This window comes from Dendrobates tinctorius, unplaced genomic scaffold, assembly GCF_039654945.1.
Source record: "Dendrobates tinctorius isolate UK_male_01 unplaced genomic scaffold, ASM3965494v1 ptg000030l, whole genome shotgun sequence".
In the NCBI taxonomy this organism is placed as follows: Eukaryota; Metazoa; Chordata; class Amphibia; order Anura; family Dendrobatidae; genus Dendrobates; species Dendrobates tinctorius.
This window is the reverse complement of record NW_027361698.1, coordinates 37,184,825-37,329,003: the sequence shown is the minus strand read 5'-3', so window position 1 is coordinate 37,329,003 and position 144,179 is coordinate 37,184,825.

Here is a 144,179-nt window from a genome sequence, read left to right as displayed (position 1 = left end):
GGTCTTCCTTCAGCCTTCAAAACTATGTTACTATGTTACTATGTTAAGAATACTGCTGTCCAAACAGGGAGCCATAGTACATGTAGCCCAAAACAAACTAGATATTAATATAGTTTCTAATTCATGAAAAGCACTATATATTATATTGCTTTAATGAAACAGGTCCAGCCTGTGTAAAGATACCTGGAAAACTAAATATAGGAACATGCCTCCTCTATAGTGCCGACTGCCTATATAGGCAATTACAATTACATACAACTAGCTGAGTAAACATGATCCAATAGAAGGAGAAAACTCCAAAGGGCACTTACATGATATGTTTTAATCACCAGTAGTCCCGGTCGCCCTGACGAAAAAGCGAAACGTGTGTTGGGTAGACGGGGACGCCTCGTGATGGAGGTCAGCGATGTGCATATTTCTGGCCTGGCTGCCGGAAGAGCTGGTTAAATGCCGCAGTCAGCATTTGGCAGCGGCGTTTAACTAGCTAATAGGCGTGGGTGGATCTCGATTCCACTCGCGCCTATTGCGTGCTTTGAACAGCTGACATGTCCCGGCATTGATGTGGGCTCACCACCGGAGCCCTCATCAAAGTGGGGGATCTGACCTCAGATGCACTATCCCATCTGAGGTCTCTGATTTAATTGGGCATTTTGTGGTTATCTACTTGGATGACATTTTGTTGTACTCGGCGGACAGTCATTCTCATTTGCACCATTTGCGGATGGTTCTCATGAGACTGAGGGAGAATCATTTGTATACCAAGTTGGAAAAATGCTCATTGTTCATGCAAGAATTATCCTTTCTGGGTTTGATTGTGTCAGGGGAGGGGTTCCGCATGGATCCTAAGAAGGTTCAGGCTGTTACGGATTGGGTGCAGCCTCATGACTTAAAATGGTTGCAGCGATTTTTGGGCTTTGCTAATTTGTATAGGAAGTTTATTATGGGCTTCTCACAGGTGGTAAAGCCTCTAACGGACCTCACTCTCAAGGGAGCTGATGTAAAAAATTGGTCTGTAGCTGCAAAAAATTCTTTCATGATGTTAAAAAAATGCTTTTCTTCAGCTCCTGTATTGGAACAACCAGACCCATCAAGACCTTTTGTCATGGAGGTAGATGCTTCGGAGGTAGAGGTGGGGACACTTTTGTCTCAGGGCCCTTCTACCTTTACTAATCTGAAGCCTTGCACCTTCTCAAAAAAATTTTCCTCTGCCGAGAGAAATTGCGATGTCGGCAATAGGGAGTTGTTGGCGATAAAGTTGGCTTTGGCAGAATGGAGGTATTTCTTGGAGGGGGTCATTCATCCCATTACAGTCATCACTGATCATAAAAATTTAGCCTATATCGAGTCTGCCAAGAGACTGACCGCCAGACAGGCACTAATGCTTCTTTGCACTGCACTTTATTTATTAATATTAAAGACTTTTAGGTCTTAATTGCACTGGTGCTTCCCTGCACTTTATTTAATATATAAAAAAAATGTTTTATTTTTTTATTATCTTTATCACTTGTTGACACTTTAAGGCACTTATCTTCCATTTCGCTGGGTTATTATCAAGGGAGGACTGGCGGTCTCCCCCTTTTTCATGTATTGTCACGTATTGAGGTTTATTTGGTATCGGACTTGCCACTGAGTATTTGCGCATGCGCGGGCACCCGGTCCCCTGTCACTTCTGATGACACTCCAGCACTGACACGCAAGATCTGGAGCTTGCGTGCCATGGAGAATCGGAGGGAAGCGCGTCATAGAGGGGGCAGAGTGGCGCACTATGTGCCGTGAATACCATCATTAGAGCACTCCTATAAGAACACGGCAGCCCCTCAAACTGACACGCCCCCGGAAGAAGCAGGAGCGAAACGCGCATTGGGGTGAGGGGACACCACGCTTACCACCACTGCTATTTAGGTAAATGAATCCCTCTTTATATGGTATTTACTTTGGCCATTGATAGTGGATGTTATGATATAGTGCTCCTATTATATTGTATGCCATCTCTTACCTCGGAGAGGCTATATATTTGGTACCTTTTGCTCATGAGTTATTTTTTCTCAGAGGCATGTGTGGGCTATATTGTTATTAGGATGGCTTAACTTACTGATTATATCACCACATAAAGGGGAATCTTTATTGTTGGAGGTTTTTTCTGGTTAACAATTGTATACATTTTTATGCTATCTATTCCTATTGGGAGTTATTATATGGATACATTGCACATTTTTCTTTTAACCTTTGTTCTTCGGTGAATATGTTAAGGAGATATCCTCCTACTGATTGCATTTGGTAATTTTTTGGTGTCCCCCACAGCATTTTCTGCTTTTTTATGAATTTTAATATGATATAAATAAAATTGCTGTTTTATTATTGGGACCGCTTCTTCTTCCTATATCTATTTTTGTAGGATTAGTGGTATCATTGATGTGAAGTGCCCTTTGCATTTTGGACATAGGTTGATTTGATCTATATCGAGTCTGCCAAGAGATTGACCCCCAGACAGGCTCGGTGGGTGCTTTTTTTTTCTCGATTTCAGTATACCATCACATTCCACCCGGGATCTAAAAACATCAAGGCTAATTCCTTATCCCCAAGCCTTGATTCTGTGTCCCCTCCAGAACCTACCTCCTCCATTCTTCAGCCAGGAGTAGTGGTGGCCAAAATCTCTTCTGAGTTACAGAGAGGGATTTTGGAAGCCCAGGCACGGGATCCTGGTGGTAAACCCCAGGGTAAATTGTTTGTACCGGAACATTTCCGTCTCTGACTTATGCGGGAATTTCACAATTCCATGTTGAGTGCTCATCCTGGGACTGCAGCTACCCAGGGGGCAATTGCGAGGGGTTTCTGGTGGCTCTCTATGGTAACAGACATTAAAAAGTTTGTGACTGCATGTGGGGTCTGCGCTCATTCTAAAAGTTCTCAAGTCCGGCCGGCCGGAGAGTTGGTGCCTTTGCCAATTCCGGGCAGACCATGGACACATTTGTCTATGGATTTTACCACAAATCTTCCTCCTTCCAGGGGCATCTCGGTGATATGGGTGGTGGTGGATAGGTTTTCTAAACAAGCCCACTTTGTACCTCTTCCCGTGTTACCATCTGCTGAAACCCTTGCCTGCTTATTTATTCAGCATTAGTTTGGTTGCATGGAGTGCCTGTGAATGTGGTGTCAGACAGAGGGGTACAGTTTGTGGCCAGGTTCTGGAGGGCCTTTTGTAAAAAGCTGGGGATTTTGTTGCCCTTCTCCTCTGCCTATCACCCGGAGTCTAATGGACAGACTGAGCGCACAAACCAATCGGAGCAGATTCTGAGATGCTTGGCCTCTTCGAGACAGGAGGACTGGTGTGAGGTATTGCCCATGGCAGAGTTTGCATTCAACGGTCGTATGAGTCAGTCTACTGGGAAGTGTCCCTTTCAGATCAACTATGGGTTTAACTCACATTTTGGAGAGTTTTCCTGCATGGATTCATGTTGTCCTGGAACTGAGGGTGCGATACAACATCTTAGAATTCTTTGGAGGGAGGTTCACAGGAATATTTCCAATGCCCAGGAAAACTATAAGTGGTTTGCTGACAGGAGGAGGGGGTCAGTTCCAGCATTTGTAGTAGGGGAGAAGGCGTGGCTATCCACCCACAATATCAAGCTTAAGATACCCTTTATGAAGCTTGGCCCCAAATTTATTGGCCCATGCAAAGTTGTGGAGGTCATTAACCCAGTAGCCTACTGACTGCAGCTGCCCGCCTCCTTTAAAGTTTCTGATGTCTTCCACAGGTCCCTGTTAAAGTCTGTGGGGATGGTGAGAGAGGATTCCTCATCCAATGCTCTACCAGTGCTGGTAGAGGGGCAGCTGGAGTATGAAGTAGGGTGCATCATCGACTCCCGATAGGTGTGCTGGAGACTCCAGTATCTGATACACTGGAAGGGGTACTCTCTGGAGGATCGGTCATAGGTTCCAGCCAGTTCAGTGCATGTTGATCATCTGGTGAGGGCTTTCCATGCCAGATATCCGGAGAAGCCTGGGGGTCCAGTGGCCCCCCGTTAAGAGGGGGTACTCTCATGGTTTGGACAGGGTTCTTGCCCTGCACTTGCAGGGTTAAGTGTATGTGGCCTCTTTCTGGATCTTGGAGTGGTATTTATACTCATTTCCTACCATGGCTCTTTGTTAGCTATACTTTTGCCCTTGGCTTAGTTTAAGTGACCCCTGTGGGTTTGTGCCTTGTGCAGTGTACATGCTTCTGTGTTTGATATATTGGCTTCTGACCCAGTCTGTCTCCGTTGTGCGCTTGCCTGCTGGTAGGATCTTTATTTCTGGCTGGCATCCCTCTCTTCTCCTGCTCTCTGGGAGACCTGTGGTCGGCTCCGCTGGGTCACCCTCCCAGGGCTGTGGGGTACTCGGTACCGGGCCGGTCTCTCAGAGGGGAATGTCACAGCAGCGGTGACCCGGTCCGTGGCCCTGGGCGCCCATGTAAAAGGGGGTAGAGTGGTGGAATAAAGTTTATGAGTGATTCGTAACGCCACCTGTGGTATTCGGCAATGAAGATGTTAAGCCGACGCTGCAGACAGATCCTCTGGGACAGATGGTGTGGTGCAGCCATTATGGTGTAGCCCTCCACAGGCAGGGCTGTAGTCCCAGGGCAGTGTAGATCGAAGTTGGGGAAGAGGGTGCAGTGTCTGGCACAGAGATGTAGCAGTGTTGGAGAAGTTGCAGAAAGAAGGCAAGGACACAGCGGAATGTAGTTTCTTTACCTTTACTTTGTAAGTGCAGTCCAGGGTCCAGATTACAGAATCTCTCTATGCAGATAGGTTGTGTAGTCTCCTTCCTAGCGCTGACTTGAGGTACATGCAGTACTGTGTTACACTGAAGTTCCTCCTTCTTGTTCCCTCTCAGATCTACCTCGTATGGCAGACAGCTGTAGCCTTCTATCTCTTCTCTTGGCTCACCCGTTGCTGTTGTGCCTCCGAGTCTTTGGTGGGAATAGAGCATTTACAGCTTCCTATTCCTCTGGTTTCTGTTGCAGGACCATTAGTATCCATACAACCGTGGAGACCAGGCTCCAGATCATGCTCTCCAGCTGGGAACAAGCTCTCAACTGCGCTCAGTCCCCCAGCTTCTCTCTCCACGTCTACACACTTCGGCCTCCTCACACTAACTCCCCTCTTCCCTTCCTGGCCCTCAGAGAGCACTCCTCCCCCAATTCTGGTTCAGAGCTCCCACTGCTGGCCCAGAGTGGGAACTGTGTTGCATGTTATGGTTAATTGCTAGAAAGATCCATCATTGCTTCCAAGCCTGACATCACCCTCCCTGGAGGAAGGCAATGCCACTGTGGCGACCTTACTCCTGGGGGCGCAACATTCCCCCCAAGTGCAATTCAGCATTCCTGGACTGATAAAAAGGTCACCCTCCCAGGGCTGTGGGGTACTCGGTATCGGGCCCGATGAGCTTCAATGGGAGATGTCACGGCAGCTGGGACCCAGTCCATGGCCTTTGGGTGCCCATTGTAACAAAGGGGAATGTTCAGTGTGCTTATGATGATTAAAGTTTATGAATGAATGAGTCGTGACGCCACCTCTGGTGTTCGGCAATGAAGATGTTAAGCCGACGCTGCAGACAGATCCTCTGGGACAGATGGTGGGGTGCAGCAATGATGTTATAGCCCTCCACAGGCAGGGCTGTAGTCCCAGGGCAGTGAGATGAAGTGACACGTAGATGGTGTAGTGTCGGGCGCAGGGCTAGGCACAAGGATGTAGCAGTGCTGGGTGTGTTGACGCAGGAATAAGTGGCGGGCACCAGGGCATGTAGTTCCAAAGCTTTACTCACAGCCTGTTGCAGGTACAGGTGCCCGCCTCGGTGCCGTGTCCTCCGGGTCAGGGGCTCAGGAGGAGGTGCAGTACCTCTGTGGCGAATGAACCCTCAGGGGCGCCACACCGCCCCTTGGCAGTCACGTGCTTCAGGTCCTGTTTGCCTGAAGCAAGCTTCTCCACCACTGCAGCCCCACTTCACAGGTATCTTTGAGCATAGTTTGTTCTACCCTTGCTAAGGGAGCAAGTGCTGTGCGGTGTTCCTGACAAAAAGATGCCTTATTGTGGTGAGCTGTGACAGTGCAGTACAGAGGTGGGGTGGATTCTCTCTGCAGTGTCATAATGTCTGTTTCATTAAGGCAGAGGTTGAGGGCACAGGTGGAGGCTCTAAAGGAGGTGGAGGAGGCAGAGGCACTGGAGGAGGTATTAGATGCATAGATTTGTTCCACAAGCCCAGGGGATTCCAAGACTTGGTGTCTAGTGCTTTAAGACTCCATCCCCTGGTGTGTAGTAGTTTAGTTCTCCAACTCAAGCTGTTTAGTAGTTTAGTTCTCCAACCCCTGTTATCTAGTAATTTAGTAATCCATCGTATGTTGTGTAGTGGTTTAGTTCTACAACCCTAGCTGTTTAGTAGTTTAGTTCTATAACCGCTGTTTTCTAATAGTTTAGTTCTCCATGTTCTGGTGTGTATTTGTTTAGTTCTGCAATCATAGCTGTTTAATAGTTTAGTTCTCCAATCCCTGTTGTCTATTAGTTTAGTTATCCATCGTATGTTGTGTAGTGGTTTACTTCTACAACCCTAGCTGTTTAGTAGTTTTGTTCTACAACCCTTGTTGTCTAGTAGTTTAGTTCTCCGTGTTCTGATGTGTATTTGTTTAGTTCTGCAATCATAGCTGTTTAGTAGTTAAGTTCTCCAACCCCCGTTGTCTATTAGTTTAGTTATCTATCGTATGTTGTGTAGTGGTTTAGTTCTACAACCCTAGCTGTTTAGTAGTTTAGTTCTCCAACCCCTGTTGTCTACTAAAGTTATCCATCTTGTTGTGTGTAGTGGTTTATTTTTCCATCGCCAAGCAGCCCCTTCCCTGACTGCCCCTACAGCCAACAGAGTCACCCATTGCCCAGTTATCTAGCTGTAATTCCACTGTCCATGCTTGCTAGTCCAGGTGTCATTGTTGAAATGCACCCTGACAGACATAGAATTTTTCAGGGAATGGGTGATGTTGTCTGCGACTTGTTGCTGTACCGCATGCACATCTTTCTTGGAGAAGTAATGGTGACTGGGCAACTGGTATTGAGGGGAATGCGATGGCCATCAGCTTTCAGAAATTGTCTCTATCCATAAGGCGTAAAGGCTGCATTTCCGTGGCCAACAGATTGGAGTGGCCTTGCAATAATCACAGAGATCACAGGCCATGAGTCATACAGAAAAAAGCGCTGTGATCTTATTAGCGAATAGCTCTCAGCTGGCCCCTATCATCCAGACAATGACACGATTGGGCCACAAATCATCCAAGGAGGCCGCAGGCTGTTCACAATAATTAGTTCTCAGAAAAGTAATAGTGAGCATACGGCTTATCCACATCCAGATTATAACACATGGAATATGCGTATATCCCGCTGTACGATCACTGCTAACTCCACGATAACCATACACTTCTTGCTGCCAGCAACAATCCTGCTTTTAACGCAATAAATAAATGCAAGCCAATTGGATGCCATTCTTCTTTTGAGGTTCACACCATCAGGGTGTTCCATCCCCTCTCCCTCAGAGTAGCAGTCATATATCGGCCCCCAGGATCACCCACCCACTTCCTTGACCCACTTTTATGCATTGCGACCACACTTCATGTCCTCAGAATTGACAACCTTAATTCTGGGAGACTTCAACAGCTCCACCTCCCCAACTGCATCCTAGCTTCTATTTCTAGCCAATTTTCATGGCTTTTCACAACTTTCAAACTCTGAGACACACAAAGATGGTAACACCCCTGATCTAGACTTTGTCCAGTTCAGTTCAATCTCCTACCAAGATGACTCACTTCTTACCCTTTTTCCCCCATGAAACTAGGAGTATAACCACAACTTGGACATTTTTAGTTGCTCCGTAAAAACACGTGTTTAGGGTGGCCTATCACGTTCCCTAATCAAAGTCCTTTTTATATATATATAGCTTATTCTCTACTTCTCTGAACATAATTCATCATAACTCAACTGCACACAAAAGGCTCACGCAGCCTTTATCTACCCCAAATTTCCTCAAGATGTTTGCACCATCATTGTAAATAAGCACCTGTAATTGGTGGCACCCCCACCTCATTGTAGATTGTAAGCTATGAAGAGCAGGGTCGTCATTATTTTTGCTTGAATTGTTTGATTATCTTAAACTTGGTAACTTTTGAATGTTTTATATGAATTGCTGACTCATAAAGTTATGTGTAATGTGTTTGTGATATATAAAGTTTATTAATATTAAGATAGTGAATTTCAAACTGTTAACTGTGCTACTTGAACAGATTTAATATAACAGGGGTTAAACTCCTTGCAGGGAGATTAGCAGTTAAAGGTAGGTTGAACAGAATAGTGTCAGGTAATAAGCAACAAAAGTGAGCAGTAAACATAATAATGGCAGTTCCTGAAATCACTTATCGTATCAAAGGCCTCTCAGTCTTTAGCTGTAGCTCTGGAGATGATGGTGCCAGCAGCTTATGGCCTGGTGTGGTTCCAGTGGGATCTTTCCTGCAATGGTCCTTCTTGTGGCAGCGGTCGGTCTGGTTCCTTCCACTGAGCTCCTAGTCCATTGGTGCAGCCAAGGCAAACAGGGCCGCAGCACTTCAAGAATGTGGGGTAGGGTGGCCCACGAGGATTGGTCAGGCCACAAAAGTCTATCTGGTGCCCAGCTCTCTCTCAGCTGCCCGGGCACTGTGCTCACAGCTGAGGAGCACACGGAAGCTCCCAGTCAGGTGAAGGCTGGACACCCAACTGCTCGGTCCCTCCTGGACACTCAAGTGATGGCAGGGACCGGCGAACACAAAGTGACGCATCGTGGGTGCTCTGAGGATGGAGCATACTTCTCAGTCTGCTGCTCACTATCTGCCTGCGCCAAAACTGCCTGCTTCCACGCATGCATTTCTTTGGGGATGCCCCCTGCTGTCAGGTCAGGGGTTCTGTCCAGGCTTTTAAGCCTTCCCTCGGACAACAAGGGGCGCAGCCTCAGCAGTTCTGGACCAGGCGCAGCGCAGGTACCCGCGGTCCCATATTTCTCCTTACATGAGATCAACTGCAAAAACGAGGGTTTGCTGCTGTGCCAACACAGGGTGGAGTAGGGTGAACACAACAAGCTGCTGTGAGAGAGGTGCAGGCAGGGATTTTACAATGGATTGAGAAAGATGGAGTGTGTTTGGTATGTAAGATCAGTCAAAAACAGCAGGCATGTCCAATTCTGTATCAGCTGACAGTATATCAATAGTGATGAGCGAGCATACTCGGTAATGTTCAGTACTCGCCTGAGCATCACTGTACTCACGGTGCTCGGCGACCACCGAGCATTTCTGGGATTGTTCATCATGAGTTTGGGTCACCACCCTGCATGATTGATGCTCCTTAGAGCACCAATCAACATGCAGGGATTGTCTGCCACGCACTGTAATGCCACAGCCATGTTGGTTGTGGCATTACAGTGATTGGCTGGCCGCACAGCTTCATCAGATCTATATCAGACCTGGCGCCACCCTGCTCATCCCAGTCAGCTCCGGAATCACCAGTGTAGGGAGAGTTGCTGCAGTGATATTATTATTATTATTATTATTATTATTATTATTTTAAATAGCACCATTGATTCCATGGTGCTGTACATGAGAAGGGTTAACATACAAAGTACAGATATCACTTATAGTAAACAAACTAACAATCACAGACTGATATAGAGGGGAGAGAGGACCCTGCCCTTTCGTGCTTACATTCTACAGGATGGTGAGGAAGGAGGCAGTACATTGGGGGGTTGGAGCAGCTCCAGTGATGGTGAGGCGGTAGCTCCAGTAGTGGTGAGGAGGCAGCGGGGTCATTGCAGGCTGTAAGCTTTCCTGAAGAGATGGGTTTTCAGGTTCCGTCTGAAGGATCCGATTGTGGTTGATAGTCGGGCGTGTTGGGGCAAAGAATTCCAAAGGAAGGGGGCTATTCGGGAGAATTCTTGGAGGCAGTTGGGTGAGGAGCAAATAAGTGTGGAGGAGAGAAGGAGGTGTTGAGAGGACCGGAGATTACGTGAGGGAAGGTATCGGGTGATTAGTTCAGAGACATATGGGGGAGACAGGTTATAGATGGCCTTGTAGGTCAGTATTAGTAATTTGAATTGAATATGCTGAGGAAATGGGAGCCTGTTCTGTCCAGCCATACTGTATAATTGCTGTCTAGAAAGTCATTTTTGTGTGTATTGATCCTTCATATATTTCATACTGTAAGGTAACAGCGCCACCTGCTGGCCGTTTAATGCATAGATTCTAGTTTAATTTGCAATGTATTATGGGATTGTTCCTGTTACATCATAGTCTTGCTTATGACACTGTGAGGGGAACAGCAGCCATTATCCCTCCATAGGTCTTAGGAGAAACTACATCATTCGTGTTCTTCATGCTTCTTAAACAGCCTGCTCTAAGCATAGTTGGTAAGCACTATCTAGGTGTTATAATCCTGTGTTTATAATGTTGTTGTATTAAATAGGTAATCATCAGCTATGTATTACCTCAAGGTACCTATGTATTACCTCATGGTACCTATGTATTACCTCATGGTACCTATGTATTACCTCACGGTACCTATGTATTACCTCACGGTACTTATGTATTACCTCATGGTACCTATGTATTACCTCATGGTATCTATGTATTACCTCATGGTACTGTGTATTGCAGACTATCTGTATTTTTATGCTCTGTGCAGTTATATATTCTGAAATGCTCCTGTTATTGCATCCTATAGTTTCACCCTTTCCTGTCACATCTGCAATCAATAAAAGAATGTTACAATTTTACAGCCTTTTTTTCTTAAAGAAGACAGGGGGTTTAGCTACATGTCTCATTGCACACCCTGCTAACGTGTATGAGGACAGTATAGAGCCAGTGAAGAGATCTGCAGAGGGGAGAAGCGGAGGAATAGCGAGGAGAGAGATTAATTAGTCGGGCAGCAGAGTTTAGGATGGACTGGAGTGGTGCGAGGGTGTTAGCAGAGAGGCCACAGAAAAGATGTTGCAATAGTCGAGGTGGGAGATGTTGAGGGCATGTACAAGCATTTTAGTAGAATGAGGATTGAGGAAGGGACGGATTCTGGAAATACTGTATTTTTGAGCTGGAGGCGACTGGAGGTGGAGAGAGCTTGGATGTGCGGTTTGATGGACAGGGCAGAGTCAAGGGTTACTCCGAGGCAGCGGAAGTCTGGAACGGGAGAAAGCGTGATGTCGTCAATTGTTATAGATAAGTTGGGTAAGGAAGATCTGTACGATGGGGAAAGATGATCAGTTCAGATTTGTCTACATTGAGTTTGAGGAAGCGAGAGGGAGGTTATGGGGTTTGGGCATTGGTCTGGTATACAAAGGGGTTGTGGTGGTTGAATAAAAAAGACTTGCCGTGTTTGCTCTATCTTGTTTTTGAAGTGCGCGGCGAAGTCCTCAGCAGAGATTAGGGAAGTTGGTGGGGGCAGTGGTGGGTGGAGGAGGGAGTGAAAAGTATTGAACAGCTGCTTGGGGTTGTGGGATAAGGAAGATACAAGGGATGTAAAGTAGGCCTGTTTAGCAGCGGTAAGGGCAGATTTGAATGCAAGTGTTGCTTGTTTGAGTGTAGTGAAGTCGTCTTGGGAATGCGTTTTCTTCCAGCGCCATTCAGCAATTCTGGGTGCTTGCCAAAGCTTTTTAGTGGTGTTATTGTGCCAGGGTTGTCTTTTGATTCGTCACACTCTGCTATGCATGACAGTGGCGACCAAGTCGATGGCTGACGCAAGAGTGGCATTGTAGAAACTAGTGGCAGTGTCTGTGTCGTGGAGTGAAGATATGGAGGACAGTGGTAGGATAGAGTCAGAAAGTATGTGAGTGTCTAGATGTGCAAGGTTTCTGCGGGGGTGCGCATGTTGCTGGACATGGGTGACAGGTCAGGAGGACAGTGATGAGAAAGAGAGTAGATGGTGGTCTGATAGAGGGAGAGGGGAGGTTGTGAAGTTAGATAGGGAGCAGAGACGGGTGAAGACCAGGTCTAATGTGTGTCCGTCTGGGTGGCTGAGGAGGACCACTGAGTAAGTCCAAAGGATGAAGTAAGGGACAGGAGTTTTGAGGCTGCTGACAGGTGGGTGTCAATGGGGATGATGAAGTCACCCATGATGACGGTGGGAATGTCAGCGGAGAGAAAGTGAAGGAGCTAGGTAGAGAATTGGTCAATGAAGGCAGTGGTTGGGCCTGGAGGTCGGTATATGACAGCCACTTGGAGGTTGTAGGGAGAGTAGATGCGGACAGAGTGGACTTCAAAAGAGGGGAGGACAAGGGAGGGAAGAGGTGGAATTGGGTTTAAGGTGCAATTGGAAGAAAGGAGAAGGCCCACTCCTCCACCATGTCTGTTGCCAGGGCGAGGAGTGTGGGTGAATTGGAGGCCGCCATAGCATAGCACAGCAGGGGATGCGGTGTCGTAGGGTGTCAGCCATATTTCAGTGAGGCCAAGGAAGGAAAAATTGCGGGAGGTTGTGAATCACATGGAGTTTATTGCAGATGGAGTGGGCATTCCAGTGTGATCCCGAGAGAGGGAGCAGGGTGGTGGGCGTCAAGGGCACGGATTTGAGGTTGGAAAGATTTCGGGTGTTTATATTGGATTGGGAGCGATAGAAGGGGGTAATAATGGGAGGTATGAGCTGTGAGGGTCCAGGGTTGGGAGATATGTCGCCAGCAGTGAGGAGAAGCAGAAAGAGGCAGAGCAGATGGGAGGAGGAGAGTAGGCAATTTGTTTTGTGGGTTATTAGGAGAGATCTGAGATTGAGGAGCAGGTCAGCGGAGGTCAGGTGGGGGGGCAAGAGGAAAGGAGAGATTATTACTTGGTTAGAAGGTGCTGGGGTCTGTGGATAGCGAAGGAGAGTCAGGAGTAATGGAGGCAAAACCATTATAAGTGTGGAGCTAACAGAAAGAAATTTTATATTTTAACATAGGTTAGGCGTACCTTCTGGTCACTTCTGGCTCATTTCTGGCATATTTCTATTCTTATCTTTAAAAAAGACATCCTTGCAAAAGACAGCCCAAGGTCTAGGCAGGTCTGAATCTATGGCAACTTAACAGCACATGAAAAGGCCCAGGTGTGATCAGAAGGGAGGAGCAGCAGGAAGGCTGGACCCAGACACAGGAGATGATTAATTAGAAGTCAGAAGAGAAAATGCAAAAGGTGATTGATTCACATGGACAGATAAGGCCAAATCATGTGTTAGAATCAAGGAAATAAGATGAGAAAGGAGCCAGTGGGCATACCAGTAATAGAGAGATACAGGGTGATTGGGATCAGGAAAGATGTGTTATGGTATTGAAGTAGTCAGTGGACATACCTGAGGAGGAAGCAGATCGATTGTCAGATTGATAGCAACAATGAAGCATAGTGATCAAAATAGTGAAGCATATATAGCAGAGAGTTATGTCTGGCATATTTCTATTGTTATCCTTAAAAAAGACATCCTTGTAAAACACAGCCCAAGCAATAGGGACAAAATAGGTGGGTATCCATAATTGAATGCACAAATCCAGATAAATCAACAGTCCTTCAAAGGTCTAATTACGGGGTCTATAGATTGCAGTGCTAGGTAGGCAGGGAGTGTAGGTGGATATATACATATCAGTGCAAGGCATGCAGGCACTGTATGCGGGTGTATAGATATCAATGCTACTCAGGCAGGCATTGTATGTGGCAGACTACATTGCATACATCAAGAGGGTCCATTCTGATTATTTTATTCGAAAGCAATCTAGAGCACACTTTTCTTCTCAGTTTACTGCATAATACAGCCAGATCCTTTTCCTAGTACAGCGTGAAAATCCAGCTATCTTAAATGGATTTGCCCCTCCCAGCGATCACATCTGAGTGTGCAGGAAATTCTGCCATTTTTGTGGTACTGTAAAATTTTTTTGGAGTGTCTTATACAATTTCTTGACACCATTTTGCTGCCAAAAAAATATTTAGCTACAGGGCAGATATTTTCCACGGGGTTTTGTCCGCCACACGGATCGCATATCATTGCGGTCAAAATTGTGCCATTTCAGGCCTCTATAGAATTATTTTTGTTGTGTCTTAGCCTACTTATTGACACAATTTTACTGCCCCACCAAAAAAAATACAAGCCAGATATTTGAAAGTGTGGTATCTTTGTCACACGCCTCATCTCTCTGTGGGCTACAAATTGTGGCATTTGAGGCCTCAATTCAACTGTTTTTGCTGTGTGTTACCCTAGTTCTTGACACTATTTTGCTGCAAAAAATTAAAATGCAGGCCACATATTTTACAGTGTAATATCTCAGTCACGCGCCTCATCTATCTGTGGGCTAAAAATTGTGATATTTCAGACCTACATTGAACTGTTTTTGCTGTCTGCTACCCTAGTTAGTGACACTCTTTTGCTGTAAAAAAAAAAAAAATACAGGCCACATATTTTACAGTCTGGTATCTCCGTCACATGCCTCATCTATCTGTGGGCTACAAATTGTGGCATTTGAGGCCTCCATTCAACTGTTTTTGCTGTGTGTTACCCTTCTTCTTGACACTATTTTGCTTTAAAAAAAAACTAAAAACAGAGGACATATATTTTAAAGTGTGGTATCTCTGTCACATGCCTCATCTATCTATGGGCTACAAATTGTGGCATTTGAGGACTCCATTGAACTGTTCTTGCTGTGTGTTACCCTAGTTCTTGACACCAGTTTTCTGAAAAAAAATTTGTTACCTACAGGCCAGATATTTTAAACTGTGGTTTCCCCACACAAGGATCACATATAAGTTTTCTCCAAATTCAGCCATTTGTAGTGAATGTGGAAAATATTGTGTTCCATTTAAAATGGGCAAGGTGCATGGCAAGAGACGAGAAAGTGGACGTGATGGTGATGGTGCATGCAGAGACTGGGGCCGAGGCTGTGGGCAAGCTGAATTTGGGCCACAAGAAACACCCACATTTTCTCGCTCCACCTTCCTGTCTCAAAAACTAGGGGACCGCAGCAGCACATCACTATTTGACCCAGAGCAGTGTCAAAAGGTTGATGGTTCGTTAGCGGATAATGCTTCCAGTCACTTTGCCACCACCACCACCCTGTATTCCACCCGGTCAAGTCTGAGTAGCCGTGAGTCTGGACTGCATATTCCTCACCCTGATCCTTCTTCCTCCCATCATGCCGAGTGCTCGTACACAACTGTTCCTACAGTTGGACACTCCGAAGAGCTGTTTTTCATTTATATATTCGGGCCTCTCATCCTGTCCACTTGAAGAGGTGCAATATGAGATTGTATGTAGCCATGCCTAAATATTTGAGCAGCCACGGTCACACGAAGGTGGCGGAGGGAACATATCACAAGAGTGGACGATAATGATGCACAATTGCCAGAAAGTCAGGAGGAGGACCAGAGTGCAGAAGTGGAAGACGAGGTGGTGGATGATATAGTAACTGACCCAACCTGGCAGGAAAAAATGAAGAGCGAGGACAAAAGCACACAGGGGGAGGGAGGCGTAGCACCCCAACAGGCATGAAGAAGCAGTGTGTTGGCCGCAGGCAGAAGATGGGCAACCGTTCCTCGTAACACCAACACGACGGAAGTTGACAGTACAACTGTTAGGTCTACCCGAGTCTGGCTGCTTTTTAAAGACTCTGCCGATAACCCTAAACAGGCTATTTTCCCCACCTGCCATGCCTGTATCAGCAGGGGTAGCAAAACTACCAGCCTGACCACCACCAACAAGTTCAGGCACATGGCAGCAAAGCACCCGAATTTCTGGGTCAAACCCCAGGCTCCTGGAACAGTGTCCATGGGTGACAGCACTGCTTCTTCCACATTTGTCCATGCAAGCCAATCCCCTGTCCACTGTGCATGCGAAGATACCTCCTGCTGTTATGATTGAGTCACCGTAGGAGGCAAAAACAGAAATGCTAGCTAAGTCCAGAAAACCAGAGAAGTTGGCAACTATCAGATTGCAGACCCCTGAACCTATCAACACAACTAGCAGTAGCCGTGGGGGGTTCCTACGATGACCTAGACCCCTCGATCACAGCCGGAGAGATACATAGGCCTAAAGAAGGAAAGGGGAAATCTAACTGCCCCAGAGCAGACCCCAAAGCAATAGGCAGCCCCCCACATATAATGACGGTGAAGCAAGATGAAAACACTTACACAGACAGAAAGACAGGCTGAGCAAAGACGGGGCCCAAAAACTACCTAGATAGGAACGGATAGGAAGGCTGCTGTCTGCAATCTGCCAAAACCCTATCAGAGACAAAAGCCAACAAGCTGATATAAAAATGGCCCTGAAGCAACTAAGCGTCAAAAACTAAATCAGCATTCAGGTACTTTCAGAAGATAGAGCTAACGGAACACTGCACACTCCAGCAGGGAGTGGCAGAATCCCAAAAAGCAAGAAAAACAAAAGGCAAAACAGAAAACTTAGCTTTAGGAGAGCAGGAATCAGACTGGTGTCCAAGAGTCCACAGAGAAATCACCCGCAGGGCAGAAAGGGAGTAGGCTGCCTTAAATCCAGTCAGTGACTCCACTCAGCCAATCGTCTTCATTAGTCCCAGGTGCCTGATAATCAGGCTCACTACCTTCCTTCACTAGAATAGGGAGTTCACCAGGCCTCAGTGATGGAGGGGAAAATGAATTCACAACAGTACCCCCCCCTTGAGGAGGGGTCACCGAACCATCAACAACGCTACCAAGGCGATCAGGGTGAGCCCGATGAAAGGCGCGCACCAATCTTTTGGCATGAATATCAGAGGCAGAGACCCAGGAATTATCCTCCTGACCATAACCCTTCCACTTAACCAAATACTGGAGTCTCCATCTAGCCAGACGGGAATCCAGAATTTTCTCTACCTCATATTCCAAGTTACCTTCAACCAATACAGGGTCCGGTGGTGCCACCTCAGGCACAACTGGCTCAACAAACCTCTTCAACAAGGACTTATGGAACACATTATGGATCTTAAATGTGACAGGAAGAGCCAAACGAAAAGAGACCGGATTAATAATCTCCAAAATCTTGTAAGATCCAATAAATCTAGGCTTAAACTTAGGAGAAGCCACCTTCATAGCAATAGTTTTTGATGATAACCACACCATATCACCAATCTTAAACTGGGGACCAATGGTCCTATGTCGATTGGAAAACCGCTGGGCCTTTTCCTGGGAGAGAGATAACTTATCCACCACTTGGTCCCAGATCTGGTGCATTCTCTCCACCACAGTGTCAACACCTGGGCAGGCAGAGGGCTCCACCTGCCCTGAAGAAAATCGAGGATGAAACCCAAAGTTACAAAAAAAAGGTGACATCAAAGTGGCAGAACTAGCTCTATTATTTAAAGAAAATTCAGCCAAGGGCAAAAATGAAACCCAATCATCCTGATCAGGAATCCCGTGCAAGCGAACCACCTGTTGCAAAAACAGGTGCACCAACTCAGAGGAAGATGGCAACTTAGGGAGTGGTACAAGATGAACCATCTTAGAGAACCTATCACAAATCACCCAAATAACACTCATTCTTTGAGAGACCGGCATATCAGAGATGAAATCCATTGAAATATGGGTCCATGGCCTCCTGGGGACCAGCAAAGGCATCAACAACCCACTAGAGCGAGAACAAGATTTAGACCGGGAGCAAGTCCCACAGGACTGCACAAAATTCCTGACATCATGAGACAAGGTGGGCCACCAAAAAGAGCGACTCCCCAGATCTCTAGTACCAAAAATACCCGGATGACCAGCCAATGCAGAGCAATGAACTTCAGACATCACTCTCTTCATCCACTGGTCAGGAACATACAACTTTCCACTGGGGCAACGCTCAGGTTTGTCCTCCTGGAACTCTTGCAGAGCAAGTCTCAAATCGGGCGAGATGGCAGAAAGAACTACCCCTTCGCCTAAGATGGTAGCAGGCTTGGTCACCACAGGAGAATCAGCAAAGAAACTCCTAGAGAGGGCGTCTGCCTTGACATTCTTAGTTCCAGGAAGGAAAGAGACCACAAAATCAAAACGTGTAAAAAACAAGGCCCACCTAGCCTGTCTAGGGTTCAAGCGTTTAGCAGACTCTAGGTAAATCAAATTTTTGTGGTCAGTGAGGACCACAACTTGATGTTTGGCTCCCTCCAACCAATGTCTCCACTCCTCAAATGCCCATTTCATGGCCAACAGTTCCCGATTCCCCACATCATAGTTACGTTCAGATGAAGAGAACTTTCGGGAAAAGAAAGCACAGGGATTCATTTTAGATGTTACCGGATCCTTTTGGGACAACACTGCTCCTGCACCAATCTCAGAAGCATCCACCTCTACCTGAAACGGGAGCGAGACATCAGGTTGCCGCAGAACCGGGGCGGAGGTAAATCCACGCTTCAGCTCCTGAAAGGAAGCAACCGCCTCCGGAGACCAATTCAACACATCCGCACCCTTCCTGGTCAGGTCAGTCAATGGTTTGGCAATACTAGAAAATTTTGCTATAAATTTCCGATAAAAATTAGCAAAACCCAAAAACTTCTGGAGGGCCTTCAAAGAAGTGGGCTGAACCCAATCATAAATGGCCTGTACCTTGGCCGGGTCCATTTCAATAGTTGACAGAGACAAAATAAATCCCTAAGAAGAAATCCTCTGTACTCCAAAAAGGCATTTTGATCCTTTGACATACAGAGAATTCTCTCTCAAGATCCGGAACACAGTCCGAATATGTTCCACATGAGCATCCCAATCCTTGGAGAAGATCAAAATATCGTCCAGATAGATAATCAAAAATTTATCGACAAAGTCTCAGAAAATATCGTTCATGAAGCACTGGAAGACAGAAGGGGCATTAGTGAGCCCAAAAGGCATCACCAGGTACTCAAAATGTCCCTCCGGAGTATTAAACGCCGTCTTCCATTCATCCCCCTGCTTAATGCGGATAAGATTATACGCCCCCCTGAGGTCAAGCTTGGTAAACCAGCAAGCACCTCTGACTCTAGAGAATAGATCCAAAATCAGGGGTAACGGATACTGATATTTAATAGTAATTTTATTGAGGGCACGATAATCAATACAAGGCCTTAAAGAACCATCCTTCTTGGCCACAAAAAAAAACCCGGCACCTAAGGGTGAAGAGGATGGTCTAATATGACCCTTCTCCAACGCCTCCTTAATATAGGACCGCATAGCCTCGTGCTTGGGTACAGATAAATTGAAGAGCCGACCCTTAGGAAATTTACACCCCGGGCTTAGTTCAATTGCACAGTCATAACTCCTATGAGGAGGCAAGGACGCAGACTCATTCTCACTAAATACATCATAGAAGTCCGCCAAATAGTCAGGAACCTCATGCGACTGAGGAGAGGTGGAAAAAACCGGAGCCTCACTAAAGGTACACCGGCAACCCCAACTCACCACAGACACAGACTTCCAATCCAAAACTGGATTATGAATCTGCAACCAAGGAAACCCCAGAACAACGGCATCATGCAGACCATGCAACACCAAAAATCTGCAATTTTCTTGATGGTCTGGGGTGACCCGCATGACCAACTGGGTCCAAAACTGAGGTTTATTTTTAGCCAGAGGGGTAGCATCAATCCCCCTCAAAGGGATAGGCGTCTGCAGAGGTGTCAACGGAAATCCACAACGTTTAGCAAAATCCAAGTCCATTAGGTTTAGCGCTGCTCCCGAATCCACAAAAGCATTGGCGGAAAATGTGGACAGGGAACAGATCAGAGTAATCGCCAAAAGAAACTTAGGCTGAACCCCACCAACAGAAAACGTGTATGCAAAGCGTTTCTCACGTTTAGGACAAACAGAAATAATATGTGAGGCATCTCCACAGAAAAAACACAGCTTATTGCGCCTTCTGAATTCCTGATGTTGTGCCTTAGACAAAACTCTATCACATTGCATAGGTTCAGACGTCTGTTCAACCGGTGGCAACACCTCTCGTGTAATCCTGCGTTCACGTAAACGCCGATCAACCTGAATGGCTAAAGACCTAGAATCGTCCAGACCAGAGGGAACAGGAAATCCCACCATAGTATCTTTTACGGCTTCTGACAAACCCTTCCGAAAGAGAGCAGCCAAGGCACTATCATTCCAGGTAGTAAGGACCGCCCACTTTCGGAACTTTTGACAGTACAACTCTGCAGATTCTTGACCCTGGTTCAATGCTAACAGGGTCTTTTCAGCCTGATCAATAGCATTAGGTTCGTCGTAGAGCAACCCCAAGGCTTGAAAAAATGCGTTCACATTACTCAGAATAGGGTCATCTGGTTTCAAAGAAAACGCCCAATCCTGGGGATCCCTGACGAGTTAGGCTTCAAAGCAAAAAATAATTTACAATTATTTTTGAAACTCAAAAATTTAGATCGATCCCCAAAAAATACATCAGGTGTGGGGACCTTTGGTTCAACAGCCTGTGAACGAGCAAGATAGGCGGAAATTCCTCGCACTTCAGCAGCGAGCTGCTCCACACGATCAGACACTTGCTTTATCTCCATTGAGAGAAAAAAAAAATTCCCCCTACGGCCTCAGAGATATAGAGGAAAGAATATACAAACTCCTCTTTTTTTTTTTTTAAACACAATTCTTTCCTGCTATTGAGTACCCCAGGATCTGCGGTTCGGCGGGTGATTCTGTTATGATTGAGTCACCGTAGGAGGCAAAAACAGAAATGCTAGCTAAGTCCAGAAAACCAGAGAAGTTGGCAACTATCAGATTGCAGACCCCTGAACCTATCAACACAACTAGCAGTAGCCGTGGGGGGTTCCTACGATGACCTAGACCCCTCGATCACAGCCGGAGAGAAACATAGGCCTAAAGAAGGAAAGGGGAAATCTAACTGCCCCAGAGCAGACCCCAAAGCAATAGGCAGCCCCCCACATATAATGACGGTGAAGCAAGATGAAAACACTTACACAGACAGAAAGACAGGCTGAGCAAAGACGGGGCCCAAAAACTACCTAGATAGGAACGGATAGGAAGGCTGCTGTCTGCAATCTGCCAAAACCCTATCAGAGACAAAAGCCAACAAGCTGATATAAAAATGGCCCTGAAGCAACTAAGCTTCAAAAACTAAATCAGCACTCAGGTACTTTCAGAAGACAGAGCTAACGGAACACTGCACACTCCAGCAGGGAGTGGCAGAATCCCAAAAAGCAAGAAAAACAAAAACAAATCTTAAATGCAAATAGGCAAAACAGAAAACTTAGCTTTAGGAGAGCAGGAATCAGACTGGTGTCCAAGAGTCCACAGAGAAATCACCCGCAGGGCAGAAAGGGCGTAGGCTGCCTTAAATCCAGTCAGTGACTCCACTCAGCCAATCGTCTTCATTAGTCCCAGGTGCCTGATAATCAGGCTCACTACCTTCCTTCACTAGAATAGGGAGTTCACCAGGCCTGAGTGACGGAGGGGAAAATTAACTCACAACATCCTGCTCTGCACCTGTCATTGCCCATACTCAGCTACCACCATCATCAAGCACGTCCACGCTCTTGTCCCAGCACAGCCTTCAGTTGTCCATTCCCCAGTCACTGGAACACAAGTGGAAATGCACAGCCAATGCACCACAGGCCACAGTACTAAATTCGCACATTTCTCTTCTGCTTGCACTCGAAATGTTGCCTTTTAGGCTCATGGAGACGGAAACTTTCCGCAACCTGATGGTGGTGGCCGTCCTAGGTACTCGACCCCAAGCCACCACTATTTCTCCTGGTGTGCCATCCCGGCATTACACAAGCATGTGCCCTCAACAATGTTGTTACTGGGAAAGTCTATCTAACCGTGGACAAGTGCTTGTGGGCAGGGACGCTACATCTCACTGACAGCACACTGGAATAACATAGTAGAAGCAGCGACTCAGTCGGAACTTGGGATGGAACACGTCCTCCTGATGCCGAGGATTGCAGGCCCTACGTCAATCAGTGTTTCCCCCACATTGTACAGCTCCTGCACCACCTCCTTCTCCTCCTCCTCTTCAGCCTCCATCTCCGAAATGACCACTTTAGTCACAAGCTGATCTTCCAAGGGGTATTGGGGTGCATCCAAATTTGGAGCATGCCTTGCATTCACATCATGGGCAAACATTATGGGAGAAGCAAATTAAGAAAAATGGGAACTTTGGTTTCATGTTGCCATCCAGGACATCTGTTCCAAGTGTTATTGGTGTGCATGTAAGTTTGTAGCAAGGCAGGCTTTGCATTCACTTCATGAGCAAACTGTATGGAAGTAAAAAAAAAAAGCATAATAGGAACTTTGGTTTCATGTGGCCATCCACTATGTCGGTTCAAAGGGTTATTGGGGTGCATGTAACTTTGTGGCAAGGCGGGCCTTGCATTCAATGCATAGGCAAATACTATGGGAGACCCACTTTCTCCTAATGGGAGCATTTTTTCATGACACTCTCCTGCACATCTCTTCAATGGGGTATTAGGGTGCGTCTAAATTTGGTGCAGGGCAGGGCTTGCATTCAATGCATAGGCTAACAGTATGGCAGTACCAAATAAAAAAGGGAACTTTAGCTTCATGTGGCCATCCAGTACATTGGTTCAAAGGGTTATTGGGGTGCGTGTAACACTGTGGAAAGCCAGGCCTTACATTCAATGCATAGTGTAGGTAAACAGTGTGGCAGTACAAAATTTCTAATAATGGGAATTTTGGTTTCATGTGGCCATCCAGGACGTCTGTTCCAAGTGTTATTGGGGTGCATGTAAGTTTGTGGCAGGGCACAAACCCTCCTGTACCTCTCTTCAAAGGGGTATTGGGGTACATCTAAATTTGGTGCAGGACAGGGCTTGCATTCAATGCATAGATTAACAGAATGGCAATACCAAATGAAAAAAATGGGAACTTTGGTTTCATGTTGCCATCTAGTACGTCAGTTCAAAGGGTTATTGGGGTGTGTGTAACTTTGGGGCAAGGCAGGACTTGTATTCAATGCATAGGCAAACACTACGGGAGACACTTTCTTATAATGGGAACACTTTTTCATGAGGCCCTCCTATACATCTCATCAAAGGGGTATTCGAGTGCGTCCTAACTTTTGGCAGCCCAGCCACTCACTGCATAGGCAATAATTGTATAGGAGACCCACTGTTTAATAATGGGAACAACAAAGCATAGCCGGCTGATGGCTCTTTAAAAATATTAATGCCGCCTGATGCCACTATAAAAATCGGCTTTGTGACTTTCAGAGTGCCTCCTTCATAAATGAAACAGAATGTGTCTGATGAAGTGTCACACACCACAATGGCCAGCTAAGGTTGTTAAATGTTAAAATGACATTTCCCTGTGAATGCATTGTATTGGTTGAAAGCATTGCTAAAGTTGAAAAACTCATCAAAAACACTATGTGTGAACTTAGCCCAAGTGGTGGAGGTACACATTTTGGGGGGTCATTTATTTTGCCTTACATACAAATCATTACCTTGGAAAGGATGTTCCTTAACATATTTCCCAGAAAAATCTATTTTGGTTTTGTTTTTGTATCTTTTAGTGTGCACCTGTAAAAGTGTCAGAAGATGCGGTTGATGGGGTGAATGGTGGTTGGCGAGACCCGCTAGTCTGCATTTTAGCACAATGACATTCCCAGATCAATGCATGTTGATCACGTATGTGGCAGATTATGCATGTAATACTGAAATGATTTCATTTTTTTACTCTACTAGGTTGTTTTTAAAAAAGTTGACAGATAACATGATTTTTTAGATTTCTACCAATCTGAAAAAGACCCAAGCTGGGCAACTGCAGAATTGCGAGTGCTGATGTTCACTGTCAGAGTTGGGCCTCAGGATTCATTTGTTATCGTGGTTGCATAACACTCTATCTACGAAACCTCCTCCTCCTCCTCTGCTGAGCTACTCAGCTGCATGCCTCTGGGTTTACACCAAGTGTGATCTATTATCTCATGGTCATCCACTCTGTTCTCCCACTCCTCGCCCTAAAAGTCACCCTCCTCCTCTTTCTGCCATGACAACACAGTATAGTCCATGGGTGCCTTAAATATCTGAGTCTCATCACAAATGGATCACCTTCACCCAACGGGTTTACGTCTGTTGAAGAGGTTTTGGTTTATGCTTTGTCTGGCCAAAGATCTAAGTCAGAAAAAATTTGGCCATTGGTGCAGATGATTTCCTCCTCTTGACTCTGTGAATCTTTAGAGAAGACTTCTGATACCCATCGAAAAGAATATGTGAACAGCTCCGCAGAATGGTCTATCTCTTGTTCCCCACAGTCAGTTGGGCACTTGGAGAGTTGTGATGTGGGGTAAAAAAGGTTAACTGGGGTGCCACCACTGAGGACTGTACTGTGTGTGATGTTAAGGTGGAGGAAGAGGAGCAGTGGACACTTGATCAGCGCTTGCCATCTACTGGAGCACATGTTGTTTCTGGCCCTTGTCTACAAAGCGTACTGTTGTATGGCTGACAAAGAATGGGAGCAGAGTTGCCAGTCCAGTAACAGAAGTTGTAAAAATGCTGCACAAATTCTGACTGCAGCAAAACAAACCAACTTCTCATCCCTCATATCACACCTGTCTCACAACCCTAAACAGCTATTCAGTACCCTTCAATTATTTCCTGCTTTCACCAGTTCCCTCTACCTCTCCTCTCATCTCGGCTGAATACTTTGCCTCACCACCTGTGAACTTGACACAATAATTTCCCACCTCATGGGGTACTCGGTATCGGGCCCGATGAGCTTCAATGGGAGATGTCACGGCAGCTGGGACCCAGTCCATGGCCTTTGGGTGCCCATTGTAACAAAGGGGAATGTTCAGTGTGCTTATGATGATTAAAGTTTATGAATGAATGAGTCGTGACGCCACCTCTGGTGTTCGGCAATGAAGATGTTAAGCCGACGCTGCAGACAGATCCTCTGGGACAGATGGTGGGGTGCAGCAATGATGTTATAGCCCTCCACAGGCAGGGCTGTAGTCCCAGGGCAGTGAGATGAAGTGACACGTAGATGGTGTAGTGTCGGGCGCAGGGCTAGGCACAAGGATGTAGCAGTGCTGGGTGTGTTGATGCAGGAATAAGTGGAGGGCACCAGGGCATGTAGTTCCAAAGCTTTACTCACAGTCTGTTGCAGGTACAGGTGCCCGCCTCGGTGCCGTGTCCTCCGGGTCAGGGGCTCAGGAGGAGGTACAGTACCTCTGTGGCGAATGAACCCTCAGGGGCGCCACACCGCCCCTTGGCAGTCACGTGCTTCAGGTCCTGTTTGCCTGAAGCAAGCTTCTCCACCACTGCAGCCCCACTTCACAGGTATCTTTGAGCATAGTTTGTTCTACCCTTGCTAAGGGAGCAAGTGCTGTGCGGTGTTCCTGACAAAAAGATGCCTTATTGTGGTGAGCTGTGACAGTGCAGTACAGATGTGGGGTGGATTCTCTCTGCAGTGTCATAATGTCTGTTTCATTAAGGCAGAGGTTGAGGGCACAGGTGGAGGCTCTAAAGGAGGTGGAGGAGGCAGAGGCACTGGAGGAGGTATTAGATGCATAGATTTGTTCCACAAGCCCAGGGGATTCCAAGACTTGGTGTCTAGTGCTTTAAGACTCCATCCCCTGGTGTGTAGTAGTTTAGTTCTCCAACTCAAGCTGTTTAGTAGTTTAGTTCTCCAACCCCTGTTATCTAGTAATTTAGTAATCCATCGTATGTTGTGTAGTGGTTTAGTTCTACAACCCTAGCTGTTTAGTAGTTTAGTTCTATAACCGCTGTTTTCTAATAGTTTAGTTCTCCATGATCTGGTGTGTATTTGTTTAGTTCTGCAATCATAGCTGTTTAATAGTTTAGTTCTCCAACCCCTGTTGTCTATTAGTTTAGTTATCCATCGTATGTTGTGTAGTGGTTTACTTCTACAACCCTAGCTGTTTAGTAGTTTTGTTCTACAACCCTTGTTGTCTAGTAGTTTAGTTCTCAGTGTTCTGATGTGTATTTGTTTAGTTCTGCAATCATAGCTGTTTAGTAGTTAAGTTCTCCAACCCCCGTTGTCTATTAGTTTAGTTATCCATCGTATGTTGTGTAGTGGTTTAGTTCTACAACCTTAGCTGTTCAGTAGTTTAGTTCTCCAACCCCTGTTGTCTAGAAGTTTAGTTATCTATCGTATGTTGTGTAGTGGTTTAGTTCTACAACCCTAGCTGTTTAGTAGTTTAGTTCTCCAACCCCTGTTGTCTACTAAAGTTATCCATCTTGTGGTGTGTAGTGGTTTATTTTTCCATCGCCAAGCAGCCCCTTCCCTGACTGCCCCTACAGCCAACAGAGTCACCCATTGCCCAGTTATCTAGCTGTAATTCCACTGTCCATGCTTGCTAGTCCAGGTGTCATTGTTGAAATGCACCCTGACAGACATAGAATTTTTCAGGGAATGGGTGATGTTGTCTGCGACTTGTTGCTGTACCGCATGCACATCTTTCTTGGAGAAGTAATGGTGACTGGGCAACTGGTATTGAGGGGAATGCGACGGCCATCAGCTTTCAGAAATTGTCTCTATCCATAAGGCGTAAAGGCTGCATTTCCGTGGCCAACAGATTGGAGTGGCCTTGCAATAATCACAGAGATCACAGGCCATGAGTCATACAGAAACAAGCGCTGTGATCTTATTACCGAATAGCTCTCAGCTGGCCCCTATCATCCAGACAATGACACGATTGGGCCACGAATCATCCAAGGAGGCCGCAGGCTGTTCACAATAATTAGTTCTCAGAAAAGTAATAGTGAGCATACGGCTTATCCACATCCAGATTATAACACATGGAATATGCGTATATCCCGCTGTACGATCACTGCTAACTCCACGATAACCATACACTTCTTGCTGCCAGCAACAATCCTGCTTTTAACGCAATAAATAAATGCAAGCCAATTGGATGCCATTCTTCTTTTGAGGTTCACACCATCAGGGTGTTCCATCCCCTCTCCCTCAGAGTAGCAGTCATATATCAGCCCCCAGGATCACCCACCCACTTCCTTGACCCACTTTTATGCATTGCGACCACACTTCATGTCCTCAGAATTGACAACCTTAATTATGGGAGACTTCAACAGCTCCACCTCCCCAACTGCATCCTAGCTTCTATTTCTAGCCAATTTTCATGGCTTTTCACAACTTTCAAACTCTGAGACACACAAAGATGGTAACACCCCTGATCTGGACTTTGTCCAGTTCAGTTCAATCTCCTACCAAGATGACTCACTTCTTACCCTTTTTCCCCCATGAAACTAGGAGTATAACCACAACTTAGACATTTTTAGTTGCTCCGTAAAAACACGTGTTTAGGGTGGCCTATCACGTTCCCTAATCAAAGTCCTTTTTTTATATATATATAGCTTATTCTCTACTTCTCTGAACATAATTCATCATAACTCAACTGCACCCAAAAGGCTCACGCAGCCTTTATCTACCCCAAATTTCCTCAAGATGTTTGCACCATCATTGTAAATAAGCACCTGTAATTGGTGTCACCCCCACCTCATTGTAGATTGTAAGCTATGAAGAGCAGGGTCGTCATTATTTTTGCTTGAATTGTTTGATTATCTTAAAATTGGTAACTTTTGAATGTTTTATATGAATTGCTGACTCATAAAGTTATGTGTAATGTGTTTGTGATATAGAAAGTTTATTAATATTAAGATAGTGAATTTCAAACTGTTAACTGTGCTATGTGTAGGAGTGAAGAATCTTTTATGTGAGTGTAAGCAGGTTGTGGGATGCAGTGACGCAAGAGAGACAGAGCAAGGGTTAGCAACTTGAACAGATTTAATATAACAGGGGTTAAACTCATTGCAGGGAGATTAGAAGTTAAAGGTAGGATGAACAGAATAGTGTCAGGTAATAAGCAACAAAAGTGAGCAGTAAACATAATAATGGCAGTTCCTGAAATCACTTATGGTATCAAAGGCCTCTCAGTCTTTAGCTGTAGCTCTGGAGATGATGGTGCCAGCAGCTTATGGCCTGGTGTGGTTCCAGTGGGATCTTTCCTGCAATGGTCCTTCTTCTTGTGGCAGCGGTCGGTCTGGTTCCTTCCACTGAGCTCCTAGTCCATTGGTGCAGCCAAGGCAAACAGGGCCGCAGCACTTCAAGAATGTGGGGTAGGGTGGCCCACGAGGATTGGTCAGGCCACAAAAGTCTATCTGGTGCCCAGCTCTCTCTCAGCGGCCCGGGCACTGTGCTCACAGCTGAGGAGCACACGGAAGCTCCCAGTCAGGTGAAGGCTGGACACCCAACTGCTCGGTCCCTCCTGGACACTCAAGTGATGGCAGGGACCGGCGAACACAAAGTGACGCATCGTGGGTGCTCTGAGAATGGAGCACACTTCTCAGCCTGCTGCTCACTATCTGCCTGCGCCAAAACTGCCTGCTTCCGTGCATGCATTTCTTTGGGGATGCCCCCTGCTGTCAGGTCAGGGGTTCTGTCCAGGCTTTTAAGCCTTCCCTCGGACAACAAGGGGCGCAGCCTCAGCAGTTCTGGACCCGGCGCAGTGCAGGTACCCGCGGTCCCATATTTCTCCTTACATGAGATCAACTGCAAAAACGAGGGTTTGCTGCTGTGCCAACACAGGGTGGAGTAGGGTGAACACAACAAGCTGCTGTGAGAGAGGTGCAGGCAGGGATTTTACAATGGATTGAGAAAGATGGAGTGTGTTTGGTATGTAAGATCAGTCAAAAACAGCAGGCATGTCCAATTCTGTATCAGCTGACAGTATATCAATAGTGATGAGCGAGCATACTCGGTAATGTTCAGTACTCGCCTGAGCATCACTGTACTCACGGTGCTCGGCGACCACCGAGCATTTCTGGGATTGTTCATCATGAGTTTGGGTCACCACCCTGCATGATTGATGCTCCTTAGAGCGCCAATCAACATGCAGGGATTGTCTGCCACGCACTGTAATGCCACAGCCATGTTGGTTGTGGCATTACAGTGATTGGCTGGCCGCACAGCTTCATCAGATCTATATCAGACCTGGCGCCACCCTTCTCATCCCAGTCAGCTCCGGAATCACCAGTGTAGGGAGAGTTGCTGCAGTATTATTATTATTATTATTATTATTATTTTAAATAGCACCATTGATTCCATGGTGCTGTACATGAGAAGGGTTAACATACAAAGTACAGATATCACTTATAGTAAACAAACTAACAATCACAGACTGATATAGAGGGGAGAGAGGACCCTGCCCTTTCGTGCTTACATTCTACAGGATGGTGAGGAAGGAGGCAGTACATTGGGGGGTTGGAGCAGTTCCAGTGATGGTGAGGCGGTAGCTCCAGTAGTGGTGAGGAGGCAGCGGGGTCATTGCAGGCTGTACGCTTTCTTGAAGAGATGGGTTTTCAGGTTCCGTCTGAAGGATCCGATTGTGGTTGATAGTCGGGCGTGTTGGGGCAAAGAATTCCAAAGGATGGGGGCTATTCGGGAGAATTCTTGGAGGCAGTTGGGTGAGGAGCAAATAAGTGTGGAGGAGAGAAGGAGGTGTTGAGAGGACCGGAGATTACGTGAGGGAAGGTATCGGGTGATTAGTTCAGAGACATATGGGGGAGACAGGTTATAGATGGCCTTGTAGGTCAGTATTAGTAATTTGAATTGGATATGCTGAGGAAATGGGAGCCTGATCTGTCCAGCCATACTGTATAATTGCTGTCTAGAAAGTCATTTTGTGTGTATTGATCCTTCATATATTTCATACTGTAAGGTAACAGCACCACCTGCTGGCCGTTTAATGCATAGATTCTAGTTTAATTTGCAATGTATTATGGGATTGTTCCTGTTACATCATGGTCTTGCTTATGACACTGTGAGGGGAACAGCAGCCATTATCCCTCCATAGGTCTTAGGAGAAACTACATCATTCGTGTTCTTCATGCTTCTTAAACAGCCTGCTCTAAGAATAGTTGGTAAGCACTATCTAGGTGTTATAATCCTGTGTTTATAATGTTGTTGTATTAAATAGGTAATCATCAGCTATGTATTACCTCAAGGTACCTAAGTATTACCTCATGGTACCTATGTATTACCTCATGGTACCTATGTATTAACTCACGGTACCTATGTATTACCTCACGGTACTTATGTATTACCTCATGGTACCTATGTATTACCTCATGTTACTGTGTATTGCAGACTATCTGTATTTTTATGCTCTGTGCAGTTATATATTCTGAAATGCTCCTGTTATTGCATCCTATAGTTTCACCCTTTCCTGTCACATCTGCAATCAATAAAAGAATGTTACAATTTTACAGCCTTTTTTTCTTAAAGAAGACAGGGGGTTTAGCTACATGTCTCATTGCACACCCTGCTAACGTGTATGAGGACAGTATAGAGCCAGTGAAGAGATCTGCAGAGGGGAGAAGCGGAGGAATAGCGAGGAGAGAGATTAATTAGTCGGGCAGCAGAGTTTAGGATGGACTGGAGTGGTGTGAGGGTGTTAGCAGAGAGGCCACAGAAAAGATGTTGCAATAGTCGAGGTGGGAGATGTTGAGGGCATGTACAAGCATTTTAGTAGAATGAGGATTGAGGAAGGGACGGATTCTGGAAATACTGTATTTTTGAGCTGGAGGCGACTGGAGGTGGAGAGAGCTTGGATGTGCGGTTTGATGGACAGGGCAGAGTCAAGGGTTACTCCGAGGCAGCGGAAGTCTGGAACGGGAGAAAGCGTGATGTCGTCAATTGTTATAGATAAGTTGGGTAAGGAAGATCTGTACGATGGGGAAAGATGATCAGTTCAGTTTTGTCTACATTGAGTTTGAGGAAGCGAGAGGGAGTTTATGGGGTTTGGGCATTGGTCTGGTATACAAAGGGGTTGTGGTGGTTGAATAAAAAAGACTTGCCGTGTTTGCTCTATCTTGTTTTTGAAGTGCGCGGCGAAGTCCTCAGCAGAGATTAGGGAAGTTGGTGGGGGCAGTGGTGGGTGGAGGAGGGAGTGAAAAGTATTGAACAGCTGCTTGGGGTTGTGGGATAAGGAAGATACAAGGGATGTAAAGTAGGCCTGTTTAGCAGAGGTAAGGGCAGATTTGAATGCAAGTGTTGCTTGTTTGAGTGTAGTGAAGTCGTCTTGGGAATGCGTTTTCTTCCAGCACCATTCAGCAATTCTGGGTGCTTGCAAAAGCTTTTTAGTGGTGTTATTGTGCCAGGGTTGTCTTTTGATTCGTCACACTCTGCTATGCATGACAGTGGCGACCAAGTCGATGGCTGACGCAAGAGTGGCATTGTAGAAACTAGTGGCAGTGTCTGTGTCGTGGAGTGAAGATATGGAGGACAGTGGTAGGATAGAGTCAGAAAGTATGTGAGTGTCTAGATGTGCAAGGTTTCTGCGGGGGTGCGCATGTTGCTGGACATGGGTGACAGGTCAGGAGGACAGTGATGAGAAAGAGAGTAGATGGTGGTCTGATAGAGGGAGAGGGGAGGTTGTGAAGTTAGATAGGGAGCAGAGACGGGTGAAGACCAGGTCTAATGTGTGTCCGTCTGGGTGGCTGAGGAGGACCACTGAGTAAGTCCAAAGGATGAAGTAAGGGACAGGAGTTTTGAGGCTGCTGACAGGTGGGTGTCAATGGGGATGATGAAGTCACCCATGATGACGGTGGGAATGTCAGCGGAGAGAAAGTGAAGGAGCTAGGTAGAGAATTGGTCAATGAAGGCAGTGGTTGGGCCTGGAGGTCGGTATATGACAGCCACTTGGAGGTTGTAGGGAGAGTAGATGCGGACAGAGTGGACTTCAAAAGAGGGGAGGACAAGGGAGGGAAGAGGTGGAATTGGGTTTAAGGTGCAATTGGAAGAAAGGAGAAGGCCCACTCCTCCACCATGTCTGTTGCCAGGGCGAGGAGTGTGGGTGAATTGGAGGCCGCCATAGCATAGCACAGCAGGGGATGCGGTGTCGTAGGGTGTCAGCCATATTTCAGTGAGGCCAAGGAAGGAAAAATTGCGGGAGGTTGTGAATCACATGGAGTTTATTGCAGATGGAGTGGGCATTCCAGTGTGATCCCGAGAGAGGGAGCAGGGTGGTGGGCGTCAAGGGCACGGATTTGAGGTTGGAAAGATTTTGGGTGTTTATACTGGATTGGGAGCGATAGAAGGGGGTAATAATGGGAGGTATGAGCTGTGAGGGTCCAGGGTTGGGAGATATGTCGCCAGCAGTGAGGAGAAGCAGAGAGAGGCAGAGCAGGTGGGAGGAGGAGAGTAGGCAATTTGTTTTGTGGGTTATTAGGAGAGATCTGAGGTTGAGGAGCAGGTCAGCGGAGGTCAGGTGGGGGGGCAAGAGGAAAGGAGAGATTATTACTTGGTTAGAAGGTGCTGGGGTCTGTGGATAGCGAAGGAGAGTCAGGAGTAATGGAGGCAAAACCATTATAATTGTGGAGCTAACAGAAAAAATTTTTATATTTTAACATAGGTTAGGCGTACCTTCTGGTCACTTCTGGCTCATTTCTGGCATATTTCTATTCTTATCTTTAAAAATGACATCCTTGCAAAAGACAGCCCAAGGTCTAGGCAGGTCTGAATCTATGGCAACTTAACAGCACATGAAAAGGCCCAGGTGTGATCAGAAGGGAGGAGCAGCAGGAAGGCTGGACCCAGACACAGGAGATGATTAATTAGAAGTCAGAAGAGAAAATGCAAAAGGAGATTGATTCACATGGACAGATAAGGCCAAATCGTGTGTTAGAATCAAGGAAATAAGATGAGAAAGGAGCCAGTGGGCATACCAGTAATAGAGAGATACAGGGTGATTGGGATCAGGAAAGATGTGTTATGGTATTGCAGTAGTCAGTGGACATACCTGAGGAGGAAGCAGATCGATTGTCAGATTGATAGCAACAATGAAGCATAGTGATCAAAATAGTGAAGCATATATAGCAGAGAGTTATGTCTGGCATATTTCTATTGTTATCCTTAAAAAAGACATCCTTGTAAAACACAGCCCAAGCAATAGGGACAAAATAGGTGGGTATCCATAATTGAATATACAAATCCAGATAAATCAACAGTCTTTCAAAGGTCTAAATACGGGGTCTATAGATTGCAGTGCTAGGTAGGCAGGGAGTGTAGGTGGATATATACATATCAGTGCAAGGCATGCAGGCACTGTATGCGGGTATATAGATATCAATGCTAGTCAGGCAGGCATTGTATGTGGCAGACTACATTGCATACATCAAGAGGGTCCATTCTGATTATTTTATTCGAAAGCAATCTAGAGCACACTTTTCTTCTCAGTTTACTGCATAATACAGCCAGATCCTTTTCCTAGTACAGCGTGAAAATCCAGCTATTTTAAATGGATTTGCCCCTCCCAGCGATCACATCTGAGTGTGCAGGAAATTCTGCCATTTTTGTGGTACTGTAAAATTTTTTTGGAGTGTCTTATACAATTTCTTGACACCATTTTGCTGCCAAAAAAATATTTAGCTACAGGGCACATATTTTCCACGGGGTTTTGTCCGCCACACGGATCGCATATCATTGCGGTCAAAATTGTGCCATTTCAGGCCTCTATAGAATTATTTTTGTTGTGTCTTAGGCTAGTTTCACACTTGCTTTTTTTTGCAGCGCGTTTTTCCCGCAAAAAAACGCATTGAAAAAACGCATACAAAAGCATACAACTGCTGCGTTTTTTTCAAGCATTTTTATGAGCATGCATGAAAAAAACGCAGCGTTTTTATGCGTTTGTATGCGTTTTTAGTGCGTTTTTACCGCGTTTGCGTTTTTTTCCAACATTTTTAGGTGGCCCCTCACACTACCCAAACCATGACTTTACTAACCCTAACCCTGACCCTAACCCTAACCCTGACCCTAACCCTAACCCTAACCCTGACCCTAACCCTTAACCAAATCATACTTAACCCTAACCCAAACCCTAAACCCTAACTAACCCTAACCATAACCCTAACCCTGACCCTAACCCTAACCCTAACCCTGACCCTAACCCTAACCCTAACCCTAACCCTGACCCTAACCCTAACCCTAACCCTGACCCTAACCCTTAACAAAACCATACTTAACCCTAACCCTGACCCTAACCCTAACCCTAACCCTAACCCTGACCCTAACCTTAACCCTAACCCTGACCCTAACCCTTAACAAAACCATACTTAACCCTAACCCTGACCCTAACCCTAACCCTAACCCTTAACAAAACCATACTTAACCCTAACCCTGACCCTAACCCTAACCCTAACCCTGACCCTAACCCTTAACAAAACCATACTTAACCCTAATCCTGACCCTAACCCTGACCCTAACCCTTAACAAAACCATACTTAACCCTAACCCTGACCCTAACCCTAACCCTGACCCTAACCCTAACCCTGACCCTAACCCTAACCCTGACCCTAACCCTTAACCAAACCATACTTAACCCTAATCCTGACCCTAACCCTGACCCTAATCCTTAACAAAACCATACTTAACCCTAACCCTGACCCTAACCCTAACCCTGACCCTAACCCTAACCCTAACCCTGACCCTAACCCTAACCCTGACCCTAACCCTTAACAAAACCATACTTAACCCTAATCCTGACCCTAACCCTGACCCTAACCCTTAACCAAACCATACTTAACCCTAACCCTGACCCAAACCCCAACCCTAACCCTGACCCTGACCCTAACCATAACCCTAAACCCCCTTAACTAACCCTAACTCTAACCCAAACCCCTAAATTCCATGGTTAAAAAAAAAAACGCATATGCAAAAAAACGCATACATGAGCATGCCAGTGCGCACATATGCGCATCCATAGGCTATAATGGCCATTTTTAGCGCAAAACGTGCGCATATGTGCGCATGCGCTTTTTTGCAGGGCCAAAAAATGCAACATGCTGCGTCTGGAAAATACAAACGCACACCCCAAAAAAACGCAGCGCATGAAAATCGCATACATGCGCTTACAAGCGCGCAGGTATGCGCACCCATGTTAAATATAGGGGAAAAAACGCATGCGCACATATGCGTTTTTTTCCAGCGCTAAAAAACGCAAATGTGAAACCAGCCTTAGCCTACTTATTGACACAATTTTACTGCCCCACCAAAAAAAATACAAGCCAGATATTTGAAAGTGTGGTATCTTTGTCACACGTCTCATTTCTCTGTGGGCTACAAATTGTGGCATTTGAGGCCTCAATTCAACTGTTTTTGCTGTGTGTTACCCTAGTTCTTGACACTATTTTGCTGCAAAAAATTAAAATGCAGGCCACATATTTTACAGTGTAGTATCTCAGTCACGCGCCTCATCTATCTGTGGGCTAAAAATTGTGATATTTCAGGCCTACATTGAACTGTTTTTGCTGTCTGCTACCCTAGTTAGTGACACTCTTTTGCTGTAAAAAAAAAAAAAATACAGGCCACATATTTTACAGTCTGGTATCTCCGTCACATTCCTCATCTATCTGTGGGCTACAAATTGTGGCATTTGAGGCCTCCATTCAACTGTTTTTGCTGTGTGTTACCCTTCTTCTTGACACTATTTTGCTTTAAAAAAAAAATAAAAACAGAGGACATACTGTATATTTTACAGTGTGGTATCTCTGTCACATGCCTCATCTATCTATGGGCTACAAATTGTGGCATTTGAGTACTCCATTGAACTGTTCTTGCTGTGTGTTACCCTAGTTCTTGACACCAGTTTTCTGAAAAAAAATTTGTTACCTACAGGCCAGATATTTTAAACTGTGGTTTCCCCGCACAAGGATCACATATAAGTTTTCTCGAAATTCAGCCATTTGTAGTGAATGTGGAAAATATTGTGTTCCATTTAAAATGGGCAAGGTGCATGGCAAGAGACGAGAAAGTGGACGTGATGGTGATGGTGCATGCAGAGACTGGGGTCGAGGCTGTGGGCAAGCTGAATTTGGGCCACAAGAAACACCCACATTTTCTCGCTCCACCTTCCTGTCTTAAAAACTAGGGGACCGCAGCAGCACATCACTATTTGACCCAGAACAGTGTCAAAAGGTTGATGGTTCGTTAGCGGATAATGCTTCCAGTCACTTTGCCACCACCACCACCCTGTATTCCACCCGGTCAAGTCTGAGTAGCTGTGAGTCTGGACTGCATATTCCTCATCCTGATCCTTCTTCCTCCCATCATGCCGAGTGCTCGTACACAACTGTTCCTACAGTTGGACACTCCGAAGAGCTGTTTTTCATTTATAGATTCGGGCCTCTCATCCTGTCCACTTGAAGAGGTGCAATATGAGATTGTATGTAGCCATGCCTAAATATTTGAGCAGCCACGGTCACACGAAGGTGGCGGAGGGAACATATCACAAGAGTGGACGATAATGATGCACAATTGCCAGAAAGTCAGGAGGAGGACCAGGGTGCAGAAGTGGAAGACGAGGTGGTGGATGATATAGTAACTGACCCAACCTGGCAGGAAAACATGAAGAGCGAGGACAGAAGCACACAGGGGGAGGGAGGCGTAGCACCCCAACAGGCATGAAGAAGCAGTGTGTTGGCCGCAGACAGAAGATGGGCAACCGTTCCTCGTAACACCAACACGACGGAAGTTGACAGTACAACTGTTAGGTCTACCCAAGTCTGGCTGCTTTTTAAAGACTCTGCCGAGAACCCTAAACAGGCTATTTTCCCCACCTGCCATGCCTGTATCAGCAGGGGTAGAAAAACTACCAGCCTGACCACCACCAGCAAGTTCAGGCACATGGCAGCAAAGCACCCGAATTTCTGGGTCAAACCCCAGGCTCCTGGAACAGTGTCCATGGGTGACAGCACTGCTTCTTCCACATTTGTCCATGCAAGCCAATCCCCTGTCCACTGTGCATGCGAAGATACCTCCTGCTGTTATGATTGCATCACCGTAGGAGGCAAAAACAGAAATGCTAGCTAAGTCCAGAAAACCAGAGAAGTTGGCAACTATCAGATTGCAGACCCCTGAACCTATCAACACAACTAGCAGTAGCCGTGGGGGGTTCCTACGATGACCTAGACCCCTCGATCACAGCCGGAGAGATACATAGGCCTAAAGAAGGAAAGGGGAAATCTAACTGCCCCAGAGCAGACCCCAAAGCAATAGGCAGCCCCCCACATATAATGATGGTGAAGCAAGATGAAAACACTTACACAGACAGAAAGACAGGCTGAGCAAAGACGGGGCCCAAAAACTACCTAGATAGGAACGGATAGGAAGGCTGCTGTCTGCAATCTGCCAAAACCCTATCAGAGACAAAAGCCAACAAGCTGATATAAAAATGGCCCTGAAGCAACTAAGCATCAAAAACTAAATCAGCACTCAGGTACTTTCAGAAGACAGAGCTAACGGAACACTGCACACTCCAGCAGGGAGTGGCAGAATCCCAAAAAGCAAGAAAAACAAAAGGCAAAACAGAAAACTTAGCTTTAGGAGAGCAGGAATCAGACTGGTGTCCAAGAGTCCACAGAGAAATCACCCGCAGGGCAGAAAGGGCGTAGGCTGCCTTAAATCCAGTCAGTGACTCCACTCAGCCAATCGTCTTCATTAGTCCCAGGTGCCTGATAATCAGGCTCACTACCTTCCTTCACTAGAATAGGGAGTTCACCAGGCCTCAGTGACGGAGGGGAAAATGAATTCACAACAGTACCCCCCCCTTGAGGAGGGGTCACCGAACCATCAACAACGCTACCAGGGCGATCAGGGTGAGCCCGATGAAAGGCGCGCACCAATCTTTTGGCATGAATATCAGAGGCAGAGACCAAGGAATTATCCTCCTGACCATAACCCTTCCACTTAACCAAATACTGGAGTCTCCATCTAGCCAGACGGGAATCCAGAATTTTCTCTACCTCATATTCCAAGTTACCTTCAACCAATACAGGGTCCGGTGGTGCCACCTCAGGCACAACTGGCTCAACAAACCTCTTCAACAAGGACTTATGGAACACATTATGGATCTTAAATGTGACAGGAAGAGCCAAACGAAAAGAGACCGGATTAATAATCTCCAAAATCTTGTAAGGTCCAATAAATCTAGGCTTAAACTTAGGAGAAGCCACCTTCCCCTTCATAGCAATATTTTTTGATGATAACTACACCATATCACCAATCTTAAACTGGGGACCAATGGTCCTATGTCGATTGGAAAACCGCTGGGCCTTTTCCTGGGAGAGAGATAACTTATCCACCACTTGGTCCCAGATCTGGTGAATTCTCTCCACCACAGTGTCAACACCTGGGCAGGCAGAGGGCTCCACCTGCCCTGAAGAAAATCGAGGATGAAACCCAAAGTTACAAAAAAAAGGTGACATCAAAGTGGCAGAACTAGCTCTATTATTTAAAGCAAATTCGGCCAAGGGCAAAAATGAAACCCAATCATCCTGATCAGCGGAAATAAAACATCTCAAATACGACTCCAAGGTCTGGTTTGTTCTCTCTGTCTGCCCATTGGTCTGAGGGTGAAAAGTAGATGAGAAGGACATCTGAATTCCCAACTTGGAACAGAACGTCCTCCAAAATTTAGACACAAATTGAACTCCTCTGTCAGATACAATGTTCTCAGGAATCCCATGCAAGCGAACCACCTGTTGCAAAAACAGGGGCACCAACTCAGAGGAAGATGGCAACTTAGGGAGTGGTACAAGATGAACCATCTTAGAGAACCTATCACAAATCACCCAAATGACAGTCATTCTTTGAGAGACTGGCATATCAGAGATGAAATCCATTGAAATATGGGTCCATGGCCTCCTGGGGACCGGCAAAGGCATCAACAACCCACTAGAGCGAGAACAAGATTTAGACCGGGAGCAAGTCCCACAGGACTGCACAAAATTCCTGACATCATGAGACAAGGTGGGCCACCAAAAAGAGCGACTCACCAGATCTCTAGTACCAAAAATACCCGGATGACCAGCCAATGCAGAGCAATGAACTTCAGACATCACTCTCTTCTTCCACTGGTCAGGAACATACAACTTTCCACTGGGGCAACGCTCAGGTTTGTCCTCCTGGAACTCTTGCAGAGCAAGTCTCAAATCGGGCGAGATGGCAGAAAGAACTATCCCTTCGCCTAAGATGGTAGCAGGCTTGGTCACCACAGGAGAATCAGCAAAGAAACTCCTAGAGAGGGCGTCTGCCTTGACATTCTTAGTTCCAGGAAGGAAAGAGACCACAAAATCAAAACGTGTAAAAAACAAGGCCCACCTAGCCTGTCTAGGGTTCAAGCGTTTAGCCGACTCTAGGTAAATCAAATTTTTGTGGTCAGTGAGGACCACAACTTGATGTTTGGCTCCCTCCAACCAATGTCTCCACTCCTCAAATGCCCATTTCATGGCCAACAATTCCCGATTCCCCACATCATAGTTACGTTCAGATGAAGAGAACTTTCGGGAAAAGAAAGCACAGGGATTCATTTTAGATGTTACCGCATCCTTTTGGGACAACACTGCTCCTGCACCAATCTCAGAAGCATCCACCTCTACCTGAAACGGGAGTGAGACATCAGGTTGCCGCAGAACCGGGGCGGAGGTAAATCTACGCTTCAGCTCCTGAAAGGAAGCAACCGCCTCCGGAGACCAATTCAACACATCCGCACCCTTCCTAGTCAGGTCAGTCAATGGTTTGGCAATACTAGAAAATTTTGCTATAAATTTCCGATAAAAATTAGCAAAACCCAAAAACTTCTGGAGGGCCTTCAAAGAAGTGGGCTGAACCCAATCATAAATGGCCTGTACCTTGGCCGGGTCCATTTCAATAGTTGACAGAGACAAAATAAATCCCGAAAAAGAAATCCTCTGTACTCCAAAAAGGCATTTTGATCCTTTGACATACAGAGAATTCTCTCTCAAGATCCGGAACACAGTCCGAATATGTTCCACATGAGCATCCCAATCCTTGGAGAAGATCAAAATATCGTCCAGATAGATAATCAAAAATTTATCGACAAAGTCTCAGAAAATATCGTTCATGAAGCACTGGAAGACAGAAGGGGCATTAGTGAGCCCAAAAGGCATCACCAGGTACTCAAAATGTCCCTCCGGAGTATTAAACGCCGTCTTCCATTCATCCCCCTGCTTAATGCGGATAAGATTATACGCCCCCCTGAGGTCAAGCTTGGTAAACCAGCAAGCACCTCTGACTCTAGAGAATAGATCTGAAATCAGGGGTAACGGATACTGATATTTAATAGTAATTTTATTGAGGGCACGATAATCAATACAAGGCCTTAAAGAACCATCCTTCTTGGCCACAAAAAAAAACCTGGCACCTAAGGGTGAAGAGGATGGTCTAATATGACCCTCCTCCAACGCCTCCTTAATATAGGACCGCATAGCCTCGTGCTCGGGTACAGATAAATTGAAGAGCCGACCCTTAGGAAATTTACACCCCGGGCTTAGTTCAATTGCACAGTCATAACTCCTATGAGGAGGCAAGGACGCAGACTCATTCTCACTAAATACATCATAGAAGTCCGCCAAATAGTCAGGAACCTCATGCGACTGAGGAGAGGTGGAAAAAACCGGAGCCTCACTAAAGGTACACCAGCAACCCCAACTCACCACAGACACAGACTTCCAATCCAAAACTGGATTATGAATCTGCAACCAAGGAAACCCCAGAACAATGGCATCATGCATACCATGCAACACCAAAAATCTGCAATTTTCTTGATGGTCTGGGGTGACCCGCATGACCAACTGGGTCCAAAACTGAGGTTTATTTTTAGCCAGAGGGGTAGCATCAATCCCCCTCAAAGGGATAGGCGTCTGCAGAGGTGTCAACGGAAATCCACAACGTTTAGCAAAATCCAAGTCCATTAGGTTTAGCGCTGCTCCCGAATCCACAAAAGCCTTGGCGGAAAATGTGGACAGGGAACAGATCAGAGTAATCGCCAAAAGAAACTTAGGCTGAACCCCACCAACAGAAAATGTGTATGCAAAGCGTTTCTCACGTTTAGGACAAACAGAAATAATATGTGAGGCATCTCCACAGAAAAAACACAGCTTATTGCGCCTTCTGAATTCCTGACGTTGCGCCTTAGACAAAACTCTATCACATTGCATAGGTTCAGGCGTCTGTTCAACCGGTGGCAACACCTCTCGTGTAATCCTGCGTTCACGTAAACGCCGATCAACCTGAATGGCTAAAGACCTAGAACCGTCCAGACCAGAGGGAACAGGAAATCCCACCATAGTGTCTTTTACGGCTTCTGACAAACCCTTCCGAAAGAGAGCAGCCAAGGCACTATCATTCCAGGTAGTAAGGACCGCCCACTTTCGGAACTTTTGACAGTACAACTCTGCAGATTCTCGACCCTGGTTCAATGCTAACAGGGTCTTTTCAGCCTGATCAATAGCATTAGGTTCGTCGTACAGCAACCCCAAGGCTTGAAAAAATGCGTTCACATTACTCAGAATAGGGTCATCTGGTTTCAAAGAAAACGCCCAATCCTGGGGTTCGCCGCGCAGCAGAGATGACAATTTTAACCTGCTGCGCGGGGCTCCCTGACGAGTTAGGCTTCAAAGCAAAAAATAATTTACAATTATTTTTGAAACTCAAAAATTTAGATCGATCCCCAAAAAATACATCAGGTGTGGGGACATTTGGTTCAACAGCCTGTGAACGAGCAAGATAGGCGGAAATGCCTCGCACTTCAGCAGCGAGCTGCTCCACACGATCAGACACTTGCTTTATCTCCATTGAGAAAAAAAAAAATTCCCCCTATGGCCTCAGAGATATAGAGGAAAGAATATACAAACTCCTCTTTTTTTTTTTTTTAAACACAATTCTTTCCTGCTATTGAGTACCCCAGGATCTGCGGTTCGGTGGGTGATTCTGTTATGATTGAGTCACCGTAGGAGGCAAAAACAGAAATGCTAGCTAAGTCCAGAAAACCAGAGAAGTTGGCAACTATCAGATTGCAGACCCCTGAACCTATCAACACAACTAGCAGTAGCCGTGGGGGGTTCCTACGATTACCTAGACCCCTCGATCACAGCCGGAGAGATACATAGGCCTAAAGAAGGAAAGGGGAAATCTAACTGCCCCAGAGCAGACCCCAAAGCAATAGGCAGCCCCCCACATATAATGACGGTGAAGCAAGATGAAAACACTTACACAGACAGAAAGACAGGCTGAGCAAAGACGGGGCCCAAAAACTACCTAGATAGGAACGGATAGGAAGGCTGCTGTATGCAATCTGCCAAAACCCTATCAGAGACAAAAGCCAACAAGCTGATATAAAAATGGCCCTGAAGCAACTAAGCTTCAAAAACTAAATCAGCACTCAGGTACTTTCAGAAGACAGAGCTAACGGAACACTGCACACTCCAGCAGGGAGTGGCAGAATCCCAAAAAGCAAGAAAAACAAAAACAAATCTTAAATGCAAAAAGACAAAACAGAAAACTTAGCTTTAGGAGAGCAGGAATCAGACTGGTGTCCAAGAGTCCACAGAGAAATCACCCGCAGGGCAGAAAGGGCGTAGGATGCCTTAAATCCAGTCAGTGACTCCACTCAGCCAATCGTCTTCATTAGTCCCAGGTGCCTGATAATCAGGCTCACTACCTTCCTTCACTAGAATAGGGAGTTCACCAGGCCTCAGTGACGGAGGGGAAAATGAACTCACAACATTCTGCTCTGCACCTGTCATTGCCCATACTCAGCTACCACCATCATCAAGCACGTCCACGCTCTTGTCCCAGCACAGCCTTCAGTTGTCCATTCCCCAGTCACTGGAACACAAGTGGAAATGCACAGCCAATGCACCACAGGCCACAGTACTAAATTCGCACATTTCTCTTCTGCTTGCACTCGAAATGTTGCCTTTTAGGCTCATGGAGACGGAAACTTTCCGCAACCTGATGGTGGTGGCCGTCCTAGGTACTCGACCCCAAGCCACCACTATTTCTCCTGGTGTGCCATCCCGGCATTACACAAGCATGTGCCCTCAACAATGTTGTTACTGGGAAAGTCTATCTAACCGTGGACAAGTGCTTGTGGGCAGGGACGCTACATCTCACTGACAGCACACTGGAATAACATAGTAGAAGCAGCGACTCAGTCGGAACTTGGGATGGAACACGTCCTTCTGATGCCGAGGATTGCAGGCCCTACGTCAATCAGTGTTTCCCCCACATTGTACAGCTCCTGCACCACCTCCTTCTCCTCCTCCTCTTCAGCCTCCATCTCCGAAATGACCACTTTAGTCACAAGCTGATCTTCCAAGGGGTATTGGGGTGCATCCAAATTTGGAGCATGCCTTGCATTCACATCATCGGCAAACATTATGGGAGAAGCAAATTAAGAAAAATGGGAACTTTGGTTTCATGTTGCCATCCAGGACATCTGTTCCAAGTGTTATTGGTGTGCATGTAAGTTTGTAGCAAGGCAGGCTTTGCATTCACTTCATGAGCAAACTGTATGGAAGTAAAAAAAAAAAGCATAATAGGAACTTTGGTTTCATGTGGCCATCCACTATGTCGGTTCAAAGGGTTATTGGGGTGCATGTAACTTTGTGGCAAGGCGGGCCTTGCATTCAATGCATAGGCAAATACTATGGGAGACCCACTTTCTCCTAATGGGAGCATTTTTTCATGACACTCTCCTGCACATCTCTTCAATGGGGTATTAGGGTGCGTCTAAATTTGGTGCAGGGCAGGGCTTGCATTCAATGCATAGGCTAACAGTATGGCAGTACCAAATAAAAAAGGGAACTTTAGCTTCATGTGGCCATCCAGTACATTGGTTCAAAGGGTTATTGGGGTGCGTGTAACATTGTGGAAAGCCAGGCCTTACATTCAATGCATAGTGTAGGTAAACAGTGTGGCAGTACAAAATTTCTAATAATGGGAATTTTGGTTTCATGTGGCCATCCAGGACGTCTGTTCCAAGTGTTATTGGGGTGCATGTAAGTTTGTGGCAGGGCACAAACCCTCCTGTACCTCTCTTCAAAGGGGTATTGGGGTACATCTAAATTTGGTGCAGGACAGGGCTTGCATTCAATGCATAGATTAACAGAATGGCAATACCAAATGAAAAAAATGGGAACTTTGGTTTCATGTTGCCATCTAGTACGTCAGTTCAAAGGGTTATTGGGGTGCGTGTAACTTTGGGGCAAGGCAGGACTTGTATTCAATGCATAGGCAAACACTACGGGAGACACTTTCTTATAATGGGAACACTTTTTCATGAGGCCCTCCTATACATCTCATCAAAGGGGTATTCGAGTGCGTCCTAACTTTTGGCAGCCCAGCCACTCACTGCATAGGCAATAATTGTATAGGAGACCCACTGTTTAATAATGGGAACAACAAAGCATAGCCGGCTGATGGCTCTTTAAAAATATTAATGCCGCCTGATGCCACTATAAAAATCGGCTTTGTGACTTTCAGAGTGCCTCCTTCATAAATGAAACAGAATGTGTCTGATGAAGTGTCACACACCACAATGGCCAGCTAAGGTTGTTAAATGTTAAAATGACATTTCCCTGTGAATGCATTGTATTGGTTGAAAGCATTGCTAAAGTTGAAAAACTCATCAAAAACACTATGTGTGAACTTAGCCCAAGTGGTGGAGGTACACATTTTGGGGGGTCATTTATTTTGCCTTACATACAAATCATTACCTTGGAAAGGATGTTCCTTAACATATTTCCCAGGAAAATCTATTTTGGTTTTGTTCTTGTATCTTTTAGTGTGCGCCTGTAAAAGTGTCAGAAGATGCGGTTGATGGGGTGAATGGTGGTTGGCGAGACCCGCTAGTCTGCATTTTAGCACAATGACATTCCCAGATCAATGCATGTTGATCACGTATGTGGCAGATTATGCATGTAATACTGAAATGATTTCATTTTTTTACTCTACTAGGTTGTTTTTAAAAAAGTTGACAGATAACATGATTTTTTAGATTTCTACCAATCTGAAAAAGACCCAAGCTAGGCAACTGCAGAATTGCGAGCGCTGATGTTCACTGTCAGAGTTGGGCCTCAGGATTCATTTGTTATCGTGGTTGCATAACACTCTATCTACGAAACCTCCTCCTCCTCCTCTGCTGAGCTACTCAGCTGCATGCCTCTGGGTTTACACCAAGTGTGATCTATTATCTCATGGTCATCCACTCTGTTCTCCCACTCCTCGCCCTAAAAGTCACCCTCCTCCTCTTTCTGCCATGACAACACAGTATAGTCCATGGGTGCCTTAAATATCTGAGTCTCGTCACAAATGGATCACCTTCACCCAACGGGTTTACGTCTGTTGAAGAGGTTTTGGTTTATGCTTTGTCTGGACAAAGATCTAAGTCAGAAAAAATTTGGCCATTGGTGCAGATGATTTCCTCCTCTTGACTCTGTGAATCTTTAGAGAAGACTTCTGATACCCATCGAAAAGAATATGTGAACAGCTCCGCAGAATGGTCTATCTCTTGTTCCCCACAGTCAGTTGGGCACTTGGAGAGTTGTGATGTGGGGTAAAAAAGGTTAACTGGGGTGCCACCACTGAGGACTGTACTGTGTGTGATGTTAAGGTGGAGGAAGAGGAGCAGTGGACACTTGATCAGCGCTTGCCATCTACTGGAGCACATGTTGTTTCTGGCCCTTGTCTACAAAGCGTACTGTTGTATGGCTGACAAAGAATGGGAGCAGAGTTGCCAGTCCAGTAACAGAAGTTGTAAAAATGCTGCACAAATTCTGACTGCAGCAAAACAAACCAACTTCTCATCCCTCATATCACACCTGTCTCACAACCCTAAACAGCTATTCAGTACCCTTCAATTATTTCCTGCTTTCACCAGTTCCCTCTACCTCTCCTCTCATCTCGGCTGAATACTTTGCCTCACCACCTGTGAACTTGACACAATAATTTCCCACCTCATTCCAAACATTAGCACAGTCTTCATCACAAGCATAACACACCTCTTCAACCTGTCACTAACAACTGGTGTCTTCCATCCTAATTGAAACATACCTTGATCACATCTATCATCAAAAATTCAACCCTTGATCTATCTTCTGTGTCTATCTATCACCCCATATCATTTCTCCCCTATGCCACCAAACTACTGGAACAACATGTCCATTTTGAACTGTCCTCCCACTTCTCTTGCTCACTCTTTGACTGCTTACAATCTGACTTCAGACCACAACATTCCACTGAAACTGCCCTAACTAAAGTCACCAATGACCTACTAACTGCCAACTGAAAGCGACACTAGTTTGTCCTCCTCCTTCTCCTGGATCTGGCATCTGTCTTTGACACAGTGGACCATTCCCTTTTACTACAGACTTTCTGATCTGTTAACATTACAGACTGGGCTCTTTGTTGGATCTCCTTGTACCTAACGGACAGGACATACAGTGTCTCCCACTCACATACCACCTCCTCATCTACCCTCTATGTGTCGGAGTCCACCAAGGTTAAGTATTAGGGCCAGGAACTATGCTTAGAGGGCACAATCGCATGCTCCCTCCCTCTTAAAGTGACCACCCACATCAACCTAAGGTAATCCCAACCTATAGCTGGGTAATACCTTCTATTTAAGGCTGTCCTCCAATATGGAGGTGCCCGAGCTACGTTGTTATTTTGCCATGCATGCTTGCTAGTTGTTAGGTTCCCCATGTTTCCCTGTCTGCAAGTCTACCCTGCACCCATCTGCTCATACCTGTCTGTTCCTGTCTGCTCATACTTGTATTTGCTCTTCTGTCCATCAGCTGGTCCCTATTGCACCTGTCAGTGCCCATCTGTTTAACACCAGGTCCAGCCAGCATCTGCCAGTGCTGTTCTGTTCCTCAGCCGGTCCCATCTGTACCAGTGGTTCCAGTGTCCCTACAGTGCCTGCCTGCATTCTTCATCCCTCCTTCGGACCGTAGCTGCCTACCTGTTGTAGGGGGTCAGCTGTTACTTTCTGTAGGTCAGCCCTGGAGTAGCATCTGGGGCCATCACTTTGTCCCTCCTTGAGTTGCAGTTTTCACCTGCTGCCACTTATCCGAGTTGAGATTTGGTAGGTCACCTAGTTATACCCCTCCAGGCTTTCCGAAGGATATAGCACAGTGTTTCCACCACCTTGCCCGTTACAGTCTACATCTGCTGGGTTGGCTGTAGTGGAAGAGGTGTTGGTCCCCACTATACTAGTTCTACTCTATTTCAATTGATCCCAGTTTGTTGGTGTCTGCCACTAATTTTTGAAAAGGTGTAGACTCCTGGTTGGGTCTCCTTCATGTGTGTTGCCTGTAGCAGTAGGCCTCTGAGGCAGTTAGGCCTCCACTTCATTGGAGTCAACTACCTGTGTTACTACTATCCTTGGATTTTTATGACAATGATAGTCTACAATACTGATATTTGTGCCACCTGAGTGTGGCTCAGCATGAAAGCAGGTTGAGCTGTTGTATGTGGTATCAGTGCTTCCAGCAAAACAGGTCTACAGGTCTACACCGATTTCTCACCCACCTCATTTTACTTTGACATACAGTTGAAGGCTGTAAATGCAGGCCCAGACCACAATACCTCATGCATGGCTGATTGCTGCAGTGCCATGTTACAATTTTTACTGTGGGTGAATTGAGGCCACATTTCTGGTGTCTGTCCCTCATTTGATGTGCTTTGGCAGCTTTTGGGGCCGTTAAAAGGTGTTGTGCAAGCGTTTGTTTGTGCCTCCCATTGACTTGAATGGAGATTGGCTATGTTCATCAAATATTCAACAAATAAATCAGTGAATATTGCACATTCTGCGATCGTAATCCGAACCGAACATTGAAATATTCACTCATCTCTAATCATGACTCCACAGATGTATAGCACTATATTGAAAGAGAAGATGTTACGATCACCATGTGCCCTTGGTAGATGTGCACTTTTCCAACATGACAGTGATCCAAAACACACATCTAAGGCTACTGTTGTATTTCTGAAGAACAGGGTGAAAGTGATTCAGTGGTCAAGTATATCTCCTGCTCTGAACCCAATCAACACCTGAAGAAACAAGTTCAGGTTCACTCTTCATTCAGCATCCAGGTTCTAACAGAGGTTGTTCTTGAAAAAATGGAAAAAGATACATTTTGCAATATGTCAGAAACTTGTTCATTTCATGCCTAGAAGAATTTAAGTTGTCCTTAAAAATCATGGCGATCATAAAAAATACTATATATACTAGTTTTTGATGTGGAGTGTATTCATTTTTGCATTTGTTAATTCCATTAAAAATGAAGATTTAGCTATGAAAGTTATATCATTAACCTTTCATGTCATGGGTTAAAAATATTCTATGAATATCAGTATTGTCAACACTTTGGAAATAGTTCTTGTGTTTAATGAGATACTGATTAAAATCTATTTAAAAGGAGCGCACTTATTTTTGCTGAGTAGTGTATGCAACTTCTGAATAACGTTCACATGGAAAAATTTGAGCATAGCCAAGGCCTTAGAGAATAGAATAAACACTCTTTGAAATCTCACCCTACACACAGTCATGATCAGTTTGAAGAGCAATCATTGACTGATTCAGGTCTCAGCCACTGTCCTTCATACGATTATGATTAGTGGGCAATGCTCTCATTGCTAACAGAAAAATAACACGTAAAGTAAACACTAGACCTAGACTTTATAGAATATAAGCAAAGGTCCTGTATACACATAGTAAAATTAATTTTGAATCAGCAGCCAAATTCATTTTGGATAAACAGAACTTAAAAAATTTCTGAAAATGTAAAGACATTGAGCATCTGAAATATTATTTAATCCTGAAATCTTTTAATTGTATAATAAATACAGGCTTCATCTTATATTTTACTAGCTGAAGAGCCCGGCGTTGCTTGGGCATAGTAACCAACTGTGTTTAGTTATAACTAGTGTTGAGCATTCCGATACCGCAAGTATCGGGTATCGGCCGATACTTGCTGTATCGGAATTCCGATACCGACTTCCGATATTTTTTCAATATCGGAATTCGGCATCGGAATCGGAAGTTCAGTTGATTGACGGCCTGACGTCATCATGATGCGCGGTGTGTGCGCATCATGATGCGCCGTCATTTCGGGCCTTCCGGGGGTCTCTGCCGGCCTGCCGGGGGGCTGTGCCGGCCTGCCGGGGGGCTGTGTGGACTGCCCGGGGTCTCTGCCGGCCTGCCGGGGGGCTGTGCCGGCCTGCCGGGGGGCTGTGCACCATGTGGGGGTCTGTACCGGCCTGCCGGGGGGCTGTGCCGGCCTGCCGGGGGGCTGTGCTGATGTCCGGGGGTCTGTGCAAGCATCGTCCGATGGGACTACAAGTCCCATCGGGCGATGCCTGCTACCATGACAGTGATTGACACATTAGCCAATGATGGGACAGTAGTAGTCCCATCATCCGGCTAATGTGTTAAATGTTAAAAAAAAAAAAAAAAAAAAAAAAAAATACTACATACATACTACATGCTACATACATACTACATATATACTACATACATACTACATACATGCTACATACATACTACATGCATGCTACATACATACTACATATATACTACATACATACTACATACATACTGCATGCTACATACATACTACATACATACTACATACATACTACATGCATGCTACATATATACTACATGCTACATACATACCACATACATACTACATGCATGCTACATATATACTACATGCATGCTACATACATACTACATATATACTACATGCATGCTACATACATACTACATGCTACATGCATGCTACATACATACTACATACATGCTACATATATACTACATACATACTACATATATACTACATGCATGCTACATATATACTACATGCATACTACATATATACTACATGCATGCTACATATATACTACATACATACTACATATATACTACATACATGCTACATACATACTACATACATACTACATATATACTACATGCATGCTACATATATACTACATGCTACATACATACCACATACATACTACATACATGCTACATATATACTACATGCATGCTACATACATACTACATATATACTACATGCATGCTACATACATACTACATGCTACATGCATGCTACATACATACTACATACATACTACATGCTACATACATACCACATATATACTACATACATACAATACATTCATACAATACATACATAGACATACAGTACATATAACATAGAGTAACATACTTACCAATACTTGTCACATTGTTCCCCGAAGCCATTGTCTTTCCGGAATAAATATTAACATAACAAACCACAAAAATACTCACCCACGATCCGAAGCAGTCCACGAGTGTGTCCCACGACGATCTTGGGTAGAGAACTGCAGCATCAGATGATGCTGCCGTTCTCTACGGGCTGCAGGAATCCAATGACGGAAGGTAGGTATCCTTCCGCACTGTATTCCTCCGCCACTTAAAAAAAAAAAAGTCCCTAGTCTCACTTTATGCCATTGCTGTGTGGGAAATTCCCACACAGCAATGGCATAAAGTGAGACTAGGGACTTTTTTTTTTTTTAAGTGGCGGAGGAATACAGTGCGGAAGGATACCTACCTTCCGTCATTGGATTCCTGCAGCCCGTAGAGAACGGCAGCATCAGCTGATGCTGCAGTTCTCTACCCAAGATCGTCGTGGGACACACTCGTGGACTGCTTCGGATCGTGGGTGAGTATTTTTGTGGTTTGTTATGTTAATATTTATTCCGTAGACGACAATGGCTTCGGGGAACAATGTGACAAGTATTGGTAAGTATGTTACTCTATGTTATATGTACTGTATGTCTATGTATGTATTGTATGAATGTATTGTATGTATGTAGTATATATGTGGTATGTATGTAGCATGTAGTATGTATGTAGTATGTATGTAGCATGCATGTAGCATGTAGTATGTATGTAGCATGCATGTAGTATATATGTAGTATGTATGTAGCATGCATGTAGTATATATGTAGCATGTATGTAGTATGTATGTGGTATGTATGTAGCATGTAGTATATATGTAGCATGCATGTAGTATATATGTAGTATGTATGTAGCATGTATGTAGTATATATGTAGTATGTATGTAGTATATATGTAGCATGCATGTAGTATATATGTAGTATGTATGTAGTATATATGTAGCATGCATGTAGTATATATGTAGTATGTATGTAGTATATATGTAGCATGTATGTAGTATGTATGTAGCATGCATGTAGCATGTAGTATGTATGTAGCATGCATGTAGTATATATGTAGTATGTATGTAGCATGCATGTAGTATATATGTAGCATGCATGTAGTATGTATGTGGTATGTATGTAGTATATATGTAGTATGTATGTAGTATATATGTAGCATGTATGTAGTATGTATGTAGCATGCATGTAGCATGTAGTATGTATGTAGCATGCATGTAGTATATATGTAGTATGTATGTAGCATGCATGTAGTATATATGTAGCATGCATGTAGTATATATGTAGTATGTATGTAGTATATATGTAGCATGTATGTAGTATGTATGTAGCATGCATGTAGCATGTAGTATGTATGTAGCATGCATGTAGTATATATGTAGTATGTATGTAGCATGCATGTAGTATATATGTAGCATGCATGTAGTATATATGTAGTATGTATGTAGTATATATGTAGCATGTATGTAGTATGTAGCATGCATGTAGCATGTAGTATGTATGTAGCATGCATGTAGTATATATGTAGTATGTATGTAGCATGCATGTAGTATATATGTAGTATGTATGTAGTATATATGTAGTATGTATGTAGTATATATGTAGCATGTATGTAGTATGTAGCATGCATGTAGCATGTAGTATGTATGTAGCATGCATGTAGTATATATGTAGTATGTATGTAGCATGCATGTAGTATATATGTAGCATGCATGTAGTATATATGTAGTATGTATGTAGTATATATGTAGCATGTATGTAGTATGTAGCATGCATGTAGCATGTAGTATGTATGTAGCATGCATGTAGTATATATGTAGTATGTATGTAGCATGCATGTATTATATATGTAGTATGTATGTAGCATGCATGTAGTATATATGTAGCATGCATGTAGTATATATGTAGTATGTATGTTGCATGTAGTATGAATGTAGCATGTATGTAGTATGTAGTATGAATGTAGCATGTATGTAGTATGTAGTATGAATGTAGCATGTATGTAGTATGTAGTATGAATGTAGCATGTATGTAGTATGTAGTATGAATGTAGCATGTAATTTTTTTTTTTTTTTTTTTTTTTTTTACATTTAACACATTAGCCGGATGATGGGACTACTACTGTCCCATCATTGGCTAATGTGTCAATCACTGTCATGGTAGCAGGCATCGCCCGATGGGACTTGTAGTCCCATCGGACGATGCCTGCACAGACACCCGGAGCCTGCACAGACCACCGGCAGGCCGGCACAGCCCCCCGGCAGGCCGGCACAGCCCCCCGGCAGGCCGGCACAGCCCCCCGGAGCCTGCACAGACCACCGGCAGGCCGGCACAGACCACCGGAGCCTGCACAGACCCCCTGGCAGGCCGGCACAGCCCCCCGGCAGGCCGGCACAGCCCCCCGGCAGGCCGGCACAGCCCCCCGGAGCCTGCACAGACCACCGGCAGGCCGGCACAGACCACCGGAGCCTGCACAGACCCCCTGGCAGGCCGGCACAGCCCCCCGAAAGGCCCGTACAGACCCCAGAGAGGCTGTACAAGGGCAGGAAAGGGTTTTTCTTATTCCGATACCGGAAGTCCCATAGACTTGAATGGGACTTCCGGTATCGGAATCGGCGATACCGATACTTTTTTTAAAGATCGGCCGATACCATCCGATACGATACTTTGAAGTATCGGATGGTATCGCTCAACTCTAGTTATAACAAATTGTAATGATTATATTGCACATAAAAACATTTCACATCATATATTCAACACTACAGATTTGCAACACAAATTAACTAAACGATTACCCAAGTATTGATAGTATTTTATTTTCAACTCATTCAAGAGCCTTTTGATAAACAACATGTGTATCTGTGTATCTAACCCTATCCTGTGTGATAATGTCTGCTGAGCTGAGTACCTAATCCTCTCCTGTGTGATACTTTGTGCTCAGCCGTGTATCTAATCCTATCCTGTATGATACTGACTGCTGGGCAGTGTATCTAATCATATCCTGTGTGATACCGTCTGCCGTGCCGTGTATCTAATCCTATCCTGTGTGATACTGACTGCTGAGCCGTGCATCTAATCCTATCCTTCGTGATACTGTGTGCTGAGCTATGTATCTAATCCTATCCTGTGTGATACCGTCTGCTGAGCCATGTATCTAACCCTATCCTGTGTGATACTGACTGCTGAGCCGTGTACCAATCCTATCATGTGTGTTATTGACTGCTCAGCCGTGTATCTAATCCAATCCTGTGTGATACTGACTGCTGAGCGATGTATCTAATCCTATTCTGTGTGATACTGACTTCAGAGCCGTGTATCTAATCCTATTCTGTGTGATACTGTCTGCTGAGCCGTGTATCTAATACTATTCTGTGTGATACTGTGTGCTGAGCTGTGTATCTAATCCTATCCTGTGTGATACTGTCTGCTGAGCCATGTATCTAATCCTATCCTGTGTGAAACTGACTACTGAGCTGTGTATCTAATCCTATCCTGTGTGATACTGACTGGTGAGCCATGTGTATCTAATCCTATCCTGTGTGATACTGACTGCTGAGCTGTGTATCTAATCCTATCCTGTGTGATACTGACTGCTGAGCCATGTGTCTAATCCTCTCCTGTGTGATACTAACTGCTGAGCTGTGTCTCTAATCCTATCCTGTGTGATACTGACTGCTGAGCCGTGTATCTAATCCTATCCAGTGTGATACTGACTGCTGAGTAGTGTATCTAATCCTATCCTGTGTGATACCATCTGCTGAGCCATGTATCTAACCCTATCCTGTGTGATACTGACTGCTGAGCCGTGTACCTAATCCTATCATGTGTGTTACTGACTGCTCAGCTGTGTATCTAATCCTATCCTGTGCGATACAGACTGCTGAGCGATGTATCTAATCCTATTCTGTGTGATACTGTCTGCTGAGCCGTGTATCTAATACTATTCTGTGTGATACTGTCTGCGGAGCTGTGTATCTAATCCTATCCTGTGTGATACTGACTGCTGAGCTGTGTATCTAATCCTATCCTGTGTGATACTGAGCTCCCCCTGCAGTCTGTGTCAGAGGGTGGTCTGTGTTGGCACAGTAATAAATTGTGTTATTTCTAGCTTTACAGAAGGACGATAACATCATAGAAACGATAAGAATAATAGGCAAAATTGTTTGGTGAATTGGAATGCACGGGGTTAAAATTTTGCCTCACAACATAGCCTATGACGCTCTCGGGGTTCAGACGTGTGACTGTGCAAAATTTTGTGGCTGTAGCTGCGACAGTGCAGATGCCAATCCTGGACATACACACATACATACACACACATATTCAGCTTTATATATTAATCATAGAATCATAGAATCGTAGAGTTGGAAGGGACCTCCTGGGCCATCTGGTCCAACCCCCTGCTCAAAGCAGGATTCGCTAAATCATCCCAGTCAGATGTCTGTCCAGCCTCTGTTTGAAGACTTCCATTGAAGGAGAACTCACCACTTCTCGTGGCAGCCTGTTCCACTCATTGATCACTCTAACTGTCAAAAAGTTTTTTCTAATATCTAATCTGTGTCTCCTCCCATTCAGTTTCATCCCATTGCTTCTAGTCTTTCCTTGTGCAAATGAGAATAAAGTTGATCCTTCTACAATGTGACAGCCCTTTAGATATTTGTAGACAGCAATTAAGTCTCCTCTCAGTCTTCTCTTTTGCAAACTAAACATTCCCAAATCCTGCAACCTTTCCTCATAAGACAGGGTTTGCAGACCGGTCACCATTCTGGTCGCTCTTTTCTGAACTTGCTCCAGTTTGTTGATGTCTTTTTATTGTGGTGCCCAAAACTGGACACAATATTCCAGATGAGGTCTGACCAAAGAGGAGTAGAGGGAAATAATGACTTCACGTGATCTAGACTGTATGCTTCTGTTAATACATCCTAGAATTGCATTTGCCTTTTTTGCTGCTGCATCACACTGTTGACTCATATTCAGTCTGTGATCTATTAGTATACCCAAGTCTTTTTCACATGTGCTGTTGCTTAGCCCTATTCCTCCCATTCTGTATATGCTTTTTTCATTTTTATTGCCCAGATGTAGTACTTTGCATTTTTTCCTGTTAAAAACCATTCTGTTAGTTGCTGCCCACTTCTCCAGTTTATTTATATCTTTTTGAATACTCTCTCTCTCTTCTCTAGTATTAGCTATCCCTCCTAGCTTTGTGTCATCAGCAAATTTAATCAGTTTACCCTCAATTCCTTCATCTAAATCGTTGATAAAGATGTTGAACAATATAGGGCCCAGGACAGAGCCCTGTGGGACCCCACTTGAGACATTCTTCCAACTGGATGTGCAGCCATTTACGACCACTCTTTGGGTCCGATCACTAAGCCAGTTATGAATTCACCTAACAGTTGCCTTGTCCATTCCATACTTAGTCATTTTTTCAATAAGGATTGTGTGAGATACTTTGTCAAATGCTTTGCCGAAGTCAAGATATACTATATCTACAGCATTTCCTTGATCCACCCAATCAGTGATTCCTTCATAGAAGGAAATTAAGTTAGTCTGACATGACTTATTAGTTACAAATCCATGCTGACTCTGTTTAATCACTTCATTCTTATCCAGGTACTGACATACATGTTGTTTAATTATTTGTTCAAAGATCTTTCCTGGTATAGAAGTCAGACTCACCGGCCTATAGTTGCCTGGGTCCACCTTCTTCCCCTTTTTGAAGATAGGAACAACATTTGCTTTTCTCCAGTCTTCTGGGACTTCTCCTGTTCTCCAAGAATTTTCAAAGATTATGGAGAGGGGTTCAAAAATTTCTTCTGCTATCTCCTTCAGTACTCTGGGGTGTAATTCATCTGGACCTGGAGACTTGAATTCATTTAGGTTAGCTAAGTGTTTCCTCACTATCTTTCTGTTTATAGATATCCTGGATTCTTCTATTCCCTGAATAGGACAGTGAAGAACAGTTGATGTTACATTTCCTTTCTGAGAGAAAACAGATGCAAAATAGGAATTTAAAAGTTCGGCCTTCTCAACATCCTGTCTTACCATTTCATCATTTTCATCCTGTAAAAATCCTATGGCATCTTTGACTTTTCTTTTACTTTTGACATATCCCCAAAATCTTTTATTATTGCTTTTGACATCTCTTGCAAGCCTCAATTCATTGTCAGCTTTAATAATCTGATTTGTGCCCTGCAGGTTCTGCAGACAGCACTATATTCTTCTTTAGATATGCCTCCCTCTTTCCATTTTATAAACATTTTTTTCTTCCTTTTTAGCATATGCTTAAGTTCTGTGTTCATCCATCCTGGCTTCCTTAAATGCTTCCTATTCTTCCCTCTTTTCGGAATTGTTAACAATTGTGCTTTGAGAATTTCATTTTTCAAGATTTACCATCCTTCCTGGACATTTTTGTCTTTAAGGATATCCAGCCATTGGATCCCTCCTATTCTCTTTCTGAATCCCTTAAAATCTGCCTTTCTGAAATCTAACCTTGACATCTGAGTGTTCACAGGTCTTCCTCCTCTAGATATCCAAAATTCTAAAATAGCATGGTCGCTACCTCCTAGGGTCTCAGCCACTTTTACCTCCTCAACCATTTTCTCCCTGTTTATAAGGATTAGATCCAAGGTAGCAGTTTGATGTAGCTTGAGCTGTATACTCGTAGAGCATCTTTGCAATTTGGATTTGACTGAAACAGAGCAAATTAATAAAGTTGTGTAGAACTGAAGAACAAATATATATTCATGCTTTCCAATCTTTGCACAGTAATTTGAATTTTAAGTTTTTAGTAAACGATCCAATTATAATAAAGCATAGCATGTTTTCGCTTATATGTTACATAGTTACATAGGTTAAAAAAGACCTAGGTCCATCAATTGTTTATTTTGTCACTCATTTAACTATAACCCACAATGTTATGTGTATCGAGGAAATCATCCAGCCTTCTTTTAAAAGCTGTTATAGTGTCTGGTATTACTACCTCTTCTGGTGGTGCATCCCACAGTCTGACTGCTCTAACTGTAAAGAACCCTTTCCTATTTAGCTGCCAGAATCACCTTTTTTCAACCCATAAGGCGTGCCCTCTAGTCCTTAGAATGGTCTTTGTAGTAATAAGTCACGTGTAAGTGCTTTGTACTGACCATACATATATTTATACATATAAATGAGATCTCCTCTGAGGAGTCTTTTTTTCTAAGCTAAACAAGCCCAACTTTTCCAACCTTTCATTATATGAGAGACCTTCCATACCTTATAATAATCTAGTTAACCACCTTTGAACTGACTCTAACTTCCGAATATCCTTTTTGAAATGTGGAGACGAAAACTGGATCCCGTATTCTAGATGTGGCCTCACCAGTGATTTATAAAAAGGTAAATATACTTTGGGATTGTGGAATTTTATCTCTTATTATATCCTAAAATCTGGTTTGCTTTTTTAGCTGCTTAACATTGAGTACGGCTGCGCTGTAGTCCCGAGTATTCTCCCATTTAATGTATATGCAGAAATAAGATTACTCCATCCTAGGTGCATTACTTTGCATTTATCTACATTAAATCTCATTTTCCAAGTGTTTGCCCATTCAGACATCTTATCCCAATTGTTTTGCAATACTGTAACGTCAAGGTCAGATTTTAACAACCTACATAGTTTGGTGTTGTCAGCAAAGACAATCCACTAGGTCATTAATAGAAAAAAAATGCACACCAATATATATCCCAGTTCATACCTTTGTTTTTTTAAGGTACCGTATATACTTGTGTATAAGCCGAGATTTTCAGCCCATTTTTTGGGGCTGAAAGTCCCCCTCTCGGCTTATACACGAGTCATATACTGGGGGGGTTGGGGGGAGGGGGATCGGGGGTGTCAGAGATCATACTCACCCCCTCCAGGCTCTTCTCTGCAGCCCCCCTGCTTGCTTCATGTTCTCAGCTCCCCTGCTCTTCCTGCTTCAGCAGTCACGTAGTACCGCTCATTAAACTCATGAATATGTGCATATGTATGACTTTAATGAGCGGTACCACATGACCGCTGAAGCAGGAAGAGCATAGCAGCACCGAGAACATGGAACACGCAGGGGGCTGCAGAGACGAGCGCCAGGAGGGGGTCAGTATGAACGGGGGAGCCATATTCACCTGTCCCCATTCCAGAGCTGGCAACGCTGATGAGCAGCGGGCAGCAGGAGGTGAGTATACAGTTTTCTTTTTTGTTGTTTTTTGGAACGGAAGCAGCGGCCGCAGCAGCAACATGATGGGGCCACTCACTGTCCTCATTATCTGGGGCCACACACTGTGCAGCAAAACTGGGGCCACTCACTGTGCAGCATTATCTGGGGCCACTCACTGTGCAGCATTATCTGGGGTCACTCACTGTGCAGCATTATCTGGGGCCACTCACTGTGCAGCATTATCTGGGGCCACACACTGTGCGGGCCACACACTGCGCAGCATTATCTGGGGCCACTCACTGTGCAGCATTATCTGGGGCCAAACACTGTGCAGCATTATCTGGGGCCAAACACTGTGCAGCATTATCTGGGGCCAAACACTGTGCAGCATTATCTGGGACCACTCACTGTGCAGCATTATCTGGGGCCACTCACTGTGCAGCATTATCTGGGGACACACACTGTGCAGCATTATCTGGGGCCAATCACTGTGCAGCATTATCTGAGGCCACTCACTGTGCAGCATTATCTGGGGCCACACACTGTGCAGCATTATCTGGGGCCACAACACATTGTGCAGCATTATCTGGGGCCACAATACACTGTGTAGCATTATCTGTGGCCACTCACGGTCCTCATTATCTGGGGCCACTCACTGTGCAGCATTATCTGGGGCTACTCACTGTGCAGCAAAATTGGGGCAACTCACTGTGCACCCTAGGTTTATACGCGAGTCAATAAGTTTTCCCAATTTTGTGTGACAAAATTAGGGGGTCGGCTTATACACGGGTCTGCTTATACACAAGTATATACGGTAATTAATAAAGAGGTTAAACAGAATCGGTACTAGCACAGATCCATGCATTACCCCACTGCTGACTATATCCCATTTAGAGAATGTACCATTTCTGACGACACTTTGCTTCCTGGAAAGATGTATATCTTTGTACCGTGTTAGCCAGTAGATAGAAAAATATTCAAAATTGAGAGTCAATTCTGAATATTTTTCTACTTTGCTTCCTGTAATTTAGCCAATTCCTTACCCGTTTGTATAAAGTTTCCTCCAGTCCTTGCTTCTGTAGCATCAGTGTAAGGCTGTTATGTGGTACAGTATTAAATGCCTTTGCAATGTCGAGATAACATCAGCCGAATTACCAACATCCAGCTTTGCACTTACCTCCTCATAGAAACCCAACAAGTTGGTAAGACACGACCTATCTTTCATGCTGGTTGTCATTTATTATATTATTAACTGCAATATATCACTACAAGTCATCTCTTATGATGCCCTCAAAAATTTTGCAAACTGCAAACTACTGATGTCAAACTTACTGGACAGTAGTTGCCTTGATCCATCTTTTTACCTTTCTTAGATATCAGTACCACATTAGCCATCCTCCAATCCTTTGGCTCCACCCCTGTTACAAGAGAGTCTAAGAATATGAGATACAGTGGTCTGTCATTTATTGAGCTCAATTTCTTCAGAATCTGTGGATGAATGCCTTCTGCGCCCGGGAATTTGCCAATGTTTAATTTGCTCAGATGCAGGCATACTTCTTTTTGTGTTAAACTAGTTATATCAGATGTGAACTTTTATTTTTGCCTTATTGAAAGATCACTAGAACAGACTGGTCATTGGTGAACATGGATGAAAAGTGCATGTTTAACTCCTTTCCGACATCCGGTGTAATAGTACGCCGATGTCGGACTCGCTCCCTTTGATGTGGGCTTCGGCGGTTCGCGCACATCTTTCTTTCCGGGGACATGTCAGCTGTTTCGAACAGCTGGCATGTGCCCGCAATAGCCGCGGGTGGAACCGCAATTCACATGCGGCTATTAACCCCTTAAATGCTGCTGTCAAATGCTGACAGCGCTTCCGGAAATCACGCTGGAAATCCACCCACCTGTGACCCACGTCATGTGATCGTGGGTCACTGGTGTGTTGGCATGACAACCAGAGGTCTCCTGGAGACCTCTATGGTTGTCAGTGCCAGCTTGCTGTGAGCGCCACCCAGTGGTCGGCACTCATAGCAAGTGAGTAATTCTAATACATAGAGGCGAACTGATCATCACCTCTTGAAGCAGAGCCGATCAGGTTATGGACACTATTGAATCATGTGAAAAGTAAAAAAAAAATGCTTTCTTAAATATAAAAAATTTAAAAAAATAAAAGTTCGAATCACCCCCCTTCGCCCCATTCAAAATAGAACAATAAAAAAATCAATCAAACATACACATATTTGGTATCACCACATTCAGAATCGCTCAATCTATCACTAAAAAAAGGATTGACCTGATCGTAGAGAGAAAAAAAGTCAAAACACCAGAATTACGCTTTTTGGTCGCTGCGACATTGCATTAAAATGCAATAACAGGTGAACAAAAGATCGTAGCTGCATCAAATAGGTATTATAAAACATCAGCTGGGCATACAAAAAATAAGCCCTCACCCAACCTGAGATCACAAAAAATGGAGACGCTACTGGTATCGGAAAATGGCACAATTTTTTTAGCAAAGTTTGGAATTTTTTTTTTCACCACTTAGATAAAAAAGAAAAGGACCTAGACATGTTTGGAGTCTATGAACTCGTAATGACCTGGAGAATCATAATGGCAGGTCAGTTTTAGCATTTAGTGAACCTAGAAAAAAATCCAAACAAAAAACAAGTGTGGGATTGCACTTTTTTTACAATTTCACCACACTTGTAATTTTTTTTCCTGCTTTCTAGTACACAACATGGTAAAACCAATGGTGTTGTTCAAAACTAAAACTCTTCCTGCAAAAAACAAGCCCTCATACGGCCATATTGTTGAAAAATTTAAAAAGTTATGGTTCTGGGGAGAGAAAAACGAAAAAGCAAAAATGAAAATACCTCTGGGGGTTAAGGGTTTAATATCTCAGCCTTTTATTTTGTCCTCTATAATTATATTGTTATTATTGTCTTTTAAGGATCTGATACCATCTGTCTTTCTTCTTCGCATTGATGCATTTGTAACATTTTTGAAAATTTATTTTAATGTTGCTGGCGATTTGTTTCTCTGTAGATAACTTTGCTCGATTTCTTTTTTACATTTCTTATTTACATTTTATACTCCTGAAATGCTATTTCTGTATTTACGGCCTTCAGGATTTTGATTGCCCTTTGCTTTTGTCTTATTAAACTTTGTACTGTGTTATTTATCCTTCTGGCTTCTTTTTATTACTTGAAATTTTATTACCACAAGGTATAAGTTTTATACAAGATTCTTATAGTATTTTCCCCATTTATGTTCGGCACCCCCATTTACCATGACATGGTGCCAGTCTACTCGATTAAGCTCTTCCCTTAATTTGTTGAAATCAGCTTTCCAGGTTTTTACATTTTACCTTTTTGAATGTTTGATTGAAAATTACACTGAAACTTACCATATTATGGTCACTGCTTCTTAAATTCTCCCAGACCTGTAGATCTGTAATTGTATCTGAGAAAAAAGTCCACTGATACATACCAATATTTGTCAATTAGCAAAAAGATGCCTATCACGAAGGACAAAAATGCAATAATCACTTAATCACTTGGACACTCCAACCACACATAGATCCTACAAAAAACAACGGAGTACTTATGTCCACAATTTAATAAAAAATTGATTTATTGATCCAAATAAATAACATATAGTAGACAGACTCAATAGAGCAAAGCATATTACAAAAGCTCATGTGCTAGGACCAAAACAACACTGTTGTAACAGCATGGGAGCAACAGGCAAACCTCAATAAATTCTTATTATCACAAATAATGTGCACAAAGTGCCAAGTGCATATAAAGTGCATGTAAGGTGCAAAAGGAAAAGAGGCTAATTGAAATCCTCCATTACTCTTTAATAAGTTAGTGTCACCAACCCGATCCCAATAGAAACCAGAATTAGCGGTATACATGTCTTACCCATAGTAAAACTGACAGTGTGTGTCCTATAGCAGCCCCGTCGCGTGTTTCGCATGGGCTCCCTCGGGGGGCTGTAATTGTATCTGGTCTATTTGACAAAACCAGATCCAGCAGATTACCTTTTCTGGTTGGTTCATCTACTAGCTGAGAGAGGTAATTATCCTGAATTATGGATAACAACTTGCAGCTTTTAGCACAACCAGAATATTCTATGTCCCATTGAATGACTGGGTAGTTAAAATCGCCCATAAAAAGGACCCTATTATTATATGCTGCCTTTTTAATTTGTTGCAGCATTTCATCCTGTACCTACTCAGCAATATTATGAGGCTTGTTGCAAACACAAATTATCAACTTTCTATTATTGCCATCCCCATTTACATTTGCCAATACTGACTGCATTCTTGCAACTTCCCCCAATGTTATCATTGAGCACAGGTCTTAAGTTGGATTTAATGAAAATCACACCCCTCCACCTTTTTTGTCATTCCAGTCCTTTCTAAATGTAGTGTAACCCTCTACGTTTCTTACCCAGTCATGGCTTTCATCCATCCAGGTTATCTTAATGCCACACACATCTTAGTCTGTGACTGACATAAGAGTCTCCAGTTCATTCATTTTGTTTGCGAGACTTCTTGCATTTGCCAGCAGACATTCAATACTATTAGCACATTTGATACTCCTACTCGGCTCCCTACGTTCCTTGCATTACCTAGCTTCCCTAAATCCTCAGTCTCACTCTTTATCTACTCTATCTATTCCCTTATTAGCACAACTATCCTCCCCCAGATCCTAGCTTATAAGCTCCTCCATCAGTCTGACCATTTTTTCTCCAAGTATAGCTGCACCCTCCCCATTCAGGTGCAGCATGTTCCTACCATAGAGCCCGTAGATGACAGAGAAATTGTCCTAATTCTCCATAAACCCAAACCCTCCCTTCCTGCACCAATTTCTAAGGCACTTATTTATCTCCCTAAGCTCCCGCTGTCTTTCTAATGCCATTTGTGGCAATACCATTATTTCTGAAAACAACACCTTGGAGATCCTGGCCTTCAGCTTCTTTCCTAGTTCTCTGTAATCATTTTTAACCCCTTCGCACCCGAGCCTGTTTTTGCCTTCATGACCGGGCCAATTTTTTCAATTCTGACCAGTGTCACTTTATGAGGTCATAACTCTAGAACGCTTCAACGGATCCTACTGATTCTGACATTGTTTTCTCATGACATATTGTACTTCATGAAGGTGGTAAAATTTTTTAGATATGATCTGCACTTATTTGTTAAAAAAATCAAAATTTGACGAAAATTTAGAAAATTTTGCAATTTTCAAACTTTTAATTTTTATGCCCTTAAATCAGAGAGTGATATCGCACAAAATAGTTAATAAATAACATTTCCCACATGTCTACTTTACATCTGCACAATTTTGGAAACATAATTTTTTTTTTTAGGAAGTTATAAGGGTTAAAAGTTGACCAGCGATTTCTCATTTTTACAACAAAATTTGCAACACCATTTTTTTAGGGACCACCTCACATTTGAAGTGAGTTTGGGGGGTCAATATGACAGAAAATACCCAAAATTGACACCATTCTAAAAACTGCACCTCTCAATGTACTCCAAACCACATTCAAGAAGTTTATTAACCCTTCAGGTGCTTCACATGAATGAATGGAATATGGAAGGAAAAAATAAACATTTAAGTTTTTTTCACAAACATTTTACTTCAAAACCATTTTTTTTATTTTCACAAGTGTAAAAAGAGAAAATGAACCACAAAATTTTTTGTGCAATTTCTCCCGAATACGCCAATATGTGGGGCTAAACCACTGTTTGAGCACACGGCAGAGCTCAGAACGGAAGGAGTTCCGTTTGACTTTTTCATTGCAGAATTGGCTGGAATTGAGATCGGATGCCATGTCGCATTTGGAGAGCCCCTGATGTACCTAAACAGTGGAAACCCCCCACAAGTGACCCCATTTTGGAAATTAGACCCCCCATGGGACTTATCTAGATGTGTGGTGAGCACTTTGAACCCCCAAGTGTTTCACTAAAGTTTATAATGTAGAGCCGTGAAAATAAAAAATCATTTTTTTTCCACAAAAATGATCTTTTAGCCCCCAATTTTTATTTTCACAAGGGTAACAGGAGAAATTGGACTCTAAGAGTTGTTTTCCAATTTGTCCGGAGTATGCTGGTACCCCATATGTGGGAGAAAACTACTGTTTGGGCACACGGTGGGGCTCGGAAGGGAAGTAGTGACTTTCTGAAATGCAGACTTTGATGGAATGGTCTGCGGGTGTCATGTCGCGTTTGCAGAGCCCCTGATGTACCTAAACAGTGGAAACCCCCCACAAGTGACCCCATTTTGGAAACTAGACCCCCCAAGGAACTTATCTAGATGTGTGGTGAGCACTTTGAACCCCCAAGTTTTTCACTAAAGTTTATAATGTAGAGCCGTGAAAATAAAAAAATCATTTTTTTTCCACAAAAATGATCTTTTAGCCCCCAATTTTTATTTTCACAAGGGTAACAGGAGAAACTGGACCCTAAGAGTTGTTGTCCAATTTGTCCTGAGTACGCTGGTACCCCATATGTGGGAGAAAACTACTTTTTGGGCACACGGTGGGGCTCGGAAGGGAAGTAGTGACGTTCTGAAATGCAGACTTTGATGGCATGGTCTGCGAGTGTCATGTCGCGTTTGCAGAGCCCCTGATGTACCTAAACAGTGGAAACCCCCCACAAGTGACCCCATTTTGGAAACTAGACCCCCCAAGGAACTTATCTAGATGTGTGGAGAGCACTTTGAACCCCCACGTGTTTCACTAAAGTTTATAATGTAGAGCCGTGAAAATAAAAAAATCATTTTTTTTCCACAAAAATGATCTTTTAGCCCCCAATTTTTATTTTCACAAGGGTAACAGGAGAAATTGGACCCTAACAGTTGTTGTCCAATTTGTCCTGAGTACGCTGGTATGCCATATGTTGGAGAAAACTACTGTTTGGGCACACGGTGGGGCTCGGAAGGGAAGTAGTGACGTTCTGAAATGCAGACTTTGATGGAATGGTCTGCGGGCGTCATATTGCATTTACAGAGCCCCTGATGTACCTAAACAGTGGAAACCCCCAATTCTAATTCCAACCCTAACCCCAACACACCCCTAACCCTAATCTCAGCCCTAACCATAACCCTAACCACAAACCTAACACCAACACACCCATAACCTTAATCCCAGCCCTAGCCCTAACCCTAGCCCTAACCCTAGCCCTAGCCCTAACCCTAGCCCTAGCCCTAACCCTAACCCTAGCCTTAACCCTAACCCTAGCCCTAACCCTAGCCCGTGTACCTGCTTTTTTTTTTTACTTTTTTTATTTTTGTGACAAGATCGCTGCCCTGCGATCTGACTCATAGTAACGCCACTTCTCCTCTGATCTCACACTGACAGATGATCAGAGGTGAAGCAGCGTTACTATGTGACAAGATCGCTGCCTGGCACATAATAACGCGACTTCTCCTCTGATCTCACAATGACAGATGATCAGAGGTGAAGCAGCGTTACTGTGTGACAAGATCGCTGCCTGGCACAGCTGTGCCAGGCAGCGATCAGCTGTGCCAGGCAGCGATCTAGTCACACAGTATCGCTGCTTCACCTCTGATCATCTATCAGTGTTAGATCAGAGGAGAAGCCGCGTTACAATGAGTGAGATCGCCGGGAAACAAGCAGCTTTCCCAGCGATCGCTCCCATTGGCTGCTGTGATGCTGACGTCATCGGGACCTGAACCAATCAGGTCTCGATGACGTCGGGGGTCCCAGCATGCATTGTACACCGGGATCCCCGCGTTGTAAGGTATGTGGGGGTCCCGGGGGGGCACAAAACCGTCGACAGTAGATAAACGTCGGCGCTGCACAAAGCCCAGCAAGCGCCAACGTTTATCTACTGTGGGCGGTCGTGAAGAGGTTAAGGACCTTCTTCCTCCTTCTAACTTTATCATTGGTACCGATGTGTACCATGACTGCTGAGTTTTTGCCAGCCCCACCCAGAAATGTCTATACAATCTACAATATGTCGACCCCAAGCACTCAGCTGACAACACACTGTTCAGCATGCTCGGTCTTGGAGGCAGATGATCCATATAATTAGAGTCCCCTAGTGCCAACATCTGTCTGGCCTTTGCTGCACTCCTATTTCCCTCCTTCCTACAGCAATCATTTTCCTGGTTGTTAGGAGCCGTGTCCTGCTGTAGCGATCCTAGTTCTGGGCTTGTATTACTAATATCAGTCAAACTGGCATATTTACAAGGTTGTGCCAGATCAAAACTGGGCTCCCTATCACTTTTCCCCCTACCTCTCCTTGTAACATTTACTCAGCTACTTACTTCTCTGTCCTGATCTTCCCCACCTCCACCATTCTCCATATCACTGGCCCCAGTCAACGCATGCTCAGTGAGCGCTAAACTCCTCTCCAGGTTTGTAATGCTACTGAGTGATGCAGACTGCACATTTAGATTCAATACCTGGGCTTCCAAAAATTTAACTTGCTAATATCTAGCACAGACAAATTCCCCCTCAAATGAGTTTTCAAGGCATGCATACATCTCACAAGATGCACACCGGGTAGCACTTTCCATGGAGCACATACTAATGGGCATATATCTTATAGATAAAAGCAGAAAAACAATGGAACACTAGTAAGGAAAACACCAAACTGTGCTTTTCAGTTAAACTATGCACTTATCTGTCGCCTCTGCACTCTGAGGGTGTGTGCACACGTTGCGGATTCTGCTGTGGATCCGCAGCAGAATTGGCCCTGCAGCGGTATTGGCCCTGCGGATCCGCATCAGTTTCCATGATGCGGAATTTTCCACGCGGATTTGCTGCGGTTTTAAATCCACAGCATGTCACTTCTTTGTGCGGATTCCGCAGCGGTTTGGCACCTGCTCCATGACAGCTGTCAAACCGCAGGGGAAAACCACAGGCTAATCCGCAGAAAATCCACAGATAAACCGCAGGTCTTTTGACCTGCGGATTTACCTGCGGACTTAGACAAATCTGCGTGGAAAATTCGGCAGCAGATTCTGCAACGCGTGCATACACCCTAAGGCCGCATCCACTTAGCAGCCTCCACTCAGATTCCTTGGAATGCAAAACATGAGACACAACATAAACATAATAAATCTGTACAACACAGCAACTAAAATGAAAGTTGAAAATATAAAAAAGCAAGGTTACAATGACACCTTTGGTGTGTCTATCCTTCAATTTATGGAAGAAAAACAACAGATATTAGATGAAATATATTTGAACTACTATATTGTTTTCTTTGCATGCTTCTAGTTAAGCTCCTACCAAACTATGCTCTTCTGATAAACTATGATATTGTGTTTCACAATGCACTTATCTGCCGCCTTCGCACTTTAATGCCGCCTCTGTTCAACAACCTCAGACTTACTGGAATTTGTAGTTCTCCAGACAGTACAGCACAGGTGATGCTCGTTGCTAGGAGCAATGTGTTCTACTGTTGTTGCTGGTGATGTTGAGTATGCTTTGACCAGCCCTTCTAAATAAGCAGTCTGGATTTTATAAACTTATTTCTTTCTGTCACATCATGAGTAAAAACAGTGGCATATAGTCCCGTATAGCACTCCAAGAATACAAAACACGAGAGACAACATAAACATAATAAATCTGCACAACAAAGCAGCTAAAATGAAAGTTGAAAATTTAAAAAAGCAAGGTTACAATGCCACCTTTGGTCTGGTTATACTTCAATTTATGGAAGTAAAACAACAGAGATTAGATGGAATATATTTGAATTACTATATTGTTTTCTTTGCATGCTCCTAGTTATAGTTTTGACTGTCTTCCAGGAAGTTGATGAAGCACCAATTTTGTTTTTAATCCAATATTACATATCATGTCAGAAACAGAAGAGTTGCCAAAACTATCACCCTTGCAGGTATCAATATTCATCTGGCTATACATAAAGATGTTTTACAGAAAGAGAGTTGTAAGTGACCCATGGGAACCCAGTACTAGTCTTCACTCCAATAACTGTAAAATTGCTAAATATTTCCAGAAAATACACATTTTATTCCACAGAAACAACGTCTAGAGCTCATATGTTTGGTAAATTATTTTAAAATTATGCCTTACAAAATTATAGAAATCAGGACCCGTTGAAGCGCAGAAGCACGAAATGGCTGTAGTCCGTACTCAGCACATTGCTCCGGTGCCGATGATTTTTATCCTGCAATAAAGTTGTCTATATTGGAATGGGGAGTGCCATCCTTCACTTTTCATCTTCACGTAAAATTATAGAAAGTTTTCAATATCTACACTAAAGTAGGTCTATCTTTATCATTTAGGCCAATTGTAAAATTAACAATATTAACAATAGTACTTAGCCTGAAAGGAATCTGTCACCAGGCTTTTGCTATCTCATCTGCAGCAGCATAATATAGGAAAAGAGACACTGTTTCTAACAATGTATCAGTTTACTGGGTGCAGCAGTTGTGACACAATCAAAGTTTTTAAGTTTTTAGATGTAGCAGAGCTGAGAAAGCTAATCCCGCCCACACCAAGCTATCTATGTATATTATCTATTGACAATGAGCTGCTTGTCAGAGGAGGGAATGCGATTGGACCTGGGCTCTCTTGCTTAGTTGTCCAGGATGTGTTATTCTACTGCTGAAAAAATATTCATTGATTGGAAACAACAGCACAGAGCCTAAAAAGTGAAACATCCCTGAAATCAGTGTCTTAGTCCCCATCTCATGCTGTCCTCAGATTACATAGCAAAAACCTGCTGACAGATTCTTTGTAAAGGACATTGCCTCAGTAACATGCAAATCTACTAAGCTAGTCTCCATACTATCGTGAAAGGGTTATTCCTCCAGTATCAATAATAATTCAGTAGCTTAAAATTCTAAAAAGTCACATTCAATCAATTTCCAAAAATGTGTGCTGCTCCGAAACTTTTACCCACTTGATTGGCATAGCTACGTCATACAGGTCTTTCATGACAGGTTGCACATGTTCAGTAGATGCCTGCAATTATTCTATAGTGGGCCTCCTCTTGTTAAATTGCAGTGAAATGGTGCACGCATGATTGTGCCAACTTCACCGTACAACAGGCTATACATTTTGAGCTATGCATTTTTATCCCTACCTTGCCAGAACAACTATATATGCTTTTTTAACCCCTGGTTCCTACTGTTTTCAAGAACCCAAACAAAATTGTAAGGAAACATAATTAGTTAAAAAATCGAGATATACTTAAGAATACGCATCATTTTTACCCAAGGATGGTTCAAGACTGCTTTCTTGAGAGCACTAGGTGTCCCCCACTCCCTTGACTTTTGAAAAGTCCTTTGTGCTTAGTGTGCACTTTTCTTTGGTTTATTTTAATATTTTTAACAACAAAAGTTATATATTTTATGTCATTCCTAGTTTTCACTTTATATTCATAGCAGGAAGTAAGCTAATACAGTATATGGGTTCAAATTTCCCCAAACTTAAACTTATTATTTTATTATTAAACTTATTATTATTCTAATGTTAATTCACACTAAATTTGAATCACAGGAAAAAAAAAGCTTTTAGTTTGTAAGCTGCACTGGAGTTACAGCACATGCCTAATTTCCAGACATTTACATTCCATACGTTTATGAGATTATTAGACATATGACTCAGGGACAGTATACTTACCAGGAACCATAAGCATTATGTCTTCAATAATAATAATAATAATAATAATAATTTTTATTTATATAGCGCCAACATATTCCGCAGCACTTTACAATTAAGCGGGGACATGTACAGACAATAAATTCAATACAAGTTAAGACAATTCAAACAATGACATTAGGAGTGAGGTCCCTGCTCGCAAGCTTACAATCTACAAGGAAATGGGGGGACACAGTAGGTGAGAAATGCTTGTTAATTCAGGTCTGGCAATTATAATAGGGATTTTCATATAAAGCTGCATGATCCGGTCATCAGCCCGTGTGTTTAAGTGCAATAGACAAGTATCAAGTGCAGTTATGTGCATGAAGGGTGTGGAGACAGATGAATAGTAGGGTGCAGATTCAGAATAATATTTGGAAGTAGGGAACAGGGCAAAGTTAGCTTGCTGAGTAGTTGATGTGATAGACTTCTTTGAAGAGATGGGTTTTCAAAGCGCGCTTGAATAGGTCAGGGCTAGGTATCAGTCTGATCGTCTGGGGAAGTGCATTCCAGAGAGCTGGAGCAGCACGAGAGAAGTCTTGGAGACGGAGGTGCGAGGTTCGGATTACGGGGGATGTTAGTCTTAGGTCATTTGTAGAACGGAGGGCACGTGTAGGGCGATAGACAGAGATGAGAGAGGAGATATAAGGCGGTGCAGAAGAGTGGAGAGCTTTATGGGTGAGAGAGATGAGTTTATACTGGACCCTGTAGCGAATAGGTAGCCAGTGTAATGACTGGCATAAGATGGAGGCATCGGTGAAGCGGCTGGACAGAAATATGACCCTGGCTGCCGCATTCAAGATGGATTGGAGAGGAGAAAGTTTGGTAAGAGGGAGACCGATCAGAAGAGAGTTGCAGTAGTCCAGACGAGAATGAATAAGAGCGACAGTAAGAGTCTTAGCAGTTTCAAAGGTGAGAAAAGGTCGGATTCTGGAGAGGTTTTTAAGATGCAGGTGACAAGAGCGACTGAGTGATCGGATGTACGGAGTAAAGGAAAGTTCAGTGTCGAATATGACCCCAAGACAGCGGGCATGCTGCTTGGGAGTTATGGTTGAACCCTCCAGGGTTATTTCGATGTTAGGTAGAGTGAGGTTAGTAGAGGGGAGAAACACAAGAAGTTCAGTTTTAGAGAGATTTAGTTTCAGATAGAGGGAGGACATGATGCTAGAGACAGCAGACAGACAATCCTTGGTATTTTGAATTAGGGTAGGGGTGATGTCAGGGGAAGAAGTGTATAATTGGGTGTCATCAGCATAGAGATGATACTGGAACCCAAATCTGCTGATTGTTTGTCCAATAGGGGCAGTGTATAAAGAGAAGAGGAGGGGGCCTAGGACTGAGCCCTGCGGGACCCCGATAGTAAGGGGACGAGAAGAGGAAGAGGAGCCGGAAAAAGATACAGTGAAGGAGCGGTCAGAGAGGTAGGAGGAGAACCAGGAGAGGGCTGTGTCCTTGAGGCCTATAGAGCGGAGCATAGTGAGGAGGAGCTGGTGATCCACAGTGTCAAATGCGGCAGAGAGATCCAGGAGAATCAGCAGGGAGCAATGACCTTTCGATTTAGCTGTTATTAAATCATTAGAGACTTTAGTGAGGGCAGTTTCAGTAGAGTGTAACGAGCGGAAACCAGATTGTAAGGGGTCAAGAAGAGAGTTATCTGAGAGATAGCGGATTAGACGGGAGTGGACCAGGCGTTCCAGGAGTTTAGAGATGAAGGGAAGGTTAGAGACAGGTCTGTAGTTAGCAGTGCAGTTCTGGTCCAGGGATGGCTTTTTAAGTAAAGGGGCTATGATGGCATGTTTAAATGAGGAGGGAAATATACCTGAAGAAAGAGAGAGGTTAAATATTTTAGTCAGGTGAGTGGTGACCACTGGTGAGAGAGACTGCAGGAGCTGTGAAGGAATAGGGTCACTGTTGCAGGTTGTAGGCCGAGCAGAAGCGAGGAGCTTGGAAACTTCTTCTTCTGAAACAGGCTCAAAGATGTCTAGTGAGCTTGAGGTGCGGCAGGGAAGGGGATCCAGGCACTGAGGAGATAGGGCTGAGATATCCTGATGGATGTGGTTGATTTTTTCTAGGAAATAAGTGGCCAGATCCTCACCGCTGAGGTTGGTGATGGGGGCCTGTACTTTAGGTTTCAGGAGGGAGTTTAAGGTTTCAAAGAGTCGTCTTGGGTTGTTGGATAGTGAGGTGATGAGGGTGGTGAAGTAGGATTGTTTGGCCAGATGAAGGGCAGAGTTATAGGTTTTGAGCATGAACTTATAGTGGATGAAGTCTTCTGCTAAGAGAGATTTTCTCCACTGCCGCTCTGCACACCTCGAGCATCGCTGAAGAGAGCGTGTTTGCGTTGTGTGCCAGGGCTGCCTTTGTCTGTGTCGGGTTTTTCTGCGTATAGAAGGTGCTGCTTCATCTAGGGCATTCTTCAGTGTATTATTGAAGTGTGACAATGCTATGTCTGGACAGGAGAGGGTGGAGATGGGGGCTAAAGATGTGTGGAGATTGTCCCTAAGCTGTTGGGTATTAATGGTACGTGTATTCCGATAAGTGTGGTAAGTGGGGGTGTCCCGGGTGAGGAGACAATTCTTGACAGAGAAGGAAAGAAGGTTGTGGTCCGAGAGCGGGAGAGGTGAATTAGTAAAGTCGTGCAGCGAGCCGGGACGGGAGAAAACCAGGTCCAGAGTATTCCCGTCCTCATGTGTAGGAGAATTAGTAAACTGTGAGAGGCCGAATGAAGAAGTTAGAGAAAGAAGATGAGAGGCAGACTGGGAGAGCGGATCATTGATGGGGATGTTAAAGTCTCCCATGATGAGGGTGGGGATGTCACAGGACAGAAAGTGAGTAAGCCAGGTGGTGAAGTGGTCTAGAAACTGGCGGGAGGAGCCTGGAGGGCGATAAACGACCGCCACTCGTAAGGAGAAGGGCTTAAAGAGTCTGACGGCGTGGACTTCAAAGGAAGGAAATGTAAGTGATGGAACCGGGGGGATGACCTGGAAAGCACATTGTGATGAAAGCAGCAAACCAACACCTCCACCCTGTCTGTTCTCAGGTCTGGGGGTATGTGAAAATTTCAGCCCACCAAACGAGAGAGAGGCAGCAGCGGTGGTGTCTGAATGCTGGATCCAGGTTTCTGTAATAGCCAGAAGGTTAAGGGAATTAGAGAGAAAAAGATCGTGAATGTAAGTCAGTTTGTTACACACAGACCGTGCATTCCAGAGAGCACTTTGGAAAGTGAGAGGAGAAGGCATGCACTGAATGTTAATAAGATTAGCAGGGTTTCTATATGCAGCTGGAGGAGAGTAATGTATGCTGGTGGAGGGAGGCCCAGGGTTGGGGGAGATGTCACCTGCAACTATTAAAAGGAGAAAAAACAGAAAAAGCAGGTGGTGGGATGATTTGTATGAACGTTTTGAGTGCTGCATGGAGGTTTTGGATGGTTTGGTGTGGGTAAGAAATGTCAATAGAGCCTCAGAGTTAAACATGAGAGAGGGGAAAAGGGAGGGGTGGATATGCAGAGAGTGCACAGAATGTGTAAAAGGGCAGGCGAGTTGTTAAAAAGCAGAAGTGAAGACAAATAAGCAGCAGGTTAATATGATCAATGCATACGTAGTACGACTGACCAAGAAGCAAGCGTGCATGAAAAACTTATGCACCTTACCTGTCTCCTGCCCTGTCCAACTGCATTGTCTAACTGCAAAACACTTTATCCTGTTGCACTTAATCTGTTGCACGCGTAAGCCCGCACGCGTGCTATCCCAGCCAGAGCTAAATATATATGAAATGAAATGTCTGCTAGCTTCAGCCACCAAAAGGCCACAATCAGTAATTAACCAATTAGCACAAGGCCAGAGCAGGCATTACTATGCAGGGTAAATAACTAACGCTGGACAAGGCCATCAAACTGAGAAAGGGAGAAAAAAAAAACACCTTTCTACACTTCAAAGCAGAAACCAAATAGATAAAAAATAAAGACCCACCACAGGAGTGATGGAATGAAATACCATAAAAATATCTGGCACTATATGATGCAGTTCACACTTGTCAGACAGCATACATGGATGATGGAATGAAATACCATAAAAATATCTGGCACTATATGATGCAGTTCACACTTGTCAGACAGCATACATGGATGATGGAATGAAATACCATAAAAATATCTGGTACTATATGATGCAGATCACACTTGTCAGACAGCATACATGGATGATGGAATGAAATACCATAAAAATATCTGGTACTATATGATGCAGATCACACTTGTCAGACAGCATACATGGAAATAAGAAAAATTGATAGTGACAATACCTATCTATTTTTTATTGGTACAACCACTTCTCTAATTTACAATCTAACAATCCTTTGCATTCGGTTTCCTACAAACTTGTTCTCTTAAAAATGAAATCTACTAGATTTCTTGAAATTGTTAATATTTCTTTCTTTTAACAGTTTAACTGGAATATTAATAGATGACAAAATTACATAAAGCCTCAGTGATTTTCATGCTTGATGAGGAGGCAGGCTGGAGTACAAGGATCCTGATTCTTTTACACACCTCTTGATGAATCAGGAGCTTCTGACGAGTAGCATATGCCACAATGTGTGCCTTGCCACAAATATTACTCCAGTCCCTGGTGTAGTGAGTGACACTGCTTATCAAGAATTTAACGAGTGGTAATCACCACACAGCCATGCTGACCCAGCACTGCTCACTTTGTCAGAGCTGGGTGAAAATGGCATGACAATGGCAAAAGACCCAAAATTTTAGTACAGCTTTGAGTTGCACCAAAACTTTCAGACATTTCAAAGCTTTTGTGGGCAGCACGGTGGCTCAGTGGTTAGCGCTGCAGCCTTGCAGCGCTGGAGTCCTGGGTTTGTATCCCACCAAGGACAACATCTGCAAGGAGTTTGTATGTTCTCCCCGTGTTTGCGTGGGTTTCCTCCCACACTCCAAAGACATACTGATAGGGAATTTAGATTGTGAGCCCCATCGGGGACAGTGATGAAAATGTGTGCAGACTGTAAAGCGCTGTGGAATATATTAGCGCTATATAAAGATAAAGATTATTATTGTCCTTTAGAATTCTGGTATAAAAGCTTTGATGAGTCAAGCCAAAGTTTGTACCTGCAGTCATAGCATTTGCATTGTATCTTGACTATAAGAACTTTGCTTGTACATATAGTATAGCATACAGGATGCACATCCTATTGTACATTTCTAGTGTCATACAAAAGATATGTGAGTTATTAACTGCTGTGTCTTCCTGTGTTTAAAATTTCCAAACCTTTTAAACACACAATGTTGTATCTGTCATCATTAACACAAGATTTTCTCATCCATATGGTATTTAAAGTCATCTGTTTTCCTCTTGGAAAAAATATGTCGACATTAACCTTGATAGTTTCTTAGACATTGCTCATACCAAAGTTCTTTTAAAGACCGGAAAATACACATTTTACACATGTAGTAATATTTTATATAGTGCATTGATTAAAGCCAGGTTGTCCTGGCTACAGTGAGCATGAAACCTAGAATTTATTATTGCTAATATGTGATACATTATCTATAAAAAAATAAACATTTAAATGATGTTTGTGACAACAAAACATTTTTTCTTAATTATCCAGATGTCTATTTTGAGTAAGCCATAAGGCATAGACTGTTATCTTTATGTTGACTCTTCTTGTAAGTTGAATTAATATTGGTAAGTTGATAAATGGTTGTTATTTACCTCTTATATCAGCTCCTACAGTTTATCGTACTGTTATCTTTGCAAAACAGGGATGCAGGGTCACTGAGCAATGATGTTTGGTGATATATTGAGTACACATTATACCAGGCCATGCACTTTACTGACTTGCATACATTTAAGGATAAACTAAATAATCAAACAATGTGAGTTAATCTCATCACCCCTTCATCTTGACATGTGAATAATCGCTTGAATAACAGTTGTGAACTATAAAAAGGGGACATGTGTCTGTAACAATATACATGCAAATATCCAAGAGATCCAAAGAACTAGAGGCTCATTACAAAACCACAGCCAGGAACACTCTTCAAGACAGCAGCCAAAACATCATGGCTCCATCATGAGGGACACAGATATGACATTATACTAGATGCCAGCTTACGGGACCACAGGTCCGTCTAAAGAATACAGATCTGCTCCATTGACCATCACAGAACCCATGGATACATTTGGGGTAGTCAGGATTTGAACCCACTGGTCACCTGAGCCCCATGGATACATTTAATAAAGCTAGGATTGAGACCCATCAGTCACCTGGCTCTATAAAGATGTTCAGAGAAGCCAGGTTGTGACCCTCCGGTCACCTGTACTTGTACCTCAATGGGCTGTCAGCTTGTCATTACCTCCTCTCTGTGCATGCCATATTTGGGGGTAGTCGGCCTTGGAAGCGCTGAAGTCACAGCTGCTCTTTACCGGCGAGTCAGCCGAAGGAATCTGTAATTTTGCACCATCTGGGGTATTTTTTCTGGGACTGTTCTATTTGCTTTTTTTTTGCATGTTTTGTGGTTCTGTAAAGTATTGCCACACTGTTTTACCCTCAACCTTTGTTGTCTGAGTAGTATTATTCCCACAGTAAAAAGAGAATGGGCGTTCAGTGGAATAATCTCTGGTCCATATGGTTTTGGCTAGCGGACTAGAGCAGCCCTGATCTGCGTGTCTCCACAATGTTCTGCACTGTTAAAGCAAGAAACTGTTTCATTAAATAATCTGTTTCAACTTTCCATATACCTTGATATTATACTGGATCAGAGTCATGCATTTTTAGCGTAATGATCTACCATTTATCATTAAGACCTAGAACAGTAGTAGGGTGTAGTAATAGGATGTATCTACATGTGCTGTTTCTGGGTGGTTTTAGTCCAGTTTATGGTGTAATTTATGTAACTGCTACAAAATTGTGCCAGTTTTCAATATTTTTCCAAAATTTAGAAAACTCACTGCAAAAATTGCCATTTAAGCCCTCTAAAATGGAATAATGAGTATCTGCTAAAAAAAAAAAATTAGTTGGACTAATATACTGTCATTGATATAATGACTTGCTGAAGTAGTTTGTGGTTAGTTCTATATATGAATGAAGTGAAAATAATATGGTCTTTCATTGCATTCTGTAAATCTTTTTGACCGTGTAAGGATTTCCTTTGTCTGTTGTACTCGTAAATTATAGTGTAGCCTGGACATCATTGCAAATAATATGTCTCATTTAGCCTCAGTGATCAATAAAATAGCTTGTCTAAGTTCTCCATCCACTACGCCACTCATGCACTGGCAGAACGCCCAATGTCTACAACTCTGAATTTTAATGCTTTCTTAAGCCACCTTGAATGATCAGTCAGTTCTCAGGAACCCTGACAGCAGCTGCAGCCAGCTGTGTTGTAAAGGAAGAAAACATCCGATAGACCAAAGTCCAGATTGTACTTGTATCCCAGATGATCCCTGTCTAAAATGGTGGAAACACATCTTTCCATGCTGAGTAACAGTTTCCACAAGGAAGTTCATTATAAGGATGGTTCCATATGTTTTTCTTATACCATATAGTGAGTCATTTCCATTTACTTCAACCAAAATGCTGCATCTTTATGGCTGACGCAATGTAAGGAGCCAGGAAACGGTGCAAGTTGCTATAGTATCTGTATTTGTATTAGTATTTGGAAAAAGAATCATAGATTGCAGGGAACACAGTGTGTGATCTGCCTTAAACAAAAACATAAGAAAATTGGAAAGTCTTAAGACATTTGAAAGGTCCTCCTAAGAAATGACAGTATCACAAGTAGATATACCTATTTTGTAATATTGGGTTTACAGTACACGGGTAATATACTGGCTTAGCAATTGAAGATTATTGGTATAACATTATTGGTGACAAGAGTAAAGCATACTATATGTCAATAGTAAGACTTATAGAAAAAATGCTATTTTCCACAGAGGCCCAAACAAAATACTTTTATACCCTATCAACTCCAGGGACAGGATATTTATTCTTATGAAGTCAAAATTGAAACTGTGATGTATCTTGCAGAAGCAAGGACTACATCTGCAATGTTCTATTATTCTCTGGTTTCCTCCCACACTCCAAAGACATACTGATAGAGAACTTAGATTGTGAGCACCAATGAGGACAATGATGATAATGCTTGTAAATCGCTGCAAAAAGCATAATAAATAAATTTGATTTCATAGTACTATACGTAGCACTTATCATCCAGTATGAAATTCTTTTCTGCAGGGTGAAAAATGTTTCTATTATTTAAATGACCGCAAAATGTATCTGCAAAACCTTATGGCCCCATTTATATTTTGCCTTGTTCCAGCACCCTAAACTCAAGGATCTCTGCCTCCACAGCCTAAGAACACTGCAAACCATCTCTTTTGACCCTCCTTCACCTATGTTCTTACCGACTTCCAATGATTATATCAAGCTGCCACAATTGGCTCCATATGTTTCAGATGGGTGAATAAAGATCCACTTTCTTTTTATTCCACTAAGCTTGGAAGTGCTACCTTCATTTTTATTTTTGGATTTATTGGATTGGGCCCTCAGCCAGCAGCTCTTGGGGTATTTCCACTAATATCTATCTTCAATTTTTCTATACTTTATTTTAGATCTGTTATTTTGACTGCTGTGTTCACAGAGTTTTAGTGAATAATGGTGATTGACCAAGTGAGTCAATTACAAATTTCATTAAAACATGAAATATCGATTATGAAAGTCAATAAGCCGAACAGACTGCAGGTAATCTTGAAAGGAGAAAACCACAGCGCTCACCACTCTTAGGCTTCCAAATTCCTTATCGCACTAGCTGTTTAAATTGTGATCGATCAAGCCATTTGCCATTTTAATTATTATTATTATGCAAATAAAACATAGGCTTGTAGCTGTAAATATAAAAAATTGCTCACAGTTTTTTAGAAACTTTTTATTGCAGGTTTTTAAAAATTAATTATTTATTATTTAAAGCAAAAAACACCATGTCAACAGAACTTAGTAAAATATAAACACAATCATCAAGAAAAGTGTATTCCACATTTGGAGATAGTACATATAGTCAAATGAGACTGTAAAAATTAAAAATCAAGCATTCTTCTATGTGGTCAATCCCCAGTGAAATCCATGGCAACACTGACCTTGGTGTTCACTATTCCGCAAACTTTTTTTACTTGCTATTGCCACTCCTGTGCAAAAGTCAATGAATTGTGTCAGGACTTAAGCACAGAATATTGAAAACTTAACAAAACCTTGAATGTGTAAAAGCTGTGTGGATGACTGTGGATGCATCATCCACACGAAGCAGGGAAGAAGGACGAGAGGAGGCACCAGAGCAAGACCAGCAACGCCCATCAAACCTGACCACACCATAGGTGAATGTAATAAAAACCTCTTTTTTGTTTTATGCAAAGTGCATTGGTGACTTGTATAAGAGTGTACAGGTGCTGGCACTACTTTATATTGGAAAAACCTGGTGACAATTCCCTTTAAAGCATGTCCATTTTTTTGCGGAACAATCCAATTAACAGGACTATGGAGCATATACAGAGTTACATACAAAAGAGTGATATTGGAGCATTTTAAAGTCATCCTAAGCAGTTTAAGGACATGACTTAAAACGTTTTGCAATTGAAGAATTCTATTTTTGAAAGAAGAGTTGAAGCTATATTTTAAAAGGGGACAATTTGTTAAACTTAAAAGTTATATTAACCTTTGTCTAATATGAATAAAAATATATTATGAATCTAATAACAATCTGAATTGATTTTTCTGTGCTGATACACTATTTGTGTATATGTCTGTAACTAACTATTGTCCATAGCCATTATATTTACTACACAAATCTGTATGAAGGGCACATTATAAAGGTTTTTTCTATGTGTAATGTAAGGTTGCAAAAGGAAAAACAGCTGCACTCATGAGTGAATATAAAAAGTGAAAAGTTTTATTTACAATAGTGAACACACAAGAAATGTAGCAAAGATTGTTGATTCGGAAGATAGCAATATGCAAGCAACGTTTCGACCCAATCCTGAGTCTTTTACAAGCTAGCATTGCTATATCAGAACCTCCCACTCCTGTCTCCAAGACTTTACACGTGCTGTGCCAATTCTTTGGAATGCACTTCCCAGGTCAATACGATTAGTCCCCAATCCCCACAATTTTAAGCGTGCCCTGAAAACGCATTTATTCAGACTGGCCTATCGCCTCAACACATTAACCTAATCTATCCCTGTGTGGCACTGCCAAAAGTTTTACCATAACCAGGTTCCCCGCATCATGTTCCCACATGCTTTATGCATCCATTAGCCCTCTGTGTTTGTACTGTTACACACTTAACATTATGGCTGGTCCATACAATCAGGACAACTGTTACCACCCACCTTTCATGTCTACCTCTTTCCTCATAGACTGTAAGCTTGCGAGCAGGGCCCTCATTCCTCTTGGTATTTGTTATAATCTATGTGATTATTGTTATGCTGTAATGTCTATTGTCTGTACAAATCCCCTCTATAATGTAAAGTGCTGGGGAATATGTCGGCGCTATAGAAATAAAATTTATTATTATTATTATGTCGTAGGCAACCAGCGATAAAGTGCTGGGGAAATTCTTTTCAGGGTTATTTGGATCATGAGGCTCATTGCTAAGGGGCTAGGTAGAAGTTCCCCATAGTGTGGTGATACACAATAGTCACCACACAAAAAATGTAACAAAGATTGATGATTCAGAAGATAGCATGAACACACTATTCGGTCTTACATAACAAATTGCCGAATGAAGAGATCCAAAAGTTGGTTAAAAATTACATTGCTTTATTAAATATTTCAAATATGAAACACTATATTAAAATAATATGCAAATTGCCTCTTCAGAAAGAAAGAGGACTTTTACTCTACAGCGCCACCTATTGGTAGTAGTGATCCTACAAGTCACAATCAACCCTTTAACGAGTCTTGTAGTATGACTTAGGATACAAGCCAAATCAGAATCTCAATTTGCAGACACGGTGTTTAGAGCTGTTGGCTCTCGTCAGTGCAAAGTATGAGATCTGATTTGGCTATTATATATTAAAATAGGATACAAGATCGCCCTAACCAAGAAGGACACAAAGTGGTGATCTATATTATGAACAAATAAGGTCCAAGCGTATATCGAAAAACTACATTTAAACTGCAGGTAGTAGGTAACTAAATATATATATTAAATATGTATATTCAGAGTTTATATAGTACAAAAAATAGCTGCCTATATACAAATATCATACATACTGTAGTTTATCCAAATGGAGTAGCATTCCTCCAGGATTTATAATTCTATGCAATAGAGATGAACAAATATTTTGAAATTCGAATTCACCAGCTTTGTCTAATTTTTTCAAAATAAACTCTTTGCAGGGAATGGATTCATCGTGAATAGTAATGCTACAAAGTCTCAAATATCTGGAAAATAAGTGTGTAACATTCTGAGGTCTTCTAGTAGCAGATTCTCTTTTAAACTGACATTCAAAGCAACAGTCTTACTGAATCAAGGCCTCAGTCTTTTGTAATCTGGAAATTTCCTGAGCATGTGCCATTAAAGACTAAGGGTACCGTTACATATACCGATGTCCCAGCGATCCCACCAACGACCTGACGTGGATGGGATCGCTGGGACATTGTTAGCTGATCGCTGGTGAGCTGTCACATAGACAGCCCCTCCAGTGATCAGGACCAGCGAGCACGCTGGTTACCAACGTAAACATCGGGCTTCTAAGGGCCGTGGGGCCCTTAGAAACCCGATGTTTACCCTAGATACCAGCGTGCAGCGATGCGCGCTGGCCAGCGGGAGACCAGCGATGAAAAAACGGGCCAGGACGATCCAGCACGATCAGTGATACCCCACGGGGGGCCGATCGCTGCTGGATGTCACACACAGCGATCTCGCTGGAGAGATCGCTGATGTGTCACAAAACCAGCGATCTCGCCAGTGAGATCGCTGTGTGTAACGGGCCCTTTAACCAGCCATTGTTGACCATGATTTTATAAACTATGTACACAGGGTTCTGGACTTGATAACAACCATCTATTATATCGCTGACAGTGTGTGTCCTATCAACTTTGCATGTTACCTTCTGTGCATACCATTGTGTGTAGACCATATGAAGCATAGAGTCAGGGTTCAATAATTGGTTTAATCACTATCTCTGACCATGTTAAATAGTTATGAACAATAATAGTACAATAGATTTTTATATTCCCTGTCCTGTTGGTGGGTTAATTCTGCACAGGGTTTTACCAGAAAACCTCACACCAATTGAAACGCAAAAAAAAACTTCATTTTTAAATAAAACTTAGCTCTCAGAAGACATACAAACAAACAGGCTCTCCAGGCATGTGTTGTGACTGTCACACAGCCGCGACACATGCAGCTGATTATCGGGAGCCCTCCAGGTATCCAGGTTACCAAGGCAGCTATTCGGTAAGCGCTATACCTATTTGGATAAAGAGTTATACTAAGCTATTTGCTCATCCCTTCACATTATTAAAAACTGACTAGCTGAAAAAGCTCTATGTAGAAAAAGGAAGTCTCTTTTCCATGTACAAGTCATCACTGCAAAAGTCTCTGGCAGGGGGAGGATGGAGCAACTGGGTCAGGAATTGAAGAGAAGACAAAAGAATTCCTGTTTCTATGTAGAACAAAGAGAAGAATTAGCTGGGCAGAAAGGCAAATGAGCAATTGTAAGTACACAATACTATATAATATGATGATTGCAATATAGTAAGAGGAAATAACTTTGATGGGAGTACTTCTTTAAATGTGTAGAATTTTTTTTTCAATTTGGTTATCAAAATTATAGCTCTTTTACCAAAAAGGATGCAATAAAAATGGCAGATAAGTAGACACCCAGAAAGCAAAATGTACCAAAAGTCTTCAGCATTTTTGGTATGTATCTTTGTCAAATTGGACAAGTAAAACAGTTAATTTAAAAAACATGTTTAACTTTTTGCACATCTTTTTACCACTCCATTTTGCCCACCGTACACACCACAAGAATATTGCATGCCTTTCCCACATTAAACATTCCAGTCATGTACCTATTTTTTATATGGTCTTTTTGGCAAGTGGGAAAGAATTGTGCTAAAATAATAGAAAAAAATTGGAATAAAAAATACATATGTACAAAAATAAAAATACCATAGTTTTTGTTACACACACACTTTGCGAGGTACATAGTCGCATTTACACTTTGTGATTGCTGTGAGTTTTGTATGCATTTACCCCTTGCAGGGCTCATACCTCATCTCCCCCCTTAAATTACCAAATTCACCTGTGCCTCTTCCCCTGTATCCATTTGCTACCGAGAAAGTAAAATTAAAAAAACCCACTCATCTCTTGACATTAGTGGGTGATGCCTGCATAAGCACCATTGCCTTGTTTTGGCCTGGATCCAGTGACACAAGTGGCACAATTACTTCATCACACTTTTTGCATCATAGAAAGGGCACCGGACAGGGAGGCATGTGCCACCAACACTTTGTACTTTAATTAGAGCAATGTGGCTATGGGTTCCCCTGCTAGGCCCCTGGAAGTAGCCCAGATTGCCCTTATTATAATCTACTCTTGTTTGCAACTGTTAACAATGATAGTTATACACAGATCATTGAGTCAAGTCCATTTTGATCAAGCTATAGAGTTAATTTCAAAAGCGCCAAAGACATTCTGCCACAACCAAAAGTCAATAGTAAAAAGATTTTCAAATCTCTATTTCGTCATATCATTTCTTTACATTTGAACATCCCCAAAATGTGGCTACTCTATCATTATATTTAATTCCAGTTGAACCATAAATGATCATGACCAAAAGCTGGAAAAGGCAGGAAGGAAACACAAAACTATTGGACCTTTTCATGCACTTCATGATAATATAACAGATTTATAATACAGAACAATGAGTATGAGCATACAATTAATATAAGATTTCATGTGCGCAACTTTTAGAATGTGTGGATTACTGTATAAAAAAAATCATATTTGTAACTTGGAATAATAAAAATCCAGAGAATTTCCGCTCCTCTGGTTCCTTTGAAGAGAATATGCGGTCTTTTAAGCATTGTAATCAAAGAGTAAATATAAACATGCAAGACAAGAAAATATGCAAATATGCTTTGCGTAAATGGAAGGAACAGTTGAAATAAGCACAAATTAATTTTCCAAGTATTAGGAAAAAAAGAAACATAAAATTTTAACTATTGTGCGCAAAAAATTGTATTATACAAAAAGAAATGATGATTTCATTCCGAGAAGATATGAGTTGGGATTTGGACACTTCATTACGCCTTTTTATACTGTAATTACTTCAGCAGCCGAGGAATAATGTAGAAATACAAAACTGGAAAGGTAATTATTGTGGAAAATATTTTTTTTCTAATTTAGTCCATATGAGAACATTTATAAATACACTTAATGTAATGTTTTTTATCTGCAGGATTAAAGTAATAAAAAGGTTTCAATACAATTATCACCAATTCAACTTTGTTTCTACATCGCTGCTCTATTAGATCTCATACCATCATCTTGTTAACAAGCCTATAAGATAATGTGCTATACATAATAAAAACTTGCATGACCACAAAGGTCAGTCATTATCCATCATACTAGTGTTTCATCTGTAGCAAGCAACAGCCTACCATGGCGAGCAGCAATTGGCCAGTTTATTAAAGTGACCGGGATGATTATAGAAGACATCTTATCACATAGAATTGTCAAGAATTCCCAATTACTTTTTGTATCATTCATGTTTAATGTATTTTAATAGATACTAAATTCAGTTGTTAACAGTTTTGGATGGTGGTTGACAAAAAGTCTAGCATATGTAGATTCTAATTAAATTATTGCATTTCCTCAATATGCTACTAGAGGTTAAAGGGGTTGCCCGGTCTAAAACAACGAGTCTGCAGACAATCTATGCTGAAGGCTGTGGGGATTCTCCAGTGAGTGTCAGGAACAGCACTCATGTGACTGCAAGTATGCAATATGCATACTCCTGGACACAATCCAAATAAATGGGCACATGTATTGAGCCAGACCGGAAACAGTCTAGTCGAATTGTGGCCAGGAGTATGCATATCACATATGTTAGGTTGTGGAATGCCCTGTCCCCACCCCTGTAGGCAGCGTTGTATTCCTAGAAGAGTGTTGTGTTATTTTACTGCGTTTTATTGTTCCGTGTAAAATGTGTAGTGCGTCAAGCGGTTTTAGCAATGTAATGTAACTAATATATAGTGTGGTACATACTGATGCTGATGTATGAATGCTGTAAAGGTAATGCCTATTGTTAGTAACATGCACTCAGCTCAAGTGAAGGGAAAGTTTAGGACAGTTTAATGCTTAGGTTAGAGACAGGCAGTGACTGCTGTAGTGCAGCAGTATCCACACTGAGCCTGACACTGACCCTGACACACCCAAACACTTTACTGCAGGTTTTTTAACTAGAATCTGTGGCCATGGGCCACATGCAAAACCCGGGTCGAGAATGAAACAGACTGCACCACTAGCATCCTGTAGTCCGTTTCAAAACACAAAAGCCCAGAGCAGGTTTTCCCTAAATCTACCTTGGACAACCAGCATATCCAAGACCTATACTCACTTTTATTCTGCATTGCAACCACAGCTCTGCCTGTGACTGCAGTGCACTCCCATGAACTCAATATGCTTCTGTGCACATCCTGGGGGGAACACACAGCGACCCTTACATGTGACACCGGTCACTGTCTCACATATCCCCCTCTGTTCACACCTGTGGGGTTGAACACTTGTCACCCCACATGGGTGCGTGACAGGGCATCTACATGACCCTGTGAGATCCCCCCAACACTGTACTGAGAAACCAAACTAGGGACCGGAGCCATCGGTTGATGCAAGCATCCCTCCCCTTTGCATTTCTCCTCCATACTTCATTACATTACCACCCTCCTCCCCGTTCACCATTGCAGAAGACACACCCACATTCCTTACTTACAGTAGATTTGGGCCAGTTTTGGGTGTCTCGACCTTGTTTATTTGGGGTTCAATAACCCCGTTGCTCATACCGTAACCTAAGTACCTGCCTTTGTGCCCTCGGTACTATTTCCTCTGTACCCTTACCCGTGCCTCAGTGACTAAATCCCGCCATAACGTCGTGTTACACCCCGGCAACTCCGGGCATACAACCGTAACCCGTCACACCTGAAACCAAGCCTCCCGAGGCTGAAGCATGGTGTGAACAAAACGTTCTGGTTGTACGATGTCATACAAAACTCCCAGTGGACATTTCTTTAACATCTGGAGATCAAGGCTCGAGATGGGGGGTATAGAGAGCACAAGCAACCCTTCCATACAGTGGAAGATGGCCATGGAACCGAGTGAGGAAAATGTAGCAGATCTCGGGAATACTGTGGTGCCGGATGGGGAATCTCAAGAGCTAACAGGACCTGTTAAAATAAGGATAGCCCAAGCTGAAAGTAAGAAAATTATGGAAATGTACTGTGTTGATGGATCAAGAACTGGAGGGTGTTGTGCCAGATACTGTGTGTTAAAGACTGATGTACTTGAACCGTCATGTAAAGATGCAATTGTTAAAATGAACCGGATGTCCCCAGATATTTGTATGGCTAGTCCTGGAACTAAGGATGTGGAGCCAGCGAATGCCTTCAGCCTACATGTGAGTACAATGCAATGTACACAGCAGAACACTTATGGACTGGGACACGATTTGTTTGTAAAGTGCCAAGGCGTTATGGAGCAGCAGGTCACCCACAGCTACTGTCCTGGGTACCTTACACATACTTGTGGTCACATGACCACTGTTCCCAGCAAAGGCAATCCTCACAGCATGCAGTGCTCACGGTGTGAAGATTCCCAAGTCTGCATTCACAAAGAGTGACTGCACATAGTGTGACTGCAGACTTGCTGTTTTAGTCTGAACAACCCCTTTAATGCTACATTTTCATATAATTAAAAGAACAAATCTTATGAGGAGGAAGAAGAAGCAAATATGGGTGATGGGGCTGCCAATGGTTGGCAAGGCCCACTAGACCGCATTTTAGCACAGTGAGATTCCCACACTAACGCATGTTGATCGCGCATGTGCTGGTTCTTGCATGTAGTAGTTAAATTATAGGAATTTTTGCCTCTAATCAGTTAATTTTTACAAAGTTGGCAGATAACGTGAGTTCTGTCATCCTTTGCCACCCCTGCAAACTGCAGACCCATGACCATTGCTGGACACAGGCAGAGTTGTGGCTGAGGATGCAGTGCTTGTCACGTCTCCTGTGTCTGTGCGGGAAGCTGCAACATAACCTCCTCATCTTTCTCCTCAACCTCATATGCTGAGCTACTCAGCTGTATGCCTCTGGGTTCACACCAAGTGGGATCTACAACCTCATCGTCATCCTCTCTGTTCTTCCACTCCTCTGAGAGCCACCCTCCTCCTCTTCTTACCCTGACAGCACAGTACATTCAGCGTGTGCCTCATGTATCTGAATCTCATCAGGATCACCTCCACCCTGGGGGTTAACATTTGATGATGAGGGTCTGGTTTATGCTCAGAACCTACTTTGTCTGGCCCCAGATCCAACTGAAAAAAATATTGGGCATCGGTGCAGATGCTTACCTCCTCTTGAGTCTGTGAATCATTGGAGCAGACCCCTGATGCCCATGGAATAGAATGTGTGAACAGCAGACTCGCCCATCTGTGGCTTCATACAGTAAGTTAGGCGGTTGGAGAGTTGTCATGTGGGGGGAAACAAGGGTAATTGAGGTGCCAGCTCTGAGGAATCTACTGTGTGTGATGTTAAGGTGGAGGAAAAGGAGTGGGCACTTGATGCAGTGTTTGCCATCCACTGGAGCACATGCTCTTTCTGGCCCTCATCTACCAGGCATACCGTTGTATGGCTGCCAAAGAAAGGAAGTTGAGTAGCCTGTCCAGTAACCGAAGTTGTCAGTTTTCTTTGACTAGGATAAGCCAATGTTTGTTCAGTAGAGCTTTCGGTAACATTACCACCTACCCGACGAACACCTCTAACATCAAGCTAATTCCCCATTTCACCATGACCTAGCTTTTTACCACTCTTGTTGGATGTACCCTTCCCCTCTTAACTAGTTGATTCTCAATCCTAAGCCTAGAACTGTTAGTGACCTGTCACTAAATTAACATTGAAATAGTGTAGCTGGACCACAGAATTAGTACAAAGGATTTAGATGCAGAAATGTGAACTGGTGTCTGCAACACCCAATTAGCACAAAGGTTTTAGATGCTGAAATGTGGACTGGTGTCTGGACCACACAATTAGCACAAATGATTTAGATGCTGAAATGTGGACTGGTGTGTGAACTAAACAATTAGCAATGATTTAGATGTTGAAATGTGGACTGGTGTTTGGACTACACAATTAGCACAAATGATTTAGATGCTGAAATGTGGACTGGTGACTGGACCATACAATTAGCACAAAGGATTTAGGTGGTGAAATATAGACTGGTGTCTGGATCACACAGTTAACACAAAGGGTTTAGATGCTGAAATGTGGACTGGTGGCAAGACCACGCAATTATAAAATACATTATGTACATAAGGTGCTAAGGCATAGATAGACACAAAAGACACACCTGCAGCAAATGTGGGAAGGCAGACCCCAATGCGCGTTTCACTATTGTGGTTTGCTATTGACGCCCCCCCCAAAAAAAAGCACAATAGCGAAACAAGCGTTGGGGTATGCCTTAGCACTTTATATGTACTTAGTTTATTTTGTGTAGTGTCCATGGTAGGATCTTTTTGTACACTAATATTTATATTATAGGTAAATACCGGGAGACCTTGTCACAGTTGTATGGAGAAGACAGGTTATGGATGGCTTTCTATGTCACAGTTAGGGTTTTGAACTGGAGCCTCTGGGCGATAGGAAGCCAGTGAAGGGCTTGGCAGAGAGGAGAGGCTGGGGAATAATGGGGAGACAGGTTGATTAGTTAGGCAGCAGAGTTTTGGATAGAATGGAGTGGAGCATGAGTGCAAGAGGGGAGGCCATAGAGTAGGAGGTTGCAATAGTTGAGGAGGGAGATAATGAGGGCATGCAAAAGCGTTTTTGTAGTTTCTTAGTCAAGGAATGTACGGATCTGGGAGATAATTTTGAGTTGGAGTCTGTAGGAGAAGGCAAGGGCTTGGATATGTGGTTTGAAAGAGAGGGTAGAGTCGAGGATCACCCCGAGGTACCGAGCATCGGGACTGGAGAAAGCGAGCAGGCATTGACATTGATGGATAGGTATGATGGAGGGGTAGAGTGAGATGGGGAAAGATGATGATTTCTGTTTTGTTCATGTTCAGTTTTAGAAAGCGAGCAGAAAAGAGAGATGAAATAGCGGACAGACAATGTTCGATTTTGGTTAGTAAGGAGGTGATGTTGGGTCCAGATAGGTAGATCTGCATGTCATCGGCATAGAGATGATACTACAAACCATGTGATTCTATGAGCTGTCACAGGCCAAAGGTGTAGATGGAGAAGAGTAGGGATCTTAGAACTGAGCCTTGGAGAACACCGACAGACAGGGGGAGAGGTGTGGCGTTGGTATGGGAGAGGGAGACACTGAATGTTAGATATGACGAGATCCAGGATAGAGCCAAATCTGTGATGCCAAGAGATCAGAGAATTTGTAACGAGAGGGAATGGTCTACAGTGTCAAAGGCAAAATTTATATCCAGGAGGAGGAGGAAAGAGTAGTGTTCACACAGGAAAAGGATTTGCCAGGGAAAATGCAGAGTGATAATGTAAACTCCCCATTAAGTATTACCTGCCTAACCCAGGAAGAAGTGCAGAACCGCCTTAGTAAGATTAAAATTGACAAATCACCAGGCCCTGATGGCATTCACCCTCTGGTTTTAAGGGAGTTAAGTAATGTGATAGAGAGGCCTCTATTCCTTATATTTAAAGACTCTATAGAAACAGGGTCTGCTCCTTTTGATTGGCGGCCAGCAAATGTGGTACCAATATTCAAAAAGGGGTGTAAAAGGGAACCTGGAAACTATAGGCCGGTAAGCTTAACATCTGTTGTGGGTAAAATTTTTGAAGGGTTTCTAAGGGATACCATTATGGAATATCTCAATGTTAATAAATGTTTAACTCCATATCAACATGGATTTATGAAGGATCGCTCCTGTCAAACTAACCTGATCAGCTTCTATGAGGATGTAAGCTCTCAAATGGACCAAGGAGAATCATTGGACGTCATTTATCTCGACGTCTCTAAAGCATTTGACACTGTCCCACATTAAAGAATGGTAAGTAAGATGAGAAAGCTTGGGCTAGGGGAAAATGTGTGTAGATGGGTAGGTAGCTGGCTTAGTGATAGAAAACAAAGAGTGGTTATTAATTGTGCATACTCAGATTGGGCCAGGGTTACTAGTGGGGTACCACTGGGTTCTGTATTGGACCCCCTACTATTTAATATATTTATTAATGATCTAGTGGATGGCTTACACAGTAAAATATCAGTATTTGCAGATGATACAAAACTATGTAAGGTAGTTAACACAAAGGAGGACAGTTTGCAACTACAGACAGATTTGAGTAAATTGGAGAATTGGGCTGAAAAATGGCAAATGAGGTTTAACACAGATAAGTGTAAGGTTATGCACATGGGAAGGAGAAACAGATGCTATAATTACTTACAAAATGGAAACTGCTGGGGAAATCAGACATGGAAAAAGACTTCTTAGTCAATAAGAAGCTAAATTGGAGTGCCCAGTGTCAATCAGCTGCCATCAAAGCAAATAGGATCATGGGATGCATTAGAAGAGGTCTGGGGACACAAGATGAAAACATAATTCTCCCTCTGTACAAATCACTCGTCAGACCACACTTGGAGTATTGTGTGCAATTTTGGATGCCGGTGCTCAAGAAAGACATTACTGAACTTGAAAGGGTTCAAAGGCGGGCTACTAAAATGATAAATGGAGTTGGTTCACTTGAATACCCAGAAAGGTTATCAAAATTAGGTCTATTTACTCTAGAAAAGAGAAGACTTAGGGGAGACCTAATATATATGTACAGGTATATTAGAGGGCAATACAGAGAGCTCTCCAAAGAACTGTTTGGACCAAGGACTGTGACAAGAACAAGGGGGCATTCTCTTTGTTTGGAGGAAAGACAATTTCTGCCCCAGCATAGAAGAGGGTTCTTCACGGTAAGAGCAGTGAGACTCTGGAATTCTCTTCCTGAGGAAGTGGTGATGGCAAACTCACTGAATGAATTTAAGAAAGGAATGGATGCTTTTCTTGTGAGTAACAGTCTAGAAGGTTACGAATAACATTATATTATAGGTAGATTGTTGACACAGCTTTGGGGAAGGAACTTTTTTCCCTATGGAGAAAATTGGCTGCTACTCTGTGGGTTTTTTGTCTTCCCCAGGATCAACAATGCAGAACAGGTGCACTAAAAATAGGCTGAACTAGATGGACATAAGGTCTTCCTTCAGCCTTCAAAACTATGTAACTATGTAACTTGTTCTTGGCAGTTAGTAGGTCATTGGTGACTTTAGATAGGGCGGTTTTAGTAAAGTGATGCAGTCGGAAGCCAGATTGTAACCAGTCAAAACGGGAGCAGGAGGAGAGGTGAAAGGACAGTTCAAGATGGATGTGTTGTTCCAGTAGTTTTGAGGCATAAGGGTGAAGTGATATCGGGCAATAGCTGGACACAATGGATGGGTCAAGGGAGGGCTCTTTGAGGATTAGTGTGATTGAGGCATGTTTGAAGGATGAGGGGAAGACACCATTTGCAAGTGAAAGGTTGAAGAGGTGTGTTAGGTTTGGGAGGAAGACTGTGGCAAGGTTGGGAATGAGGTGGGACAGGAGCGGGTCAAGCGTGCAAGTGGTGAGATGTAATCTTGACAGAAGGGTGGAGAGTAGATCTTCTGTCATGGTGGAGAAGCTGGTTTTGGAAGAACAGGGCTGAGCAGTTAAGAGGAGGGGCATTGAGGGCTGCGGGCCAAAGCTTTCTCTGATGTTATATATCTTCTGTTTAAAGAAAGAGGCAAAGTCCTCAGCAGAAATGAAAGGAGAGGGAGGACGTGCTGGGGGGAGGAGTAGAGAAATTAAAGTCATTATCCTGGAAAGAATGTTTGCTAACATTTTTTTCCAGTCAAATCCATTTTAACCGCAATTTTGTATGTTTTATTATCAGTCCGTAAAAGTGGCGTAATACACTGACAGCATTGTTCCCAGCAGTTACTTCCAGGGCTCTTCCCCATATTGTTTCCATGACATTACATCATTATTTCCATCATTTCCTGCAATCTTTAGACCTCCAGTGGGGGCCACCGGAAATGCTTTAGTTTCCGATTCATTTCCATTATAGTCGTGACTCGGGTTGAGCACACAGCATTACAATTTGCTCGACACAAGTAACGAGTACCCAAGCATTTTAGTGCTCACTCATTTCTAATAATCTTATGAATGTTTCCCTGCTGTGTATTGTGTAATGGCTGTGTCTGACTATACAGGACCATACTCTAAACATACCACATCTCCTGTGCAGGATCCCAGCTAATTTTTTGGGAGGTAAAATATTTCCCTGCCTGTTTAAAAACTTGTTTTACCTCACAGAAAGAATCGCTGTGATCCCATGCTGTACTGTCTGTATACTCTCTTTTGCATCCTCCCCTGCCCAGGAGCTGTGGTAGAATCAGACCATGTTCCTGTACGGTCAGATACCGCCATTACACAGTACACAACAGGGGCACATTCATACTTACAGGTATGGATAAAGACAGCAAATCATGAGAAGTACAAGACCAACACATTTGCCAACACATTTCCACTGCTAGGACGGATAAAGGGAAACTCTTGCACATTCAAAGTATATTCCTAGACCAGATTTAATTATGTGCAACTTTTATTACTCCAATACCAACATGATCAGCTGACAGTCTAATGTGTATGGGTGTCCCGGATTGGCAATTCTTTTGTTCTCTAAGAGACAAGCCAACGTCAAATGTGTCTGGCAGCAGTTCTCTTGTACAGAAATCCGGTGTACTCAGCCAAGCAAGCACTCTTATAAAAAGGAGAATAGGGCGAAATAGCGGCTTAACAAACAATTTGCCAAACTACTCAGCCTATAGGTATTTAAAGTGTATGGGGGATTTATACCCTGCTGTTACATCAATTTCTCTCCACTTTGGTTGTCATGAACATGTGTCCATGTTTCTACTGTATGTGTCCATGGGAAATCCATTTAAAGTTTACAAAACGTCTTTCACACACACTCATCAATGAAGCATTAAAAAATTATTAACTTTAAAAAGGAGACCCTGAAAAACAACCCCTATCTATTTACCCCTTTCCTGTCAGACTCAGCTAAATTAATAACTGACTACACAACTGCTGCATAAGCTTAGAGCTAACTGATAAGTCTGGAGCTTCCGTAAGGATTCTTTAAGAAATCAATAAACTCATGATAGTGGTGTAAAAAACATATTAAAAGATAACCTCTGAGTTAGTTCAAACATTTTTTTACCAGTACATCTTGTGATTTAGATTTTCATTTTCTGCTTTTTCCTTCTAGCTTCTTCCTCAGGTGAGGTGTTATTTAAGTGTAAAGCAGTTAAATTCCATCCTCACTATGCCCAAGGTCATTTTAATGAAAATTCTTTAGTCAGTGCCAAAGGGATAGAATTGCTTTTAATCCTTCACAAGCCCGTTATTTGATCTCAAACTCCACTAAAGGTTAGTGTTGTACATTTGTTAAACTTTGTAGGCTTATTAGAATTGTAAGTGGTATAAGGATCAACAAGCAAACACATCACTTTATATATTATTCAAGTTAAAAATGATAGTAGATGTACTGTACTATAAACGTATATTATTAATAATGACTATATACATTTCAAATTTATTATCATCAGGACATTCTGAGCTATTTTAATTTTTCGATTAAGTGCATACAAAAACATACACTGTATATTCCAAGTTTGAGTGTAATATATTAAATGTATTTAACCATCTATCTAAAAAGAAAAGTAAAAGCAGCACTAGCTTTGTAAAAAAATGTCTGGGTATCAAGCCTCCAAGGTCATTACCAAACCTTCTAAATATAGAAAACAAATGGAGGCAGCACTTCAAAGGATAAAATGCAAAATTAGTGGCTTTATTGTCCCATTGGACAATAAAGCTCATCAATTTTTCATTATATACTTTGGAGTGCTGACTCCATTTGTTTATATATCTATCTACAAAAAAAACTGACCAACACCTCTGAACAGAATAAAGCAAGTGTGGACAGCTGCAAGCTGCTATGACTGCATAACATACAAACAAAAGAATACAGCAGCACTCTATAAGCACTAAGATATTTGCAAACATTTAATTTATGAAATTTGAACAATATTACTGCTACATAGAATGTATTCATAAAAATTAAGGTACTTAGCGCATAAATTGACCAATTCATGAGGGCTCACCAGCCACGACCAGGAGTGCCTTTCTTTGATGGGTCCTGACTTCCTAAACTAATACTTATTAAACATGCCTCTCCTGGGCTAGGAGTCTACAAATTTAATGGGATTTAAATTATATAAGCTTTTAGCCTGGGAGAAGCATGTTGGATAAGTGTCCGGTCTGCAAACCATGGCCTATAAGGAATGGTTAAAGGATTTGGAAATGTTTTGCTTGCAAAAAAGAAGACTGAGAGGAGACTTTATAGCTGTCTACAGATATCTCAAGGGCTGTCACATTGTAGAAGGATCATCTTTATTCTTATTTGCGCAAGGAAAGACTAGAAGCAATGGGATGAAACTGGATGGGAGGAGACACAGATTAGATATTAGAAAAAACTTTTTAACCCCTTCACCCCCAAGGGTGGTTTGCACGTTCATGACCGGGCCAATTTTTACAATTCTGACCACTGTACCTTTATGAGGTCATAACTCTGGAACGCTTCCATTGATCCCGGTGATTCTGACATTGTTTTCTCGTGACATATTGTACTTCATGTTAGTGGTAAAATTTCATTCAAATAACTTGCGTTTATTTGTGAAAAAAATGGAAATTTGGCAAAAATTTTGAAAATTTCGCAATTTTCCAACTTTGAATTTTTATGCCCTTAAATCACAGAGATACGGCACACAAAAAACTTGATAAGTAACATTTCCCACATGTTTACTTTACATCAGCACAATTTTGGAACCAAAATTTTTTTTTGTTAGGAAGTTATAAGGGTTAAAAGTTGACCAGCGATTTCTCATTTTTACAACACCATTTTATTTTTAGGACCACATCACATTTGAAGCCACTTTGAGGGGTCTATATGATAGAAAATACCCAAAAGTGACACCATTCTAAAAACTGAACCCCTTAAGGTGCTCAAAACCACATTCAAGAAGTTTATTAACCCATTAGGTGCGTCACAGGAATTTTTTTGAATATTTAAAAAGAAATGAACATCTAACTTTCTTTCACAAAAAAAATACTTCAGGTTCAATTTTTTTTATTTTACCAAGGGTAACAGGAGAAATTGGACTGCAAAAGTTATTGTGCAATTTGTCCTGAGTACGCTGATACCTGATTTGTGGGGGGAACGACTGTTTCGGCGCATGGCAGAGCTCAGAATGGAAGGAGCGCAGTTTGACTTTTTCAATGCAAAATTGTCTGGAATTCAGATCGGACGCCATGTCACGTTTGGAGAGTCCCTGATGTACCTAAACAGTGGAAACCCCCTACAAGTGACCCCAATTTGGAAACTAGACCCCCCAAGGAACTTATCTAGATATGTGGTGAGAACTTTGAACCCACAAGGGCTTTACAGAAGTTTATAACGTACAGCGGTACAATTAAAAAATCATATTTTTTCCACAAAAATGATCTTTTCACCCCAATTTTTATTTTCCCAAGGGTAACGGGACCATAAAAGTTATTGTGCAATTTGTCCTGAGTACGCTGATACCCCACATGTGGGGGTAAACCACTATTTGGGCGCATGGCAGAGCTCGGAAGGGAAGCAATGCCATTTGACGTTTTTGGCTGGAATTGAGATCGGAAACCATGTCGCGTTTGGAAAACCCCTGATGTACCAAAACAGTGGAAACCCCCCACAAATGACACCATTTTGGAAACTAGACCCCCTAAGGAACTTATCTAGATGTGTGGTGAGAACTTTGAACCCCCATGGGCTTCACAGAAGTTTATAACATACAGCCATACAATTAAAAAAATCATATTTTTTCCACAAAAATGATCTTTTCACCCTCAATTCTTATTTTTCCAAGGGTAACAGGACCATAAAATTTATTGTGCAATTTGTTCTGAGTACGCTGATACCCCACATGTGGGGGTAAACCACTATTTGGGCGCATGGCAGAGCTCGGAAGGGAAGCAGCTCCATTTGACGTTTTTGGCTGGAATTGAGATCGGACACCATGTCGCGTTTGGAAAACTCCTGATGTACCAAAACAGTGGAAACCCCCCACAAATGACACCATTTTGGAAACTAGACCCGCTAAGGAACTTATCTAGATGTGTGGTGAGCACTTTGACCCCCCCAGTGCTTCACAGAAGTTTATAATGCCCGGGCGTGAAAATAAATAATTCGTATTTTTTCCACAAACATGATCTTTTAGTCACCATTTTTTTTATTTTCCCAAGGGTACCAGGAGAAATTGGACCCCAAAAGTTGTTGACCAAATTGTCCTGAGTATGCTGATACCCCATATGTGGGAGAAAACTACTGTATGGGCACACGTCGGGGCTCGGAAGGGAAGTAGTGACGTTTTGGAATGCAGACTTTGATGGAATGGTCTGCGGGTGTCATGTTGCCTTTGGAGAGCCCCTAATGTACCTAAACAGTGGAAACCCCCCACAAATGACACCATTTTGTAAACTAGACCCCCCAAGGAACTTATCTAGATGTGTGGTGAGCACTTTGAACCCCCCAGTGCTTCACAGAAGTTTATAACGCCCGGACGTGAAAATAAAAAATTCGTATTTTTTCCACAAACATGATCTTTTATTCACCATTTTTTTATTTTCCCAAGGGTACCAGGAGAAATTGGACCCCAAAAGTTGTTGTCCAATTTGTCCTGAGTATGCTGATACCCCATATGTGGGTGAAAACTACTGTATGGGCACACGTCAGGGCTCGGAAGGGAAGTAGTGACGTTTTGGTATGCAGACTTTGATGGAATGGTCTGCGAGTGTCATGTTGCCTTTGGAGAGCCCCTAATGTACCTAAAAAGTGGAAACCCCCCACAAATGACCCCATTTTGAAAACTAGACCCACTAAGGAACTTATCTAGATGTGAGGTGAGCACTTTGAACCCCCAAGGGCTTCACAGAAGTTTATAATGCCAGGGCATGAAAACAAAAAAATCGTATTTTTTCCAGAAACATGATCAATTAGTCCCCAATTTTTTCATTTTCCCAAGGGTAACAGGAGAAATTGGACCCCAAAAGTTGTTGTCCAATTTGGCCTGAGTACGCTGACACCCCATATGTGGGAGAAAACTACTGTATGGACACACGTCGGGGCTCGGAAGGGAAGCAGTGACGTTTTGGAATGCAGACTTTGATGGAATGGTCTGCGGGTGTCATGTGCGTTTGGAGAGCCCCTGATGTACCTAAACTATTGAAACTCCCCACAAGTGACCCCATTTTGGACACTAGACCCCCCACGGAACTTATCTAAATGTGTGGTGAGCACTTTGAACCCCCAAGTGCTTCACAGAAGTTTATAACACTCGGACGTGAAAATAAAAAAAATCATTTTTTTCCACAAAAATGATATTTTTGCCCCCAATTTTTTATTTTCCTAAGGGTAACAGGAGAAATTGGATCCCAAAAATTGTTTTGCAATTTGTCCTGAGTAGGCTGATACCCTACATGTGGGGGTAAAACACTGTTTGGGTGCATGGCAGAGCTTGGAAGGGAAGGAGCACCATTTGACTTTTTCAACTCAGAATTGGCTGGAATTGAGATCAGACGCCATGTTGCATTTGGAGAGCCCCTGATGTGCCCAAACAGTGGAAACCCCCAATTATAACTCCAACCCTAACCCCAACACATCCCTAACCCTAATCTGAGCCCTAACCCTAGCCCTAGCCCTAACCCTAGCCCTAACCCTAGCCCTAACCCTAGCCCTAACCCTAACCCTAGCCCTAACCCTAGCCCTAACCCTAAGGCTGTGTACACACGCTGCGGATTTTGCTGCGGTTCCGCAGCGGTTTTGGCTACTGCGGACCCCAGTACCATGATTCCCTATGGGAATCAAAAACCACAGTGCAGACGGTGCGGAATTTTCCGCGCGGATTATCTGCGGTTTTCAATCCGCAGAAAGAATTGACATGTCAATTCTTTCTGCGGATTCTCCTGCGGTTTGCCATCTCCTCTAATGAGGAGATGAAAAACCGCAGGACAAAACCGCAGAGCAATCTGCAGGTAAAACCGCAGGTCTTTTGACCTGCGGTTTCACCTGCGGATTTTACAAAATCCGCACGGATGAATCCGCACCTAATCCGCAGCGTGTGCACACAGCCTTACCCTAACGGGAAAATGGAGATAAATACTTTTTTTTTAGTTTTATTATTTTTCCCTAACTAAGGGGGTGATAACGGGGGGTTTGACTTACTATTTATGGCGATTTTTATGTTTGGCGGCTGTCACACGCTAAAAGACGCTTTTTATTGTAAAATAGTTTTTGCATCACCACATTTTGAGAGCTATAATTTTTCCGTATTTTGACCCACCGAGTCATGTGAGGTCTTATTTTTTGCGGGACGAGTTGACGTTTTTATTGGTACCATTTTCGGGCACGTGACATTTTTTGATCGCTTTTTATTCCTATTTTTGGGATGCAGAATGAACAAAAACCAGCATTTCATGAATTTCTTTTGGGGGGGTGCGTTTACACCGTTCCGCGTGCGGTAAAATTGATAAAGCGGTTTTATTCTTCGGGTCAGTACGGATACAGCGATGCCTCATTTAGGTCGTTTTTTTATGTTTTTGTCGGTTTTATGCAATGAAAACTATTTTATATAAAAAATAATTATTTTTGCATCGCTTTATTCTGTGAGCTATAACTTTTTTATTTTTTCACTGATGATGCTGTGTGGTGGCTCGTTTTTTGCGGGACAAGATGACGTTTTCAGCGGTACCATGGATATTTATATGCGTCTTTTTGATCGCGCGTTATTACACTTTTTGTTTGGCGGTATGATAATAAATCATTATTTTTTGCTTCGTTTTTTATTTTTATTTTTTAAGGGGTTCGCTAAAAGGGTTAACTAATGGGACAGTTTTATAGGGCGGGTCATTACGGACGCGGCGATACCTAATATGTGTACTTTTATTGGTTTTTTTTATTATTATTTTCAAAAAATGAATTTATTGGGGAATATTTTTTTTTTTTTTTACTAATTTATTTGGCGATTTTTTTTAATTTATTTTTACATTTTTTTTTAATTTTTTTTTTACTTTATTACATAGTCCCAGGTGGGACATCACTGTCCTGTGACAGATCGCTGATCTGTCACATCACAGATCACTGTGACAGATCAGCAATCTGTCACAGGCATTGAAGCAGACTTCCTCTTGCCTACGCTTTGCAGGCACTGAGGAAGCCAGCTTCCTCAGGTCCCCGAAGGCCCCCGTCGCCATCTTGGATTCGGGGGCCTGGAGGATAGGAGCCCCCCGCAGCAGCGCTGCACATTGCGCTGCCGTGGGGGGCTCAGGGAAGCACGGAGGGAGCCCCCTCCCTGCCGATGCTTCCCTTTAACTCCCGGTACACCGCGATCATGTTTGATCGCGGTGTGCAAGGGGTTAACGTGTCGGGGGCGGTCCGTGACCGCCCCTGACACATAGTGCCGGGTGTCAGCTGTGATAATCAGCTGACACCCGGCCGCGATCAGCGGCGCTCACCACGTGGGCGCCGCTGATCGCGGTAGTCGTACTATCCCGTCCACGGTCATACGGGCCCGGGTACCGTGGACGGGATAGTACGTCGGATGTCAGGAAGGGGTTAACAGTTAGTGTTATCAATGAGTGGAACAGGCTGCCACGAGAAGTGGTGAGCTCTCCTTCCATGGGAATCTTCAAACAGAGACTGGACAGATATCTGTCTGGGATGATTTAGTGAACCCTGCTTTGAGCAGGGGGTTGGACCAGATGACCCAGGAAGTCCCTTCCAACCCTACCATTCTATGATACTATGAAGTATTAGGTTAAGTTCCCACCAAAGAAAGGTACATCTTGTCATGGCTGTTGGATTGGCTAATTTATGCACTAAGTTCATCAGTAATGCAGTCCAAATGTCATTAATTTGCATTTATTTTAAAGTTTACAGAGTGCTGCTGTATTCTTTTTATCATATCTATCGATCTAATAAAGAAAAAAGAGGCAGCATTCCAAAATATAATTTTGGACTAAAAAGTGGACTCTTTATTAGACCAGGATGCAATGTTTTGGCTAATAGTCGACAAAGTTAATTTTTGGAATGCTGCCTCTTTTTCTGTATTATACTTCAAGATAATTGGAGCATGTCTTTGAAGTTTTGCAACTGAAATTGATTTCTACATATTCTATCGATCTATCTATGTATTTATACATTCAAGTCTCATCTTAAACCATTCATCTGAATTGACACACTGACATGTATAGCCTAAGTGGATTTTAAGTGGATCTCTAGATCACTTTGAATCTCAATGCAGCTCTAGAACCTTGAACTGTGAAGTCCTATACTATTTTTATCTACAGTTCTTTTTTTTCTGGGTTATAATAAATATAAATGGATCAAGCATCTTTGAAATGAGTAAGATAACAACATTAAGATAATAGAGAATACTCAACAGCTATTTATCAAATCCATAATTCTTATAGTGTAACTTATAGTCAATAATCAACTACTAGGCAAATGTTCTATATGTATTTTTATACTATTGAAGTTAAAGAGTTACTATATAAAATTAAGCAGATGGCAAAGCCACTGTGCTATTGGTTTTATTCTGTACTACACTTCAGGAACTTTTACAATGCTGTGCAATGCTGTATAGTAGTAAAAATATCACTAGTGAAAAGCAATCACATTAATTACAGCAGTGTTGGAGTATAATACCATACATTGTTACATAGTTTAGCACTTGTCTCTGCCCACATGCCGTGACAAGCGGCATCCCTGCGCTTGCATCATGACGAGTGGCTCTGGCCACACACAGTGAAACTGGGTGCTACGCACAGCTTTAGTGCGCATGCAAGGGGAGCTGTTCGTCACTGTGCAAGCACGACTCCACGATACACAAATCACAAGTGTGAGATTTTTCAAAGCAGATTTGAGTGACATTTACGCAACCCCAGGAACATCATTCAATTTGCATGGGCGGCGACAATCGTTACCGAATGAAGTGAAGCACACCACTATGACTAAATGAGCAGGTATGATCTAACTATATAAAGTGCTTTTTGCACATGATTAGACCATAGATTTTAATGAAAAAAGTTTCAGTCTCATAGCATAGTAACATAGTTAGCAAGGCCGAAAAAAGACATTAGTCCATCCAGTTCAGCCTATATTCCGTCAGAATAAATCCCCTGATCTACGTCCTTCTAAAGAACCTAATAACTGTAAGATACAATATTGTTACGATCCAGGAAGACATCCAGGCCTCTCTTCAACCGCTCAACTGAGTTCGCCATCACCACTTCCTCAGGCAAGGAACTCCAGGTTGTCACTGCCATAACAGTAAAGAATCCTCTTCTATGTTGGTGGAAAAACCTTCTCTCCTCCAGATGCAGAGAATGCCCCATTGTGACCATCACCTTCCTTGGTATAAACAGATCCTCGGAGAGATATTTGTATTGTCCCCTTATATACTTATACATGGTTATTAGATCGCCCCTCAGTCGCCTTTTTTTCTAAACTAGATAATCCTAATATTGCTAATATCACTGGGTATTGTAGTTTCCCCATCCCCTTTATTAATTGTGTTGCCCTCCTTTGTACTCACTCTAGTTCCATTATATCCTTCCTGAGCGCCAGTGCCCAAAACTGTACACAGTCCTCCTTGTGGTCTAACCAGGGATCTGTACAGAGGCAGTATAATGCTCTCATCATGTGTATCCAGATAGCTTTTAATGCACCCAATGATCCTGTTTTCCTTGGCAGCCACTGCCTGGCACTGGCTGCTCCACACAAGTTTATCATTAACTAGGATGCAAGTCCTTCTCCTTGTCAGATTTACCCAGAGGTTTCCCATTCAGTGTGTAATGGTGATATTGACTCCTACTTCCCATGTGTATAACTTTACATTTATCATTGTTAAAGCGCATCTGCCACCTTTCGGCCCAAGTTTCCAACTTATCCATATCCATCTGTAGCAGAATACTATTTTCTCTTGTACTGACTGCTTTACATAGTTTTGTATCATCTGAAAATATCGATATTTTACTGTGTAAACCTTCTACTAGATTGTTAATAAATATGTTGAAATTAATAAATTCCAACACCGGCCTCTGACACCGGCACTGACACCAGCACTCTGGAGCAGAGCATGTGGTTGCATGCATTGCTATGCGGCCGCACGCTCCGATCCGAGTACTGGCGGCAGTGCCGGGTAATAAAATGCAAGACTCGTCGGAGTTTCTTGCATTTGTGATCCCGGCCTAATAGAAATAAATACATTTTTTATTTTATTATTTTTCCCTGAGAGGTTGATAAAGGGGGGTTTGATTTACTATTTATAGTGGGTTTATATAGCGAGTTTTTCTGTTTGGCGGCTGTCACACACTAAAAAAAACTTTTTATCGCAAAAAATAGTTTTGCATCACCACATTTTGAGAGCTATAATTTTTCCATATTTTGGCCCACAGAGTCATGTGAGGTCTTATTTTTTGCAGGACAAGTTGACATTTTTATTAGTACCATTTTCAGGCACATGACATTTTTTGATTGCTTTTTATTCCAATTTTTGTGGAGGCAGAATGAACAAAAAACAGAAATTCAGGAATTGTATTTTTTTTCTCCGTTCTGCATGTGGTAAAATTGTAAGGCAGTCTTATTCTTTGGGTCACTATGATTACAGCGATGGAGATGGAGCTGTATGGCAGCTTGTTTTTTTGCTGGACAAGATGACGTTTTCAGCGGTACCACTTTTATTTATATCTGTCTTTTTGATTGTGTGTTATTCCACTTTTTGTTCGGCAGTATGATGATAAAGCAATGAAACTGTACAATATTGTGGTCACTATTTCATAGATGCTCAATGACCTGCAGATTTATTATTCTGTCAGGTCTATTAGATACAACCTCTGGCAAAATTATAGAATCACCAGCCTTGGAGGATGTTCATTCAGTTGTTTCATTTTGTAGAAAAAAAGCAGATCACAGACATGGCTCAAAACTAAAGTCAATTCAAATGGCAACTTTAAGAAACACTAAAAGAAATCAAGGACAAAAAATGTGGTAGTCAGTAATGGTTACTTTTTTAAACCAAGAATAGGGGAAAAATTATGGAATCACTCAATTCTCAGGGAAAAAATTATGGAATCACCCTGTAAATTTTCATTCCCAAAACTAACACCTGCATCAAATTAGATCTGCTCGTTAGTCTGCATCTAAAAAGGAGTGAGCACATCATTAACACCTAAACAGCAAAAAAACAAGGTTACAATGGGCTAAGGAAAAGCAATCATGGACTGTGAATGACTGGGTGAAAGTCATATTCAGTGATGAATTGCGAATCTGCATTGGGAAAGATGATGATGCTGGAACTTTTGTTTGGTACTGTTCCAATGAGATTTATAAAGATGACTGCTTGAAGAGAACATGCAAATTTCCACAGTCATTGATGATATGGAGCTGTATGTCAGGTAAAGGCACTGGGGAGATGGCTGTCATTACATCTTCAATAAATGCACAAGTTTATGTTGATATTTTGGATACTTTTCTTATCCCATCAACTGAAAGGATGTTTGCGGATGATTAAATCATTTTTCAAGATGAAAATGCATCCTTCCATAGAGCAAAAACTGAAACTATTCCATGAAAAAGACACATAAGGTCAATGTCATGGCCTGCAAATAGTCCGGGTCTCAATCCAATTGGAAATCTTTGGTGGAAGTTAAAGAAAATGGTCCATGACAAGGTTCCAACCTGCAAAGCTGATCTGGCAACAGCAATCAGAGAAAGTTGGAGCCAGATTGATGATAAGTACTGTATGACACTCATTAAGTCCATGCCACAGAGACTGCAAGCTGTTATAAAAGCCAGAGGCGGTGCAACAAAATACTAGTGATGTGTTGGAGTGTTATTTTGTTGGTTTGTTTTTCATGATTCCATAATTTTTTCCCTCAGAATTGAGTGATTCCATAATGTTTCCCCTATGCTTGGTTTAAAAAAGTAACCATTACTGACTACCACATTTTTTGTTCTTGATTTCTTTTAGTGTTTCTTAAAGCCAGAAAGTTGCCATTTGAATTGACTTTAGTTTTGTGCCATGTCTGTGATCTGCTTTTTTTCTACAAACTTAAACAACTGAATGAACATCCTCCAAGGCCGGGGATTCCATCATTTTTGCCAGGGGTTGTAGTATTAGGTGTAAAAGTGCTGCTACTCTGGTTGGAGTCTGCACCAATTGTGAAAGATAATTATTCTTGGATATTAGCAGAAACCTTTTGCCTTTATGGCTTTTGCTGGTCTCTGTTTCCCAGTTAATATCCGGGTAGTTAAAGTTCCCCATGACAAGGACCTCATTATGGATTGCAGCTTCATCTATCTGCTTTAGTAGTAGACTTTCCATGATTTCTGTTATATTTGGGAATTTGTAGCATACCTCAATGAGAATTTTGTTACTATTTTTCCCTCCATGTATTTCGACCCTTAAGGACTTGACATCCTCATTCCCTTCACTAATATCCTCCCTTAACCCCTTCACTACCAAGGGTGGTTTGCACGTTAACTCCTGGGCCAATTTTTACAATTTTGACCACTGTCCCTTTATGAGGTAATAACTCTGAAACGCTTCCATGGATCTCAGTGATACTGACATTTTTTTCTCATAACATATTGTACTTCATGTTAGTGGTAAAATTTTATTCAAATAACTTGTGTTTATTTGTGAAAAAAACAGAAATTTGGCAAAAATTTTGAAAATTCCGCCATTTTCTAACTTTGAATTTTTATGCTCTTAAATCACAGAGATATGGCACTCAAAAAACTTAATAAGTAACATTTCCCACATATTTACTTTACATCAGCACAATTTTGGAACCAAAATTTTTTTTGTTAGGAAGTTATAAGGGTGAAAAGTTGACCAGTGATTTCTCATTTTTGCAACACCATTTTATTTTTACGGACCACATCACATTTGAAGCCACTTTGAGGGGTCTATTTGATAGAAAATACCCAAAAGTGACACCATTCTAAAAACTGCACCCCTTAAGGTGCTCAACACCACATTCAAGAAGTTTATTAACCCTTCAGGTGCTTCACAGGAATTTTTTGAATATTTAAAAAAATGAACATTTAACTTTTTTTCACAAAAAAAATACTTCAGGTTCAATTTTTTTTATTTTACCAAGTGTAACAGGAGAAATTGGACTGCAAAAGTTATTGTGCAATTTGTCCTGAGTACGCTGATACCTGATATGTGGGGGGGAACCACTGTTTCAGTGCATGGCAGAGCTCAGAAGGGAAGGAGCGCCGTTTGACTTTTTCAATGCAAAATTGGCTGGAATTCAGATCGGACGCCATGTCACGTTTGGAGAGCCCCTGATGTACCTAAATAGTGGAAACCCCCCACAAGTGACCCCATTTTGGAAACTAGAACCCCCAAGGAACTTATCTAGATGTGTGGTGAGAACTTTGATCCCCCAAAACAGTGGAAATACCCCACAAATGACACCATGCCCAGGCGTGAAAATAAAAAAGTCGTATTTTTTCCACAAACATGATCATTTAGTCCCCAATTTTTTTGTTTTCCCAAGGGTACCAGGGAGAAATTGGACCCTAATAGTTGTTGTCCAATTTGTCCTGAGTACGCTGATACCTTATATGTGGGAGAAAACTACTGTATGGGCACACGTCGGGGCTCAGAAGGGAAGTAGTGACGTTTTGGAATGCAGACTTTGATTGAATGCTCTGCGGGTGTCATGTTGCCTTTGGAGAGCCCCTAATGTGCCTAAACAGTGGAAAAAACCCACAAATGACACCATTTTGGAAACTACGCCCCCTAAGGAACTTATCTAGATGAGTGGTGAGCACTTTGAGCCCACACGGGCTTCACAGAAGTTTATAATGCTCGGGCGTGAAAATAAAAAAATCGTATTTTTTCCACAAACATGATCATTTAGTCCCCAATTTTTTTTATTTTCCCAAGGGTACCAGGATAAATTGGACCCCAAAAGTTGTTGACCAATTTGTCCTGAGTATGCTGATACAACATATGTGGGAGAAAACTACTGTATGGGCACACATCGGGGCTCGGAAGGGAAGGAGAGACGTTTTGGAATGCAGACTTTGATGGAATGGTCTGCGGGTGTCATGTGCGATGGAGAGACTCTGATGTGCCTAAACTATTCAAACTCCCCACAAGCGACCCCATTTTGGAAACTAGACCCCCCACGGAACTTATCTAGATGTGTGGTGAGCACTTTGAACCCCCAAGTGCTTCACAGAAGTTTATAACACCCGGTCGTGAAAAAAAAATCATATTTTTTCCACAAAAATGATATTTTTGCCCCCAATTTTTTATTTTCCTAAGGGCAACAGGAGAAACTGGACCCCAAAAGTCGTTTTGCAATTTGTCCTGAGTAGGCTGATACCCCATATGTGGGGGGAAAACACTGTTTGGGCGCATGGCAGAGCTTGGAAGGGAAGGAGCACCATTTGACTTTTTCAACGCAGAATTGACTGAAATTGAGATCAGATGCCATGTTGTGTTTGGAGAGCACCTGATGTGCCCAAACAGTGGAAACCCCAACACATCCCTAACCCTAATCTCAGCCCTAGCCCTAGCCCTAGCCCTAACCCTAGCCCTAACCCTAGCCCTAGCCCTAACCCTAACCCTAACGGGAAAATGGAAATAAATACATTTTTTTAATTTTATTATTTTTCCCTAACTAAGGGGGTGATAACGGGGGGGTTGATTTACTATATATGGCAGTTTTTATGTTTGGCAGCTGTCACACGCTAAAAGACGCTTTTTATTGTAAAAATAGTTTATGCATCACCATATATTGAGAGCTATAATTTTTCCATATTTAGACCCACTGAGTCATGTGAGGTCTTATTTTTTGTGGGATGAGCTGATGTTTTTATTGGTACCATTTTCGGGCACGTAACATCTTTTGATCGCTTTTTATTCCGATTTTTGGGACACAGAATGAACAAAAAACAGCGTTTCATAAATTTCTTTTGTGGGGTGCGCTTACACCGTTCTGCGTGTGGTAAAATTGATAAAGCGATTTTATTCTTCAGGTCAGTACGGTAACAGCGATACCTCATTTATGTCTTTTTTTTATGTTTTAGCGTTTTTATGCAATGAAAACAATTTTATATAAAAAATAATTGTTTTTGCAGCGCTTTATTCTGTGAGCTATAACTTTTTTATTTTTTCGCTGATGACGCTGTGTGGTGGCTCTTTTTTTGCGGGACAAGATGACATGTTCAGCGGTACCATGGATATTTATATGCGTCTTTTTGATTGCACGTTGTTGCACTTTTTGTTCGGCGGCATGATAATAAATCATTATTTTTTGCTTCGTTTTTATATTTATATTTTTTAAGGGGTTTGCTAAAGGGGCTAACTAATGGGACAGTTTTATAGGGTGGGTGGTTACGGACGCGGCGATACCAAATATGTGTACTTTTATTGTTTTTTTTTTATTTCCAAAAAATGAATTTATTAGGGAATATTTTTTTTTTTTAATTTATTTAGCCATTTTTAAAAAATTATTTTTACACTTTTTTTTAAACTTTATTAGGTTGTCCCAGGGGGGACATCACTGTCCTGTGACAGATCGCTGATCTGTCACATCACACATCACTGTGACAGATCAGCGATCTGTCACAGGCATACACGCAGACTTCCTCATGCCTGCGCTTTGCAGGCACTGAGGAAGCCAGCTCCCTGCAGGCCCCGAAGGTCCCCGTCGCACATTGCACATTACCAAAGTTGGACAAGTTGGTAAACACATTCCATGCATGGCCCATGTGCTGAACTTGGCTGTACAGCATTTTTTTAAAACATACCGTAACTTGCCGGACCTACATGCCAAGGTATGGCGTGTCAGCACACATTTCCGAAAGTCATTTCAGGTTTTTGGTGGACTAGTTTTGCTGCAGCAGCGCTTTAATTTGCCTCATCACTGATTTTTGACCTGCCCACATGCTATAATTCGACCTTTAATAATAATAATAATAATAATAATAAATAATAATAATTTCATTTCTATAGTGCCAACATATTCCGCAGCACTTTACATTTTAGAGGGGACTTGTACAGACAATAATAGAAATAACAGAATAACAAGAATCACATAAACATCAGATACCAAGTCGAATGAGGGACCTGCTCTCAAGCTTACAATCCATGAGGAAATAGGGGAGACATGAAAGGTGGATGGTAACAGTTGCTTTTATTGTTCTGACTAGCCATGTAAGAAATTGGGTGTTCATGTAATGCTGCATGAACCAGTTACCAACCAGTATGTGTAAAAGTACAGACACAGAGGGCTATTAAATGCATAAAGCATGTGAGAACAAGATACAAGGATCCTGGTTACGAGGAAAATTTTGAATGGACAACTCAGTGATAGTTAGATAAATGAGTTGCAGCGGTAGGCAGTTCATATGCTGGCAAGGCTTAGTGAGCAGCAGAGAGCAGTGTCTGAATTCCAGCTTCTCAATGCCAGTCAGAGTAACAATTGGCCCCCACACATAACAACTGCATTGTGGATTGACATTTGTGAGGTTCTTCAAAACTTTTAGTACTGCACCAAGATGGTGAGCACTGATGACGCTATTGTCAATGTAACCATCCTGCTGCTCTGTCTGTTAAAATGTTCACTGCAGAATCTCAAAGAGGAAGCTTTTAATGCTGAGCAAGTGGCTATGGAGCAAAATTTTACAGTGGCTGATACCACACAGCCCAGCCTCACACAACATTCTCAAGCCACAATGGGTGATGACAAGCAACAGGAGGAGGAGGTTGAGGGGGAACAGGAGTTTTTAGGTCTGCACTACAGAGGGGACTCCCAATTCCAGCTTCATGCCTGTCCAGCATGGATGGCCTGAAGAGGAAAAGGAGGAGGAGAGGAGGCTATGCATGGTGAGGAGGAGAGGATATTTACTTTTCTTTCTGGTGAGGACACTGAACATTTCACTCTTTGTAGTCTTCCACACATGGCAGAGTTCATGTCCAGATGTCTTTCCCAAGACCCTTGCTTGAAACACATTTTGTCCAACATGAAATACTGGCTCTGCATCTTTCTTGACCTACGGTACAAGGAGAAATTTGCTTCTCTCATGTCGGAGGCAGATTTGCCATTTTCAGTGCATGTATGCCAGAGGGCCATTGTGGAAGACTTGCTAAAAAGATTACCCTCAGACAGCGCTGCTGGCAGAGTTACCGGCTATTTTTACCCACAATGATTACAGTTAAGGGCCATGCACCCCAGGTACAACTCAGGGGGGTGAAATGTCCATCAACTCCCACATTTTCATGAGGCCGTTACATCAGGAAGGGCTATCTATAGGTGTAACTATGACCAAGAGGGAGAAGTTGACCAAGATGGTGAAGGACTACTTAAGTGACAATACCAGCGTCCTTCCTTATTCTTCAGTGCCCTTTAACTATTGGTTGTGCAATCTCCACATTTGGCCCGACCTCTCCTTCTACACCTTGGAGGTGCTGCCGTGCCCTGCTGCAAGTGTGTTGTCTGAGCAAGTTTTTTATTTTGGCTCTTGCAATCATGACGGATAGCTGCACAAACCTGTCAAGGGAAACTGCAGACAAGCTGACTCTTCTAAAATTGAACAAGAGCTGGATTTCCCCAGACTTTGTAAGCCTTACGGAAGACAGCAATGTAATGTAAAAGCAGCCCAAATGTTTTGTTTAGGAAATTGTCTTAACATCCATTCCTTACCATCCAAACCCATTTTGTTCATGAAATCACCTCCTCCTGCTTCTACAACAAGTACTTAGTGGTCATGTAGGAATACCACATGTGGCTATTGTTTTGTACTTTGTAAAAACTTGGCACATTGTGCAATGGTGAAACTTGTACTCCCTATCAATTCCCTTGCTGACACACTCCAACAGCGGAGTAAGGAAGATTATAGCCCCTGCTAAATTGTCACATAAGATTATCTCTACCCAGATTGTGCCAGTTGCATAACTGATAGATAAAAATATGCTATTTTTTTAAACCAATAGAAAATTATGACTGTTTTTTAATTGCCTTGCTGGCACACTCCAAATGCGGAGTAATGAAGATTATTGTCCCTGCTAAATTGTCACTTAATATTTTCTGTACCCGGATTGGATCAGTTGCACAACTGCTAGACAAATATTAGGTATTTTAAGTGTAAAATAGCAGAAATCTAAGCATGTACTTGTAATGATGAGAACACCCAGGTGCCTGCCTTTCACCCTTCCCCTTATTAAATCTCTCCCTACTTAAAAACCCGCTTAACAAACAAGTAATCTCTTCACAATCTTCAGCTCTTAAAAGAGCTTTTTGGAATACATAGCACTCATTATAACTTCCTGTCACTCTCCTTACGCTACTTTCACTCTCCCTACACTGAAACTACGCTCTCCCTATGCTGTTTCCGGCTGCAATGTGCGCAAGATGGTGCCGGCAGCCTTGAAATAGTCCCTATGACGCTGGAAGGACAGCCAACCACTATAATGCCACACCAAAGATGGCGCCGGCATTATTCTGATTGGCAAGCAAACCCAGGATGTTCATTGGCTGCAAATAAAGTGGCAAACATGCTGGGCAGGTCATTCAAATATACCGAGACGAATACTTAATTATTCGCCAAGTAACGAATAGGTCGAATACTGTCCTATTCGTGAGAGTAACGAATAGTGTTGAATGTATTCGCTCATTACTATTAATTTTCTTTTGTATTTTGAACCCAATTATGTTGCACTTCCCTTGAACAAAAAAATGGAAAAACTCAATACAGTCAATGGTGTCATGCACACATTCACCGAAAGTAACTGAGATTATTTTTTTTCTTTAAAGAATATGGTGTTGGCTTGCTGCTTGCTAGTTCAGGAAAAATAAAAAGGCGTAATTGAAATGCATTATCAGCTACCCAGCTAAACTATATCATTGTATCATCAATTATACTGGTACTGCTGTTGCCAGATCTCCTGTCTCTCACACCCTATTGATTTAATTTAATCTCTATATTATTCACAGACTACTACATTCTTCTTATTCACTTTTGCAGTTGTACAACACACACTAGCTATAGTATTTGTCCAATGCTTTATGGCTTTTTCTCCCAGTCTCTGTTGTTAAGGTGTGAGCTCTGATTTCTTGACTCTTTTCAGATTCACCAAAAAATGGCCCCTGACACCCTTTGTCTCACTCTAATTTTCACCAAGACGAAGACTCACTGCTGCCTACTGTCTCCATGTAATACCCACCAAATGGCAGTGCAACCTACTGTATCCCACTGGCCCTCCCACACACATCGAGAAGACCTCCCACCCTGATACCCACTGTCTCCCTCTGACTCCACTCCCCACCCGGGAACAACTGACACCCATTATCTCCATCTGATAACCACCAAATGGCCATCTTGCCATCCACTGTATTACACTGCCCCCCACACACCAAAAAGATCTTACACTAATTTTATCCCTCAAATCCATACCAAGAGCCCCTTTTACCCATTATCTCCCTCTGACCCCCACACCAAAAGGACCTGACACCAACTGCCTATCTCTTATCCCCACGATTAGTCCTATATAAAGGACTAGATAAGGTTATGGTAGCAACTTAGCATAAAATTAAAATTGCCATGGTGCGCTTAGTGAGTCACAATATGTGTCCCACTTTCTTACCTTTCAAAGTTGGGAGGTATGAATCTATACACTTTTTAAATGCTGCATTGGTAAATATATATATATATATATATACACACACAGTGTACATATATATATATGATTAATACAGTGAATTTCTTCCATTTAGGCAATGATTTACTCATCTGTCTACTGTGGCTGACAAAGCTGATGTTTGCTGTCTCACCTCTGTCTTGTTTAATATTGTCTGTAGTGACTTCAGCAGTCTACTGAGTCATGTCGATAATTTGCTTAGTTATGATGAAAGATATCACAGTTTATGCTGCTTGACTGCTTATTAAATGATCCCTGTGTAAGTAACTCTCTCATATGTCCTTATTAAAATGTATTTTACCAGCATCTATTTTGTGGGTAGTTAATGATTGGTCATATTTCCTTGCCTCTTCCACTCACTGCTTACTCTCTGCTCCCAATAACTGATAGTTAACCCTTCTGCAACAATGGCCAACAGATTTTCATTCATGAATGTCAGTCAATTTTTTTTTTGCTTTTTCAGACTGACATATTTTCATTTCGTTATTGAGCGCACTTTTGGCTTAACTTTTCTGTTCAGTCATACGCTCCAGTCATTATCCAGCTTTATAGCACAACTTGCCCAATGTTCCTATTTGATGAGGAGATGATAGAGTGTGAAGAGTAGTGCCACACCCACACCAGAGTTGGATATGCTTGTCTATGAGGGACAGTGATCAGTGATGGTGAAGGATACATGGCATGAGCATGCAACATGCGTAGGCACCCTGCGGCATGTTATTCCTGCCATCAGGTGGTAGCCATGTTTTGACCAACACAGGAAGTGTTGGATGGGTTGTTGAGATAGTGTTACTGAGATTGTTGCAGAGTTATGGATGCGATTCTGAGAAAATTTCCAGCAGGTGGTCACATATTTCAATAGATTGTTTTAACCACATAAGGACCAGGGCTGGCAGGTAAATTTGAGCCTGGGTGGGAAGAATAGGCACATGCGTAGCGGCCCTCCTAACCTTGTTTATAGCTGTTTTCCAAATAAAGGCAACATAAGTTACTGAGCCTTTTAGTGGCCTAGACATGAATTGTTTTAAAATAATAAATGGAGGCCTTCCAGTATCCATACGGATCAGATACAGGATGCTCCAGATGACCATTGGCTCTGGAAGCAATGTAAGCTCTGTTTGGAACTCAACAGGATCCAACAGTCCTGTTGACTTCCAAACAGAGCTTGCATTGCTTCCAGAGCCAGTGGGGCACTATGAGAGAGCAATAAAGGAGATACTGGATGGCATTAGCTCTTGAGGGGTAAGGATCATAGAGGTACACTGGGTGGAGATTGTTATTAATTTTTTATTAATATTAGATTAGGGATTAGAGTGAAATGTATGGCAGTCATTTTGTGGTGGGATTATCAGAAGGAAACATTGGGTGGCAGGGGCTCTTGGTGGGGATTAAAGGGGGACAGTTGTCAAAGGGAGACAATAGGTGGAAGGGACTCTTGGGATCGGGTTTTATTTTTTACATTGTTTACTTATTTTATAGCTTCCTTAGGAAATCGCTTATACTATATACTCGAATACCACAGTATTGCAGTATATAATGAAATCACAGTTCAGCAAGACTCCAGCTGCCATGGTAACTAATGGGTTCCCTGCAATCAAGACCAACATGGATATTACCGCAATATGGTCAGTGGTAAATACCAGTCCTACAAAACATATGTGATTACTGCACAGGTATAGTTGGTGTCTTACCGCTGACGTTCTTTCTGATGAAAAATAGAAAAAACACGGCACTCAGTGTGGAGAGAGGTGCACAAGTCGGGTATCCAGCCAACTAACAATGTAGTACAAAAACTTGGCACTCAAAAGAAAAATTGATTTGACAGTTCCTTTATTGTAAAAGGCATCCAGTTAAATATACTTCTTTTACTTCTTTAAACGTTTTCGGTCATACAATTGACCTTCATCAGAAACAGAATTTTTTTCACAGTTGGTTTTAACTAGAATGAGTTTACAAGAAGACAAGACAGTATGGTTAGTGAACAAATAAGTATCTAACAAATATCTGAGCAACAGGATGCTGATAATGACCGTATGAACATCATGTAAAGTTTAGACGAAAGCTCGATGACTAGATAAATACTGAAATAGCGAATCCTGAGACAAGGTTCAAGTGAGCTTAGTGAAACTCCACAGGTTCCATGGGCGGTGATAGAGAGTCCGTGCTGTGATGGTATGTAAGGAACATATGTAAAAGACGTGCCCTAGGAGGTTGAAAACAAACAACAAGTGTGACACTGGTAAATAAAGGTTACAGTGAGATTCGTGGTCTGCTGGTGCTACTGGATGTGCAATACCACATGAAAAGTAATAGCCGACTGGAATGAGTGCCAAGACAGGTACCTGAGAGGAACTGTAATGGAAAATTCCATATATTATTATTAAAGAACCGCTGTCATAAGTAGGCACTATTCAGTACTGAAAAAAAAGAGAAAGAAAGAACAAGACGGTGAGTGACTATGGCACATAAACATAAACATATTGGGCGATGTTATGTGAATGAGGAAGGAGAAAAAATCCAAAACAGTCAATTGATACCTGGGTATATTCATTAAAAATGTAGAGAAACAGACGTCTGGGAAGCAGCAGCTACTGAGAATGAAAGGACACTGAGGATGATAAAAAAGAGTATAAATGTGTGTACTGAGATAGGCTGAGGATATGCACGTAATGTGAACTGAATTACCCATTCATGTAGGAAATCACCAGACCCACGGGTTTGACACCTTGGGTTATACAGGGACCGGTAGATCCAATAATTGGTGTGGGTGTCCAGAAATTTGTACTGCAATTGAAACATGTAGAAGGTATGAGTAGCCCTGAGGACAAAGAATGTGAGGTGAACACTGTATTAAGAAGTGTAAAATCACCTGTAATATATTCAGGAAACTATCCTGTATTGTTTGTGACAGGCATGAATGTCCACAGCTGGGTGCTAAAATTGAAAGAGAAGAAAGCATAAGCAAAAAGGCACTAGTTGGTACAATAGTGGTGCCCTAATGTTGTCTGGGACAGCTAGAGTCACCTGTGATTTTCCAAATGGTCTGTCCTGCCCAGGGAGGCAAGTGTGTCACAGGGAGAGTGAACGCGCTGTTCAGGAGAAGCACTGAGGGTGCAGAGGAATAGCGCTGCAAAAATGAGAAAATGCTGTCAATGTGATAAAGTAGAGAACCAGCAAGACATGAGCTGGATCTCTTAAAAATATTACCTTAGTCTGTGGCTGGACGCATGTGCTGCTGGTATGAGAGACGCTGTGTTGCAGGGAAGTATATCCGGGTATAAGTGGAGAATGATAGCCTATCACGGCCCCAGGAGGGCGGTCACATGATCAGGATGTTAATTATGGGGCGGCGCCTGTGTGATAGACAGCTATGTCCAAGTAAAGCCCCCTTTACACACTGCGATATCGCTAGCAATATCGCTGTAAAGTCACCGATTTTGTGACGTTGCATCGATATTGCTAGCGATATCGCTGCATGTGATACTTACCTCTGACCGGCTCCCCCGCTGATTATCGCTGATCGCGCGAGAAGCTGCTGGACCATTCCTCGTCGTCCACTTCCTGCGGCGCTTCCTGTAGCGCCGAAGAGCGACGCGTGGAGCCGGGTGGGAGGACGCAGGATCGCCGCGTCTGACAGGTAAGTAGCGACCCCCGACCCCTGCGATGTCGCTGGTGAGATCTGCCTGTGTGGCAGCTCACTAGCAACCACCTAGCAATTCACCAGCGATCCTGACCGCGTCATATCGCTGGTCGGGATCGCTGGTGAGTCGCTAGGTGTAACGGTACCCTAAGAGGAGAAAGAAGGAGGGGGGAGCCCATGATGTAACAGGGGGCGGGTAGAGGGCGGCTCTTATGCCCTAAACATCATCCCTCTGTGGAAGGAGTGAGAGGAATGTCTCCATGGGAATGCTATGTAAACCAGCGGTCATGTGACCGGGGGTTGAGAGGAGGTGAAGCAGACTCTGTGGACATCAGTGTCCAGCGTTGTGAGAGAGCAGGGGAGCATGTCCTGTGACCAGGAGACAGATAGAAGGCAGTGCAATGGAAACTCATGTCACTATGAAAAGGGGAATAAACCTCCTTAGGAATGTTATGTTAATGTGTTGCTGAGCCAGGAGTATATGTAGTCTAGCTATTGTGATGAATGTGGGGGCAGAGGATATCTATTTGTGTAAGGGTATGGGTGTGAATGCTGCGAATAAAAGAATGAAATAGGTTGAAATGGATAATAACCAGGTACAATGGACTGAAGGTATTGGTGGGGAGGCTATGTGAGCTACAACTGGAGGAAAAAAAAAAATAAAAAAATAAAAAAATAAAAAAAAAAAGAGAGGAAAATCACTACGAAGTTAGATAATTAATACGAGTAGTGTGGTAGGTAGGTGATGGGTTACCATCGAATAGCCGGACGTGCCCAGTATATGGTGATAAGGTGGTTCTAACGATTCTAGAGAAACGGAAAATAGAAGAGTTAGTGACAATCCTGAAATTTGTCAAAATATACACAGACAATTCTGATACTACTCAGCCAATAGTCAAAATAGCCGGTTAAACATGCAATATGAAAACCACGATTACACTGTTATTTAATCATAAAAAGGCGGCAACATCATAGTCCCTGTTGAGGCCTCTTGGTTCCAGAGTTTGTAATGTAAAAATCCAATAGGCATCTCTTTTCTTCAGTAATTTTACCCTATTAATGCCTCGCCTACTAGCCTCTACCTGTTCCACTACCTGGAACCTCAATTGTGAGATATTATGGAAATGGAAAGGAAGGGGGAGATGAGTTTTCTTGGTCCTGATATTAGATTTGTGCTGCGAAATCCGATCTCTGACAGGTTGTGTTGTCTCTCCCACATATGCCAGGCCGCAAGGGCATTTGATGACACATATCACGTATGATGATTCACAGGTATAGAAGCCATAGATTGGTATCCCTTTACCTGATTGAGGGTGAAAGAGTTTTGGGCCCTTTTGAACATTGCTGCACTGGAGGCAACTGAGGCAGGGAAAAGTGCCTAATCGGGGTGTGTGGAGAAATGTTTGTATGGGGACTACAATTCTGGACCCTAGATCTGCTCTGACAAGTTTGTCTCTAATGTTTCAGGGTGGCGATAACAAGGAAGATAGGGGACCTGAAATTCAGGGATGTTGGGATAACTGCGAGTTAACAAGTTCCAGTGCCGTCTGATAACAGACTGTGCCAGTTGTGAAAAGGGGTGGAACGTACTAAAAAAAAGTTATGCGTTTTGTGGTATCATTCCTCCTAATTGAACTAGTGTTATTTTTCGCTTTTGTTAGGACTGTCATTGGGTAACCCTTATCTATGAACTTGGTCTCCATCTCAGATTTTCTCAAATTCCTAGTGGTAGTATCTGAGACAATTCTATCAACTCTGTTGAACTGTGATTTTGGAATTGAGTTTTTAATTGCCGGTGTATGGCAACTGTTGAAATGTAGTAAACTATTTCTGTCGGTTGGTTTGGTGAAGAGGTCTATGCTCAAAGAACCCCATGTATCCTTGCAGATCAGGGTGTCCAGGAAATTGATTTGTGCCGAATTATACTGCAGGGTAAACTTTAGCTCCGGCCAGATGCCATTTATGTGTTCATTGAACTGAATCAAAGTTTCAAGGGGACCATTTCTCCTCTTACTTTGACATAGCTGTCTATCACACAGGCACCGCCCCATAATTAATATCCTGATCATGTGACCGCCCTCCTGGGGCCGTGATAGGCTATCATTCTCCACTTATACCCGGATATACTTCCCTGCAATACAGCGTCTCTCATACCAGCAGCACAAGCGTCCAGCCACAGACTAAGGTAATATTTTTAAGAGATCCAGCTCATGTCTTGCTGGTTCTCTACTTTATCACATTGACAGCATTTTCTCATTTTTGCAGCGCTATTCCTCTGCACCCTCAGTGCTTCTCCTGAACAGCGCGTTCACTCTCCCTGTGACACACTTGCCTCCCTGGGCAGGACAGACCATTTGGAAAATCACAGGTGACTCTAGCTATACCCAGACAACATTAGGGCACCACTATTGTACCAACTAGTGCCTTTTTGCTTATGCTTTCTTCTCTTTCAATTTTAGCACCCAGCTGTGGACATTCATGCCTGTCACAAACAATACAGGATAGTTTCCTGAATATATTACAGGTGATTTCACACTTCTTAATACAATGTTCACCTCACATTCTTTGTCCTCAGGGCTACTCATACCTTCTACATGTTTCAATTGCAGTACAAATTTCTGGACACCCACACCAATTATTGGATCTACCGGTCCCTGTATAACCCAAGGTGTCAAACCCGTGGGTCTGGTGATTTCCTACATGAATGGGTAATTCAGTTCACATTACATGCATATCCTCAGCCTATCTCAGTACACACATTTATACTCTTTTTTATCATCCTCAGTGTCCTTTCATTCTCATTAGCTGCTGCTTCCCAGACGTCTGTTTCTCTACATTATTAATGAATATACCCAGGTATCAATTGACTGTTTTGGATTTTTTCTCCTTCCTCATTCACATAACATCGCCCAATATGTTTATGTTTATGTGCCATAGTCACTCACCGTCTTGTTCTTTCTTTCTCCTTTTTTTTCAGTACTGAATAGTGCCTACTTATGACAGCGGTTCTTTAATAATAATATATGGAATTTTCCATTACAGTTCCTCTCAGGTACCTGTCTTGGCACTCCTTCCAGTCGGCTATTACTTTTCATGTGGTATTGCACATCCAGTAGCACCAGCCGACCACGAATCTCACTGTATCCTTTATTTACCAGTGTCACACTTGTTTGTTTTCAACCTTCTAGGGCACGTCTTTTACATATGTTCCTTACATACCATTAGGGATGGGCGAATCTACTCGTTAGGACTCGTTACTCTGCGAGTAGTAGGGGACTCGCAGGAGTCGGTACTCTGCGAGTTTCCAAGCGATTACTCGCACAGTAACGAGTCCAATGCAAATGAATCGCAATCCTAGTTTTTGCAGAGTTTCTTAGCGATTTTGTGTCAGCAGCTGGACACAAAATCGCTAAGAAACTAGGATTGCTTGTATTAAACTGTGAAAAAACTAGCTAGGAGTTCTCTCTCTCTGTTTTGCAGTGATTCCTGTGCTGGGGGATTCCTGTGCTGGGGAGGAGGAGAATGGGGATGCGAGTTTTGCAGCGATTCCTGTGCTGGAGGGGAGAGAGAGAGAGAACTCCTAGCTAGTTTTGTGTGTCCTAGCTGGACACAAAATCGCTAAGAAACTAGGATTGCTTGTATTAAACTGTGAAAAAACTAGCTAGGAGTTCGTTCTCTCTCTCTCTCTCTCTCTCTCTCCTTGCATCCCCATTCTCCTCCTCCCCAGCACAGGAATCGCTGCAAAACAGAGAGAGAGAACTCCTAGCTAGTTTTTTAACAGTTTAATACAAGCAATCCTAGTTTCTTAGCGATTTTGTGTCCAGCTGCTGACACAAAATCGCTAAGAAACTCTGCAAAAAAAAAAATCTGCATCCCCATTCTCCTCCTCCCCAGCACAGGAATCGCTACAAAACTCGCATCCCCATTCATTAACATTGGACTCGCTAGACTCGCAACGAGTAGCGAGTTTCCAAGTCGGACTCGTTACAGCCTAGCGATTCCGAATATTTCAGGATTCGCCCATCCCTACATACCATCACAGCACGGACTCTCTATCACCGCCCATGGAACCTGTGGAGTTTCACTAAGCTCACTTGAACCTTGTCTCAGGATTCGCTATTTCAGTATTTATCTAGTCATCGAGCTTTCGTCTAAACTTTACATGATGTTCATACGGTCATTATCAGCATCCTGTTGCTCAGATATTTGTTAGATACTTATTTGTTCACTAACCATACTGTCTTGTCTTCTTGTAAACTCATTCTAGTTAAAACCAACTGTGAAAAAAATTCTGTTTCTGATGAAGGTCAATTGTATGACCGAAAAGATTTAAAGAAGTAAAAGAAGTATATTTAACTGGATGCCTTTTACAATAAAGGAACTGTCAAATCAATTTTTCTTTTGAGTGCCAAGTTTTTGTTCTTTCTGATGAAATCGGTCACTTTTCACGTCTTTTCCATCTAGCCCAGACCGACATGACAAATTCTCCAGCCAGGACTCTGCTACAGAGAATACAACAACGACACGTTTCACTTCTCATATTCCAGCCCCATCACCATGTATCCCCAACCTGCACAAACCCACCATCCTGCTGATACCCCAATGCTGAACCGCTGCTGCCGTATGTGTCCCTATTACTGCACCTGATACCCCAATACTGAGCCGCTGCTGCCGTATGTGCCTCTATTACTGCACCTGGTACCCCAATACTGAGCCTCTGCTGCCGTATGTGTCCTTATTACTGCACCTGATACCCCAATACTGAGCCGCTGCTGCCGTATGTGTCCCTATTACTGCACCTGATACGGCAGCAGAGGCTCAGTATTGGGGTATCAGGTGCAGTAATAGGGACACATACGGCAGCAGCGGCTCAGTATTGGGGTATAAGGTGCAGTAATAGGGACACATACGGCAGCAGCAGCTCAGTATTGGGGTATCAGGTGCAGTAATAAGGACATACGGCAGCAGATGCTCACTATTGGGGTATCAGGTGCAGTAATAGGGGCACATACGGCAGCAGCGGCTCAGTATTGGGGTATCAGGTGCAGTAATAAGGACACATACGGCCGCAGAGGCTCAGTATTGGGGTATGTGTCCTTATTACTGCACCCGATACCCCAATACGGAGCCGCTGCTGCCGTATGTGCCCCTATTACTGCACCTGATACCCCAATACTGAGCCTCTGCTGCCGTATGTGTCCTTATTACTGCACCTGATACCCCAATACTGAGCCGCTGCTGCCGTATGTGTCCCTATTACTACACCTGATACCCCAATACTGAGCCTCTGCTGCCTTATGTGTCGTTATTACTGCACCTGATACCCCAATACTGAGCCACTGCTGCCGTATGTGTCCCTATTACTGCACCTGATACCCCCTAAACACACACGGCTCTGCTCCACACCCCTATACGCACACGGCTCTGCTCCGTACACGCTGTACACAAGCGCCTCCGCTCCGTACACCTTGTACACACCTAGCTCCGCTCTGTACACCTTGTACACACACAGCTCTGCTCCGCACACCCCGTACACATGCGGCTCCGCACCATACACCTCGTACACATACGGCTCAAATCCGTACACCTTGCACACACGGCTCCACTCTGTACACGCCGCACACACACGGCTCTGCTCTGTACACACCGCACACACACGGCTCTGCTCTGTACACTCCGTACACACACGGCTCCGCTCCATTCACACCATACATACACGGCTCTGCTCCGTACACCCCGTACACACATGGCTCTGCTCTGTACACCCCGTACACACTTGGCTCTGCTCCGTACACAAACAGCTCTGCTCACTCCATGCACACGCGGCTCCACTCCTCTGTACACCTCATACATGCATATCTCTGCTCCGTACACCTTCTACACACACGGCTCTGCTCTATACACCTCATACACACACAGCTCTGCTACATCCACCCTGAAAACCAATCCTGAGCCCACACAGAAACTTACTTTACGTCATCAAGCACCATGACAACCAGCACAGCAGTGCCCTGTGCTAAAGCCCCTGATCATGTGACCCCCTGACTCCGCCCCTCCTGTGACCTCATCACAGGTCCTGTGCGCACAGAAAAGCTCAGGACGAAGTTGCTGGCTGTGAGGTGGGGGGGCCCACTGCTGGCACCGGGGCCCCCCACCACCTTCTCAGGGGCCCATAGCGGCAGGGCGGCAGAGTAGGGAGATCGATTCTCCCTGCTCTGCCGCAGAATGTAACTGTATGGGCGCGCTGTGCACGCTGATACAGTTACAGTAGCGTAGCTCGGTGGGCCCCTCAGAGCTCGGGGCTCGGGGAGACCGCCCTCTCTGCCCCCCCTCCCCCCCGGTAGCTACGCTACTGTCCCGCAGGGATTGTACCATCGGCAATGGCCAGGGAGATGTACACAGATGGGGTCCTTTAAACAATGGTCCGTCTTCTGGCGGCAGGGGTCGGTCTCCGGTACCTTCCTCTGAGCCCCTACTCCGTTCAACTGCGGAGCAAAAGAGTAAAGCTCTCTGCAAGGATCCTTGTGGCACATGTCTCTCTGAGCAGCTGCAGTCACCTGAATGGCTACTCTGCATGGCTCTGCTCTGCATGTGCTCCTCTATGTGCCAGCCAAATGAGGATCGCTGCAGTAGTCTCTGTCTCACACGGGTGCAGCTGTGTGTCTGTCAACAATGGGGTTGCACCTCAGGGTTCTGCACCATGCCCTCACTCCTCCGCACAAGCTCTGTACTCTGTTTAGCTGGACGCTTGGCGCTCTCACTGGCTCAGTGGCCTGTACACAAAAGCTCTGCTGCAGTTCTGCCCCATGCTGTCTCTCATACTACGGAGCACGCCGCACGCCTGCCTCTGCCCTTGCTGCCGGCGGGAAACTCTCTCTGTTTATTTGCGCACTTTCAGCTCTGCTTCCTCACTGCCTGGCCTAGGCATGTCCCCTCTTCCCGGGCCATGGAGCCTGTCCTGTCCCCTATTCTTTCCCCCAGGCAACATGGGACGCAGCCTCAGCAGTTCCGGACCCGCATGATGCAGGCACCTGCAGCTCGGTTTTCCTCCTTACACACCTACAATGGAATTATGTTAATGCTGCTGTCAGAGAATGAAAACAACATTTAAATGATTAAACTGTAGAGGTCAGCGCTAACTCCTGTCACTGCAGGTACAGGATGATGTTGGCTAATTTACACAGCAGACTTCTTGGTAAAAAGCTGGCTAAGATCAAGAGCTTGTTTCATCATGGGCAGATCAATTCACAAAACTCAACATCTTCATTGTGGTGTGATCAAAGATAACATTATGCCAGTCCTGGCTAATGAAAAGCAGGGGTGGGGATCCAGAACTACAGACTCTCTCATCTCTTGGCATCACAGACTTGGCCCTATCCTGGATCTCATCATACCTAACAAACCGAACATTTAGTGTCTCCCTCTCACACCCACCTCCTCACCTCGCCAGCTGTCTGTCGGTGTTCCTCAAGGCTCTGTCCTAGGACCCCTATTCTTCTCCATCTACACCTTTGGCCTGGGACAGCTTATTGAATCCCACGGTTTGCAGTACCACCTCTATGCCGATGACATGCAGATCTGCCTATCTGGACCTAACCTCACCTCCTTACTGACTACAATGTCTGTCTGCTATCTCAGCCTTCTTCTCTGCTCGCTTTCTCAAACTGAACATGGACAAAACAGAATTCATCATCTTTCCCCCATCTCACTCTACCCCTCCACCAGACCTATCCATCAATGTCAATGGCTGCTCTGTTTCCCCAGTCCCGCACGCTCGGTGCCTTGGGGTGATCCTCGACTCTGCGCTCTCTTTCAAACCACATATCCAAGCCCTCGCCTTCTTCTGCCGCCTCAAACTCAAAAATATTTCCTGGATCCGCTCATTCCTCAACCACGAAACCACAAAAACACTAGTGCATGCTCTTATCATCTCCCGCCTCGACTACTGCAACCTCCTACTCTTTGGCCTCCCCTCTAGCACTCTGGCTCCGCTCTTGTCCATCCTACACTCTGCTGCCTGACTAATCCACCTGTCTCCCTGCTATTCCCCAGCCCCCCCCCTATGCCAGGCCCTTCACTGGCTTCCTATTGCCCAGAGGCTAAAAATTCAAAACCCTAACCATGACATACAAAGCCATCCACAACCTGTCTCCTCCATACATCTGTGACATGGTCTCTAGGTACCTACCCGCACACAACCTTCGATCATCTCAAGATCTCCTTCTCTACTCCCCCTTATCTCTTCTTCCCACAACCGCATACAAGACTTCTCCCGTGCTTCCCTCTTACTCTGGAACTATCTGCTGCAACACATCAGACTCTCACCATCAACGGAAACCTTCCCGAAGAACCTGAAGACCCACCTGTTCCGACAAGCCTACAGCCTGCAATCATACTCGGTCTACTGAACCACCGCACGACCTGCTCTACCCTCTCCTACTGTATCCTCACCCAGCCCTCACGGGCAGGGTCCCCTCTCCTTATATACTTGTGTGTCCCTTGTCTTACACATGTTTATTGTATTTAAAGGCTTCCCCTGACTGGTGTCCAGTGGTTGGGACCCGGTCCTTGTCTGCCCTTATTCACACAGACATCAACTTTGACACTTGATAAGGTTATTAATACTAGAGAGAGAGTGTAGGACCGCCCCGACCACAGAGTCACCTTGTCGATGGTGGGACTGCTTTTATGCTATGTTTGATCAAATACAGTATTACTAATAACTCTGTATGATTTAAATGCACTTTTGCTTTTTGATTATTTAATTATAGCAGGGTTTTTTTCATTTTGTCTTTTTTAGGGTTTGTATGCTTTTTGGCCATGTGAACATGCATTTATATGCTGCATGTGTACCAACTCAAACCAAGCTCAATTTTTGTGTTTTTTCTTTGTATTTTTGCATTCTGTGCAAGCTGGGGTGTGGCCTCCCTCTCCTGAGCTGGAAATTGTATTTAAAGGCTTGCCCTGACTTGTGTCCAGTGGTTGGGACCCGGTCCTTGTCTGCCCTTATTCACACAGATGTCAACTTTGACACATGATAAGGTTGTTAATACTAGACAGTGTAGGACCGCCCCGACCACAGAGTCACCTTGTCGATGGTGGGACGGCTTTTATGCTATGTTTTATCAAATACAGTATTACTAAGAACTCTGTATGATTTAAATGCACTTTTGCTATTTACTTATTTAATTATAGCAGGGTTTTTTTCATTTTGTCTTTTGTATGTTTATTGTACCTGTCTATATTTCCCCTTTTCACATGTAAAGCGCCATAGAATAAATGGCGCTATATAAATGCATAATAATAATAATAATAATAATAGTAATAATTTGCAAAGTCCCAACCAGCAGCCACAGACTACTGACCTGGCCAACAGACCAGAGTCCTGCAATTTGATTCGCCCACCTTTAGAGATAGCAAGGTAGTTGTAGCAGGAGCCAACTTTATTCTGTTCAGATCCATCTTTTGGCTCATGTAGCACTGTAGAAACTATCAATCTTATTACCCCATACAAGACCATGTAAAGATCAAGTATGGTTCCTCCCTGTCAGTAAAAGTTCTTCAAGTCAAATGTGTGTATGCCTGTATGTTTTCACCTTCCCTTGTACAAAGTAATTTTTATACAAATTCTATTATTTAAGACTTTTTCAGGAATAATCAGTACCATTTGGAAAGAAATAATGCACATTTCTAACTACACTATTTTTCTATTCACTCATATTCCTCAGCTTTACATCCCACTGATACGACTTTTACAATGTTCTGCAATTTTCCAAATGGGCAAAGAGATGTCTGAGTGTCAGAAGCATGCCACACCAGATATGGCTTCCAGACAAATGCCTGTGTGTGAGTGACAGTGAAATGGTGACAGTGATAGCAGCAGCATGCTACATGTCAAAGTCAGCTGTTCAGTCCTATTCTCCAGCACTATGCGCCACTAACAGATACAACTTCCACGGTGCTCTGCAATCTTCCAATTGGTATTGATATCAGAAGAATCCAAGTCTCATAGTACAAGCACTATTAATTATTAGCGGCTTTTCCATATGGCAATTACTGAAGAAACGTTTTCAGAAGCTGCCAAAGAAACACAGCTTTCTGATTCCTATTGTTTCACATGCAATGGCACCAAAGTGTTGTTTTGTAGGGAACTTCAAAGAACTCCAGCAATGTGTCATTAGTTGAAGAGCAAACCACTGTGACTGGTATGCTCTTGCATTTCTGTACTTTCAAGTCTTAAAGATTTTAAAGAGTAATTAGAAATTAAAACGAAAAGAAAATGAGACAGTCTACAAGCCACCTGACAGTTTTATTCCTTAGTTGGCAACTCAGCTTGAAGAGATTATGCAGCCTTATGAAATTGATGGCTTTTAATCAATTTTAAATTAAATATTGATATCCATTAGTATTTGTTGGCAGCGGATTATTCAGGATACTCTCCAAGCATGTGACAACAGAGTTTCTTTATTCAGGAACAAACAGGAACAATATATGATAAGCTTAATAGATGAGGAATTAATCTTTTGTGTGTCCCTATCTGTGCAGTATCTACAGCAGGCTGCTTCTCTCATACACAGACACAGGAAAAACAGGAAATACAGTCATATGCTCTCCCTGTGTGAGCGTCTGGGAGGTTTTTTTTGTTCTACCTTTATGAACAGCATACAAATTTAGCAGTTAAACACTCATAGACAGGAATGGAGTTGTTTACACCACCCCCACTCATCAACTAGTTATCCTGTTAGTCCCATTGCGGTTCTGAAGTCCACAAGCTTGGCTCTTTATAATGGCTTTCTCACACCATCGACTATCATCTTGTCAGACTCGCAATAAACAAACTCGAGTACACCATGTTCCACTAAGTCACGTAAGTGGTGATATTTTACATCAATGTGCTTAGTCCTTGCACTAATCTTAATGCTGGCAAGTTTAATGCATTCTTAGTTGTCCTCATAGATAACTGTTGGTTAAGCTAATGGCTTTCCGAAATCTTCCAAAAGTTGTTTCAACAAAATTACTTCTTGACTTGCATAAGCAGCAAACATATATTGTACTACTGTGAAAGATAATGCTAATGACACTTGTTTTCTGCTGGACCAAGAAATTGATTTTTTTCCTAACTTGAACAAGTAACCACTTGTTGATTTCCGATCACTTGAATCTCCAGCCCAGTCTGCATCCACATAACCTCTGAGAGTGAGATCTCCTGATGCAGATATCTTAAGATTTAGCTTTTGAGTTTCTTTAAGCTATTGAACAATTCTCTTAATTGTATTACAGTCTCTTTGATGTGGCTTGCTTACATGTCGGCAGAGCATTATGACTGTGGCTGTGATATCCGGACGAGTTGTGGTTGCTACGTACAGAAGCGCCCTCACTGCTTGTCTGTAACTCTCATTGCTGGGTAGCAGATCTTCATCTCCTTCCAGCATTTATCCACTTCTGCTTCTCGTGGACAGGTAGTTTTTGCATCTCTTGCCATGACTGTGGCACTGGTTCAGTAAGTGTTCTGACCATATAAGAAAGGTGTCTAGCTGGGATAACTTTGGTTGGCCTTTCTAATCTCCTGACTGGAGGTTGATTTGGATCTTCTGTTTCTTCCTTGGTGGCTTCAGAGCTTATCCACACTTCAGTGTTTTCCTTTTCGGCATCTGGGTTTGGTGATTGAGATGCTTGTTCTTGCTTCTTAGGATGAATAACTGGTGTAACGTCATGGAATATGAGCCATACAGATTTTCATCAATCACTAAATCTCTGCTAATTGTTACTGTGTTGGTCTCTAGGTGCAGGATTTTGTAACCCTTTTAAGTTTTGCTATTGCCCAGGAGGACTCCTTGCTTTGCGTGTGATTTCCACTTGGAACATTTTTCTTTGGGAACATAGACAAACGTTTTGCTTCCAAATATCCTGAGGTGCTTCAGATTAGACTTCTCATAGTTCCATAGCTCATATGGAGTTTTATTTGTGGCTTTACCGGGCACTCTGTTTTGAAGATAGCAAGCTGTCATGATGGCTTCTCCACAACACGTTGTAGGTAGATGCGCATCAAGCAACATACTTCTTCCACTTTCACAGAGAGTACAGTTCTTTCTCTCTGCAATGTCATTTTGTTCTGGGTTGTATGTAATGGTAGTCTGGAACATGATTCCATCCTTTTTCAAAATGGTCTGCACCTTACTACTTGTATATTCGATTACATTATCTGCACGCAAGGCTTTTGGCATTCTTCCAAATTTGTTACACACTATAGCAAGATATTCTTAAAGTTTCTGTGGAACTTCATCCTTACTGTGAAGCCGGTAGGTGACTGTATATCTGGAGTAGTCATGAATAAATGTGATGCTAGGAGTTTGTACACTCATTGGACCACTTACATCTGTATGTATCAGATCCAGTGGCCGTGCAGATCTAGTGGTGCTTCTTTTAGGAAAGAATTTTCTGGACATTTTCCCTTTAAGACAGCTAGTTCACTTTATCATTTGACTATGTAGGGTTGAGCTGGGTCGCAGGATGCAGTGAGGAGACACTAGACGGATGGTGGATTGTGAAATAACTTTTATCAAAACTGTAGCCGCTGGGGCTTGGCTGAACAAGCCTAAAAATAAGAACAAACAGTCCACGCAGGGACTCAACAATCTTAACAAAACTATTAAGTAACTTAGTCTTCCAGGGGCTGTCGGTTTCGTGAGCGTGGCCACGTAGAGGTCGCTGAGGCGGCTGTCCTGACGCCTCGCTACTCCTGGAAGGAATGGGGCTCAACAGGCCCTGAAGAGAGCGATGCCGATGTAGCGCAACAGGCCCTGAAGAAAGCGATGCCGGCGGGGCGCAACAGGCCCTGAAGAAAGCGATGCCGGTGGGGCGCAACAGGCCCTGAAGAAAGCGATGCCAGTGGGGCGCAACAGGCCCTGAAGAAAGTGATGCCGGTGGGGCGCAACAGGCCCTGAAGAAAGTGATGCCGGTGGGGCGCAACAGGCCCTGAAGAAAGCGATGCCGGTGGGGCGCAACATGCCCTGAATAAAGCGATGCCGGTGGGGCGCAACAGGCCCTGAAGAAAGCGATGCCGGTGGGGCGCAACAGGCCCTGAAGAAAGTGTTGATGGTGGCGCGCGGTGATGACGCAGTTCCCCAGATGACCCATAGCCGTCCTTTATCAAGGAGTCTCTCCCCAAAGCTGGGTCGCAGGCCTTTAATCTCGCCTATGACGAGGTGGCGTATCTTCAGGCCGGTGACGGCAGGGTCGCCGTGGTGGGGTAAGGCTGGGGGGAAGTGTCCAGGCCTCTGTGGCCTGGTTACGTGTATACACGGCCTCAACCTGAGGTAAAGATTCTCTCCCACACAGGCGGGTGGCGGCGAGGATGGTTCTCTGAGAACAGGGGCGGGGAGCAATCTCCGGTATCAGGTATCAGTCTCTCACGTCTCTCTTGACAGTAAATGTGCAGTTTTCTACTCACAGACTCCTGTCGGTGCCCCAGCAAGTCACCCTGCTTCCTGCCTCCTCCCAGGCTCTCTCCCAACTGCCACCTCAGCGCGCCCCCTGCTCCTTGTCTCCTAGCCCCTCCCCCTATTGCCCTGACAACTTCAGTCGCATGTCTCCCTTTGTAATCCCCCTGGTGTGGCTCCTTCAATAACCCTGATGGCGGTCTCCCAGGTTCCGGCCCAATCACTACATGGGGGTCCTCTTCCCCACATTCCCCCACCCTGTAAGCTTGCCAGTCCTCGGGCGAGGGCGTTAGCCTATTGAATTTGGCCTGTAAGGGTGTCGATATTCGTTGCCATACGAACTGGTCTTGTTCATACCGCTCGGGGGGTTTGCCGGCTGTTGACCGCTCGGAGCGTCTAAGTTCAACTGGGGTGGAATCTTCTGGGGTGGTGGACATTGGGGGGCTGCATGATGCAGGCGGGTTAATTGGGTCAACTGGCTCATTATTGAGGGGAGGGACTTTGGGGTTTGGAGGGAAATCCTCGTTGTCCGAGTCCCAGCATCTGGACTCCGGTTCGGATGTCAACGAGATGGGTTCCAGTTGTTTCGGGTCAGTGGAAATACACGGGCGTAGCATATTACGATGCACAATACGGGTGGGCAGCGTTTCATCCTGCTCGGGCTGTATTTCGTACACAGGTCCTTCTGGGTGGATACGGCGCAGTACCCGATAAGGATTCTCTTCCCAACGTGACTCCAATTTGTTCTGGGGGCATTGATCCAGTACCAGCACACGGTCCCCGCTTTGGAGATGAGGAGGGGAAGTTGTATTCTTCCCTGGGTGTTTCCAGTCTTGGAGTTTGGCATGTACAATTCGGTGAAGAGTTTGCAGCCTGTGACGATGATTTCGGACCCAGGACGACACTCCGGTCCAGGGCTGAGGCTCTTCGGGGTCCAACTCTACCTCCGTGATTCCTTTACCCTCTCGTCCAAACAGCAGGGAATAAGGCGTATAGCCCGTAACTCAATGTACCCGGTTAGTATAGACCCATACTAGTTCAGAAACATATTCAGGCCAACGAGCTTTCTTGTCACTCTCCAGAGTACGCAGCATTTGAATCAATGTCCGATTAAATCGTTCACAAGCCCCATTTCCTTGCGGGTGATAAGGTGTGGTCCAGGATTTGTCAATCCCATAGAGATGATAAAGTTCCTCCATAACTTTCCACAAAAAACATGCTCCCTGGTCGGAATTTTTATGTTGAGGACAGGCGTACACTTGTATAAAATTTCTGCAAATGGCGGAGGCGGCCGACTCCGCGGTCTGGTCTCGAGTAGGGGTGACCACAGCGAACTTAGTGAAATGATCCACCATGACGAGACAGTGTTCGTATCCCTGGAATGCGGGGCCAATGGTCAGGTAATCCACCGTCAGAAGCTCAAGGGGTGCTGAAGTCACAATAGTCTGTGTTGCGGCTCTCTGAGCGGGTGGTTTGGTCAATTCACATAAGTGGCAGGTACGGCAAATTTCGTCCACAACAGCTGACAAGCGTGGGTGATAAACTTTCTGTTGTAACCATTGCAAAGTCTTTTTAATTCCAAAGTGGGCCCCTTTTTCGTGAGCCTCTCGAGCCAGTTCGTGTAGTTGAGCTCTGGGCGTAACCACCTGCCAAACCGTCATTGAGGTTGTTTGTGATGTTATTTTATGGTACAGTAGTCCCTTTCGGATAGTTAGCCTCTCCTATTGTCGCAGCATCAGTGACAGGTCTTGGGTCAAAGTTTGCCGTTGAGTGTCAGTGGGTAATTGACCAGCGGCGACCCATGTCCGGAGAAGTCCAATTTCTTCATCTTCCTGTTGTTGTTGTATCCACTTATCCCGAGATTGTTCCAGGATGCCCCTGTGGGCCTCTGGGGAGGATACTTTTGAATCAACATTGTTGAGCACGGCAATGGTAAGAGCGAACGGTATTTCCTCTCCTTCTAATTCTTCGTCTCGATTCTGTCCGGGAGTTGTATGTCGAATCCTGGAGAGGGCATCTGCATGGACATTCTCGGCCCCTCTTTTGTAGATAATCTTATAATTGTACTTCGCCATCCGGGCCACCCATCGCTGCTCCAATGCCCCCAATTTGGCGTTTTCCAAATGTGCCAGTGGGTTGTTGTCAGTTCGCACTACCACCTCGGAGCCCGCTAGGTACTCTGCGAATCTCTCCATCATAGCCCACACCACTGCGAGGAGCTCGAGCTTAAAAGAATTGTAATTGTCAGGGTTACGCTCGGAGTCATGGAGTGAGCGACTTCCATATGCGATCACTCTCTCCTGGCCATCCTGAACCTGTGACAACACAGCCACCAACCCGTGAAGACTCCCGTCAGTGTGCAGGATGAACGGCTGAGAGAAATCCGCATAAGCCAACACTGGGGCATCCGAAAGTGCAGCCTTGAGGTCTCGGAAGGCCTCTTCCTGAGGGTGTTGCCACTGGATTTTTCGCCCATTGTCACCAGCGGGAACCCCCTTCAGCAGGTCATGCAGGGCTCGAGCTCGACATGCAAAATTCTTTCTGAAGCGACGGTAATATCCAGCTAACCCCAGAAAAGCCCACACATCTTTCACCGTCTCGGGGGTAGGCCATTCCTGGATAGCAGCAACCTTCTCCCGGGATGGCCTCACACCCTCTGCCGAAACGACATGACCCAGGTACTCAATCTGAGAGCGAAATAGATGGCATTTCTGAGGCTTCACCTTCAACCCGTACTTTTGCAACCGGCTGATTACCTGTCCCAACCGCTTCAGGTGGTCCTCGAAGGAGGCGGCATAGACAATGATGTCATCCAGGTAGATTAACGTGGCCTCAAAATTGAGATCCCCAGACATCGCTCCATCAATCGCTGAAAGGTCCCGGGGGCGTTGGCCAGCCCAAATGGCATCCGATTAAACTCAAACAGTCCCATGGGCAAAATGAACGCCGTCTTAGCTCTATCTTCTTCTGACATGGGCACCTGCCAGTACCCACTGGCCAAGTCCAGGGTAGAAAAATATGTTGCCTTCCCCAACGCGGACAGGGACTCTTCTATGCGGGGCAGCGGGTATGAGTCTTTAATAGTGCAAGCATTCAGTTTACGATAATCCACACAGAATCGTAGTGTACCATCTTTCTTCCGGACCAACACGATTGGGGCCACCCAGGGGCTTTGACTTTCCCATATCACCCCTTTTCGCAGCATTTGGGCCAGCAAATTTTTCACCTCTTGATAGAGTTGTGGCGGAATCTGTCGATATCATTCTCGGATAGGGGCCGCTCCTGCTGTGGGGATCTCATGAGTGATGGTGGTGGTACACCCAAAGTCGTCCTCATGGCTAGCAAATACGTCATGGTACTGTCCAAGCAATATTTTAATCTGTGAGAGTTGGGCTGCAGTTAATCCAGAAAGCTCAGCCCGCATCTGCTCCAAAATATTTCGGCCCCTGTCTTGTACCGAGACTTCATGGGCCTGTAAGGTTCATATTATTACTTCCCAAGGATCCTCGGGGTGTACTCGTAATTGAACTGCAGGGGCTGGCAGCACTTCTTCTAAAGGCCTCACTAGTTTGGCCAGTACAGTCCGTGCTTTCAGAACGGTGTCTCGGTCTTCAAGATTAACGCAGCGTTCCAGGACGGTTCCTTTTTGCACCGTAGCGAGGGAACGGGCCACCAGTATGCCAGGAGGTAGGTGCTCCGAGTGACACGGCTCCACCTGCACCTCCACACCCTCCAAAGGTATCGGGGCTCGTATTGGCAGGGCTATCACTGTCTGTCCAGGAGGCAGCACAAGCAGGGGAGCCGCTGACGCGATGACCTTACCCAGAGCCTCACCCTCCTGGCAGTCCTGATGCACCCTCGCACCAGCTGCTGGAATACCTGTCCCTGAGCTGTGTGAGAACCCCACTGCTTCAGTACCTTTTGTGTGGGATCATTAAGTAACAGCTTACCAAACTCTTTTAAAATATTCATGCCTAGGGTGACGGGGTGTCGTTGATCAGCTTCTCCTTGAGTCAGCACCACCCCTCTGCGGCCAAGGGGTTTACCGCACAACGTCACCTGCACCCACACTACTCCGGCAACCGGGACCGGCAGTTGATTAGCGGCTACTAGTCTGATCATGGGCCCCCACTGAGGCCTTGCTGCCTCTGGAAAGTTTTGTTGAAAGTACGTTACGGGCATAGTGGTTACTTGTGACCCTGTGTCTACCAGGCACCGGACGGCCCGGCCCTCTACTTCTGCCCAAACTACCGGACACTTTGCTACCAAATCTTCGGGACTTCCACCACCCCTAGTTGTGGTTTTCGGCTCCGAGCGGCGTCCCCCCAGCCCGGAGCCCTTTAGTTTAATGGCCGCCGGGGTGGGTATCTCCCGCGCCGCGGACACTCTTGGGCGAAGTGGCCTGGTTCTCCACACTCAAAACACCGGGCCGGTAAAGACTGACCACCCCACGGAGAGTGTGACCCCCAGGGACCGGGATTAACACTAGGTCATCCAGTCTCAGGTTCGGTTCTTCTCTTTACTTCAGCCAACTCGCTCTTAATATTTTTCAATTCCCGCTTCATCTCCACCCACTGAGGTTCCTCAACTGTGTTCGAGGAGGCCTCCACACCTCGGACCTTCCCCACGGGGACCGCCATCCCCTGCTCTTGCTCCAGAACCCGTGCCTGACTTCCCACTTCTGAAAAGTCTATTTGGGGATTCATTCTGATCTGTTCCCGTAATGCCTGCTTTATCAGTGGATCTCGCAGTCCAGTCACCAGTAGGTCACATAGGGTGATGTCTACAGGTCCTACCCCTACCCCGTCTTTTCTTTCAATAGCCGTATGCAATTCTTGGAGTACATTCATATACTGAGTAATCGTCTCCCCCTCTGCCTGCATCTGACTAAACAGACGGGTCCTTAACTCTCCCACATTAGTGGGATCCCCGTGGATCTGTTCCACTATCTGTAACACCTTTTCAAAAGTGTTGCGGTGCCCCAGAGGTTTCAACATCACTGGCCTCCGCACCTCCCCGTCTAGGGCCATGAGTGCCACTTCAGCTTCCAGGTCAGGGGTCATTGGGTGCATCCGAAAGAGCCCCCGCATTCGCTCTGTCCAGCTCCATAGCATAGTATTGGAGCCGGAGAATCTAGGCAGGTTGTTCAGCATGGCCCCCAATGAAATGCTGGTACGGGGGCCCTCATTATGTACAGAGTTTACAGCTTCCCCTGACCTGGGCCACCACTGTCCACGCTTGGAGACTGCATCCTGCCGACTACGCCAAGTGTAGGGTTGAGCAGGTTCGCAGGATGCAGTGATGAGACACTAGACGGATGGTGGTTTGTGAAATAACTTTTATCAAAACTGTAGCCGCTGGGGCTTGGCTGAACAAGCCTAAAAATAAGAACAAACAAACAGTCCATGCAAGGACTCAACAATCTTAACAAAACTATTTAGTAACTTAGCCTTCCAGGGGCTGTCGGTTTCGTGAGCGTGGCCGCGTAGAGGTCGCTGAGGCGGCTGTCCTGACTCCTCGCTACTTCTGGAAGGAATGGGGCTCAACAGGCCCTGAAGAAAGCGATGCCGGCGGGGCGCAACAGGCCCTGAAGAAAGCGATGCCGGATGGGCGCAACAGGCCCTGAAGAAAGCGATGCCGGTGGGGTGCAACAGGCCCTGAAGAAAGCGATGCCGGTGGGGCGCAACAGGCCCTGAAGAAAGCGATGCCGGTGGGGCGCAACAGGCCCTGAAGAAAACGATGCCGGTGGGGCGCAACAGGCCCTGAAGAAAGCGATGCCGGTGGGGCGCAACAGGCCCTGAAGAACGCAATGCCGGTAGGGCGCAACAGGCCCTGAAGAAAGCGATGCCGGTGGGATGCAACAGGCCCTGAAGAAAGCGATGCCGGTGGGGCGCAACAGGCCCTGAAGAAAGCGATGCCGGTGGGGGCGCAACAGGCCCTGAAGAAAGCGATGCCGGTGGGGCGCAACAGGCCCTGAAGAAAGCGTTGATGGTGGCGCGCGGTGATGACTCAGTTCCCCAGATGACCCGTAGCCATCCTTTATCAAGGAGTCTCTCCCCTAAGCTGGGTCGCAGGCCTTTAATCTCGCCTATAACGAGGTGGCGTATCTTCAGGCCGGTGACGGCAAGGTCGCCGTGGTGGGGTAAGGCTGGGGGGAAGTGTCCAGGCCTCTGTGGCCTGGTTACGTGTATACACGGCCTCAACCTGAGGTAAAGATTCTCTCCCACACAGGCGGGTGGCGGCGGGGATGGTTCTCTGAGAGCGGGGGCGGGGAGCAATCTCCGGTATCAGTCTCTCACATCTCTCTTGACAGTAAATGTGCAGTTTTCTACTCACAGACTCCTGTCTGTGCCCCAGCAAGTCACCCTGCTTCCTGCCTCCTCCCAGGCTCTCTCCCAACTGCCACCTCAGCACGCCCCCTGCTCCTTGTCTCCTAGCCCCGCCCCCTGTTGCCCTGACAACTTCAGTCGCATGTCTCCCTTTGTAATCCCCCTGGTGTGGCTCCTTCAATAACCCTGATGGCAGTCTCCCCGGTTCCGGCCCAATCACTACATGGGGGTCCTTCTCCCCACAACTACACTGGTTAATTTCAATACCATTTGCAAGTTAAGCTAGCTTCCTTACTGCTTCTGGGTCTCTGTGCCCAAGACATTTGTGCCATACATGGATACAGTTCTGATGTAGATTTTGTCTAGCACTGTACACTCTTTCTTTGCATTTTAGCTGATAAAGTTCATCTTGGATTTTTCCTTCTGCAGGAAGGACCCTTCTTTGAGATGATGCAGCTGTTATCTTTAAAAGTAACTACATTCCCCTTTTGTTTGAGCTTCTTTACTGACAGAAGATTGCTTTCAAGGTGGTGAACATAGAGAACATCCTTTATTGGGATCTTTCTCCTTTGTGCTGAAGAAACTGGACAGTGGAGGTATCCATCTCCTACTCCTTCTGAAGTCATAGAGTGACCATTAGCTAAGATGAAATTTTCTGACTTGCTTTCATTAAGGTCAGTGAAGAAATCCTTGTTATTTGTCATATGACTGTTTTCACCAGAATCTATACATCATATATGCTTTGCAGATGGGCCTGGACTGGCATTTAATGCAGTTTCAACACATGCAGAATCTTCCTTTACAGCTGTTTTAACCTTTTGATGACTGGTCTGCTTTTTAAGCTGACTCATTTTTGCTTTCCAAATTCTGCAGTCTGCTTTAAGATGGCCGGGCTTTTCACAGGCAAAACATTCACGAGTTTCTCTTAGATTGCTCTTATAATTAGGGAAATCCTGTGTCTTTAACCTCTTTACTCCCAAGGGTGGTTTGCATGTTAATGCCCGGGCTAATTTTTACAATTCTGACCACTGTCCCTTTATGAGGTATTAACTCTGGAACGCTTCCATGGATCCCGGTGATTCTGACATTGTTTTCTCGTGACATATTGTACTTCTTGGTAGTGGTAAAATTTCATTCATATAACTTGCGTTTATTTGTGAAAAAAATGGAAATTTGGTGAAAATTTTAAAAATTTCGCAATTTTCCAAATTTGAATTTTTATGCTCTTAAATCACAGAGATATGGCACTCAAAAAACTTAATAAGTAACATTTCCCATATGTTTACTTTACATCAGCACAATTTGGGAACCAAAACTTTTTTGTTAGGAAGTTATAAGGGTTAAAATTTGACCAGCGATTTCTCATTTTTGCAACACCATTTTATTTTTAGGGACCACATCACATTTGAAGTCACTTTGAGGGGTCTATATGATAGAAAATACCCCAAAGTGACACCATTCTAAAAACTGCAGCCCTAAAGGTGCTCAAAACCAGATTCAAGAAGTTTATTAACCCTTCAGGTGCTTCACAGGAATTTTTTGAATGTTTAAAAAAAATGAACATTTAACTTTTTTTCACAAAAAAAAATTACTTCAGGTTCAATTTTTTTAATTTACCAAGGGTAACAGGAGAAATTGGACCAGAAAAGCTATTGTGCAATTTGTCCTGAGTACGCCGATACCTGATATATGGGGGGGAACCACTGTTTGGGCGCATGGCAGAGCTTGCAAGGTAAGGAGTGCCGCTTGACTTTTTCACTGCAAAATTGACAGGAATTCAGATTGGATGACATGTCAAGTTTGGAGAGCTCCTGATGTGCGTAAACAGTGGAAATCCCCCACAATTGACCCCATTTTGGAAACTAGACCCCCCAAGGAACTTATCTAGATATGTGGTGAGCACTTTGAACCCCCAAGGGCTTCACAGAAGTTTATAACGTACAGCCATACAATTAAAAAATCATATTTTTTCCACAAAAATGATCTTTTCACCCCCAATTTTTATTTTCCCAAGAGTAACAGGACCCCAAAAGTTATTGTGCAATTTGTCCTGAGTACACTGATACCCCATATGTGGGGGTAAACCACTATTTGGGCGCATGGCAGAGCTCAGAAGGGAATCAGCGCCATTTGACTTTTTTGGCTGGAATTGAGATCGGACGCCATGTCGCGTTTGGAAAGCCCCTGATGTGCCAAAACAGTGGAAACCCCCCAATTCTAACTCCAACCCTAACCCCAATACACCCCTAACCCTAACCCTAGCCCTAATCATAGCCCTAACCCTAGCCCTAACCCTATCCCTAATGGGAAAATGGAAATAAAAAAAATGTATTTTTCCCTAACTAAGGGGGTGATAATGGGGGGATTGATTTACTATTTATAGTGGGTTTTTATGTTTGTCAGCTTTCGCACTCTAAAAGACGCTTTTTATTGTAAAAGTAGTTTATGCATCACCACATTTTGAGAGCTATAATTTTTCCATATTTTGACCCACTGAGTCATGTGAGGTCTTATCTTTTGCGGGACGAGTTGATGTTTTTATTGGTACTATTTTCGGGCATGTGACTTTTTTTGATCGCTTTTTATTCCGATTTTTGGGACGCAGAATGAACAAAAACCAGCGTTTCATGAATTTCTTTTGGGGGGTGCGTTTACACCGTTTTGTGTGCAGTAAAATTGATAAAGCGGTTTTATTCTTCAGGTCAGTACGGTTACAGCAATACCTCATTAATTTTTTTTATGTTTTGGTGCTTTCATGCAATGAAAACAATTTTATATAAAAAATAATTATTTTTGCATCGCTTCATTCTGCGAGCTATAACTTTTTAATTTTTTCGCTGATGATGCTGTGTGGCAGCTCTTTGCGGGACAAGATGATGTTTTCAGTGGTACCATGGTTATTTATATCCGTCTTTTTGATCACGCGTTATTGCACTTTTTGTTTGGTGGTATGATGATAAAGCATTATTTTTTGCTTCGTTTTTTATTTTTATTTTTTAAGGGGTTCAATAAAGGGGTTAACTAGTGGGAAAGTTTTATAGGGCGGGTCATTACGGACGTGGCAATACCAAATATGTGTACTTTTATTGTTTTTTTATTTTCAAAAAATGAATTTATTAGGGAATATTTTTTTTTTTAATTTATTTAGCAATTTTTTATAAATTATTTTTACACTTTTATTTTTAACTTTATTACATTGTCCCAGGGGGGACATCACTGTCATGTGACAGATCGCTGATCTGTTACATCACAGATCGCTGTGATGTCACAGACAGTGCTGGAGGCTTCCTCATGCCGGCGCTTTGCCGGCATGAGGAAGCCGGCTCCCTGCAGGCCCCCGAAGGTCCCCGCCGCCATATTGGATCTGGGGACCTGCAGGGAATGAGGCCCCCGTAGCAGTGCAGCACATCATGCTGCTTCGGGGGTCTCAGGGAAGCACAGAGGGAGCCCCCTCCCTGCGCGCTTCTCTCCTATGCCACCGATACACTGCGATCATGTTTGATCGCAGTGTGCCGGGGGTCAATGTGTCAGGGGCGGTCTGTGACCGCCCCTGACACATAGTGCCGCGTGTCAGCTGTGATGATCAGCTGACACCTGGCCGCGATCAGCTGCACTCCCCCCATGAGCGCAACTGATCGTGCTAGATGTACTATTCCGTCCTTGGGACTTAGATCCCAGGTCACATGGACGGAATAGTACGTCTATTGTAGGAAAGGGGTTAATGCTGTTTCTGCTCTGGATTCATTACTGCTGCTTACATGCTGCAGTTTGCCTTTAACATACTCTAGTGTCAGCTCATCATCTGACTGTGCATCTAGTGTAGTCAGGAGCGTGTCATAACTTTCTGGAAGACCACTTAACAGAACTGCAGCAACATGAAAATCTTTAATTTCTTCTACAATACCCCTGAGACACTTCACAATCTCTAGGGTGTTTCTTATATAGTCCTGCATATTCTGTCCATCACTTAGCTTAGACTCATGAGAGAAAGCTTATTGCTGAGATTTGATCTTTCATGCACTTTCTGTAACTCATCCCACATCTCTTTTCCAGTTGCACACTCGCATATATGCACAATCTGATTGTCATCTACACTGAGGGAGATTTGTTATGAATGAGTCACCGAAGGAGGAAAAAACAAAAATACAAGCTAAGTCCAGAAAACCGGAGAGGTTGGTAGCTATCGGATTGCAGACCCCTGATCCTATCCACAACAACTAACAGTAGTCGTGGGGGGTTCCTACGATGCCCTAGACCCCTCGATCACAGCTGGAGAACTAAATAGGCCTAAAGAAAGAAAGGGGAAATCTAAACTGCCCCAGAGCAGACCCCAAAGCAATAGGCAGCCCCCAACATATAATGACGGTGAAGCAAGATGAAAACACCAACACAGATAGAAAGATAGGTTGAGCAAACGATGGGGCCCAAGCTAACTAAAAAGGACAGGATAGAGAAGCTGCTGTCTGCAATCCGTAAAAAACCCTACCAAAAAATGTCCCAACCGTCTGATAGGAAAAACAGGCCCTGAAGTCGCTAGGACTTCAAAAAGACTATATCAGCACTCACGTAAATTCTGAAGACAGAGCAAAGAGACAAACTGATCAGAGACAAAAATGGAACTCAGCACACCCCCGACCGGGGATGGCTGAACTCCAAAAAACAAGGTAAACAAAACAAAACTAATAAGTTCAATAGCAGAGCAAAAACTTATCTTTGGGAAGCAGGAATCAGACTGGTCTCCAAGAATCCAGCAGAGAAATCACCAGCGACTCAGAAGGGCGTCGGCTGCCTTATATCCAGTCAGAATTTCCTGCTACCCAGTCATCATCTACCAGATCAGGTGTTTGGTAATCAGTCTCACTACCTTCCTTCACCAGAAGAGGGAGTTCATCAGACATCGACGGTGAAGGGGAAAATGAACTCACAACAGAGATTGTGCTTTGTGCTTTCTGATTCTTCTCTAGCCAATCATCTGGTAATGTATGAGGCACTTGTTCCTGAGTATATTTCCACGTACCTTCTCTTATGAGCAGCATCATCACCTTGAATTTCCAGGACTGGTAGCACTATTTAGTGAGGCTTGGCACTAAGAACTTGACAGGATTGCTGCTAGTGGACATCTCTGTTGCTCTGTGCTGATTTTGCTTCTTTGGGCTTCTGTTGCTGTGTTACTCTGGGTTTCTGTGTCACTCTTGGCCCATAACTTGTTGGCATCAGATTATTCAGGATACACTCCAAGCGTCTGACAACAGAGCTTCTTTATTCAGGAACAAACAGGAACAATATATGACAAGCTTAGTAGATCAAGAATAAATCATTTGTGTGTCTCTCTCTGAGCAGCTTCTGCAGCAGGCTGCTTCATCGTCTATACAGAGACACAGGAAAAACAGAAAGTACAGTCACATGCTCTCCCTGTGTGAGCCTCTGGAAGTTTTTTTTGTTCTAACTTTATGAACAGCATACAAATTTAACAGCTAAACACTCATAGACAGGAATGGAGTTTTTGCACCAAATGTATCCCAACAGTATGAGTGTGCTACAGCATTCTCAATGTTTACATCAGTATGCAGGCTGATTCGGACTTGCCTGTGCTGTTGTTTTTTACCAGTCATTCCAGATATTGTATAGGTGTTCCATTCACTTGAATGGAACTCTACAATAATTGGAATGGCCACTAGTGATGAGCTAGTGTGCTTGTCACTACTAGTTACTCGCATGAACATCAGTGTGCTCGGGATGCTCGTTACTCAGCGAGTAATTTTTTAATGCTCTAGTGGGAGAGCAAGTCCTTGCCTCGCATGTTTGACACTTTTTAGACAGCTAATGAACATGTGGGGGTTGCCTGTCAGTCACTGTAATGCCGTAGCCATCTTGGTTGTGGCGTTACTGTGATTGGCTGGCCGCAAAGCGTCACCAGGCCTAGTTAAGATTCGTGATGCCATGCTCGTCATACTGTACCCTGGACACAGGCAGCATAGGGAGAGGTGTTGATGAGAGAGGGACAGTATTGTAGCTGTGTATTAGCAAGGGACTAAACCAAATTTATATTTCTGTTAAGTACAACAACAGTCCTTCTTAGGGCTAATTATAATGCATATTAATACTGCTGTTAGCGGCCCTTTGGGAGAAATTGTGCTGAAGGGATCGTGTATGACAGGATAGGGTGAATTGCATGTCCTTTATGCTGCAGTCTGCAACTGATACCAAAACCACTTCTCAGGGCTAATAATATTCTTTTGATTCCTTATCCTGCAAATTGTTCTAAGCAGGGAACCATTTTTACTGTGGCAATTGTGCATCAGAAGGATACAGCCAGGGGGCATGACCTGGCTGGGCATGTAGCAGGACGCACACTTTGAATAACTCTGCCGGTATCCTGTCAATTATCCTGCTTGTGCAAAAAATAAAGGTAACCAGCTCACCTGCTTTCTTGGCTAGTAGTGGTGCGTGGAAGCTCGGATATTTCGTGAAGCCACACGTGGAGTAAATCAATAATGAAAAAGTTTCCAGCTTCCAAATATACAAAAATTTATTCAAGGCATAAGAACAAGGATAAAAAGACATGCCCTATCATAACGGAAAGACACAGCAATGCTTATCAAACAATATGTTCTTTTTCAAGCTTGAAGTTTGGAGTCCAGGTGTGTATTGAGGCAGTGTATATCCCACTGTCGTTCTCAATGAAAATTATACAAATGCTTCTCCCATTTCTTATTGAGTATTAATGTACTCCGATTGTTATGATGGGAGATTTCAATACTTATCTTAACCTGACCCTATATATATATATCATGAGTGAGGAGGGTAGAGAGACAATACTGGCTAAGATATTGGGGGCATTGTAATGGTATCATATTTGGTGCACTCATGTCTTTCGACCTCTCACTCCTCCTTTTCGAGGATAGACTTGGATAGAGGGGATCAGTTCTTGCTGAAAAACATAGAATATCTTATGAGACGGCTGTCGGGCCATTCTCCTTTGCGATTAGTCATTAATATTCTCCCTGCAGCTAATAAATCTAGAATAATGTGGAACCTAAACAGTTATTGGTTAGCCTTGTTTAGAGACAAGGCAGGTCTGCCGGAAAAACTTTTTCCAGGACAATTTTGGCTCGTCTTCCCCAATGAGAGTCTGGGAGATAATGAAAGCTTTCCTAAGTGGAAATTTCTTACATAAATCAAAGCATAAGTCCCTCATTGGTGAGTTAGAGTGTGGAATAGATGAAGCAGAAAAATGTTTTGTAGAATCTCCCACTCAGGCACATAAAGATAATTGGGTGGGGGCACAAAAATTACTAAATAACCGTCTTCTTAAACAAGTGGAAAATAAGACGTTCTTTATTAAGAAGAAATACTACACAGAAGGGGTAAGTGTAGGACACCTCCTGGCTATTGTGACTGGGGCACAGCAGGTCTCTCTGGTTATTTTCTCAATTAAAACGGCGGATGGGTCCATGGTCACTGCCACGGAAGATATTGTGGGTGAATTTTTCCAATTTTATAACCTTTAATATTCCTCTAAGCTTTCTTAAACACTGGAGGCTATTGATAGTTACCATAGTCAATTATCATTATCACAATTAGTGGCAGAACAAAGGGAGTCATTTGATGAGCCTATGAGAGAAGAATTAGAAGAGGCTTTGAATGCCTTTCAACAGAAGAAAGCCCCGATGTTCTACCTGTGGAGTTATATAAAGAAACAAGCTCAGTATTATTGCCCCAACTGCTGGAGGTCTTTCGGGAGTCCCTTGAGATGGGTAGGCTACTTAGCTCAATATGTGAAGCTGCAATAGTATTAATTCCAAACCAGGAAAAGGACCCAGTCTATACTGACTACTATAGGCCTATTTCATTGTTAAAGGTTGATGTTAAGATTTAGGCTAAGGTACTGGCTCTGTGGCTTATTTAAGTTATTACATCTTTGGATCATGAAGGTCAGACAGGCTTTATACCGGCCAAATCTACTTCTATAAATATAAGATGCCTTTTTCTTAATTTACAGATGCAGTCACTGAATGTTGGGGAGCATACGGTGCTCTCGCTTGATGTGGCAAAGGCGTTCGACAGCGTTGAGTGGGAGTACCATTGGCCAGTGATGAGGGGCATAGGGTTTGGGGAAAATTTCCTGGCCTGGGCCCAGTTATTATATGCCAATCCGTGTTCAGATTAAAGCTAACGGGGCTATGTTAAGATCCTTTAATTAGATAGGGGAATTGACAGGAATGTCCATTGTCACCTCTGTTATTTGCACTGGCCATGGAGCCATCGGCTATTAAACTTCATGCTAGCAGAGACATTGAGGGTTTTTTCTACCAGTCGGTGGAGGAAAAGGTCGCGTTATATGAGGATGACCTTTTTTTCCTTGGTGATATGAAAGACTCATTAATCAATGCTATATCTATGATTGATGATTTGTCGATTTTTCAGGACTTCATATTAACTGGGAAAAATCTATCCTTATGCCGGTGGATGATCTCTCCCAGACACCTAGGGTGGAACAGACATGGTTTAGAGTAGGGAAAGAGTTTAAGTATCTGAGTATTCAAATTTCCACTAAAGTTAATTCTTTCATACCCCTGAACCCAGATCCCTTATATACTAAATTTTAACACTAGCCTTATGCCTAGCCCGCCCTGGGGCACCAGCCTTATGCCTAGCCCGCCCTGGGGCACCAGCCTTATGCCTAGCCCGCCCTGAGGCACCAGCCTTATGCCTAGCCCACCCTGGGACACTAGCCTTATGCCTAGCCCGCCCTGGTGCACCAGCCTTATGCCTAGCCCACC